At 39.3% G+C, this 139,990-nt stretch overlaps 4 protein-coding genes across 5 annotated transcripts; 3 read left to right on the forward strand and 1 right to left on the reverse strand.

Moving 5' to 3' along the window:
* The first annotated feature begins 11,057 nt into the window (after window positions 1-11,057).
* LOC131229411 (EH domain-containing protein 1-like) lies at window positions 11,058-33,008 on the forward strand. Of its 2 annotated transcripts, none has more exons than XM_058225367.1 (16): window positions 11,058-11,192; window positions 11,275-11,354; window positions 15,350-15,418; window positions 15,519-15,576; window positions 15,716-15,771; window positions 15,864-15,906; window positions 16,022-16,080; window positions 16,491-16,604; window positions 16,800-16,902; window positions 16,998-17,047; window positions 26,455-26,583; window positions 26,668-26,919; window positions 27,035-27,114; window positions 30,933-31,059; window positions 31,171-31,314; window positions 32,519-33,008. In XM_058225367.1, exons 1-16 carry the CDS (start codon window positions 11,108-11,110, stop codon window positions 32,702-32,704), a joined length of 1,635 nt encoding a protein of 544 aa, XP_058081350.1. In that variant the 5' UTR covers window positions 11,058-11,107; the 3' UTR covers window positions 32,705-33,008. The 2 variants fall into 2 exon arrangements, with proteins under 2 accessions (XP_058081350.1, XP_058081351.1); XM_058225368.1 differs by having other exon boundaries at window positions 15,719-15,771.
* An 8,201-nt stretch (window positions 33,009-41,209) lies between these two features.
* Window positions 41,210-51,124, forward strand: LOC131228711 (tropinone reductase-like 3). The gene is made up of 6 exons (XM_058224559.1): window positions 41,210-41,435; window positions 41,726-41,842; window positions 42,678-42,812; window positions 42,894-43,019; window positions 50,506-50,607; window positions 50,817-51,124. The coding sequence occupies exons 1-6, from the start codon at window positions 41,304-41,306 to the stop codon at window positions 50,964-50,966; spliced, it is 762 nt and encodes a 253-aa protein (XP_058080542.1). The 5' UTR covers window positions 41,210-41,303; the 3' UTR covers window positions 50,967-51,124.
* Window positions 51,125-64,126: 13,002 nt separating this feature from the next.
* On the forward strand, window positions 64,127-70,914 carry LOC131228712 (tropinone reductase-like 3). The gene is made up of 7 exons (XM_058224560.1): window positions 64,127-64,308; window positions 64,576-64,692; window positions 66,374-66,508; window positions 66,584-66,709; window positions 68,159-68,260; window positions 68,519-68,757; window positions 70,796-70,914. The coding sequence occupies exons 1-6, from the start codon at window positions 64,177-64,179 to the stop codon at window positions 68,666-68,668; spliced, it is 762 nt and encodes a 253-aa protein (XP_058080543.1). The 5' UTR covers window positions 64,127-64,176; the 3' UTR covers window positions 68,669-68,757; window positions 70,796-70,914.
* Window positions 70,915-73,859: 2,945 nt separating this feature from the next.
* Window positions 73,860-113,679, reverse strand: LOC131228706 (uncharacterized membrane protein At1g16860). Its single transcript, XM_058224553.1, has 4 exons — window positions 112,774-113,679; window positions 82,272-82,427; window positions 75,249-75,460; window positions 73,860-74,495 (listed from the first exon to the last, which is right to left on the reverse strand). The coding sequence occupies exons 1-4, from the start codon at window positions 113,491-113,493 to the stop codon at window positions 74,303-74,305; spliced, it is 1,281 nt and encodes a 426-aa protein (XP_058080536.1). The 5' UTR covers window positions 113,494-113,679; the 3' UTR covers window positions 73,860-74,302.
* Between the last annotated feature and the right edge of the window lie 26,311 nt (window positions 113,680-139,990).

Consider the following 139,990-nt stretch of genomic DNA (forward strand, 5'->3'; position numbering starts at 1 on the left):
ATGATATATAGTCCTTGATGAATTTTGGGCTCACTTTTGGGCAATCAAATGGTGTCCATATAAAATTATTCCAAAGCTATTTGAAAGTTCATCAAATTATCTTTCTAATGAGTATAAGATCACTCAAATTGGATATGTAGCGAGGGGGTTATGATCATTTTCGTCAAATCAATAATCCACAATGAGTATTGGCGATCAATAGTTAATATTAGTAATCTTCACTGAAGATCGGCGATCCACAGTTAATATCAGTGATCCACAGTGAATATCAACGATCTACAATAAATATCGACAATCCTCATTGAATATCAATGATCCATAGTGATTATTAACGATCCACAGTGAATTTCAGCGATCCACTATATAACATTATTACAATTGGTAGGGTTGAAAGTTGGGCGGGTTCAACCTGACCGACCCGACATTGGGTTGGGCTTGGGCAGGATGTATTGGGTTTGGTCTCGGGCTTGGGCCATACAAATTCCAACGCCGTCAGGTTTCATTGGTCCATGTCATTTCCGATAACTCAAGGTAACAAGTTACACCGAATTTCTCTCTCCCTAATAGATTGCTTGATACACGCTTGATACACAATACAAATTTTAAAGGAGTAGTTGTCCTATATATTAGCTTGTTCGTCATATATAATCAATAAAATTATAGGTACAAAAAAATAAGACTTGTATTGAAAATATAATAGACTAATGTAATGACAAAAATATTAGCATATATCTACCTGACCAACCCAACCGAGCCCGTTAGGCTTAAGTTGAGAATTCCCAACCTGAGGTTGGGTTAGATTGGGTTAGGTTAGGGTTAAGGTATGAGAATCTTAAGTTGGGCTAAGGTTGAGCACCAACCCGCTCGACTTTCAGCCCTAACATTCGGTATTCATCACATTCATCTATTATAATATTCTTCAATTTCAAAATTAATCAATTACAACATTCTTCCATTATAGAATTCATTCATTCACAAACTCGCACAATTCATACTTAACCTAAATAATAATAATAATTATTATTATAAAGGGAACCACCGCACGTTCAATCCTTTTACAAACTCCCACCATTAATATAAAAAACAAAAAAAAACACATAAAAGTCATTATTATCATAACATAAACCTACCTTTGGCGATCATAACTAATACACCAGATAGTGTGGATGAAAATCTTCAAAAAAATACTTAGAAACTCGCCAGAATCAAGTGAATGACGCGGATGCATGCTGGAAGCTTGCTGGAGTGGGTGCCATAGAGGTGTTACCGGTCACTAGTGGCCAAAATGGTCTCCTCCCGCACCAAAAAAAAACAAAAAAAAAAAAGAAGGGAAGAAGAACTAGAAAACAAATGTTAAATTGCCTTCCTACGCAAGGGACCTACCCATATATTAGCTTGTTCGTTATATATAATCAATAAAATTATAGATACAAAAAAATAAGACAATACAAACTAATAACATTAATGTAGTTGTGGGCTATAAACAATTTTATTTTTTTAAGACAATAAGTTCACGGCTATCAGATTAAAGTAACAGATAAGATCGACCAAAGGATGACTCCAATTATTAATTTAGTAGGGTATACACCCCATTTTCAAAAGGCCCTCTCAATTTTTACCAAATGTCACTACCTACGAGGGGTAATCATCATAGGGGCATTTTTGTATATAAAAAGTTAAAAAGTTACTAGAGAGCTAAAAAAGACATGACTATTTTAATTAATAGCCCGACCAAGTGATTAGGTGCTACCCAACCTCACCGTACGGTGGGGCTTACCTTGATTGTGTATTATACATCTACTGGGTTTTCTCCACATCATTTTACGGTATGGGCCCAAAATCTAAGAAAATCAAAATCTCAGGTGGATCATAACATAGAAAATATTAGTGATTGAACACCCTATCATTAAAAGCTTTTTACATCCCACCGTAATGTTTCTGCAATGTTTATTTTCCATCCAACCCGTTGATAATGTTACATAGATCTGAATGATGGAAAGGAAAAAAAAGAAAGAGCATAAGATTGATCCAAAACTTATGTGGCTCATTAATGGTTAATCACCACTCTTTCCTATGGTAGGTCCACCTGAGATTTGAATATGCTTCGTTTACAGGGACATGCCTTCAAAAAATTTGGAAAAACAGATGGACGGGGAATACATGCATCCAGATGGCCCCACGTTAAGGGGCATACCATCTTTGGTGAGGCCGTGCACGTGGCTACACCTAATCCGCTCCCTTCTGTCGCAATCTGAACACCAGTATAAACGGGTTTCCATTCCCGACAAGCAGGGCCCAGTTCTATCAAATCCAGGGACGCGGATTGCATTCTGACCCTCCCTGCCAGCTGAAATAATTGAGTACTAAGTTACTCAGTATGCCTTTATCTATTAAGTAAACTTTGTTACCGCCGTGAATGTATGTGGTTTATCCATGCCGTCCATCCATTTCTCCAACTCGTTTTAGGTGTTGATTACAAAATTGAAGTATATACAAAGCTCAAGTGGACCACACCAAAAGAAACACTGGGAATAATGATTTCTACTGTTGAAACTTTTTTAGGGCCTTTTTGGATTCACGTATAAGAGTACAATGTATTGTATCATAAGTGAATATTCCCAAATATTCTAATTAAACAGCGTTTGGATTGGAGTGTATAACGAACGGTATCCCATGCGCACAATTTCAGTCTATTTCCAAAAATTCGAAAACACGGTATTGTTTTGTTAGAGTTCAGGCATGCTGTCATTACAGCTGAATGACTGAACTGCATTGTATTCTCATTCTCGAGAATTCGCGACTGATGACCGCAGAGTTAGGGCCCCACCATGATGTATGTGTTTCATCCATGTTTACATATCATTTTATTGCTTGATCCCAAAAATGAGAGGGACATAAATATCAAGTGGATCACACCACATGAAAACAATAGTGATTGGATATCAGCCATTAAAATCCTCCTATGGCCCACTATACTGTTTATTTGACATCCAATATGTTGATTAGGTCATGTAGACCCAAATGAAGAGAGAAAACAAATATGAGCTTGATCCGAAACATAATGACCCCCAAAATGTTTTTAATGGTTGACGCTCATTCAACACCGTTTCTTGTAATGTGGTCCACTTGAGATTTGGATATATCTCATTTTTGGATTCAAACCATAAAATGATGTGTAAAAACATATGGATGGCATGGATGAAATACATACATCATGGTGGGGCCCACATAGCAACGACCACCAGCCATTGGCGGTGTAGCCAATTCGTACAGTTGTACAGTACGCGGACATAATACCTCCTATCCAAACGTTGATCTGTATAAGATATTGTATACTATGCTCCATAATACCTCCAATCCAAACATTGATTTGTATCTGAATGATTTATATGTATTCTAAAAACCGTCTATTGTATACATGACCAGTACCCGAATAAAGTACAGCACAATGCAATACATGAATCCAAACAGGCCCTTAGAAGCAACTGTGATTTTTATTTGTCATCCAACCTATTCATAAGATCACACAGATATGGATGAAAACACAAATATAAGCTTGATCCAAAAGTTCGGTGACCCTGGGAATTTTTCAAAGGTAAAGGTTTAATTCACACTGTTTTCTATGGTGTGGTCCACTTAAACTTAGGACATCCTTCATGTTTGGGTTCAAGTCCTAAAATTATATGGTAAAATGGATGGATGAAGTGGATAAAATATATAAATCAAGGTGGCCCCACAGAGTTTACTCTATAAGCTAAGGGAACTGAGTAATTGAGATTGCAATCCGGGCTTTGTTGCGACCTGCTTATTGGTGACATGTGGGGCTCATTATGATTTATGTCTTTTATACATGCTATTCATTTTTTCATATCATTTTAGGCCATCAACATAAAAATGAGCCAAATCCAGAACCAAGTTGGACCACATTACGGGAGAGTAAGGGTGATTAAATACCTACCATTCAAAACTTCACAAGGCTCGCGGATTGATATAAAAATTTTGTACCACAGGAAGTTTTTAGTAATGTGAGTTCAATCACTAGAGTTTCTTGTGGTGTTGTTCACTTGAGATTTGAATTTGCCTCATTTTAGGTTCATGCCTTAAAATTAAGTGGCAAAATAGATGGACAGACAAAACATGTAAATCAAGGTGGAGCACCATTGAGTACGTACAATCAGAATCCTGATTATTGATATATTTGCGTGTGAAGGTCTTACACCAAACTTTATGTTGGTGTTGTGTCAACTCAATCAAATATAAGGCAATATGATCGAGGTCAAGGTCTTGTAATGTGATTGAGGTCGAGGTCTTGTATGCGGATTTTGTGTGTGATTATGATATGTGGGTATGTCATAGTCTATTCAACTCAATGTTAGGCTGATTGGAGACCGAACACGAGATTTGGCTATCCTCTCAACTATAAGTTGTGATAAGTGATTAGATGATTTGAAATATAGTAAGGGTTAGTCCTTTCGAATAAATTCTTTTTTTCTTATGCCTATGTACCTAACGACTTGCTCTTTCTTTATTATATTAGCTTGATATTTCTTAATAGAATAAATATGAACAAATAAATAAAAAAGTAAGGTTATATAATGACAATCATAGTCAGATATGTGATAAGATATATTCTCTCAGATGTCTTTTATATATGTACTGTATATGATGCCTTATTTGTTTGTGCAGGATGCCTTGATTCTACCAAACCGATTCTATTTTTTGTTCGATTGAAAATTGGTGAAAAAATAGGTTGTACATTGTGAAATTTTTGTCGTTTTCGGTTGGACCGAATGTCGTGTTTGGTCTGACCGGACTTGTTATGCAGAGTTGCGCAAATCAGGCTATTTTTTAGACTAATTTAGGATTATGGCTTGCATTCAATTATGAGTGTTCTCTCGAAGGGCAATGGTTTTTCATGAGGTGAGACGGTTTCCAACATTTGTAAGGCTTGGGAAGGGTTTTTTAAGGAGTTGTGCATCACAAGGGGAGATCAGGTACATCTATAATCGAAGAGGGTGAGTCTGTAAACTTTAAGGTTTTGATTATAACGTATCTTTGTCGCTTTTTGTATTGTGATTTTTTCCGATGAGGGTTTTCCACGTAAATATCTTGTGTGTCTATGGTTGATTATTTTATTATTTGGTTATTATGCTTTAGTTGATTATTCTATCTTCATTATATGTGCTTCTGCAAAATGCGTAAATTGATGGTGGTGTTAAATTTGAATTTTTAATACTTATGATTGATTTAGGTTTGTTGAGGAATCTCAATCTCAACATCATTAATTGGCATGTTAACCGTGGTCATGTGGCATGTTGATGCAGGGATGAACGTGAAGAGGTTAATCACCGTCTTCCTTAAGGATAACTACTCCGAATCCATGGAGTTTCTTTGGACTCTTCACAGAGACTTCTCGAATCCACGAGGAAAGAAAGCAAGAAAATAGAAATAAATTCTAATAAATTTGAAATTTAATTGATTCATTAAATAAATGAGTTCACAACCATTTAAATAGGGATATCAAGCAATGAGAGAGAAATCAGAAGCAAACTATAACTAAAACTCCCTAAAATTCGTAATTGATTATAAATAGTAAATTTACTTTTATAGTAAGTGTCTTATGTTGCTTAACCACATTATTCTCCTAGTTATTCTAAGCACTTTTCATGTTGGATAGAACTCCTAAACCCAACGGATGAACAGTTATAATCAAACTAAAACTTACTATAATAAAAACGAAACTAAACATGGAATTCGGCCGTCGATATGATGAAATCTCGTAAATTAGGCGTGGGTAACTCGACATAGCCGGGTTGGTTGGCTGAAGTAGCCCGTCCTGCCCTAAAATCATACACGGTACGTCGAGTAACTTATTTCGATTTGCGAGATATGCTTATTTTAAGGTTCTGACGGTCTTGATGACTTCTGCCTCTGATCGGGCCTTCTCTGGTCCATCTTGGACATGAAAGTGTCCACGACCTGCTCTACATCAGTCCCCTCCACTTTAAAAGAATTCGTCCTCGAGTTCTCGTGCTGCTTCGATTCATGATACTCCGTCTAGTGCGCCGTAATAATACCCAGATCAAAACTTATGATCAATTTATGGTCCACCTTCTTTTGGTACAACCATGCTAGGAATGTATCTGTAACACCTTCTACATCAGATCCCTCCTCTTGGAAAAAAAACTCATCCTCGAGTTACTTAAGGGACTTGCTTCATGATTTCGAGATAACTTTTGATGCTGATGTTTATTACTCTTTTTTCATGTACTTGACATTAGACTCTTGAGTTGACACAATACATGTACTCATGCTCTCCTTGACTTGGCTGGTATGGATCAATTCCTTCACTTCTGCCTTCAAGATCTCACATTCCTCTTGATAATATAGACAATTAGGCAAACTTATCCCTGTGACAAAATTAATGCGGTTTTGTATATCTTGTATGAGAGGTAATTTATTATGGAGTTCATCGAGCACAATCGCATTGAACTCTTGCAACACTGGCTTCAAATCCCCTAGGATGTTTACAGGCTCCATATATTTTTTCTTTTCAACTAATGAATATATATCTCTTATTTCCTCAGATTGTTTAACAAAAGTCTATTCAGTTGTGAGATATTGTCCCTCCACTTTAGAAGTCTTAGGTTGGTTCTCCGCTCTCATAAGGAGGAGGCCAATCTTTCTATCATCTTTAATAAATTTAAATACGTTATTTTGACCTCTATACATAGCAATAACATCAATATTATTTTGCATTATCGACCAAGTACCATGTGACAAACTTCTATGTCAACTACGTCACAAAGTACTTGATCCTTATAATTTTTATCAATTGAAAACGAGACAATACATTGTTCGGTTATCTCTATTTTGTTGACCTCCTTGATCCATCCAATCGTGTACGGAGATCGATGCTTTTCTGTTTTCAGTTGCAGCTTTTCCATCATTATTTTTGACACGAGATTCTCATTGCTCCTGACATCGATGATCACATTACAGACTTTTTGGCTTACAGTGCACCTCGTTCGAAAGATGTTGTCTCGCTGTAATTCTATTTCTACCTTTGGCATGTATAACGGCTCCCTCATGATCAAAGTGGTGGCCTACGATTTACCATCATCTGATGGTGCTTTGTAGAAATCGGGGTTGCATTGTACAGTGACCATGGGCAGTTGAGCATCACTTTGAGCTCGGGGCGGAATTAGTGCATCCAAATACAGTTGAGGGTTGCCTGCAACCCTTGCATGATCAACTGACTCTTTCGGTGGAAAGCTTCCATTTTTTCCGAAATATAACAAATCCCTAGATCACCATCAACAGGATTTTAGTTCTTACCTTTGTTGTTTGCCATCGGCCCGAGGGGAGTCCTCGCTTTGATACCAATTGACGCAAGGATGAACATGATGAGGTCGATCACCGTCTTCCTCAAGGATAACTACTCCGAATCCACGGAACTTCTCTGGACTCCTCATAGAGACTTCTCAAATCCACAAGGAAAGAAAGCAAGAAAATAAAAATAAATTCTAATAAATTTAAAATTTAATTGATTCATTAAATAAATGAGTTCACAACCATTTAAATAGGGATATCAAGCAATGAGAGAGAAATTAAAAGCAAACTATAACTAAAACTCCCAAAATTTATAACTTGCTATAAATAGTAAATTTACTTTTACAGTGTCTTATGTGGCCTAACCACGTTATTCTCCTAACTATTCAAAACACTTTTCATGTTGGACAGAACTCATAAGCCCAACGGATGAAGAATTATAATTAAACTAAAACTTACTATTTATAGTAAAAACGGAACTAAACATGGAATTCGGCCGTCAATATGATGGAATCTCGCAAATTCGGCGGAGGCAACCTGACATATCTGGGTTGGTTGGCTAAAGTAACTCGTAGAGCTAGGCAAAACAGATTCGATCCGATGGATCCGACCCAATCAAACTCGATCCGACCCGATCCTAATTGAACTGACGACTTGGATCGGGGCGGATCGAGTTAGGTAGTTCAGACCCGAATGATTTTCGGATTGGGATCGGATCGTGATCAATCCAGACCGATCCGAATGGACCCGATCCGATCAGATCCGACCCGATCCGGAGCCTTAGAAGGATTTCAATGGAGGATATCCAATCATTATTGTTTTCCTGTGGTGTGGTCTACTTGAGATTTTTATCCCTCTAATATTTTGTATCAAGCCTTTAAATGATTTGTAAAACTGAATGAACGACATCGATGAAATACATACATAATGGTGGGGCCTACAGATCACCGAACACAGAACACAGGGAGTAGCCAACCGTCAGCATCAGTACCACACACAGGCTACAACTGTAGCCTAGGAAATAGGGAAGGATTGCATACTGAGTTACTCATTACGCTTCTATTATATAGAGTAAACTCAGTTGGGCCTACCATGAATGTAGTGGGTTATCCATGCCGTCCATCCGTTTTTCGAGATCATTTTAGTGGTTGAGTCTAAAATAGAAGTATTCCAAAAGCTTAAGTGGACCACAGTATAAGAAACAATGCGAATAATGACTTTCACCGTTGAAACCTTGCTAGGGCCCACTAATTTTTATTTGTCATCCAACCTGTTTATAAGATTACGCAGACATGGATGAAGGTAAAAAAACAAATATCAGCTTAATCCAAAACTTTTGTGGGCTCCAAGAAATTTTCAACGGTAGAATTTCAATTCACACTATTTCCCGTGGTGAGGTCCACTTGAGATTTGGATATATCTCATTTTTGGGATGAAACCATAAAATTTGTGTTAAAATGGATGGATAGAGTAGATAAAATATGCAAATTACGGTGGACCCCACAGAGTTTACTCAATACACTTAGCGTACTGAGTTACATAGTGCACAATCCACTTCTATAGCTATGCTAGCTAGCTAGGTAGTGGCGTGGGAAGATGAAATTGACGCTCCTCGAGCTCCGAGTTGTACGAACGGTTCAAAGGAGATCAAAGTTATATGGGCCCGATAGTGATGTATTTATTATATCTACACCGTTCATATATTTTTAGAGATCATTGTAGAGCATTATCAAAAAAATGAATAATATCCAAAGATCATCTGGACCACACCACAAATAGTAGCAGAGAATGATTTTCACCGTTAAACATTTTGTGTGGTCCACTTAATAGTTAGATCTGTCTTATTTTTCATCTCAAGCCTTATGACGAGCTCGCCAAATGGATGGACGGTTTGGATATAACACATACCCCATTATCAGACCCACAGAACTTGCTAACGTCGTTGTAGCAAGTTACTTGCGTGAAAAGCAATCACTGCAATTTCCTGTAGTGCACGTAACACATTCAAGTAAAAGCATGCATACGGTACAAAGAGTTCTTTTAGAGCCATGTGGGGCCCACCTTGATGTATATGTTTTATCTAAGCCGTTCATCCATTTCGACATATCATTTTAGGCCTTGAGCCCAAAAATACGGTATATTAAAGGCTGAAGTGGATCACAACGCATGAAACAGTTGGATTAAATTCATACGATTCGAATCCTACTGAACCCGATCCGACTCGGTTTCCCTTACTGAGTCGGACTCGGTTCGGATCAGGCTAACCATGTATCGGATCGGTCCGAGTCAGGTGACCTAGATGCAGTCCCGGATCGGATCGAGTTCAGATCAGGCCATTGAGACTTCGGATCGGGTCAAGTTGGACCCAATCCGATCCGATGCCCAGCTCTAGTAACTCATCCTACCCCAAAATCACATATGGTACATCGAGTAACTCATTCCGGTTTGCGAGATATGACTGTTTTAAGGTTTTGACGGTCTTGATGGCTTTTGCCTGTGATCGGGCCTTCTCTGGTCCATCTTGGACATGAAAGTGTCCGCGACCCACTCTACATTACATGTATAAGGGTTTGTGCCTTCGTATTAATAATGAAATGCATGTCGATAAAGAAAGATCAATCCAGGATTCCTTTGAGTGCGGGTAAGATTCCCACCAATACTATTCATATAGTTTCAACATGCGACGGCTTTCCATTAGCCCATGTTAGGGTGCGGAAAATGGGTGTAAGCATCGTAGGGAAACTAAGTGGGGACCACCATAAGTGGGAAACAAGTTTAATCATCATTGATACTTGTCATGTGACCCACTTGAGTTTTGGACTCAGTATTTTCAGTCGTGTGGTCCATTTGAGTTTCAGACTAACTCATTTTGGCCCAATGTCTTAACATGATATTGCAAAATGGATGGATAATGCTAATTTCTCACAAACATCATGATGGACCCCACTTAGCTTCCTTTTCATAAGTAATCTAAGTAGTTAGTTGGTGCTTGTTAGAAATTTACTCCAAATTATAGTAGGGCATGGAAAAAAAAAAAGGTAGATCTAAAATTCAAATTCAAGTAGGTTTCATAATAGGAAAAAGTAAGTTCGGAAATGACTACCATTGAAACTTCCCTAGGTCCTATGTTGTGTTCATATATACTGTTTATAAGATTATTCCTACGGGATGAATTGAAAACACAAAGTTATTAAGCTTGATCCAAAGCTTTTGTGGCCTTAGCAAATGCTTCAAGGTACGATTTTCAATCTTCACTGTTTATTTGGGTGCTGCTCACTTGAGTTTTAGATCTGCCTTATTTTTAAGTCCACGTCTTAACATGACGTAGAAAAGGATTTCTAACAAGCATTACGGTGGGGCCACTTAGCTTCTTGTCACATTAAGTTATTTCCAACAAAATGAGCATCCCTTTTTTGGCCAACAAATAGATAGTAAGGAAGAGAAATACAAGGGTCCACGTTCAACTAAAATTAGTCCTAATATTGGTATGTGAAATTTTTAATACGGAAAATGTTTATATTATAATATAATAAAGGTAGGATTCAACAGACCAATGGTTCGGATTATCAAAAAGAGGCCCCACATTTTGAAAATTAAAGACGGGTGTGTATTGTTCAAAGATTACCGGACATGCATCAAATAATAATTCCTCCCTATAAAATCGTCAGTAGAAAATTCCCTCCCCATTCTCATCAAATTCCAAATTTGAAAAAAAGCCTCTCTCTCTCTCTCTCTCTCTCTCTCTCTCTCTCTCTCTCTCTCTCGCGATTCGACCATGGAGATCCTCTCTGCTCCAATCTCTTCATGCTCGAAAGAGCACCAAAAGATCTATCAGGAATGGTTTTCATATACAGATTCAGGTCTCTCTCTCTCTCTCTCTCTCTCCTCCCCCCTCTGAAATCTGCGTTTTTCTCTCTGAAAACATGGATTTTGTTGTTCCAGATAACGACGGAAGGATTACCGGGAACGATGCCACAAAGTTGTTTGCCATGTCCAAGCTATCCCGCCCAGAACTCAAACAGGTTCCCCTCTCTCATCCTCCCCCTTCTATATTATTTTCAGCGGTCCTTCACACCACCAAACCTGCATTCCTTCTCGGTGACTGGCCCGTCACCTGGTCGGCCCTAACTGTTCATATGATCCTGATTACCTAGTCACAGGGATTATATCATACAAAACCCCTGTTTATTATTATTATTATAAATCTGGGCAAGTGGCCCATGGTTTGATAATCCAGACCATTCTTCTATTGTGTGCTATAGTGATGGAGCTTTCCCCTAAGTTCTCCTAGATGAGTTGTTATTTGATGCTCTGGCAGACAGTGATGGTTCAAATTGTACATTCCGAAGTTGTACATGTGGCATGGATGTAAATCAAATGAAACAGTCGAAATTGTGGGACCCGCTGTAGATAGGTGATGACCCTAATTGCAGATTAATGGGATGATCCTAGCCTCTGATTAATGGATACTATTTGTTGGGTTCAGTTTGCTGACTGTTTTCTAACCGTCCATTCGACATCCACTAATTGGCCAGTCAGTGGACTCAGGGCAATCAGTTTAGACTCTATTAGAGTATTCGAGTTTTTCTCTTACATGATACAGGACCCACATCTTGCATTGTATAGTTGGTTTTCAATTGTGACAAGTGGGTGGCCCATCTTCCAGACCACTGTTCTGTTGCATCCACATTGAATGGATCCCACCCCTAACATCTCCTAGATTGGAAGATCTTCACTACCAATACCAGGACTTTTTTTGCAGTTGAATGTGGGCCATTTCTGCACTTCTCTTCTTAATTCTGTTTGTAGGCCAATTGAAAGATTATGAGAGGAGACTTTCGGGGCATTGTCCATCTAGAGGGGAGCACTAGATCAATGGTTTAGAGTACCAAACCATGGGCTCGACTTGTAAAAAATAAAGACTCATGTATATATGCAAAGATGCAGCTTGTGTATCACATAATTAATCACCTAGTCAATGGGCCTTTTCGAAATGAAGACCCTTTGGCTCATGTATCACATAATTCCTCATCTGGTTAATCTGCCTTCTGCTCGTTGACTGTGAGCTGTTGGCCCTTTGGTTTTAAACGGGCCCTTTTGCAGGTATTGATGGTATGGTCTGATCATTTTTGTACCATGGACCATCCATAGGGCACTCCTAGATGAGTGGTTCTGATCATGGTGTGTTGTTTCCATGTAACAATGGAGGGTACTGTGCGCTAAAGTTCTGGGAAGTCTCATGCACTTGTTGCGATTGGCCCCTTGGCCCACTGACTAAAGGGTTCCTTTTTGGTCTTACTTTGATAATCTGTAGAGCAACTTTAATCTTGTTTCTTCATGACAAATGATATTTCCATTTTAACAGTTTCTGTTCTTCTTGTTTTTCCTCACATCTTTCTTACAATCCGTATTTTTCAATGTGGTAGATTTTGTGCATTGCTTCTCATTTTTGCACAGCCATAGCAATTGGTAAGACAAACCTGCAGTGAGTTAGAATGCGTGATGCATCCAGGCTACCGAATCATCCAACCAGGGTCCTGATTGGACTGCATTACTGCCTGATTGAAAACTGGGCCTATCCAAGGGTCCAGACTGAATATAAGGCTAATCTAGAGGTCCAAATTGAAGATATGGACTGCATCGAAGTTCCAGATTGACCTGACTGGAGATCTGGACTAGATCAAGGATCATGACGAAGATCCGGACCAAATCAATGGATCTATCAGACCAACCTACAGATCCAATTGGATGGATCGGATTGTCAACTGGTTGGACTGTGGGGCCTGCTGACTGGTCCAATGTGACACTCAATAATGAATTATATACGAATGTACAAGAGAGAAAAAAAGGGCTTTGTTAAGTAATAGTATATGAAGGGCTTTGTACATTTTTACAAGTCCAAAAGCCCCACATGGTTTGTATAAGCACCCATTTTAGTAAGGCTTTGACTCTTTTATTGGATTCTTTGTTTTAGATTTCCTTATTTATTTATTTATTATTTTTTCTTGCTATTGCAAGTTAGATTGAGTTGGCAATTAATATGTGAGCCAATAGTAGTTTAAACTGGCTTTATTCTAGACGATTCCTAACCAGTTTTATGGTGTATATAAACTATAAAGATCTACAAGGTCATACATACGAACCTATGACATGGAACAACGAATTAAATTGAGTTATATTTATTTATTTATTTACTTATTTATTATTGGGCTCGTTAGTTACTGATGTTAGTAGGGTGATCCTCCTTTATATTGTTCTAGTATATACCAGAAACCAAGAGGCTGTTGGTATTATGCCATGGTGCAAAAGTTGGGCTTAGTTATCAACTTTGTGGCAATTCGAAGGGTGGAATTGATCATCAACTGGTACTTTCAGTTCTTTTAGTATTGCTACATTGGCACATTTGCTATTTGTGTATTAAAATCAAGTCAATTCACCATTGTTTTTGATATGGACCCACTGTCCAAGAAGTCGTCTTGTACTTTATCCATTGGGTTGTGCTCCATTAAGTGCTCAGTAGCTGCTTGTACTGCAGCATTTAAAATCCAGTCATTCACAAATATTCTAGCAAAGTTCAAAATAAAAGTAATCTTTCGAATTTTTTATCTCTTTCAAAAAATAGATCAATATTGGCTGTATGGTTGACCATTGGCTGATATTTTGAAACTTAAACCCATGCCTTCAAGCATTACAGCAGGAGGTGTTCCCCTTTCTCTTACAAAATACATCTACTACTATTGCCTATAGGTGCTGTTTTAGATTTTGTGCAATGAAGTTGGCATTTTTTAGAAGAAATTATTGTTCTGTTTTGATGTACTCAAGAATTTGTATGGTGGCATTTTCACAGCATTGTATCCACATTTTGGGTGAGTGGGACCATTTGACACATTCCCTAGAATGTGGATGGTGGGATGTACTAAATGCTCCTGTCAGAAAGAAGCACCCTAGAATGAGAGTTGAATGATAACGATGAGGACCCATTTTCCTTCAACTCTCATTTGCAGAGAAGATCACCCATACTGTGCATTTTGTTGATGATCCAAAGTGGCCCCGAGTATTCTAGTTCTTCCCCATGAAGAAATGATGCAATTCTCCTTATGGGCATCCTCATACCCCTTACAACACAACCTGGTGTCACTGCTACAATTCCTATCCACTTTCAGTGCCTATTAAATTGGAGAGGATAGCTCACATCTGTTTTGTTTAGTCCTGGAGGCTAAATGTAAGTAATATAACGAAATGATCCCTTTTTGCATCAATCTTGACCCTCACCATGAATTTTTGGAGAAAATCAAACAGCTCAGATTTTAGATTCCTGTCCTTTTGAATACGAACTCCAAAATGTTTGGTATTTAGCGCCCGCCTAGACATGCTCCAATGTCTATTTAATCTTGACAGAAGCTTCTTTCTTCAATTGAAATTTGGAATCTTTGTACCTTATCAGATTTCAGTAGGGTGGCTATGGATCTTTTAAGGTAGGTACTGTTATCCTCATAGAATCTTTTCTGCCTACATTTTTTTTCTTCTTCTGGCTATTGGGCCAATAAGGACCCTTCCTACCATGTTTGATAAGTATACACATTTCCTTTATTAGGAATTGTAGAAATGAACTCGAGTTGGTAAATGTGGTGCCCTTATCTGCAGCCATGGTAGGCAAGTGTACAGTGGCAACTTTGAAGCTGCGAATGTTTATTCTTGAGGTATGCTCCATATGCTTTACAAAGAGCCAGCATGGCGCTGTTATTAAGCAATCATCTGCTTTCTTTTGTTTTGCCATTCTCATGAATGGACAATATATGGAAAGACTTTCTCCTCCATGATTGGTTAACATGTTCTCCCTTGTTTCCAGTCTAAGTTTGCAAAAAAAAAAAAAAAGAATGTATGGTTTATTCCTTCTGTCATGCAAAATTTTCAGTTGTAGAGGGAATGAAGTGATGATTTCTGTTCTTTTCCTTCCATTCTTGTTACTTGGGTTTTACTTGTATTGCCCTATTAATTCGGCAATTTTCTGCCAAAGGTGTGGGCGATTGCAGACTTGAAGCGTCAAGGATTTCTCGGTTTCAGAGAGTTCATTACTGCAATGCAGGTACTGCCTCAAAACTCTTCTTTGCATTATATATCAATGTTCGTATGAAACTTGATTCATGGTCCTTCTCAATCTCTTGTAACCCCATTGGAATGATCAGCTAATTGCTCTGGCGCAAGCAGGACATGAAATTACTCAGGACATGCTTACTACTGCAGGTAAACATGGAAATATAAGCTGCCTTGGTTCTTTAAGGACATATATTGCTGAAAATGATTGATTCAATTATAATTTGATCAAATGAGACCATTTCATCACCTGTTGTAAGCATGCTGATCCTACATCTTTCAATTGCAGTAGATTTGGAGCATTTGGAACCTCCGGTGATGGAAGGTTTGGATACATTAATAGCTGTACGTAGGCGATTTTATTTTTCTCTCCTTCACTTGCAGTGTATTTTGCATGGATGGCTCTTCTAACTTGTTTATATGTCGATTATTTTCAGAAAAGTAAGCCTTCATTGAAAATAAGTGATCCTGATATAAATTGTAAGGAAACTTCTGCTTAACAGGGATGTGGGCAATTGATGATGTTGGTTCTTTGTTTTTTGTTTTGTTTTGTTTTTTTTTTTTTTCTCAACTTGGCTCATTGATAATAATGCAGTAACTCCTCAGCCACAAACACCATCATTCCTGTGGTCTGCCTCAAAATCTGTAAAAAAGGTATTCTTTCAGGTTACCTTATTTGAGAACTGGTCCTACCTGTTCCTGCTTTGTGATACTAAGGACCATATTGGTGTGCGGTTTAGAACTTTGGATTAAAGTTAACATCTTCCATGCAATTTTCATATTTGGATATTTAAATCTGGTGGCGATTTCATTTGATGCTCCTAATGTTATGATAGTCCATGCATACGGCTCATATTTGCTATTTCAATCTTGACTCTTTCTGTTCGCCACATAGAATGTTTTTACTGCATAGTTGCATGTACTACCTAGGGTGATTCTTTTTGCAGAATCCACACTGTAGGCACCTTCTATCATATCTTTGTTTATTTCAGTATAAAAATATTTCTATCCCTTATCTGGTTTCTTAGATGATAATTTGTTTTTATACTTCTGTGCATTTTCAGATGCCTCTCAGCTCTGTTACGTCAATAGTTGATGGCTTGAAGAGGTTATACATTGAAAAACTGCAGCCATTGGAAGTTACTTATCGTTTCAACGATTTTGCTTCTCCACTATTGGTGAGTTGAACATACAGTTGGACCTTGGATCGATATGGTCTCAGTTTGTCTTAGTGCAGCTCATGCCATTTACCTCCCCTAGAAATTATACTTGGGACATTCTTTGAGAAAAGTTATGCAAGTTGATGTTGAGGATTCTACATACTAAGTTTCAATACATTTTCATGGCTTTCTTATCGCTCCCTTCTTTTGCAGACAAGCAGTGATTTTGATGCCAAGCCCATGGTTATGCTGTTAGGCCAGTATTCCACCGGAAAAACAACATTCATTAAACATTTGCTACGAAGCAGCTATCCAGGTAGATTAAACTATTTGTTTTAATTTGTTTGTCACTTTTCTTCTGCAAGAAAGAAAGAGAGCACATGTGCTTACCATTTCCTTTGCTCTGAGCAGGAGCTCACATCGGACCTGAACCTACGACTGACAGATTCGTTGTTGTTATGGTATTTCATAGCTACTTTTGTATTTCCTTCCTGACCCTGAAAATATTGGTTTGTTTAAATTGATATGTAACCAGTTTTTATCAAGATATGTTCTTCATGATGGTTATCATCTTCGATAATCCACCTTTATTTTGTATCCTTGAAAAAAAGAAAAAAATCTTCTGTTTTTTCAACCTGCAATTCTTTGTATTTAGAGTTTTATTGCTACGGACATAAGTTTAGCTACATAGAATAACTATTCTTATAGCATGCTTGCAGTGGACACTTTCTTTCCTTCTTTTTTATTTTATTTTATTTTATTTTTTAAAGCTGCTTGATAAATTATTGATCTATAGATATAACTGCTAGAGCTTGCTTGATCCGTTGACATGATTGTGAATCGACATTGGAAAATATATCGGAAAGTGATGAATGTCTGAAAAAATTATGTTGTAAAAATTTAATATTTAACGAGGTATGTCAAAGTGATAGCAAAGCAAATAATTGTCAATAGTAACATAAATTATGTCATTAGTCATCAACAAGATACACATTGTTCCAACAGTTTATGATCCCTTCAGGAGCAAAAAGCACCGAACTTCAAAGCAAAGAATAACATGACCACATAAGAAAGCACGAGCTGCTGAACCTAAAATGCTAAGCAATCTCAATTCCTTGTTATATCCAATCTTGACCATCATTTTAAAAGAAAATAACAAGTCTAGAGTCAGTTTCTGATAATGTCTAAAAAACCCCATAAACCTCTTTTACTTAATTTACATAAACTATCAAAAGAAAAAGAAAGAAAGAAAGTAAATACCTATAGTACCCTTAGTCAAACATTGAATTTGGTGAAAGGAACTTCATATTGTAGCTCACCTTGAGTACACATATGAGGATTCCTACATGAGAACTGGATTGCATCAATATATCTTTCTATTTTTTTTCTCTCTTTCCCCCTCTTTTTTCATATTAAAAGGACCCAACACGACCCATTCAAATCTTGTAACTCAACCACTTGGATTGGTTTTGATCATGGATGAGTTGGGCATTGACAAAATGCCTTAAAATACCTGGCAATTGGGCGTTAAGAGTAGATCCCATGTAAATTCCATTGAAGCAATCATTGAGAAGGGCTTGATTCTAGAATTCTTGGGGCCCTATCTCTTTCATAGATTGCTACCTTCTTCTTTCAACAAAGAAGGGTTAATGGGTTATGTACTTTCTTGCGGGAGTTAGATTCCCCAAAGAATGGAGTTTTTTTTGGGAGATGCATAAAAGTGAGATTAGCAATTGAACTAGAAGTCATCATATTCATGAGTTTGTATGTGTTTAGGCTTGCATAGTTTTTATTCCTTATTCCCTTGTTGAGTTTTTTGTTCTCCATCCAGACTAATGGTTTCATACGGGGATTAATATGATGTACTATAGTGGTCCTTTATTCCATAGTTCAATTTTCCATTAGTTTGATGCGATGTCGGTGATACAAAAATATCTAGTCTTGTGGGATGAATTGCTTTATCGGGCTAATTGCAATTTGAGGTTGAGGCATGTGGCCTTCACTTTAAGGATAGACTTTCTTCTTGTACTATTTGGTGGTTACCACTTTTAACCTTAGTTACTCACACCCTAGCATTTGTCCAATGGGCACTTGATGCCTTGGTGAGGCCCACTTATTTTCATTGCTAGGAGAAGGTCCATTGGCTAAAGAACCTTTCGATTCTTCTTTGCTCACGACAGATCATCTAAGAAGATGCTTTTATCTTCTTGTAAGCTTGGAGTCGTTTCCTTACAAATCCCTTGCAGATGAAAAATCATCTGTCTTATGAACGTTTCCTTTGGACCTTTAGTACTTACAACCTTGAAACAATTCTTGGGATGGTCATGGGGCTAGAGTAGACTGTTGAAGGCTATTGCTTTTGTGTCACTCATAACACTACACTTGAACCCACCTTGGCAAACTTTAGACCCCAATTTGCTTTTGTGATCCAAGTACTAAACACGTCCATGTTTGTTCATCTGAGAGATCCTTAGATCTCTAATTCATGCGCACAATCAGTTTTCCCTTCACCTTCATAGGGACTATTGCACTAAACTTCACTCAACCGTACATCGTTATAAATGGCACTTGTTTACAAAGTATTTCGTAACGGTAATGGTGGCTGTAACGGCCACCACTGTTACCTTTACGATACGGGCTGTCATGGCCATTACGGCTCCCATAACGGCTGTTACTCTCTCTCTCTCTCTCTCTATTGGAAAAAGCCCGAAAAGCTCGTATCGCTCCGTAATGGACTGCCACGGGGCTATTACAGCCTTTATGGGTGACATAATGGGCCATTACGAGGGCTGTAACAACCGTTATGGGTAATTTTTTCTATTACGAGCCTGAAACATGTAACAGTTGCTACCGTTACCTTTATGTAATGGCCGTTACGGCACACTATGCCTGTCTACCATTCATGGGCGAATATTGTTTTTTGCACTTGCAAAGATACCCTAATTTAGAGGTCTGTTTTTCTCTCTCATAGGGCTTGGAGATCAATCATGGACCTATCTCATGTGCCAAACCAAGACACATATGGCTGGATGTTTTAGTACATCAACTAGGTGCAACATATTGATGTTTGTCACGGCACTTTTGTGTTAGCCATGTGGTTACATCAATTTTGATGGGTATGGAAATTTCATAGGCATCCATAGAACTTTCACAACCATTATCAACATACATAGAAATAGTGAAGAGCTAATATAGTCGAGGGGTCTTTATTAAGCCTTTTATTAATTTGGGTTCTTACTACATTCCAGGCTATAGTTTGGCACAAGCCCTTAATTACGTTACATAGAATAGTCCTTGACCTTAAGGCAATATTAGATAAATTATGATCTGTATAATAATAGGAAGAAATAATGACTGCAATGCAATGTGAAGAATGCATGTCATATTTATAGCTCCTCATTCTCAGAGCATAACTCAAACGATCCACACAATGTTTGTCATCAATCAATTTGGGTTCCGTGCCCCTCACATGGTGGGACGACATATATAAGTATACCATCTTATTGATGATCTCTCTAGTATAGAATTCATGATGCCATCAATTTCAGATGGACGGATCTAGAAATGTGGTAATATTCATGTTCAACATGTGTATCTTCGAGACAAGTAGCATCGAGCCATGTTTATGATGGAGAACGCATCATTACATAATGGGAGGCAAGCAACCCCGGTTGCCTTGCTGCATAACGAGATTAATAATATGGATAGTGTTTGACATTGTTAATGTGTTTGGGCATCATGGATGCTATACTGGAAAGAGAGTGCACCATATGGTGGTTTGGCACTCACTCATAAGAGGCATTATAGTAAGCTTTGATCACCTTATGAGCAAGCATGGGCTCAAATCAATTGGTAAGCATCATTTGTGGATGAGGAGTCATGATAGATGATTGAACAATAAGCATAATGGCATATGAAGTGCTCTAATACGAGCGTCATGGCTAGGGCTATACACGACTCGAATTGAGTTGAGCTTGGCACAACTCGACTTGGCTCAACCAACAACCAACCCCAACTCGAACTCAGCTCGGCCACTAGCCAACCTCGACTCGGTCCTCGAGCTTGATTGGCCAACTCGGCTCGGTTTGGTCAGCAACTCGGGCCAGTTCGAGCCCATGCGACATTTTCTCAAACACATAGAATGCATCTTCAATCTCCCACAGAATGCAAAACAGTAACAACACTTTGCAGGCATTTCATCAAACACTTGGCGAGCAACATCAAGATCAAGATATGAGGGCAATCCTACAATATAAAGTTTTTTTTGTTGTTGTGGTGATTTGTTTCTTTAATTTTCCCTCGAATGTCGATTTTAAGAATACCCTGATATGAGGGCAGTTCAAGAAACAACACTTCGTTGAGTCATTTCATCAAACACTCAACGAGGATCATCAAGATCAAAATAATCGAGTCACCGAGCTGATTCAATCCGAGTTGGGGTTTGAGTTGAGTCGAGTCGAGTTTGGGCAAGCTCGAACTCAGCTTGAAAATTTTCCGAGCTCCAAAAACCAACTCAACTCGGTCCGAATCCAATTTCGAGCCAAGGCGAGTCGAGCTTTTCCAAGTGGAGTCGAGTGAGCTGACCGAGCTAACTCGACTTGTATACAGCTCTAATCATAGCTTTTCGGGCTATCTGATTGACTTCTTGAAAAGGGTGAGACAACTCCGTTCTAAGCTAGGTAGGATGGCAACAAAGGATGCTGACAACATAGTCCACAGAGGGGACAAGGTGCGTGATTTGTATAGGACGTTGTGGGGTACTGCAGAGGGCACAAGGCATATGGCCCACGCCCATAGAGAGTGTAGGGCGTACAAGGCTGTGGATAGCCTTCAAAGAGCTTGGTGATGCATGTACCCCGGAGGGTGCGGACTATGAGAATCTTAAGAGGGTGCTAGCAACAAATTATCTCCAGAGGGCACTAGCCGTAAATAATCTCTAGAGGGTGTGAACTGTAGGCATAGGAAGTTATGAGCCATGCCCAAAGAAGGACCAAGGCCACCATAATAGAGGCACTTGTAACTAGTGTTGTCGAAATCCTACGATTTACTATATACGATTTTAGCCGAATCTTAAGCAAAACAATTTGATTGCCACCTTGAATCCCTTCTTATATGACTCCTATGATTCTATGATTTGAATCCTATGATTTACGATTCAAATCCTGAATTATGATTCAAATTATACTTGTTCTCTTTTATTTTAAGCTTCACTCGACTTTCATTTTATCTTTTTAAATTGGTGGAGGCTTTACGAATCGTTTAGAAAAGATACATTATTCTATTTGTTCTTTATAAGAGATTATATTATATATATTGTCTTCAACATAAAATCATGGAGTTTTTTTTTTTTTTTTTAATGATTTCTTACCTCTTAACTAGTCGAAACACCCCATTGATGTATGACTTATGTGGAATGTTTTTGTGGATGGTAACAATCATGTTGACTTATGTGTATTGTGGAATGATGTTTAGAAATCAAAATATCTTTTTTCGTCAGTCTACACTATCAAATGCCGCTTTTCCAACGTGATTCTACATTCAAGAAAGGTACCTTGTGTGTTTTTCAAAGGAAATTTCTTGAAAGACAGGATTAAAGAAAGATAAGAATCCTTTAACACTATCATGATTTGGTATTGCTTAGTGCATATTAATGGCAAAGGATGATTGATGAGTTTTAAATTTTTTCTGATTTATCTATATTTTTCATTTTTTCCCCAAAATTTTAAGAAAATTATACAAAAATCTTACGATTTGCAATTCGATAAGATTCAACTCCTATTACAATTTGCAATACAGTAACCATTTTGACAACATTGCTCGCAACCACGCCCCGTGAGGGCACAAGTGGACACTATACTAGCTTCGACTGCCAGCTCCAGAGAGGGCACGAGCAATAGATAGAATGCCCTCTGTGATTGGCTTTTAGGAGGGCGCGAGCAGTAGACAAGATCATTTACGTTGGTGATCTATGAAATGAAGATCATCTTGCTGCCTTGTGAAGGGGTTGAATGGACCACAACCCTGTTAATTACTTCACCAGGCATGAGTAGAGGTGGGCATCGAGTTGAGTCGGACCGGTCCGACTCGACTGATCCAAATTTTCTAAGAACCTGACCCGAACTTAATTTGATCCAGGACTGAGTCCAGCAGGGTTGACTCGATCCGATCCGGATCCTTACTAGCCTGACCTGAACTGAGAAGGAGAGGTGGGAAATCTACAGAGAAAGAAGGAGAGAAAGGAGGAGAGAAATAATGAGAGGAGAGAAAGGCGGAGAGAAAGGAGGGGAGATGGGTGGGTACAGCGCCGTTCGGGTAGAGAAAGAGAAGGGAGGGATTAGGATTTAGTTCAGGTGAGGCGGGTAGTAAAAAAATGAAAATAAAAAGTATTACTTATATAGTACCCAACCGAATCGGATCAGATCCATTCAGATCGGATTTCGGGTCAGATCGGTCTGGATTGACCACGATCCAAAGTTGATCCGATGTACGATCGGATTTGAGTGGTCCTACTCGAATTGCACCGATCTAGGCCTTCGGTTCGTTTCTGATCGGGTCGGATTCTGCCCAACCTAGGCATGAGAATGGATGTGGCTTGGGGATTTTAGTTTTCCTTGGGCACACGAATGGAGGTGCCTTGGGTATTTTCATTTCCTTGGGTGCAAGAATGGAAATGCCTTGGGGTTTTTACTTGGAACGAACGATGCACATTGGAGTTTTGAAGGGATTTCTCGAAGGCAACTTTGAGAACAAAAATTCTCTTCATCTCTCAAACCCATGCGATGGTATCTATAGACAAAATCCAGAGGGTCCAGAAGCTTATGGGACATGTGGCAAGCTTCGATTGGCTAAAGGAACCAACAGGTGACATGTGTCTTGTACTAGCAAACCATCTTAGCCTGTGGTGCACTCTCATTGGATGAAGAAGCTTTCTATGGCCGGTTGACAAGTATACGTGGTGCGCCCTATAGAGACAAGTTGCTCTCCCTTGTCTCATGAAGGCGTGCACTGGGACATAGCATGATCCACACTGTCCTATCCAGTAGGGAAAATACTCTGATTTTACCACAACACACCCTCCAGCCACCACTAGGGTGTTAATGGGCCGGGTTGGGCTTGTCATAATTTTGAATAGGCCCGGCTCGACGGCCCAGCCCAAAATAGTTCAAAATCTGGGCCAAGACCTACCCCATGCCAGACCCGTTGACAGCCGTAGCCACCACCACTAGGCAATGGTTGAAACAAGCCTTTGAAGCACAGTGGTCTCCTATAAACAAGGCATGCCCTTGATGTGTGATAGGAATTACAATGATCTGCAAATTCTGCACCCTCTACTATTAGGAGGGTGCAATCAACACAGGCTTTGCTTTTTTTATTCTTTTTTTTTTTTCAATCTTTATTTCTGAAAGATACTTAGGCATGCTTGAAGCTTCAGATGTAACCCCATTTTGAACCATACTCCGAGACGATACTTTTTATGTCTCAACACCATGACACTATTGTGCATAGTACTATACAGTAGCATGCACATAGAAGTTACAAGTGGATTGAGCTATACATTTGTGTTAGCCATGACACTTGCCCCACGGGCTTTTCCTTATGCACCCAATAATGTAGGGGCGTTTTCACACCGGGCTCGAGTGGGGTCACCTTTGGGATGCAGGGGCACACCCGGGGTGGGTGACCCATGCAATTTGGGGCCCACAGGGGAGGTCTCGTGTTCAAGACTCCTTACCAGGGGTGATTAATGCACATTTCACACCAGACTCAAGTGGGGTAGCTCGAGGTGGGCGGCCCATGTGATTTGAGGCCCACAAAAGGGGTTTGGCCGAGGTCCTAACCCATGAGATGTGGGTCCTGGGCTATGAGATAAAGGGATTAATTCGCCATACTCTAACAGTTCGAGCTTTTAGAGCAAGTGGTTAATTGTCCTGCCTCAAATTGGGATCAGAGTGGGAGGTCTCGTGTTCGAGACTCCTCATCGGGGGTGATTAATGCAGGGGTGTTTTCACACTGGGCTCAAGTGGGGTCACCTGTGGGATGCAGGGGCACACTCGGGGTGGGTGACCCATGTGATTTGGGGCCCATGGGGGAGGTCTCGTGTTCGAGACTCCTTACCAGGGGTGATTAATGCACATTTCACACCGGGCTCGAGTGGGGTAGCCCGTGGGATGCGGGGACACACTCGGGGTGGGCGGCCCATGTGATTTGGGGCCCACGAAGGGGGTTCGGCTGAGGTCCTAACCCATAAGATGTGGGGCCTGAGCTATGAGATAAAGGGATTAATTCGCCATACTTTAACAGTTCGAGCTTTTAGAGCAAGTGGTTAATTGTCCTGCATCACCCAACCATGCATCTGCTGAGATCTATATCTCACACAGATCCGAATCACCTGAATGCCACAGGACTCCTCTTTGCATGTGCCAATGCATTGAACCACATAGTTGCCATATCTAGGGGACTATCTTTAGGACGCTGTTGTGTTCATGCTCGTGAGCATAGGGCCCATTCCAAGACATGTTTCACAAAAGGCACCAACTTGCCAAGCTCAACCACTAGGATCCATGTCAACAACAATAGCACTCAACCATGCTCTCTTAAATGGATCCTGACAAGGCATCTAGACATACGGGGTTGTCGCCTGTCGGGCTGGGCTTGGGCTTAGCAAAATCAAAATTTTGGTTAGGCACCCGTCAGGCCTGGCCCAAACAGTTCAAAATCCAGGCCAAAGCCAACCCTATGCCTGGCCTGTTGACAGCCCTATTGATGTAGGATCTTTCTTCTTTTATTACCACATGCCCTGTTACCTTTCAAAAAAAAAGGAGAGTACCACATGCCCTATAAGATGTCATGCTAGTGTCAGTTTTAACACACCAACCCTTTGGTCCCAACCATGTACATCTCCCCAGACTATATCCCATTAGACCAATATCAGGTGGCCCTAGAGAGGCATCACTGTCCCTAGGCCATCTCTCCAGGGAAAACCTGTCTTGATGGACTTTCTATAAAAACAATGTGTTCACAGTCACATCACCCCTTGCTGCTTGGGTACACTATCATCCATATTTCACTTTTAACTCCCTAAAGCTAGAAGTACATCAACAACAATTTGTCTTTGATGTCTTAGTGCTTCAAAAGACAGTCGCACGCGATCACTCTCTTGGTGTGAATGCAAACACTCAAACTCCTCAAACTGTAGTTTTGCTTGATGAAGCAGGGGATTTGGTAGCTACCGAATCTTCTATTGGACTATGTGGACTGAGGGACTTACAAGCCTCGATCATTACAAAGGATGATGCTACCACATTGAGTGCGTTGCTAGGGAGGAATCAGTATATTGCTTATGTAGCTTACCCTCTAGACCTTATTGAAGAAGATTCCATTGTGGTAATGTATTTGGTTTCAAAGCACTATGAGCTCCATATCTGGAGGATCTGTGAATTCCTCCTTATATCAAAACTTTCCAAGGCCTGCCGGCTTTTGTAATATCTTAGCTGGGAATGCAAAAGTCTCCACAGATCAATAAAAACCCCTCGAGAGGGGGAATTTTGTGCAAATCTTATGTGTTCTTTCACTTCCAACCCCATGACAACCAACACTTGAAATTTGGTTACATGGGCCTTGGGGCATTGGACTGAGTTTGGGCTTTTCATCACACTCATAGATCTCTTTTTTTGACAATGACAAATGCTTTATAAGGATCCATAAATATAAACTGTGGGACCGTTGTTGGGGTCTTGCTCTCAACCACTTCCAGAATCTGAAGCATTCTTTTATCTTAGTTTTGTCAAGCTACTCATAAAATGAATTTAATTGAATGTGTTAATTTGAGAGCAGATTTTGAAATTCATGACTTCTTTTTCTTCTACAGTCAGGACCTGATGAAAGGAGTATCCCAGGAAACACTATTGCTGTGCAAGCAGACATGCCTTTTAGTGGCCTCACAACATTTGGAACTGCATTTTTATCAAAATTTCAATGTTCCCAGATGCCAAATTCAGTGAGATTTCCTTGTGCTCTCAACATGAAAAACCAATAATTCATTCATATATTTCAGAAACTCACCATTCTTCTGTATTCCTAGCTACTAGAACACATCACCTTTGTCGATACACCTGGAGTCCTTTCTGGAGAAAAGCAACGGACGCAGCGCAGCTACGATTTTACCGGCATTACATCGTGGTTTGCATCGAAGTGTGATCTTATCCTTCTTTTATTTGATCCTTATAAACTTGATATCAGTGATGAATTCAAGCGTGTGATTGGATCTCTGCGTGGCCATGATGACAAGATACGTGTGGTTCTGAATAAGGCAGACCAAGTTGACACACAACAGGTAAAAATTCTGATTTGTTTTATTTTCTGAAATCTTATTTTGCTGTTTGTTCTCTGTACTTAATTGCACTTGGCAGCAATGTTTTTAATTTGTTTGCCGGTCCTTATTACTGCAGCTGATGAGAGTTTATGGAGCCTTGATGTGGTCTCTTGGAAAAGTTTTGAATACTCCTGAAGTTATGCGTGTTTACATTGGGTATAGTCTGTCTCTGACATGCTTATTTCTTTATTTGTTAAAGTTGTAGGAGTTGCTAACGCAGGATGCCAGATATTGTATATGCTAAGGATATCGCTACGGCAAGCTTTGCTAAGCACACGTGCATGTGCAATAAAGAAAATGTGCATGCCCCACGTGGCAGCTTGGTGTATAGGTGCGAGATCGAATGCATCCATCAAGTTGGTCCTACATTGTACATGCTTGCCCAAAAATAAATCTAGTCCACTCAGCATGTGAACCCCGATATCGGAAACAGGTGGATGCATTAGAAATCTTCAACCAAGTTTTTAGAGCTGTTCATTTGTTTTTCAAACCATAGCACATCCAATAATTGGATCAACCCGATTCTTGATCTAGGGCATCAATATAGCGGTGCCATTCTAATGGATGGATTAGAACTGGGACCTATAATGGCATGTTGAGACGTGTGGTGTGTATGCGAGCTTTATTGCAAATGCATGTGGGCTTAGCAAAGCTCTTGGTATCGTACTGTGGCAATACCGACAAGGTACTGGATGCTGCGTGAATACTTGTCAGATGTGGTTTGATGGGAATTACATGATATATTTGTAATATTATGAGATACCTCCTACACCCCCATCCTCCATTTCCACTGTACATGAGGCAAGCCAGACGATGTACTAGGACAGTACACCTAGTTGGCCAGTGGGCCTTGGGGTGGATGGGCAATGGTTAAAAAATTACACAATTTGGATGATCCTAGATATCCACTTGTGGCCTTCAGAAGGATGTTTGGGAGAAAAATAGTAAACAAATGACATTCAACTGAGTATTTGCAGCAAACTGATGGCTAGGATTGTTCAATTGGTGTGGCTTTCGAGCCGGGGATCATCATTGGGAGGGACCACAAGGTTAAGAGTCCCACCACTATTCTTCCTGCTGCATGGATGGTGGATGGGGGATTATATTTTATGTATAATTTCCCCTGGTTTAACAGTCTACTATAACATTAGATTCATGGTTTTCTTAATTCATAGCAATTTCTCATGGTATTGAAGTATCAGATGGGATAACTGTGTTAGCATCAGTGTCCTAAAATTTTGAAAATGTGCAGTGTCACCACTCCCCATATTCCTGTCCGTCCATATCCAGGCATCGTATTCTGCAATTTTACAGTGGAGTTTATATACTATTGGCTTACACATTTTATTATGTTTTATATGCCATTGGTGACTTTTGATTTGGAACCATGTGTGTAATTTATTCTCATCATGTTCTAAGAGCCCTGGCATCAAATTGGCAAATCCTCCTTCTTAGATGATGTTTAGGAAGTTCTTAATGCTTATTACTTGACAAGCTCAAATTGAAACATTCGTCTTGCTTGCAACATACTGCAGGGAAGAGGAAGGTTCTACTATCTTCTCATTGTATCTAGTTAGGGGCTGTTTGGTAGCAGCAAAATTGCAAATGTTTAGTCCTCGACTACTTAGTCTGGAAATAACAACCCGTCCATGGTTTGACTACTTTTTTTGGACCAAAGGAAAAAAGAAAGAAAAAGAAGAGACAGCAACTTGGTCTCACTTTCTGCGAGTTAGAGGGCCTTTCTTCTTCTTAAAAATACAATAGACTTGTTTGTTAATGTTATGGTACATGCATCTCAAACCAGAGGGTTGTGGTATACATGTACTAAGTGCCAATGTGCTACAATTGCCACCATCCATCTTCAAGGGTTGTAAATGTGTCGATTCAATCTTCAATTGCCCTTCATGTGTCACATGTTTCAAGTCGTACATGTGCAGCGTGTGCCACCATACATCATTAAGCGCCTCACACGTGCCAAGTGTGCCATTGTACACCTTCAAGCACCCCACGTGAGACATGGGGAAATGATGAAGACATCCGACCATTTAGAGTGTACCAGCAGAGGAGGATAGTGACGCTGCCTTCTTTGTGGCTAGACGAATGTTGCATGGCGCATGCGGGGTTCAGATTGCATCCCTAGCCATCATAGAAAACCTCATGTACATGGTATGTGCATCTTTGACTACCCCACACTCGGAAGATGCATGTGGACTACGTATTGTGGAGTTCCGAACCATTGGATCGAGTGCACGCATCAATCGGACCATTGGATCGCACGTATTGGACTGTTTACCCACTTTTGATTGTGGCCTGCCTTGATTGTGGACACTTTAGGACTTAGGGTGTCTTAGTTTTTATTTCTTACTTTATTAGGATTTAGTTTATTTTACGGTTTTATTTTGTTTTATGCATTAAAGGACATAATTTATATATTAGGTTTATTATTATTATTATTATTTAATCAATCGCACCGTTGGATCGCACATAAAGGACATAATTTATATATTAGGTTTATTAGGCTATTGCTTCACAAAAACTTCAAAGTTTCTCTTCTTTCTTTATGTGATTTGGAGATTAGGATTGGTGACAGGCCATTCCTATTCAACGGAGGTGTGAGGCTTCCACTTATCTTCCATATTTTTACTTTTTCTTCATCAAAGTTTTCATCTGTGCTTCTTCCCATTTCCCCAAAACTCACCAAAATCCCTTCCTTTCCTCTTTACATCCTCCTGTATAAACCCAACCCTCGAAATCCCAAACCTTAGCCAAAATAACCCACACGTGTGACCATATGACCACACGTGTGAACCCCTATATCCGGTTGTACAACCTACCCTTCGTCCCTTTGATTCCTTCTTGCTTCCACATCGAAACCCCTCTGAATCCCTTACCTTAATTCTAACCTAAACCCTACATTCCCAAATATCCAAGTTTCCCCAAATCACTTATACCCTAGATTCCCAATTTCCCTAATTGGCCCTAAATTCCAAACTTCCAACCTTTCAAATCCCCAATTCCCTTCTATTAAAACCTGAAGCCTAAAATCCCTTTACCAATTAATCGACCTAAGCCTTAATTTCACTTTTTCCCCCAAATCCCATGAACCCTGGGTTGGCCTAAACCCTAAACCTGTTTGGCAATTGCATTAGGTGAGATTAAGGTGGATGGAATTGTAAAAGTTAAAATAAATGTATGTGTAAGGTATTGTCCCTGGATTGGGTGTATCCCATGTTTTCTAATACTATGTTTGGAATGTATAGGATTTACTTTAAAATTAAATTTGGATTGAACCTGGATGAAGCAAAAATCCATCATCCATGGGATTAGAAATCCCATCTCACACTTTCCAACACAAGGCTCATTTTCCAAAGCCTACAAAGTTAATTTTAATCCCATCTCACACTCCTTCCAAATATGCCATTCGGAATTTCAAAGTGGGATTAGTAATGCAATCCCTTTTAATACAACCTAATACCGCTGTCCAAACAGGCCCTAATTGAGCAAAACCTAGGTAGTATTAGCTTTTCCTTTTTGAAATTAAACTAATTCCCATGCTACTTGGATTTTCCTACATCCATAAAATCCCCTCTTTTAGTATTTAATGGTCATGCATTGTGTAGTTTGATATATGTGGCCTGAACTTCTTATAGTTACATGCTTGATTCTTGATATATTTGATGATTTAGCGTAGCTTATGAAATTTGATTATTTAGATTAAGTTGATGATTGATCTCGCTTAATTATTTAGTCACATGCATGTCCTGCATCAAGAAAATTTGTTGGTTAGGTTTCAATTACTATGAAAATTTCATTCTTGTCTTGAACCTGCCTGGCTTTTGAATGGGGTGTTGGCGGTTGGTTTTTTGTTGTTTCAACTGCCTTCTAGGCTTCCATCTAGATCAGTGTCTCTAGGTCGCCTTCATCTGGATTTTCAGGTTGGCTTACTTGAGGTTAACACCTCTTGGCTTTGACAGATCGTTCAATGACAAACCTGTAAATGAAGCAGCTGTGGGTCCAATTGGAAAGGAACTGTTTGAGAAGGAGCAAGACGACCTTCTTGCTGATTTAAAAGATATTCCTAAAAAGGCTTGCGACCGCCGAGTATGTTTAATAGAATTTTATGTGCCTTATTCTGTTGCATCTTCATTTTTTCAAAATCTATTTTGATGTTGATGTTTTTGACACTGAGGTTAATCACCCCTTCCATTGCAGATCAATGAATTTGTAAAACGTGCCAGAGCTGCTAAGATTCATGCATACATAATCAGCCATCTTAAAAAGGAGATGCCAGCAATGATGGGCAAGGCTAAGACTCAACAACGACTCATTGATAATCTAGAGGATGAATTTGGAAAGGTTTGTAGATCTCTATGTGTGTGTGTGTGTGTGTTTGCGCGCGTACTTGTGCGTTTGCATTTTTTTATTTTTATTTTTGTTGTCATTTACATCTTGCATGCATCACACTTCAATAGATAATTTCTACTTTCAGTGATTTTATTTGAAATGTATTGTATTGATTTAAATTGTGAGGCATCATATTATGCTCTTTCAAAGGAAACATCTTTTTTTGGTCGACCAGCAATGGTAGTGGTTGGGTCCACTTTTTGGTAGTCTAAGCTATTGATCTGGTGGGCTATATCTCCTAATACCTCCCCTATCAGATTTCCAGCCCTTCAATGAAAATTGAAAATTGCAAGCAATGGACTGCATTTAAGGGTTCCCATCTGGGTGCTATAGATCATCCAATGGGAGAGATTTTTGGCATAATCTTGTGCCTCATAGGCCCGCTATATGGATGATTTAGCACGTTAAGAGGTGGCCCCTGCATGTACAGCAGATTAGGCCAAGTGACTGCTCGATAAAAAAGAGAATGTATGTTTTCCTCTCAAATAATAGATCTTTTCATGTCTTGCATGACTAGAAATGGCCCATGCTTGGCCTGGTTGAGTATGCCCATTCCTACCTTAAGGTACAAGGTGGGTCTGAGCTTGGCCTGACCCGTCATGTAATTTTGAATGAAATGTCCAGCATGGCCTGATCTGGGATTTCTAATATGTTTGTGATAAAAATTATACAGCTTGACTGGACAATGACCTTATGTAAGAGTTTTCTTACATAAATGCTCCGGAATCATTGCTGGAAGGGTGTATGAGTAATTTCTGGTAGTTATGTGTAGAGGTGCATCTTGGGTGGTTTGGATCAGATTGAGGTTCAACCTGAGCTTGACCCAGCCTGAAGAGGACTCAACCCACAGCCCGACCCAACCCGAATTCCAACCTGAACCCAAAATGAATTCCTCCATACTCAACTCTATAAACGGACCTGACCTAACCCAAATTTGCTCAACCCAAAACCAACCTGATTTCAAATTGGGTGGGACTTTTCGGATTCTAACCCGACCTGAACTTGGGGTTGGGTCTGTTGGGTTACCTAAACCCAAATGGTAGTCCTATTTATGTGCTTATGGATTTCTTTGGAAGTAATTGGTGATGTTTGTTAGATCTTAAACAAGGAGCGCTGTCACTAAATAGCTGTTTCCTTTTCTTGTCATTGAAATAAGGTCCAAAGAGAGTTCCATCTACCAGCAGGTGATTTCCCCAACGTCGATCACTTCAAGGAAGTCTTGAGTGGATATAGTATTGACAAGTTTGAGAAGTTGAAGCCAAAGATGATACAAGCCATTGATGATATGCTGGGATACGACATACCGGAGCTCCTCAAGAACTTTAGAAATCCTTACGAATGATAAGATTTTTAGCTGAAGAGAAGGAAAAGAGATTGCGAATGGCTGATGGGTGTGGCGATGCAATTTGTATATCTTGCTTATGCTGTCTTTTGATTACTACCATTTTCTATCTCATTCAAGTATTCATATGGGCATGCTTATACTCAAATGTGTGCATTAAGGATATCAATCATATCCTGGTTGAAAGCTAGATTATGCTTGTATTAGTCCAGGACAATTGTAGCTTGTTCTAAAGGAAACACAAACATCTATTACTCTCTATTCGTCGGATTTCAGTGTCAGTTGATTTCAGGCTTTTAATGTCTCTTCTTGTTGTCTCCTCTACATTCATTGGCTGTCTCCTGTGAACTATTAATTTTCCAATGCAACTGTCGTTATCTTTTCTCTACTCTTTTGCCTTCTTGTTTTTTATGTTGGTTAAGATCATCATTGCCACCAATTATCCCAATGCTTTCAGTGGCCTCTCAAGATATAGAATATGTGCGATGATATGGTAGAACTAGAAGAACCGGAATATGATAGGGCCATCTCTTCACAACACCTACTGGGATATGTTTCAGTCGGGGTTTTCTCGCTATCATGGATGGCGCTTTTTTTAAAAACCGAACCTATTAGATCACTTTGCTGTAATGACTGTTTAACCATTAACTATCTATTTCATACCATCACTTCAAAGGTCATCTATCAGGTGGCTAGGATCATAGTGAGAAAAGGTGCCATTGGCAGTTTCTCGGCCCAGAAATTTCTTGAGAGATTTTCAACTTTGAGGGTTTTCTCGGGATATCATCAGGAAAATCTCATCAATAAATACACAAAAACATTTGTTATCGTCAAAAATAAAAATATATGAGAACATTTATTATAGATTAGTAAATAAATTTTAAATTTAAACAATATATTTATATAATAAATTCGTTAAGGTTTTTACTATTTTCCCAATTTTATTGTGTTACAAACATGATGTGTTAAAATCTGCTGAGATTTTAAAAATAATATTGTTTAGTGTATCTTTCATGATATTATTGTGAGATTTTTAAAACCTCAGCAGTATTTGTAAAACTGGATAGGATCATCTGCTCTATGTATTTGGATACATTTTCCATCTGTTGTCGGGAGTTGGGACAACTAGATGGTTGGCCCTGATTGATGCTCCTTACCACTGTGTAATTTATATGGCTGGGTCTACCATATTCCAGAGGCTCCACTCTATCATCCCCCTGCAATGGGTAAGGAATTCAGTGTCCTCTTAAGCTACACAATGATAAGGAATTACACGATCCTCGGCCTAAGGATATTCTCTCCCTCATTGAGTTGAAGTGAGGCCCATGGTTTGGTGATCTAGATCATTGACCTGAAAGGTGGCCTCACCTTGGATAGACCCTAGCCATCAGATTTTCTCCTTTTTATTTATTATTATTTATTTTTAATGATATTGAATGTAGACTATTGCTGCATCTTTTTTTCTTCACCTTGACCCCCTATTTGCTGTCTATCTAACTGGGACTCATCGGAACAATGGTCTAGATCATTTAATGTTGAGCCTCGCTTGTACAACCTGTGGCTTTCTTCCAATGGCATTCATTTAGTTGGTTGTTGATTCTGCATTTGTCAAAAGATAAACCTGGAGTTAGTCACAGGGTACAAGGTGTCTTATCACTTTAAGACTATTGAAGCTGATGCAAGACGCTGCGAATGTAAGTGTTATGGAGAAATGCTAGGACATCATGTGGCATCATAACACATTCAGTTGAGGTCGGGGACATTGGTCAGATTGGCCCTAGTGTGAGCTGTCCTGGACCTTTGCTCAAAAATCGACTGATTTTCAAATGGACCGTGTGTGTATTGAATATATGACTAATGGTCTATATTCAATACACATGGTATTTACTCGATCATGGATAAAATTTGAGCATGTAATTGGTTTTCTAGCAATCGTCTCTGGTTGTAACGAAGCCTACATCTCCGTTATTGAATTTTAACTTACAAAACCAGTTGTTCAACCTCAAACACCTCTTGGAAACATATAAGTTTAAGAAACCTTAGAATGATGAACCACAAAAAAGAAAAGAAAACGTTGATAGAAAATCCACGAGCAAGTAAAGAATATGTTGGGGAACCAGTCCTGCAGAAGCAATTTAATCTGAATTGAAATAAACAAGAGAAATCAAAACATCCAAGCAACCACATAGAGAACGCACGAATTTTTATATGGAAAATCCTTGTTGAAAAAATCATGGCACAAAGTGACGATCAATTTATTATTCAGAGAAGATTACATGGATGGAGATAACTTATGGTAAAAACCATAGCTATCCCTCTCTTTGGAGGCTCTCAAAACACTAAAAAACCATATAAAATCATAACTCTCTCTTAATCCGAACATTACTAACCTTAATAGCTATCCTTTTAAGAGGAAAATGTCAAAAATACCCCTCCAACGGTCTACTAACACTTGGGCCTTATCAGCATGGGAAAACATGGGTTTTATGGACTAATGAAAGTGAATAAATATAGTGATTTTGGTGTCACAGTTTTAAGAGTACTGTAATGGTGGGGAAAATTGTTTTCAAGATTGGAAACTACTTGGATTCTTTCCACCAAAGTGTCCTTTTTGCCCAAGCCCTTTCTCCATGTGTGCGTGTCCATGAGGACATAGAGTGCAACACCCTTGCAAATGGTTTCTATTGTTTGATGGAAATGGAAGGCTTTTCTATGGGTGTTCCCTTACGCTTGTGGAACTTTAGTTTATTTCCCTTTTAATTTTCATTTTTTTAGGAGGAAAAATTGAAAATAGAGAATTTTTTAAAGAGAGAAATGGTCCATTGCTCTCAGATTGCCATTACTTTTAGTGCTCCTATTTGCATATGGACAGTTTGACGCAGAATAACTAACCACCTGCTCTAAAAGCTCAAACGGATAGTGTAATGGATCAATCCCTTTATCTTATAGCTTAGGTTAGGCCCTTGGCCGAACCCCTTATGCGCCCTATATTAATCATCCCTGGTGGTTGGCAAATGAATCCCTTTATCTCATAGCTCAAGTTAAGCCCTTGGCTGAATCCTCCTCGTAGGCCTCACTTCACATGGATCTCACCTCACACGAGCCACCCGCCTCACATGGGCCTCCCACCCCGAGTGTGCCCTTGCTTCACATAGGCGACTCTACTCGGGTCCAGTGTGAAAATGACCCAACTTAAGCTTTCATTTCATGAGTTATCATGTAAACATTACTAATTTGACAAGTATTAACCATTAGATCAGTACTCTTTATTATCGATGGCCAAGATTGTTTATGTGAAAATAGGTCTAATCAACCATTTGATCCATCTATTTGTTGGGGCCACCTTGATTCCCAACGATTCTAAATGATCACTTATGTTAGGCAAGATTGTAACCATCCCATTCATGGCTTGGAGAATAAATGACTGTAGAAAGTACAAGGCCCAAATCGCATGGTAGCCTATCGTTTTCTTTTTTGCATGGTAGCCTAGGAAATGTGTTTTGGACTGACAGTTCAGATTGATTGACTGCTGTCTAAGTGGAACAATGCTACTAGAAGCACCATACCTTAAGGTGCTTCAAGAGCATGATAACATCTCTTTCTTAAATAACTAGTTGGAAAAGTATCTCCACTTTGCCATCTTGTCCACCCATCACAAGAAACAATTTGAGAAAATGAAGCTGGTTGGATGTCGTTCCAGCCATTCTCTTTTCTTCTATGCATGTGCCTGGGGATGCGGACTGTCTGTAAAAGGCTTTTATGGGAAGTTAGGTGGGGCCTTTTGTGATATTTATGGGTCCATCTCTTTTTCCAGCTCATTTTAAGACATGGGACCAAAAATGAGATGGATTCAAAACTTAAGTGGGCTACATGAGAGGAAACAATGGAGATTGAACAACCACCGTTGAAACATTCACATGATTACTGAAGTTTTGTATCAAGCAAAGCTTTTTGTGTTTCAGTTCATCCCAACCGTAATGACCTCATAAAGGGTTTGGATGACATATAATGATAAAAGTGGACCCCATGAAGTTTTCATCAATAGGTATTTTTTTCCCCTCTGGCGTGGCCTCCTTGAGTTTATGATCTGCCTCATTTTGGGTCTCATCCCCTAATATGAGCTGACAAGATGGATGGATAAGGTGGATTCATGTAAACATCTCAGAGGGCCCATCTAACCTCTAGCAAGCAATCCACGTCCACTCTGGTGGTTTTGTTAGGCCTAGCTTCACGTCCAAATTGGAATTTATTGGTGCTCTCTCCATCTTTTACTTATATATCTTTGCATCCTAAGGGCCCGTTTGAGAGTGTGGATTTGAAACCCCTGAATTTAGAACCCCCTGGATTTGAAATCCTCCTATTATGTTTGGCCAGATCAACTTTAATTCAAAAGTAGCTAAGCATGGTATATTTACGGGGTTTGAATTTAATTAGTAAATCAACTTAATATTTCTAATTAGTAAACGTATGTAATGTTTGACACAATGTTCATAATAAGCCTGTTGAAATATATACTTTGACCAAAAATGATGAAATTTCAAGTCTCGGATGGGCCACAATCACAAGCACAAGATCATGTGCTAGTCACTAACCAATAATTTTTAACCGTTGATTTAAATGGACAATGTTTGGACAGCACTGATCATCATATTAAAGTAATTATAGTGATGCAATTGATAATCTAATTGTTTTGGGATATCATTTATGGGCCATGTGTCCAATAGTTTAATAATCTAGTGACACACATATTACTAATGCGACTCTTGTAAGGATTTTAGATGTAATCCAAGCTCTCACCGTGAATTTCAAAGTCCATCTTCGAGTGGATTTAAAACTCCCTGAATTTAAACCCATCAAATCCCCTCAAATCCCTCCAAATCGATGGTGCCAATCGACCCTTGAGGTTTTTGTAGACTGTCATTCCCAAATAAATAATAAAAATCATTAGAGGAATTGAATATCCACTGCATGATGGGAAGTTCGGCACTTGGGCTAGCCTCCTGTGATTGGGCAGGTCTGAGAAAACCATGTGTGGGAGGAATCATTCCTACACTGCTGGGTTTTATTCTCTCTCATTTCCCATATTAAATAACTCAAAATACAAACTCTTTGTGATTTGTATCATTTGCATTCACTGCCATTTCTTCAATGAGAAAAGAATATATAGGATATCCACATTAAGATCCTCATCTTTCATTTTATGGGCCCTATCATCTATATAGGTTTTATCCCAATCATAGACATCTGGTGAGGATAGGAAAAAGTCCAACAAATTGTCAAAATGGGAAAGAAATTCCTTCATTTCATGGTTTGGATCATCTTAGTGTAGGTGTGTGCCCCCCCCATAATGTGGCAGAATAAATGAACGGTACGGATCTCATACACGTGCTGCACGCGGACGGATTGGTGACACTTGTCCACTTGTTAGGATGGTTGATGCGTGTCAAATTCATTCATAGTGGGCCCCACTATTTGGACGATTTGGATTGAGCCACATGCATGCGAGGCTGCGTGCGTGCGTATGATACGACATCGGTGGACCGTGCATGCATCCGCTCTATACGTAGCATTATTAAGTCGATCTTTACCGTTGAAAATGTCGTAATTCTTCTCGTCGTTTACCATTTTCCTACGATGGGATGATCAGACGGTTACGATCATCCCATGGAATGATCGGACGGCTAGGATCGTACTTTGATGGGTATGCCAATCCATCTTGGGCCATCCCATGATTGCAGCCTGAATTTATTGCGTATGTGCCATACTGCTATCTGCATGTTCGTTGAGGGAGTAAATAGAGGAGGTATTTGATACTCCGGTGGATTTTGATGGATCATACGCAGGCTCTTGCTTTGTATATGTGATATATATCTAACTTAAATTAGACTGTACAAATTAGTAATCCCGTTGAAGATTATAACTCTAAAATAATATTTAATTATATTACTGTAATCACTGGTTAAAGAAGAAGAAAAAGTCGTTTGTTGAGTGGCAACCGTTAATTATTTCAGCGTCAACTGTCCATTAGACATCATCTAATCTAAACTTACCAAAAACAATTAAATACCATCTAAAGCGGGGCCAGCTTATGGACGATCGAATTTGGGTTATATGTATTCCGCATGTAAATTCTTTTAGTGCCTGTGTATCGTCTATCACAGTCTGCCAGAGTATCATAATATTTTGTAGTTAAGACAAGAGAAATGTTAGTTTCGCCTGCCCTTTCATGCGCCAATCACAAGCGCCCTCTACATCTCAACGTGGTATACGTCTGCAAGATCAGGACCGTTCATCAGATAGGCCTTTCTCGATCAACTTTGTCAGGTAAGTGTGGCCCATACATTGAGTGAATTCATCGCATTTATATGGTAAGATGGGCCCCACAAATGGAGATAAACACGAAGCACGCTCTGAATCAAAATACAGGTGTGGCCCAGCATTTTTACGGACGTGGATTTCCTGCTATAGCCTTCCATGGGAAGTTCATGCGCAAGGATGCTGGGTAGGGCCCACTGCAATATATTTGAGAAATTCATTTTGCATATCCGTTTTGAAAATTCAATTCAGGACGTGAGATCAAAAATGAAGTGGAAAGAAATTCATACCATTGAAACTTAATTTCCTGAGCCATACTTTAATGTTTATTTGCTATCTAAGTTGTGCTCACTGAATCCCTGCTGTTTACTCTTGTATGTCTCACTTAATTATTTGCTACCCCTCATTTTTTGTAGAACGTCTTAAAATGAGTTTGAAAAACTTATAAACGAAGTGGATTTCTCATGGACATTGTTGTGGCCCCAACAGCACCCTAGCACAAGAACTTCATGCGAAAGGCTTTAGGAGGAAATCCGGCTACAAAAGCCTTTGGTGTGAAGTTTTCGCATGAAGTTCCTGTGTTGGAAATTTAGGTGGGGCCCCTATGATGTTTGTCAGAAATCCACATCCATCTTCTGTTTTGTAAGCTCATTTTACGATATGAGGTGTAAAATGGGCCGTATCCAATATTTAAGTGGGCCAAAAAGTTAGGATTGAACTTCTATAGTTGAAGTATTCGTGGGGCCATCAAAGTTTTGAATTGTGATAACATTTGTGTTTTCAGTTTATCCCATTAGGAATGACGTTATGAATAATATGGATGGCACGTAAAAATTATTTTCAAACTCAGGCTGTTTCAATGGTAGAAATTTTCCTAATCCACATATTATGATAGGCACACACTTCCGTAACTAGTTACCTATGAGATAAAGGTGAAATTGTAAAGTTTGCAAAGATAAGTATGTTAAGAGACCGAACCCTAAATATAGAATATGCACAATTAGAGGTGTACATGAACCAAACTAGCTCGATTAACTTGCTCGACTTGACTCAAAAAAGTTGGATTCGACTCGGTTCGAAGTTGAGTTCAAGCCGAGTCGAGCTGATTTTTTGAGCTCAAAAATGAGTTCGAGTCGAGTTTGAGGCTCGACTCGCCTTGGATTGAACCTAGCTTGAATCGAACTTAGATTAAACCAGCTCGATGACTTGGTTACTTTGATATTGATGTTGCTCACCAAGTGTTTGATAAAATGACTCAATGAAGTGTGGCTAGTGGTAAAGAAGGTATGTATATGAAACAAATATCCTTTTTTCTTTGGATTTTTATGTTGCTTAGTAGGTGTTTGATAAAATACCAAAAAACCTTTGCCACCGTTTTACATACAGTGGAATTTTGAAAGTGCAGTCCAGGTGTTTTTGGAAATGCTGCACAAGCGAACTTGACTCAATCTTACCCAAGCTGTTGGCCGTACCGAGCTGAGTTGGCCAGTTAGGCTCGAGGACTGAACGGAGCCAAGTTTGAGCTGAAGCCAGCTACTGGCTTAGCCTGATTCGGTTCGACTCAATGTACACCCTTGTGCATAATTAAGGGTTCGCTAGAGTGTCCCTGGGAAGATGTGGGGCCCACGTGATGCACTATTTTTTCACCATCCAACCTGTCTATCAGATAGGTCAGCTTTAAAAATCCCTATGACCCAAAAGTTAACCCCATCAAAAACTTGTGTGGACCACAGAAATGGGAACGATCTGTGAGGGATGCCAACACTTGAATTCCACATGAACCCACCCAAGTCTCAAAACAAATTGAAGCTTCGTATGACTGTTCATATGGACTGGATTAATGATCTGAACGGTCTTGATTATATGTAAAGAATACAGTGGGTCCCACACGCTATTCAACGGTGGGCTTAAATCTCAAAGTATGTTCCCTGTGCTGTGGCCCATCTGATCAGTATGATTTTTGAGCTGTGGGGGGTTTATGTGGTGAAGCATCGTATGGACGGTTTGGATCCCGTGAACGCATTAGTGGACCCCAGTCCCCACATGTGACCAGTACCAGCCCCATAAAATCCAAAACTGAGAGGAGATATTTACAATTTCAGAAAAAGTAAGGGGAGGATTCGCAATTACCCCTCTAGAAATCTAGAATTAAACGCATACGGGTCTTCGTCTCTCTCAGAAAGCAGCAGCTCTCCAGAGACTACAGAGAGAGAGAGACGGAGAGCTCTGAAAACCGGAGAAAAAGCAGAGAGAGAGAGAGAGAGAGAGAGAGAGAGAGAGAGAGATGAAGGTGAAAGGGAAGAGATTTGAAGGGAAGGTAGCGATCGTAACAGCATCTACGCAAGGTATCGGTTTCGGCATCGCCGAGCGTATCGGATCGGAAGGTGCTTCCATTGTTATCTCCTCTCGCAAGCAGGTTCTCTCTCTTTTTCTCATACTGACTAATCTCGTTCTCTGCAATTTCTTGGCTGCAAATTTCTCAAGAGTTTTTAAAAATTTGAGGTTTTTTCTCGGGACATTATCGGGAAAATCTTGCCGAAAATAAAAATATTATATAATTTAAGCTTTTAACTATTTTCCGAGTTATTCTCGCTATATATTTTAAAAATCTTTGCGAAAGTTTCGTGCTAATATCGTTTACTGTATTTTTCGCGACATTATCGCCTCTGTCTCTCACTCTCAGTCTCTGGTTCCTCCGATTTGCAGAAGAACGTCGATGAGGCTGTTGGCAAGCTCAGGTCTCAAGGGATTGACGCCATCGGGGTCGTCTGCCATGTGTCGAACGCAGAGCAGAGGAAGAATCTCATCCAAAAGACAGTACAGGTAAAAGGCATTGAAGATTCCCTTTTGTTCTTGATCGGAATATTGGTAAGAATCTCGATTTGTAGTTCAAATGGTTCCTTCTGCGTTTGGTTACGCATATGAATTGGAATGAGAAGCATTCAGTTTAGTCGAGAGGAGAATGGCGAAAAAGCCAATGCCTTTTCCTTGTATTCTCGGTAAGGAAGTATCCTTTGGATTGAATTCACCTGCTGTTTCAAGTCCAATTTTGAAAGTAAACATGATTGCAATTTGGTGCCCAAACATCAATGTCAATGTTAAACAAAGAAATTGCAGTTTTTTTTTTTTTTTTTTTTGGGGGACTTTACTAGACTGTAAATAATTCAATTCAATTTATTAGTGCATCCAAACACACCCTTGGAGGATTATATGCTGCCTTGGGGTCCTTGGTTTGTAGTTTCTACAGGTGCGGAGGAATTCTTTATCTGGATCATTGATCTGATGGGGCCAGGGGCAGATAGATGATGCCTCAAAACCTCCCCAATGGTGCGATTTTAAGCATCCGATTGGTGGTCTTGAAAATCGACGGTTAAGGACAAGTACATCTATTGATCCACATTCGACGAAAAATTCTAAAGGGGCTGGATGGCGACAATGTTCCAATCCAGGGATACTTTTCTGGTCATTTCACCCATTGTAGGCCAGTGGGGCTCACTAGATCATCAATCTGCATCATTGAACCATGGGTCCCACCTGTAAAGACTTAGGAGCCTCCATTGCTGTACATAATTATGTATAATTGGGTCAAGGAGCATATGATATAAACGACATCAAAAGATAACTAAAAAAAAATCTCTTGATATTTTGCATATTGCAGAAATATGGGCATATAGATGTAATTGTGTCCAATGCGGCTGCGAATCCAACCACAGATACCATCTTGGAAACGCAAGAATCTATCTTAGATAAACTCTGGGACGTCAACATCAAGACTTCCATCCTACTCTTGCAGGTATGATTCAAAAAAAATGTTGTTTGTATCAAAGTTTGATGCTTTTTTACCTGAAGGATTCTCACCTCATTGCCATCGCAGGCTGCTGCCCCGCACTTGCGGAAGGGATCATCGGTTGTTTTTATTTCCTCAATATCAGCATACCAACCAGAGGCGTCAATGGCCATGTATGGAGTCACAAAAACAGCTCTTCTAGGGCTCACCAAGGTGCTTTCTTGAACCTGTGTATGCTTGATACGGGCCTTCTAATTAAAGAGAGAGCATGTACTTAAATGTATAGTGCAAAAAGGAGAACTACAAGTGCAAATCAGTGGTTAGATTTAGAATCTAATGCAAACCCGAAAGGGAAAGCAAATAAATCAATAGGAAGATAAAGAGATTGGAAAAGATCCAACAATCCTCTATCCGGATGCTAGAGATCACAATTGCAAGACTGTGAGCAAGCTCAACAGTCCTCTAGTCTAGAACTAGAGATCACTCTCCCTCCCTTCAACAGCCACCGTAGAGAAAAGAAGAAAATTTCATAAAGAGAATATTGATCAAGTTGTCTTATTCCATAGGACAGAAGTCCTATTTATAATCAACCTTACAATCCGTAATAAAAGATATGAAATCTAAAAATCTATGAAATAGGAAAGCACCTAAGTAGCAAAGCTTTCTATATTTAAGAAAATACCTAAAATAAGAAGATACTTAGATAAGAAAATATTTAATATTATTCCCTGCCTAAAACTAAAGATATGAAAGAAATATCAGATTTCCTAATTTAGAGATTTGAAAAAAAATGGAAAGTGATGATGGCTAAAAAAAGGAAGGCGATCCTTTTCTTGTACACATGTGTGGAGTGTGCTCGCATCTCTTCGAATCTTGATCAATTGGCATGTGTGGCCATTTGGTTGCATCAAAATCTCCTCTCTCTCTCCAAGCATTAGAGGCATTCTAGTGATTCCAACTCTAGCTAAACGAAGCTGCAGTATTGTTGGCTTGTCAATATGATATATGTAAACCTCAAGTGGAATAGGAAGGGTCTAGCCAAGGTATTCGATAACGGTAACAGCCAAGGTATTCGGTAACCATAACAACCAAGGTATTCGGTGACTGTAACAGCCAGCTGTATGACTTGTTATGGCGTGGGCCAGAACGGCTGTTACAGTCCCCCATATTTTTCTTTTGAAGGAAAAATGTATTGGCCATTTATCGGCCTCTATGGCCGATACAGCCCATTATGCCCCGCCCACCCCCCACCCCCTGTTTTTTTTTTTTTTTTTTTTTCTGGATCACAGGTTACAGCCCTGTCCCCCCCCCACAAACTCTTACTGTTACGGCTGTTATGTGATCATTTTTTTTAATACCATGGTTCTAGCTGCATCTCCGGAAAGCGTGTTGGGTCGTTCTTTCAAAACTCTCCAGGGTTTTTCATGGGAACATTAGCTAGAGATTTAGGCCTGATGAATACAGGCTAGCAAAACCAACATCCATTAGACTTGTAATGGAAGTAGGCAATCTCTGACTCCATGTGAAATGAGAGGTCAATGAAGAAACTTGAAACTCCTCTAGCATATAGGCAATGCCACTTATACTGAAAAATAAATAAAAAGCAAATGGGAACACAAAAGAAGATGACCCACTGAAAGCTGGCAATGTTGGTGGTGGTTAGCAGTGAAAATCTTGTTTGGTGTTACGATCTAGTTGGCCTACATCATCCTAGCTATTTTCTGATTGTCTCCTTCATATGCCAGTGGTATTATCTTTGCACACCAAAAAGCCTATGCAAGGATCAAACACTATCTTATCAGCACCATTCCCATGACGCATGAATATTAATCTCCTCTAGTCTATGTATGGACTTAACTAGCAACCCAACATCTTCAACCTTTTCTACTCTATGGAGACATGGATCACAATTTTCCAGCCTCTCATTGTCTCCCTATTCCTATGAATATAAATATCATTTAGTCATGCATGTTGGTCTAGCTGCTATTACCTCCTAATGCAACACTGTTCTAGCTAAAGTATGAAACAAACGTGCACCAAAAATTAGTTCCTACTCATACGTCCTATTTTGACACTAGTCTAACTAAAGCCTGAAACTGTTCCTTAGTCCTCCCAAATAATACTATATTACTACACTTTAAACCTCATTTCCTTGGCATCTCTAGCATCCCAATCCCAGTCCTGACTACCAAACCTACACTCTATTGCTGCAACCTGCTTATCAAGTCAATGAGATCTTGACACTTGAATCGTAAAGAAATAAACACGTATACACTCGCAAGAAATATTTGAGTAGGGCGGGAGAAGTAACTTCATTGATATTCAAACTCCTCTTTACAAATACTTAAGAAAACTCACAACCCAGAACGGAATGCCTACCACCCCCTTTTATAGACCCTAAAGACAATCCCTATGAATTTTAATGAAGATCTCCCAACTATTAGATTGATTTCAAATCAAGCTGAATTGATTTAAAATAAATCTATTATTTACTTAAGATAATAAAATCTTGCCAATGAGGATTTTTCTTAAGATAGCAAAAACAACCCTAAATTAGCACATGTTGGGCTCTATGATGGGCCATGAGCCTACATAATTCCCCTCATATTAGAAATCAATTCTGGCAAGTTCAACGCTTTATACAGGTAATAAAGGGTTGGATCCAATCTTTTCAATTTGTCATTTGTGATCCATGTGCATTCAGAATAGGATATTCTTCAATTTCACCAAGTATTGACTAGTCCTCTTGAATCTTCTGTTATATTTCTCCTCTTCAAATGTCCTATGGGGGTGATAAAGTTGGAAAAGCTTAGAAGGGATTTCTTATGGAAAGGTGCAAATGAGAGAAGTAAATTTCATCTTATGAATTGCGAAGATGTGTGTAGACCGAAGATTGATGGGAGGCGTGTGATGTAGAGCGGGTCACAGACACTTTTATGTCCAAGATGAACCAGAGAAGACCTGATCGGAGGCGGAAGTCATCAAGACCATCAAAACCTTAAAACATGCACATCTTGCAAACTGGAATGAGTTACTCAACGTACCATATATGATTTTGGGGTAGGACGAGCTACGTTAGCCAACCAACCTGGCATAGCCGGGTTGCCCACGCCGAATTTGCGAGATTCCATCATATCGACAGTCGAATTCCGTGTTTATTTCCGTTTTTACTATTTTTAGTAAGTTTTAGTTTGATTAAAGCTCTTCATCCATTGGGTTTTGAGAGTTGTGTCCAACATGAAAAGTGTTTAGAAAAATTAGGAGAATAACGTGGTTAAGCCACATAGGACACTTACCATAAATAGAAAATTTACTATTTATAGTAAGTTGCGAATTCTAGGAGTTTTAGTTGTAGTTTGATTTTGAAATTTCTCTCATTGCTTAGTATCCTTATTTAGAGTGTTGTGAACTCGTTTATTTCATCAGTCAATCAAATTACGAATTTTATAGAATTTATTTCTATTTTTCTTGCTTTTTCCTCGTGGATTCGAGAAGTCTCTGTGAGGAGTCCAGAGAAGCTCCGTGGATTCAGAGTAGTTATCCTTGAGGAAGACGGTGATCGACCTCATCACGTTCATCCCTGCGTCAGTGTGGGTACTAGAAAGTTGGCAATTATGAACAAGGCACTATTAGGCAAATGGCTATGGAGATTTCGATTGGAAAAGTGGTAACCTTTGATGGGTGTATTGGATCTTCGACCTATCGTGCTATATTGGTACATGTACATGTGTATATGTACATGAGCTTTATTGCACATGCGTGGGCCAAGCTCTACTATTTTTTAACTTTGGGATTTGGATTGGAGAAGGATAGTCTTTGGAAAGTGATAATTGTTAGACCGAAAAAGTCATCTATGTACAAGGCTGCGGGGATGTGTAAGGCAATTGTGGGTTGGAGGGGAGCTTTAAGGGGTGAGGTTTTCAATAGGTGATGGGAGTAGAACGAGGTTCTGGGAAGATGTTTGGTTGGATAGTTCAAGGTTGAAAGATGAATATCCAAGTTTGGGATTGTCCTTGGATATGAGAATATCTACAACCGGTGTTTTAAATAGCGGAAGCCTGTTGCATAGTGTTCAACCCTCCGTAGCATGTAGTGTAAGCTACACGACACTTCTATTTATTTAATTTTAAAATAAGAAAAAAATATGATAAATAGTAAGAAAAAAGCAAAAAAAAAAAGAAGAAAAAAAGTCACATTCTTCAAAATAAAAATCCCATAGGTAAAGAGCACAATGGTCCCCATGCGGGCTACACCATGGAAAACAATGCATATCCACATATACATACACCATAGTGGTCTCCACGTGTGCCACACCATAGAAAACATTCAAACAATGCACATCCACCCATGCACACACCTCAGTGGGCCTCACATGGGCCACACCATAAAAAACAATGCATAGCCACACATATATTGAAAAAGAACTGAAAAAAATGATAAACAACAAAAAATGCGTAGTAAGCGACATTTTAAAAAGAAAAATGAAAAAAAAAAACTCACAATAACTAATTGATTTTCATTGTACATGAAATGAAACTCATTAAGGGGCAAAATTGTACCTATTGCAGGCTCAAGAGGAGATTCAAGCCATGAAAACTAAGAAAATTGAAGCTCAATAGCCGTTCGGAAATGAAACTCATTGAAATCTGATTTCTCCTTCATTTCATCTCCAATGATCTTGAAAATGCATTTAATGAACCACCTTATAGGCTCCAATAATCAGTCAAAGAAGCCCCTTCGAAGGGCTTTTAGATCGAAAGATTCGAAGAGGGGGAGATGAACTTGCATTGGCTAGGGCTTTCAAAGGGGTTTTTGAAAACCCTATTTCGATTTCTCTTTTAAATTAACTTTTTGGCTTTACTTTAGTGTGAGTTCAACACGCATCATATCAAATAAACACCATTCTTTAAGAATAAAATCAATAGAGTAGGTATTTGTTGCTAGTTTTACAATATAAGTTTTTTGGAAATACGAGTTTACCACTATTATAAACAAATGAAAGTATAGAAAAAGGTGCAGTGTAGCGCACGCTACTTGCACTACATGCTACGCATCCGTAGCGTACACTAAAGGTGATTTATGCTATTTAGGTGAGCTATGTAGCGTACGCTAAAGGGGATTTATGCTATTTAGGTGAGCTATGTAGCGTACGCTACTGCTACGCTACCGCTACGCTACCAATGCTATTTAATACATTGTCTACAACACAATGCTTCTCTTGGCAAGGCTCTATCAGTGTTTGGACTCCGCCATGTTGGAGGAATTTGCGAGCGGAGGAATTCCTTGCCCTTTCAAAATGGCTTTCAAGCGTAGTGCTTGGTTCGGATTCAGACTCGATGAAGTGGCTTGAGGATAAGTTGGGTCTATTTTCTGTCAAACCCTTTTTTAAGATGTTAAGTGGCCCTTCATCAGGAGAAGGTTTGGCTCGTTCGTCTTTTATTTGGTCCTATGGCTCTCCCCTGAAGATATCGGCTTTTGCGTGGTTAGTGGGATGGAATAAGATGCTCACTATCGATAATCTCTGAAGAGGGGGCTTAATTTGTCTTGAACCATTTTTGGGCTTGGCATGGAGGAGGGGTAGGCAAGGCCCCACTTCACATGGGTTCCACTTCACACGAGCCATTCGCCTCACATGGGCCGCCCACCCCGAGTGTGCCCCTACATCACAGGGGCCACCCCACTCGAGCCTGGTGTGAAAATGCTCCTGCATTAATCACCCCCAGTGAGGAGTCTCGAACACGAGACCTCTTGCTCCGATACCACTTTGATGTAGGACAATTACCCACTTGCTCTAAAAACTCGAACTGATAGAGCATGGCTAACCAATCCCTTTATCTCATAGCCCATACCCCATATCCCATGGGCTAGGACCTCGGCCAAACCCCCCTTGTGGGCCTCACTTTACATGAGTTCCTCTTCACATGAGCCACTCGCCTCACACGGGCCATCCACCCTGAGTGTGCCCCTGCATCCCACATGCCACCCCACTTGAGCCCGGTGTGAAAATGGCCCTGCATTAGTAGGTAGGAGTATTTAGAGGTTGGTTTTGCTCGCCAAATGTGTGGGTGATTTGGCAGGAAAAGAACAAATACTTCAACAACTTGTTGGGAAATATTTTGGGGGTTTTCAGTAGGGTTAAAAGCGATGTAAATGAATGGGTGTCGATCTCCCACCTTGAGAGGATTCCCATGTAGTGATTAGGATGTGTTGTAATTCTTTGGCCTTCGACCATTTTATCAATAAAATCATTATCTTAAACCAAAAAAAGGCGATGTCAAGTGTCAATAGTCTTTATGCTCTACACATGTTCAACTTTTTCCTCCTCCTTTTTTTCGCAGCTTCTCGGTTCCTTTAGCAATGAATAGAGAATACTTTTGTTGAGGCCGCCCACCTCGAGTGTGTCCATACATCTCACAAGCTACCCCACTCGAGCCCGGTGTGAAAATGCCCATGCATTAATCACCCCGGTGAAGAGTTTCAAACATGAGATTTCCCTCTCTGATACCACTTTGATGCAGGACAATTAACCACTTGCTCCAAAAGCTCGAACTGATAGAGCATGACGAATTAATCCCTTTATCTCATAGCCCAGGCCCTACATTGTATGGGTTAGGACCTTGGCCGAACCCCCCTCGTGGGCCCCACATCACATGAGTACTGCCTCATATGGGCCGCCCACCCCGAGCGTCCCCGCATCCCACAAGCTACCCCACTCGAGTCCAGTGTGAAAATGCCCCTACATTAGATCCACCTGTCCATCAGGTGTAACACCCTTTGTTTGCTGTTGATCCCAAAAATCAGGCTGATTCAACACTCAGATGAGCCACCCCAAAGGAAATTATACTGAAACCTCTAAGTTCATGTGGTATGGCCCACCTGAGTTTTTGAATATCATGGCTTTGGGGAATGCTTCATCCTGATGGGGCAGGTTAGATGAGTGGACTGGATGAAATATAGACAACAATGTTGGTCCTCAACAAAACCAATGACTTGTGTACCATACCAACTGTTTCCTACGATGTAGCCTACCTGAGTTTTCAATCCTCATGATTTATGGGTTCTAGCTTGCACAAAAGGCAGCATACCTGATGAATGGGTTGGATCTAATGAAAGGCAGCATGCCTGCTTGCGTGAACAAAAGGCAGCATCTGGATGAATGAGTTTTTGATCCTAATGATTTCTGGGTTCTAGCCTGGATGAAAGGCAACATACCTTACGAATGGGTTGGATCTAATGAAAGTTCAACCCACGTGGCGGTTGGTATGTACCCAAGTTGGCATACCTACTAGCAATTGGGCTACACGGTTCAGTGAACTGCGTATGGTCTTCCAGTAAGATTATGACAATGGTCCTTTGGGTTCCCTACTTGCTTGGGTCCTAATTCGTATAGTTGAACCAATATGACTTGTCCAAAATAGGGTAACTTGGGACTGGTACTAGACTATATTGAAATAAAAAAATAAGGAAATATTAGAAGAAAAAAAATCACAACCTCATGATCTTATCCTCTGCTACAAGTTGTGCTGCTCTTTTGGCAATAGAAGTTACTTCTGTGCTTCCATGTTACCAAAAGTAGAAAGAATGTGTTTATCCATTAAAAAAGCCGTGTAAGATTAATTATGGATGAATGGCTTTGTTTTTTGTTTTGTTTTTTTTTTTTGGACCCCTTGGAAAGAATGCTTACCATGTTTATTTACAGGCTCTTGCAACTGAAATGGCCCCAAATACCCGGGTAAATTGTGTTGCTCCTGGATTCGTTCCCACTCACTTTGCTGATTTCCTCACAAGCAATGAAGTTGTTGTAAGTAATCTACAGCAGTCTCTCTCTCTCTCTCTCTCTCTCTCTCTCTCTCTCTCTCCGTGTGTGTGTGTGTGTGTGTGTGTTATGTCTTGCTGTTGGGACTGGAATCGTCTTCAAGAATACAGATCTAAAACAAGAGGTGTTTTGAGTCAAGCAGCAAGTTTTAGAAAACTATGATTTACTGAAATTTCAAATTGGATGTTGCTCAGAGGAATGCGATCGAGGACAGAACTTTACTCAAGAGGCTGGGGACCACAGGGGACATGGCGGCGGCTGTTGCCTTTCTGGCATCCGATGATGCTGCTTACATAACAGGAGAAACTCTGGTGGTGGCGGGAGGGCTTCCTTCGAGACTCTAAATGGTTTCTTTATTTCCTATTTTAGTTGGAAGGTCACGATGGTAGTAAATGAGGACCACCACTATCCTCTCTCTCTCTCTCTCTCTCTCTCTCTCTCTCTCTCTCTCTCTCTCTATATATATATATATATATATATATATATATATATATATATATATTCAAGTCGAGCTCAATAAAACGGGGGTCCTTTCTCTTGCTCGGGTGGTAGACTCCCAGGAGTTTCAACTCCCGGTCAAGGGTTCGAGTACCCATAGGTGGTGAAATTCCACCCGCGTGAGTGTGTGGGGTGTGTGTGCGTGTGTAAAAAAAAAGAGCTCAATAAAACTGGAAAATGCAGCACCCTTATGGTGTGTGATAGATATTTTAACAATTTTAATAATTTCCCATTCAATCATTGTTCCTTCCCATTTCAAAATGTGCACCCAATCTGTGGTAGTGATTCGAATTTTATGGGGTTGGTGCTTAACCGTTATGAAGACAGATTGTCAGGGTGTGCTAAACCAATATCAACTATGGCAGCTAATGTGTGGCTGTGAATACCAAATCCAGATCATTGGAGATGATTGCATTCGTCCTCTGCTGCTTTTAAGTGATAGTGAATTCTTGTTTTGCTAGTTATGGTTCTGTGCATAGTTCAAACACCCTAAAACACGACTCGATGTCCAATTGGTTTAGGTTGACCTGGAGATTGACTTGACTTGATATTTAATAATTAATTAATCAATGAGAATATTTTAGTCCTGGAAAACTTTTTAAAAAATGAGTATAAGATCTGAAATGAATGTGGCTTAGAAGATTTCAAACCTATTAGTTCTATAGGGAGCTCTTATGAAATCTTAGCAAAAATCTTAGTATCCAGAGTAAAAGGTGCATTTATAGCTGGAAAACAAATTCTGATTGGTGCTTCAATTGCTCACGAATGCATTGATTTGCATCACAGGGAATGAAAAAAGATCATTATGTGCACATTCAATATAGAGAGAGTGTATGACCCATGTAGTTGGGGTTTTACATGTTGGGATGATCAGGATGCAAGTAGAAATGTAAGATGGGGATCCAAAAGTATATCAAGTAGGTCAATCTTTCAGCTTTTTTCAATGGGTCTCCCCAAGTTTTTTTTTTTTCAAGGCTTTGAGAGATCTCTAGTGAGGGAATTTGCTTTCACTCTTCTTGTTTGTGGTTGTAGCAGTACTTGGATGTTTGGAAGAGGGACTTTTGCTGGTCTTATTAGCTGGTTCAAGGTGGATAATGTAGAGCATCAAATTTCTCACCTCCAATTTGTCAATGGTATGTTTTGGTATGTAGGTTAGGTTAGTGGAGGTGTTTGGGTGTTATGTTATTTCTTTTCCTTATATTTTGGTTTTCCAATGTGTTGGTAGGCTTGCAAACCATCTTCGTGACCAGGTAATTAAAAACTTTAAAAGGAACCGGTAGAGTGGAAAAGTCGCCGTCTTTCATCAAGTGTAATATTAACATTAGTAAAAGCGACCGTGTCAAACTTGCTGCTATACTTAATGAGTCAGACAGCTGTAACCGAGTTGAGTTCATAGACAAGTTTATAGGTGACTCAGCTTGAATTAGCATCGAGTTGAGTTGACTCAGCTTGAATTAGCGTCGAGTTTCTGAGTTTTAGAACTATGTTCAGTGTAATGTTTGAATGAGTGCCAATGGATGAGGCATAACCCAAAAATCACACTAATTGGACGATTCTAATCATACCTATGAGGTACATGTATTACAATGGATAGAAGTGGGCATTTCTTACCCGATCCGCCAGATCCGGCCCGTTCCGAACAGAATCAATGACCAAGATTAGAGGTGGACATTTCTTACCCGATCCGCCAGATTCGATCCGATTAGACCCGATCCGGCCCGTTCCGAACAGAACCAACGGCCAAGATCAGGCCTGATCGGGTTTGAATGTTCAGATCCGTTTGTTTTTTGGGTCGGGTCCAGATAGACCTCTGTCCGGACCGACCCGACTTGGATACTCGAACCGAAGGGCTAGACCCGAACAGAACAGACTTGACCTGAGCGGGTGAGCGGGCAGTATAAATTAAAATTTTTTTTTTTTTTAACCATAACTTTTCCTTTCCTCTCTTTTCTTACCCTACCCGTTTTTATAGCGACTCTCTTTTTACCCTCTTTTCTTACCCTAATGACCTAACCTAACCCGAACGACGGACGATTACTGCCCGGGTGTGAATACTGAAAATCCATGTTAGGGAACCTCAATCAGGTAAGCCTTGGAATTGCTTGGGTGTGATTCTTTGTTCTGAATATGTAATTGGAGAAGAATAAGATGGGTGCCAGAACCCAACACCTGTTTTGAATACTGAAAATCCATTGAAAAAGTCTCTTTTTTTTTTTTTTTTTTTTTTTGGCGTCTCTTTGTATTCATAACATCCCTTGGAAAAACCTGATTTTCTAAGGATTGATTTTTATTTTTATTTTTTAAATAGTTGGAATTTTGTTTGTTGTTTCCTAGACGCTTCTGGCTGTTTCAGTTAGCGCAATTTGAATCTAGTAATTTTTCTGATTTTGTGTATTTGCAATTTTCTGTTATCTTCTTTTTGTCATTTTTGTAGTTTCTGATACCTTTTTTTCTTCTTTCTTTTTTCGTTTTTACTTTCTTTTTTGAACAGTTGAAAAATGAGCTCCATCAGTTTCCAAAACTTCGCAGTTTCCAAAACTTCGTCTTTACTTTCTTTTTTGTAGTTTCTCTTCTTTTTTTTTCCCCTTTCCCATTCCCCATTCTATGCGAGAGACAGTGCTCTAGTTCGAACTTCAAAATCCTAGAGTGATGTTTATTTCTCTCAATTTTCATGGGGTTCTTTTAAATGGGTGAAGTCCTTTTGTCTGGAGTTCAACGATCCATAGATTTAGGTTTGGAATTGTCTTGATTTCCTCTCTCTCTCTCTCTCTCTCTCTCTCTCTCTCTCTCTCTCTACCTATCTTTCTCTCTCATATTTTGTCTGAATTGCTTAGGTGTGATCTTGTTTTTCCTTTTCTTCTCTGTGGGAAACCCGATCCGACTCGGTTTTCCTGACTGAGTCTGACTCGGATTGGTCCAGGTCAGCATGGTTTAGGATCGGATTGGGTCAGAGGACCCAGACTCGGTCCCGGTTCTGACCGAGTTCGGGTCAGGCCATGCAGAACTCGGACCTGGTCGAGTTGGGCCGAATCCGATTCGACTTCGTCCAATGCCCCAGCTCTAACGATGGATGAGGCATAACCCAAAAGTCACTTTAATTGGATTGATCCCGAACATCAGATCGATGGACATTTGATTATTGAATTTGAACTGGTCACCAATTTTCTATTCAATGTCCTCTAGTCATGCCAATTTTCATTTCATCATCTGATCAGTTTGATTCTTGGAGCATGCCCCATTGACAATGCTGGCACAGATTTGAGCAGTTTGGATTGCGCAGATTCTTGGATAGTTCTGATCATTAACTCGGGAAACTCATTCTAGTTGAATTTCATTCAGGCTTGAGGAAAACTTGACTCAGTAACAACTCTATCAAAGGCTGAAATAAGCTCAAGTCAACAATACTTGGACAAAACTCCTACCCTCAATTTTTTACATGTTCATGCACTAACTCCATTTTTTCTAGATGAAAATGTCCAAGTACATTTTTCAAATCTTTTTTGTATTTATTTATTTTTTATTTTTTTATTTTAATGGTGCCTCTTCTTTCTTCTTTTGTCATTAGTTTCTTACAAACTCTTATACTTAGCATATTTTTTATTTTTCTATTAACTTTTTTTAAAAAAAAGTTTTTTATGCATTTCAGAAAAGGGAATAGAATAGGTGCAGCTCTGGCCTCCCCAAGATGATCCAACCCTTATTATGGGGCCCACTTTGATGCATATATTCTATATCCACGCAGTCCATTTGTTTTTGGATATCATTTTCGTGCATTATCCAAAAAAATGAAGCAGATCCAAGTCTCAGGTGGACCATGCCATATGATTCTATATCCACGTCGTCCATTCATTTTTCCATATCATTTTAGGGCATTATCTCAAAAATGAAGCAAATCAAGTCTCAAGTGGATCATGCCATAGGAAACAATGGAGATTGACCATTAACAATTTATTATGGGCTATAAAAGTTTTGGATGAAGCTAATATTTGTTTTTTCCTAGTATCCAAGTTCGTGTGACCGTATAAACAAGTTGGATGGCAAATAGACATTAAAGGAACATTATGGTGGGCCATAAGAAGTTTTTAATGGTGTGATGTTCAGTCACTACAATTACCTATAGTATGGTCCATATGAGATTTGAATCTACTTCATTTTTAAGCACGCGGCTTAAAATGATATGGAAAAATGGATGGACGGAGTAGATATATAACAACTACATCAAGGTGGGCCCAATGATAAGAGGAGTATCACCTTAGGTAAAGTCGAGCTTACATCTAATACACTCTCTTCAGAAAACGACTTCTTCTTTCTTCAAAAAATTCCACATAGGTGAGCCTTTTGTAAAGAAACAGGTGCAATGAAAGAAAAGATATAACAAGAAATGAGAGAGTTATGATTGTTTTTGTGGGTCACTCGATACCGAAAGCAAACATGACTTGATGACAAAAAAATTTAGGCCTACGTTTGAACGGGTAAATGGTGTCAAAATGAGATAATTCTAAATTCGTCTAAAAGTTTGTCCAATTATCTTTCTAACAAGTACGTGAGAGTTATGGCTGCTTTCGTGGGATTACATGTATTTAGAAATGAGAGTAAACACGATGACTTTGGACCTATTTTTGAATGATTAAATGGTTTCCAAATGGAATTATTCAAAATTTATTTGAAAGTTCGTCGAATTATGTACAAGCACAAGATCACCCTGATCGAACCTTTGATAATGGAGTTATGACTGTTTTCATGTGGTCACGCAATGCTGGTGTGGAGAGCTTGTGTGACTAACGTCATGATAGATTTTGGGCCTACTTTTTGTGGTTAAATGGTGTGCAAATAAGATAATTCCAAATTCATTTAAAATTTCATCAAATTATCTTTCCAACAAGTATAAGATCACCCAAATCAGAGCTGTAACGAGAAAATTATGAATGTTTTTGTGCGATTGCGCGATGTTAGAAAAGAGAGTAATCCTGCGTGATCGTGCAAGAGTACTGGATTTTAACGTAACTTTGATAGGTTATAACTCCCCCGTTTCAGGTCTGATCGAGATAATTTTATGCTCATTTGAAAGAAAATTCAATGAAATTTCAAATGAATTTGAATCATCTCATTTGAACACCATTTGACTATCTGTAAGTGGCGCAAAATCTATCATGATGCGTGAAAGTACTGGATTTTGACACAACTTTGAAATGTCATCACTCCCTCATTCCAGGTCCGATCATGGTGGTCTTGTGATCGTTGGAAAGATAATTCAATGAACTTTTAAATTGCGTTAGAATTATTTCATTTGGACACCATTTGACCTTCCAAAAGTGGACCCAAATTTCATCGTGACATTATTTGCATGAGAGTACTGGATTTTAACCCAACTTTAAAGGTGATAACTCCCTCGTTCCAATTTTAATCGGGGTGATCTTGTACTTGTTAAAAAGATAATTCAATAAACTTTCAATCATTTTTGAAATCATCTCATGGGACACCAATTGACCATTTAAAAGTGTGCTTGAAGTCCATTATGACATTAGATGCGCTTGCTTGCTCTCATTTTCAGTATCGCACGATCGTACGAAAACAGTTATAACTTCCTCATTACAGCTATGATTAAAGTGATCTTATGCTTGTTGAAAAGATATTTTGATAAAATTTTAAATGGATTTGGAATAATCTCATTTGAACACCATTTGACCATCTAAAAGTGAGCCCACAAAACTATCATGACGTTAGTCGCGCTCGCTTTCTTTACTAGCACTGCGTGATCGCAAGAAAATAGTCATAACTCTATCGTTATAGCTACGATCGTAGTGATCTTATACTCGTTGGAAGATAATTCGATAAAATTTCAAATAAATTTGAAATTATCTCATTTGAATACCATTTAATAATCCAAAAGTGGGACCAAAGTCCATCATGATATTAGATGTGCTCACTCTCCTTTCCAACATCGCGTACTCGCACGAAAGCGGTGATAACACCCTCGTTAGAGGTTTGATTAGGGTGATCTTGTACTTGTTGGGAAGTTAATTTGACGAAATTTTAATTAACTTTTCAATAATCTCATTTAGATGCCATTTTCCCATCAAAAAGTGGACCTAAAGTCACCATCTTTTCCAACTTTGTGCGATTGTGCAAAAATGGTCATTACTCCCTCGTTATAGCTCCGGTCAGGAATTATGTGCTCGTTGTAAAGATAATTTGATAAAATTTTAAATGGTTTAAGAATCATCTCATTTTAATACCATTTAACCATCCAAAAGTGTGTCCAAAGTCTATCATTGTCATGCTCGCTCTCCTTTCCAGCATCGCACGATCATGTGAAAACGGTAATAACTCCCTCGTTAGAGGTCCGATCAGGTTGATATTATGCTCTTTGGAAAGAAAATTCAACAAACTTTCGAATGACTTTTGAATCATCTCATTTAGACACCATTTGCCCATCCAAAAGTGGGCCCAAAGTCAACCATGATGTAACATCACGATAAACTTTGGGCCCACTTTTAGATGGGATAATGGTGTCCAAATGATATGTTTTAAATTTTTCATGGATTTAACTTTCTAATGAGTATAAGATCATCTTGATTGGAGCTGTAATGAGAGAGTTATGACAATTTTCGTGCCATGCTAGAAACGAAAGCAAGCACGACTAAGGTCATGATGGACTTTGGGCCCTTTTTGGATGTTTAAATGGTGTCCTAATAAAATTATTCAAAATCCATTCAAAAATTTATCGAAGTATCTTTCCAACGAGCATAATATTACATTAATCGGAGCTATAATGAGGGAGTTATGACCGTTTTTGCGTGATTGTGTGATGCTAGAAACAAGAGCAAGCCGGCACAACAAAAATCATAATGGACTTTGGGCCCACTTTTAGATAACCAAAAGGTGTCCAAATGAGATAATTCCAAAAATATTTGAAATTTCATTGAATTATCTTTTTAATGAAAATAAGATCACCCCCATCGAACCTTAAACGAGGGAGTTATAACCCTTTAAAGTTGGGTCAAAATCCAGTACTTTCGCATGACTAACATCATGATAGACTTTGGGCCCACTTTTGGATGGTTAAATTGTATCCAAATGGGATGATTCTAAATTAATTTAAAATTTCGTTAAATTATCTTACAGCGAGCATAAGTCACTTTGATCAGACGTGTAACGAGGGAGTTATGACATTTCAAAATTGGATCAAAATTCAATAGGTCAAAATCCGGTACTCTTGCGCGATTGTAAGCTCGCTCAATTAATGTCATAATGACTTTTTTTTATACCACACGCACACACCCCCACACGCTCACGCCGCAGTGGGATTTCACCACCTATGGATACTCGAACCCTTGACCGGGTGTTGAAACTCTTGAGAGTCTACCACCGGAGCAAGAGTAAGGATCTCAAATGGCCTTGGGCTTACTTTTAGATGTTCAAATGGTGACCAAATGAAATGGTTCTAAATCCATTTAAAAGTTTATGGAATTATTTTTTTAACGAACATAACATCACCCCGATTGGACCTGGAATGAGGGAGTTATGGCCTTTCAAAGTTGGAATGAAATCTAGTACTCTTGTGCGATCATGCGAGCTCGCTCTCTTTTCTAGCATGGCGCCGTGAGAAAATGGTTGTAACTTCCTTGTTATAGCTCAATGGCCATAACTTCCTTGTTATAGCTACGATTAGGATGATCTTGTGCTAGTTGTAAAGATAATTCGATAAACTTTTAAATGACTTTAGAATAATCTTATTTGGACATTATTCGACCATTCAAAATTGGGCCTAATGTCCATCATGATTGTTACATTTGCTCTCCTTTCCAGCATCACACGATTCCACGAAAATGGTAATAACTCCCTCGTTATAGGTCTAATCGGGGTGATCTTGCATTTGTTTGAAATGTAATTCGATAAACTTTCAGATGGATTTATAATTATCTCATTTGGACCATTTGAATGTTTAAAAGTGGGCTTAAAATTTATGATATCGTCAGGTCGTGTTCATTCTCATTTTCAGCATTGAGCAACACACAAAACCGGTTATAAATCTTATATTTTTTACTATCACTTTTCTTGTATTCTATTTGTTTCTTGGCAAAGGCCCATCCATGTAGAATTTTTTGAAAAAAGAAGAGAAAGACGTTTTATGAGGGAGTAGATTAGATGCAGCCCCAACTTCACCTAAGGTGATGTGCCTCTTATCATAAGGGCCCACTTTGATGTAGTTGTTTTATATCCATGTTGTCAAGTCATTTTAGGCTATAGGCTTTAAAATGTAGCATATCCAAAACTCACGTGAACTATAGGAAAAAGTAGTAATTGAGCATCCAACCATTAAAAACTTTATACGACCCATTGTAATGCTTCCATAATATTTATTTGCCATCTAACATGTTTATAAGGTCACGTTAACCTAGACGGCGAAACCAAAAAACAAATATCAGTTTCATCTATAACTTTTGTAGTACAAACTTTTGTAGTCCATTATAAGTTGTTAATGGTCAACCGCCATTGTTTCCTATGGCATGGTTGGGAATTGGATAGGATTCTTTTTTTGACTAAAATGAAATAGAAAAATAGATGGACGGCGTGGATATAGAATACATGCATCAAAGTAGGCCCCACAATAAGGGTCGAACCGTCCTGGCTAAGGCCGAGACCACACCTAATCTGTTATCTTTTCTGACATGCTTAAGAAATTTTATTTTTTTAAAAGAAAAAACAGTTAATAGAAAAAAAAATGTACATGTAAGAGTTTGTTAGAAACTAATGACAAGAAAAAGTACAATTATACATAAATTTAAAAAAATACTTAAAAATAATTTCATTTAAGAAAAATAGAGTGGATGCATATGTAGAAAAATAATATTTTGAAAAATAATGTTATTTGAGCACTCCTACAAAACTTAAGGTATATAATAGTTAAAAAAAAAAAAAATATCCCTACAATATCTATACAATATTGACATGGAGAGGTGATTGCGTTCCGAGGAACTCAGCGGGCTATAGCCTATGTAGCGTACTTAGTAAACTGTGGCACCCACGGGTGATGTTTGTATCTCATCCACGCCGTCTATCTGTTTTATCAGCATATTTTAGGAAACAATCTCGAAATTGAAGTATATCCAAAGCTCAAGTGGACCACACCACAAGAAAAAACGGAGATAATGATATCCACCATTGAAACCCATGTTTATTTATCATCCAACCCGTTCATAAGGTCACCGATACCTAAATGAAGGGACGACAAAAATATAAGCTTGATCCAAAACTTCAGTGGCCCCATGAAGTTTTCAACGGCAGGCATTCACTTCTCAGGTTTATCCAGCCATTGATCTGACAGGCTCATCACGGACCTACCATGGGCCCCCCAAATCTCCAAAATTGGATGATACTGGCCATTGATTCCTTGGCATTCCCTCCATTAAATGCTGCTTGTTGGTGCATTTTTTTTTCTTAATTAGGATTTTTATTTTTTTGGGTTTTTATTTTTATTTTTTCTGACCAAGCCATGGATTAGATGATTAGGATTGCTTGAAAAGAAAGATCCTTTACAACTACAAGAAATCAATGATGGACCCAACTAATGGATGGCTCAGATTAATTTGATCGGACTTATTTTATATAAACAATCTTGACCATTCATTTTAGAGGCTATTGATCTGATGGTTAGAATCATCATGTCGACTTAATTTTTTTTCCTGTAGTACTAGGTGATATCTTTGATGAACTGGACGGTCTATATCGATGGATTGGACCATCCGAGTGTCCTGATGCAACTAGGAGTACCGTATCATTTCTCAGTCACTCATCGATACAAGCGGCTGCATGCTAACTTATCATGCGATCCAACTTCCCTGCCAACGTGCCACTTCCTATATCACATCTGACCGTTGAAAACAGTGGGTCCCACTAGGATGATCATATGAACAAAATTCAGGTGGGTCAACTCATCATATAGGTGGTCTCTGAAAGTTTTGGATCATACAGGAAACAAAGGCAACTGATTATTAAAAACTTCCTGTGATTTCTAAAAGTTTTGGATCAAGCTGATATTTGTTCTTTCTCTTCGTCCATGTCTGAGTGACCTTATCAAGAGTTTAGATGGCAGATAAACATTACTGTGTGCCCTAGGAAGTTTTCAATGGTGAGCATTCAATTACTAGTATTTCCTATGGTATGGTCCCCTTGAGATTTAGATCCCCTGTGAATTTGGATTCATGTCCTAAAATGAGTTGCAAAAACGGATGGACGGTATGGATATACAATACATACATCAAGGTTAGCCCTACGGTTAAGATCGCACCGTCTTCAGTGAGGCCAGGTTAGCACTTAATCCTCTCCCATTTGCGTAGATGTCGTTATCAGTATGAGAATCTCTGTAGAAATTAATAATCATAAACACCTCCCTTCTATGTTCTAAAAATAGTAAAAACCACTCCTTTGGTTTGGATTATTGCAATACCTCATGCCTCCAAGAATACGCACCAAATGACAAAAATACCCTCATCTATGTAATACGTTTTACCCTCATGTGGGGCCCACTGCTATGTATAAATGGCATCCAATCCGTCCATAAGGTTATCTCTGCCAAAATATTCAATGACCTAAAATGTAAACTAATCTATGGTTAGATCGGCCTAATATCTTGGTATTCCATTTAGGGACGCAACTTCGGTGGATCCCTGTGATTTATGTTCCTTACATCCGAGCCTTTCATCCGTTTTAACAGCTCATGTTATGGTTTTGTTTCAAAAATAAAGCAGATGCAATCTCAGGTGGACCACACCACAGTAACCAGTGGTGAATGACCATTAAAAACTTATCGTGGGTCACAGAAGTTTTGGATCAAGATGATATTTGTGTGGTCCTTTCATCCAGGTCTGTGTGAACTTATGAACAAATTGGATTTCAGATAAACATCTTTCATCCAGGTCTTTGTGACCTTATGAACAAATTGGATTTCACATAATCATGGATACTATTTTCTATGGTGTGGTCCACCTCTGCTTCATTTTTGGGACCATGCCCTAAACTGAGCTTTCGAAATGGATGGACGGCAACTATGTAATACACATATATCACAATGGGGCCCATGTGATGCACTTCCACAACATCCAACCTGTCTATCACCTAACTGGCTCCTGAAAGACCTATCATCCATAAATTATGTAATTTGAATGTTAATGCCTATGTTGAGATAGATCAATTAAGATTGAACTCGTGAGATGAACTGTTCTTTCAATCATTGATGGTTACAAAGCTAATGTGATTTTAAAAGAGTGGGTTAGTCCTTCCGAATCAAATATTTTTGCCATACATTTAAGGAATTTAGATTTTTCTTTTTTTTTTTCCACCAATAGTTGTGAGCTTTGTAGTTATTAACAGAACAAAGATTAATGGATTTAAAAATTAAATGTTAAAAATGCTAATTTTATTAATGTATATTTGATGCTTAGTATAACAAAATAAACTTAAGATAAATAAATACATGCAATTGTTTACGTGGGCAAACAATCAACACGGATGGTCAACAAAATGCAACCAAGTTTAATTTTTCAGGTAAGAACTTTGTTCATCAGGAATACAATGACAATAGGTCGTGAATATCTATATTACTATTGGGCCTACTAATGCTTAGTGATCTAAGCTAACCTAAACCTCATATGTTTTGTAATGTAACTAGACAAATGTATATGAACTAAAACTAAGATAAAAGCAGAGTTGCATTGTGTAGATTGATTATATCAGGCATAGGCCTGCAACTCCTGATCTCGTTCTGCTTTTACAGCTTTGATAGGTGGTCAAATTCTCGTAGGTTTTGTTACTAATCCAATATCTTTGGCAATTACAACACTCGGTTGTTTTTTTATATCATTCTAGCATTATTAAAGTAATCTTTAGAAGTTAGAAACCATTTCTAAATATCTTGCCAATACGACTACAGAGAATCAGAGATCCATTGTTTTTACGAGATCAGACTTGTTGCCATTGGAATCAAATCAATCACTCCAATATGATTTGATAATGACCCACTTCTCAAATCTTCATAATCGATCACCACGGCATCACTCATCCTCTATAAGAGGATGTTCATTTTGAAAGGACCGTGTGAGATGACCTTGCTCAACATATTTGAATTTGTGGTAATATTTCTCTCTGCGAGTTTTTTCAAGCCTTTTCAAGCACAGGCCCAATTATATGTGATACATATATTAAGGTTGGGTGTCATTAAGTATAGTGTTTTATCAAAGGACCTATATGACTTTGCACTATTTTACCTTTAGTAAGTGACATCAAATGAGACACAATAAAAATATTCTTCATATTCGAGTAAGGTTTTATGACTTTGCACTATTTTACCTTTAGTAAGTGACATCAAACGAGACACAATAAAAATATTCTTCATATTTGAGTAAGATTTGATCCAACATGAATTGTCATGGTATCAACACGTGGCGGCATTTCATTGGTTCAAGTGGATACTCTAAAAATGAGTGTAAACCCGGGTAAAACAATGAAATGTGAAAGAGGGGTGAGGAAATACCCACCCTTGAATTCGACAGGGGCCCACCCAAGTCGCAAAACTGGTTGAATCTTGTCATGAGCCTTCATAAGGACTGGATTAAGGTCTGAACAGCCATGATTATATATATGAAGAAAACAGCGGGTCCCACACGCTACTCAATAGCGGTGGGGTTCCCTCTCAAAATATGTTCCTGTGCTATGGCCCATCTGATGATTATGAGTTTTGGGCTGTGGAGAGTTTCTGAGCTGATGAATCTTATGGACGGTTTGGATTCCGTGAACGCCTTAGTGGACCCCAGTCCCCACATGTGACCAGTACTAGCCCCATAAAATCCAAAATTGAGAGGAGGTATTTACAATTTCAGAAAAAATAGGGGAGGTATTCGAAATTACTCCACTAGAAATCGAGATTTAGACGCGTTTGGGTCTTATCTGTCAGAAAGCAGCAGCTCTCCAGAGACTAGAGAGAGAGAGAGACGGAGACCTCTGAGAACCGAGAAGAAGCAGAGAGAGGGAGAGAGAGAGAGAGAGAGAGAGAGAGAGATGAAGGTGAAAGGGAAGAGATTTGAAGGGAAGGTAGCGATCGTAACAGCATCTACGCAAGGTATCGGTTTCGGCATTGCCGAGCGTATCGGATCGGAAGGCGCTTCCGTTGTTATCTCCTCTCGCAAGCAGGTTCTCTTTCTCATAGTGACAAATATCGTTATCGGCAATTTCTCGGGAGATTTTTAATTTTCAGAGGTTTTTCTCGGGACATTATCGGGAAAATCTTGCAAACAAAAAAAAAGAGAGAGCTTTTTACTATATTCCGATTTAATCTCGCTATATATTTAAAAATCTTTTGGCGAAAATTTCGCGATATTATCGTCTCTCTCTCTCTCTCTCTCTCTCTCTCTCTCTCTCTCTCTCTCTCTCTCAGGCTCTAGTTCCTCTGATTTGCAGAAGAACGTCGATGAGGCTGTTGGCAAGCTCAGTTCTCAAGGGATCGACACCATTGGGGTCGTCTGCCACGTGTCAAACGCGGAGCAGAGGAAGAATCTCATCGAAAAGACCTTACAGGTAAATGGCATTGAAGATTCCCTTTGTTCTTGATCGGAATATCAATAAGAATGTAGATTTGTAGTCGGAACTGTTTCTTCTGCGTTTGGAATGAGAAGTATTCAGTTTAGTCGAGAGGAGAATGGCAAAAAATCCAATACCTTTTCCTTGTATTTGTTGTAAGGAAGTATCCCTAGGATTGAATTCATATGCCGTTTCCACTACAATTTTGAAAGTAAACGTAATCGCAATTTGGTGCCCAAACATCAATCTCAATGTTAAACAAAGAAATTGCAGTTTATTATTATTATTATTATTATAAATTCCACTGGACCATAAATAACTCAATTCAATTTGTTAGTGCATCCAAACAGGCCCTTTGAGAATTATATGCTTCCTTTGAGTCCTTGGTTTGTACAGTGGGGTGGGACTTTTTGATCTGGACCGTTGATCTGATAGGGCCATGGCGGAAAGATAATAAATGTCCCCCGTCGGACAATTTAAACCTCCAATTTGGTGGTCTTGAAAATCAGAAGTGAAGGAAAATTACGCTATTAGTCCACATTCGAAGGAAAATCCAAAAGGGGGTGGGGCTCACTAGATCATCATTCTACAGGGATCTTGAAAATCTAGGGATTTTTTGTTTGTTTGTTATTTCCACCCATCATAGGCGGGTGGGGCTCACTAGATCATCATTCTGCATCTTTGAACCATGGGCCCCACTTGTACAGTATTAGGAGTAATGCAGGACGGTCTAAACTAGAATGCATGTGTGAGCACAGAAATTATCTAGCAAAATAAACTAAGCAAATCAATTGAAATATTCACATTCCACATCGTAGTAAAGATAATAATAGAGGAAACATGCAATGGTTGCAAACCATCATCACAATCTTGCGATACCATATTCAAATCATGCGTGGATTGGATCTAGTGAGGGATAGGACCTTCCGATCTTGCATGGTTTCAATCCAACAATCAATGCAGCTTCTCTAGTCCAGGAAATCAAAGGATTTCTGAAATAGGGACAGTTGGAAAATCTGAGAGAGGGTTGGGATCAATTCTTAGATTTTCAGGGTCAATAGCAATCAAAAAATTATTAGGCATAGAAAGAGAAGAAAAAGGTTGGAGGGCTAGAAATAGAATTTGGAAGAAGAGAAGAGATCAAGGGAATAGAAGAACTTACCACAAAGAGAAAGGGGCAGGGAGGTACTAAGCTTTCATTAAAAAACATTATTAGGTTTAGGGTAGAAAGCACCCTATTTATAAAATTTGAGTTTAAAAGAAGATGACTAAACTACCCCTATAACAAAAGAAAAATAAAATAAAATCATGCATAATAGATCAGTCTTCTAACTCATCCTACACGTGTGTCCTCCTAATGTGGGGCCTTTAATTAATCTAGGGACACGTGTAAGGTTTTCAAAATCCTCATTAGTTGTGCCAAGAACCATCTTCAAGCCATAAAGATGTATTCGTCGGTCGCCTTCATCTTGGATAAACTTTGAAGGGTCTGATGTCCTCATCATGGAGCCTCTAATGTTGTATATATAATTGGGTCAAGGCGATGTTCATGGATGAGTGTATTTTAGTTGTCTATTTGGCTCATGATTTATGGTTTACAATGCGCCCTTTGATTGTTTCCGTAATGTCGAAAGGAAAAATAAAAATAAAAAATATCTTGATATTTTGCATATTGCAGAAATATGGGCATATAGATGTAATTGTGTGCAATGCGGCTGTGAATCCAACTACAGATGCCATCTTGAAAATGAAAGAATCCGTCTTAGATAAACTATGGGAAGTCAACGTCAAGACCTCTATCCTACTCTTGCAGGTATGATTCGAACAAGTTCGTGTCAAAGTTGAATGATATTTTGCCTGAAGGATTCTCACCACATTGCCATCGCAGGCTGCTGCCCCGCACTTGCGGGAGGGATCATCAGTTGTTTTTATTTCCTCGATAGCAGCATACCAACCACCAGCATCGATGGCCATGTATGGAGTCACCAAAACAGCTCTTCTCGGGCTTACCAAGGTGCTTTCTTGAACCTGTGTTTATGCGTGATGTGGACCTTTATACTGATTAAAGAGAGAATATGTACTAAAATGTGTAGTGCAAAAAGAACTACCAGAGCAATTTGGTGGTTAGATTTAGAATCTCCACTCCAAGCATTAGAGGCACTCTGGTGATTCCAACTCTAACTAAATGAAGCTGCAGTATCGTTGGCTTCCTTGTCAATGTGATATGTGTAAACCTCAGGTGGAGCGGGAAGCTTCTAGCCAAGGTATTTGGTAACTGTAACGGCCAAGGTATTCAGTAACTGTAACGGCTGGCCATATGACCATCATGGTACGGCTCAAAACAGCCATTATGGCCTCCTGTAACAGCTGGCCGTATGGCATAATGGGTCTCACTTTTACTGTTACGGCAGTTGTGTGACGGTTTTTTAATACCTTAGTTGTAGCTGCATCTCCAGGAAGTGCGTTGCATCGTTCTTTCCAAACTCCCTAGGTTTTTTCATGGGAATGTTTGCTAGAGATTTAGGCCCGATGATTACAGGCTTGCAAAACCAACATCTATTAGACCTGTAATATAAGTAGGCAATCACGGACTCCATGTGAAATGAGAGGTCAATGAAGAAACTTGAAACTCATCTAATATATAGGCAATACAACTTATACTGAAAAATAAATAAATAAATAAAAGGCAAATGGGCAATGCAGAAGAAGATGACTCACTGAAAAGCTGGCAATGTTGTAAGATGAACCATGGGTCCCTACTCATGGTTCAGTGGCAGACAGTATGTGTTTCAACATTGAGGTCATGGGTTCAGGTGGCCATGGGGTGTGTGTGGGTGTGGCAAGGTGTTCCATTGCGGTATCGGTAGGCGTAACGGTGCACACCGTTACCAATACGGATACGCCCCGTATCGGCCGATACGGGGTGTATAACGGTGCCAAAAAAATTAAGGTAAAAAAATTATGGAAAAATATCCATTAAATCCCGAATATTCTAAATAATCCAAATATGCATTCATTTATAATTTGAAACATGTTTATGGTGGTGTAACGGTCCACGTCATGGATAGCATTTTGATTTTGTATGAATGGCCTTCCAGTACGATTGTGATAATGGTCCATTGGGAATGACCACATTGATCCCCAACTTGCTTGGGTCTTAAATCAAGTCAGATTGTGGAAACCAATATGACTCATCTAAAATAGGGTGAGTCGGGACTCTTACTAGATATGTTTAGGATTATTACAAAAAAATTAAAATTAAAAAATAGGAAATTTTAGAAGAAAAAATCACAAACTGTGCTGTACTTTTGGCTGCAAAGTTCATGATCTTATCCTCTTGTACAAATTGTGATGCTCTTTTGGCAATAGAAGTTCATGATCAATTCTCTTGTATGAATGTCTCTTTTTTTTCTTTTTCTTTTTTTGACCCCTTGGAAAGATTGCTTACCGTGTTTGTTTACAGGCTCTTGCAACTGAGATGAGCCCAAAAACCCGAGTAAATTGTGTTGCTCCTGGATTCGTTCCCACCCACTTTGCTAATTTCCTCTCAAGAAATGAAGTTGTTGTAAGTAATCTATTGCACTGTGTGTGTGTTAGGTGTCTTGCTTTTGGGACTTGAATTTTCTTCAAGACTAAGGGCCTTCTGAAACAAGAGGGGTTTTGAGTCAAGCAGCAAGTTTTAGAAATCTCTCTGTTATGTGTCTACTTTTGGGGCTGGAATCATCTTTAAGAGTATGGGTCTAAAACAAGAGGTGTTTTGAGTCATGAAGCAAGTTTTAGAAAACTATAATTTACTGAAAATTTCAAATGGGATGTTGCTCAGAGGAATGCAATCGAGGAGAGAACTTTACTCAAGAGGCTGGGGACTGCAGGGGATATGGCAGCAGCTGTTGCCTTTCTGGCATCTGATGATGCTGCTTACATAACAGGAGAAACTCTGGTGGTGGCAGGAGGGATTGCTTCAAGACTCTAAAATGTTTCTTTGTTTCCTATTTTAGTTGGAAGGTCACGAAGATTGTAAATAATGACCATCCACTATCTTCATTGTATATGTATGTGTGTGTCTATATATATATATATATATATATATATATATATATATGGGAAATGGTACCATGCGGTCGAGCGCTGAAACCTTAATATAAGGTCGAGACGGGTCTTATATTTCACCGTTCTGAGTGCTTTAGAAAAAGGCAAATGTATGATACCGTTACCAAGATCCGTGAGCTCCACCAAGATGTATGTGTTGTATCTATACCGTCTATCCATTTGGAAAGATCATTTTAGGACATGAGCCCAAAACCTTAGGTAGATCCACAACTTAAATTAACCACATTAGAGAAAGTTGTGAGACAATGATGCCCACCATTGAAACATTCTGAGGGCCCACCATGATGTTTTTTGTTTTTTCCATCCAACCTGTTCATAATGTCACACGTATCGTTAAAAAGGGTTAAATCAAACATCAGCCTGATCCAAAACTTTTGTGGGCCCCAAAAATTTCTCAATGATAAGCATTCAATCCCCACTGCTTTCTATGTTGTGGTCCACTTCAGATTTGAATCTATCTAATTTTAAGGCTAATGCCTAGAATGGACGGTGTGGATTTAACACTCGCATCATGGTATGGCTCACAAAACTTGGTAAGGGTAACACACTACCAAGATCAGTGGTTGTGGCACACCAGCCATTCCGCTTCCAAAGTGGACGGAAGCAAATTTAGTGAGGCTCAACTTTATCTTTCTGTTCTATATCCATGCCGTCCATCTGTTTTAGAAGATCATTTTATTACATGAGCCCCAAAATGATGAAGATCTAAAGAGCGGGTGGACCATATTATCAGAAACAGTGGTGATTGAATGCTTTACCATTAAAAACTTCCTAAGCCAATAATAATGTATACATAATGCTTATTTTTCATCCAAACTGTTGATAAGGTCATATAAAATTGGATGAGGTGAAAAAAAATATTAGAATGATCAAGACTTATGTGACCCATTGATTGTCAATCACTACTGTTTCCTGTGACATGGACCACCTGAGAATTGGATCTACTATAGTTTCGGATTCATGTCTTAAAATGATATATAAAAATGGATGGGCAATGTGGATATAGAATACTTCATTTTGATGTCTATATGATATTTCAAGCTGTTTGCAATGTAACCACTGGGATGAGCTAAGAACACAAAAAACTTGACTTGATACAAACTTTTTGTGACCATAGGAATGTTTCAAGGGTGGTTGTTCAATCCCCATTGTTTTCTCTCTTGTGGCCCATTTGAGTCTTGAATCCTGCTCGTTTTTGGTCACATGTCCTAAAATGATCTCATAAAACAGATGAACAGAATGAATTTATCATAAACATTATGCTAAATCTCACCTATGCTCCACACAAAAAGCCAACACAAAAAACTTATTGTTAAAGGCTCTGGAAGGAAATCCCGTCTGTGCGCCCAGTGCCCCTGCTGTGTTGCCATCACCAAGTTCTGTGGGCCCCACCATGATCTTAGTGTTATATCCACACTGTCCACCCATTTGGAGAGATTATTTTGGGGCATTAGCCCAAAAATGAGGCAGATCCAAAGTTAAAGTGGGCCACAACATAAAAAGTAGTGGGGATTGAATGCCTATCGTTGAGAGCTTTTTGGGGGCCACAAAAATTTTGGACCAAGCTTATATCTGTTTTGACCTTTCATCCGAGTCTATGTAACATTGCAAACATGTTGGATAACAAATAAACATCACGGTGGACCTTAAGAAGGTTTCAACGGTGGGCATCATTCTCTTTGATAGGGTTAATTTGAGCTTGAATATGCAGTTTTTATTAGGCTCGTGACCTAAAATGATCTCTCTAAAAGAATAGACTGTGTTTATGTAACATATATATATCATGGTAGGAACCATAAAACTTGATGACAGCTCCCTGATTTGCTCGCATCCCAATCCGTACGAGCCTTAGTAGGCCAAATGAATACTTAAACTGATAAATATCAATTACTTAGCGCCCACGGTGTAGTTTTCAAATTTTTCATCGAAGCGGTGGAAGACAAAACACGTCTGGACCTTATATTAAGGTTTCATGCGCTAAACCGCATAGTACCATTTTCATATATATATATATATATATAAAAGTCAAACTCAACAAACTGGAAAATGCGGCACCCTTATGGTGTGTAAAATATATTTTAGTAATTTTAATAATTTTCCTTCCAATCATTGCTCCTTCTCATTCCAAAATGTGCACCCCTCTCTACTAATTTTAAGGGAATAGGATTGCGCACTGAGACTCTTTTATCGTACTGAGTAAACTCAGTTGGGCCTACTATAAATGTATGTGGGTTATCCACGCTGTCCATCCGTTTTTCCAGATCATTTTAGTGGTTAAGTCCAAAATAGGAGTATGTCCAATGCTCAAGTGGACCACACCAAAGGAAAGAGTGAGAATAATGACTTCCACCGTTGAAAACTTTCCAGGGCCCACGGTGATATTTATTTGTCATCCAACCTGTTCATAAGATCACACAGACATGGATGAAGGGAAAACACAAATATTAGCTTGATCTAAAACTTCTGTGGGCCTCAAGAAATTTTCAACGGTAGAATTTTAATTCACACCGTTTCCCGTGGTGAGGTCCACTTGAGATTTAGATATATTTCATTTTTGGGATCATGCCATAAAATTATCTGTTAAAATGGATGGACGGAGTAGATAAAATATGTAAATCATGGTGGACCCCACAGAGTTTACTCAGTACGATCTCCATACTGAGTTACTCAGTACGCAATCCGCTTCCAATTTTAAGGGGTTGGCACTTGACCCTTACAAAGACAAATCTTGGAAGAGTATGACAAAACCAACATCAACCATAGGAGTTAATGTGTGGTGGTGAACTCCAAATCCAGATCGTCGGTGGTGATTGCATTTGTTGTCTGCCTCCTTCAAGTGATAGTGAATCTGGTTCTGCCGGTCATGCTTCTGTGCATAGTTCAAACACCTGTACACTCAACTTGAGGTTGTCCTGAGGAATTGACTTGATATTTAATAATTAATTAATAAGAATATTTTAGTATCAATGGAAGACAAAATTTGGATGTAAGATCTCAAATGAATTGTCTTTATAAAAATAAATAAATAAATAATCATAGCTATAAGTTTATATGGAGTTCTTATGAAATCTTAGCAAATATCGTGGCATTAAGATTTCGGGTGGTTCTAGCTAACATCATCTCTAAAGAGTAAGATGCATTTGTAGTAGGAAGACATGTTGTTGGTAAGGGCTTTAGTTGCTCATGAATGCATTGATTCCCACCACATGTAAGGAAAAAAGATTACTATATGCAAGCTTGAAAGAGAGTATGCAACCTTGTGGATTGGGTTTTCTTGATTAAATGTTGGAATGATTAGGATGCAAGCTGAAATGGAGGAGGTAGATTTAAGAGCATATCCAGTCGACCAATTTCTCAATTTTGGTCAATAGGTCTTCTAAAATTCTTTGAGAGATCTCTGGCAGGGGAATCCATTTTCACCACTTTCGTTCGTGGTTACAGTAGAAGTGCTTGGTAAGATGTTGGAAAGAGGGGCATTTAGTGGTCTCATTTCCAGGTTCAAGATGGAAAATGTGAAGTTTCAAGTCTCTCCTCCAATTCACCGATGGTACTATTCTGTTTCCGATGCAAGGTGATGCAAGGTATTTGAATCTCTGAAGGGCATTTGGATGCCTGTAAATGGGACTAACTGTAAATGATTTACAGCCTGTGTTTTGGATGCTGAAAATCATTTACAACTTTTAGCCCCATTTGATTTACAGGCAAAAAGCTGTGATTTCATTTACATGCTCTCTATTTACAGCCTAATGGCTATAAATGGAAAGATTGGCTTTCCATTTACAGGATAAATAATTTACAGGCTATCCAAACGCCAACAATCATTTACAGGCTACAGCTTACAGCCAAACATGATAGGGTATAAATGATAAACACCTGTAAATCATTTATCAGTTGAACCATTTAATCGTATCCAAACGAACCCTTAGGAGGAGGTGGATAGGATAGTGGAGGTTTTTGGGTGTCACGTTTGTTCTCTTCCTTGCATCTTTGGGACAACAATTGAAAGTTTAAAAGGAAACTATTAAGGTGGAGAAGTTGACATCTTTCATTTGTTGGAAGATCAACATCAATAAAAGTAATGTTTGAACGATCGCCAATAGATGAGGCATAACCGAAAAATCACACTAATTGGACGAATTGTATGTGTTACAATCGATGGACATTTGATTGTTGAATTTGAACTGTTCACCAATTTTCATTTCAACATCCTTCTGATTGCCTATAGTCACACCACTCTTCTTTTCACCATCTGATCAGTGTGATTCTTGGACCATACAGTGCTGGTGCCGATTCAGGCAGTTTGGCTTGGGTTACGCACCCCCATGCACTTGGATAGTTCCGATCATCAACTTGGAAAACTCATTCCAATCGAATTTCGTTCAGGCTCGAGGAAAGCTCTACTCAGCAACCACTCCATCAAAGACTCCAAAAAGATCAAACCAACAATACTTCGGACAGAAGTCTGACACCCAAGTCTTATTTACATTATTAATATGAGGTTTGAGTTCCCTGCTTGCCCCAAGTTTTTTTCATGTGGGGTCCATGGTTGATTTATCCAAGCCATTGATCTGACAGACCCAAACTGGCTTGGCCGGACTCAACAGGCCAGGGCTGAATCTGCCCAAGTAAAACCAGGTCTTGAGTCAGGCTTGACTTGGGGTATTGAACCGGATTGGGTCCTAGGATGGCTGAATAAGAGTCAAAAACACACTGCTGCCAAAATCAGCAACGGCCAGAACACGTCGAAGATATGGTTGACTGTGTTTTGGTTTCATTTCTGAAGAAGCAGCCATGAATCCTATCCTACCCCCACCTGATACCACTATTCATCAATCTAAACAATTTAAGGACATTGCAAATGGAAGGTCTGATTTCAAAAGCAATTCAGCCCACACTAAAGTCACCCAACATAACATTCCATTCAAAACAACCATATATAGGCTCCCAAAACCATTTGCAGTAGCTGTGGATTATCCTCCAAAAGCAATTAAAGAAAAAAATAAAAAATAAAAAATCCCTGAAATTCTCATGGCGCCTTCTGATACTGAACCATCTAAACAGAAGCCAAGCTTTCACAGTCAAAATCAACATCAACAGAATTTGCACATATTCACAAAACCCATTAACCAGAAGGTGGCAATCACTGTAAATAGACACTCCTTCGAAGCAACAAAAAAAAAAAGAACAAAAGTATTTATATGCACTTACCAACAAACAAATCAGCTACAGAAAGCAAAGAGGAAACCATTTTGGCATCTTCGCATCTTTACATCAGCCATACTAAAAATGCATATGCTAACACAATACAACATCTCCTGAAGCTGCAACTATCTCCAGTCGGAACTCATACGTGTATATCATCATCCTCACTTATTATGTCAATCTTCCTAGGCTTCCTTCCTGCTCTCAAATTCAAAATGCCCAATTTTTACATTCAACTAAAACTGAAATAGGAGACTGAGGAAGAGCGGAGAAAGTGTGATATTATCCCCAATATTTACACAGGAATGACATCAGCGCTCTGACTTTCATCGCACATCAAAACAAGGCCTTCGATGTATGCGGGTAGGAGGCAGCTCAACCACTGACAACCTGTTGAGACTGGCTCTGCAGATGGAACGATCATGAGCACATTATCGTGGCGTTGCACGATACCCATGACACTTACAGTGCTCCCCTCTTTGATATACCTGATAAAACAATATACCAGAGATCGGTGAGAGAAACCTCATAAAACAATCATGCCTTAAAACCCGAAAAATCAACTAAAAAATCAGCCAAATCAAGTCAACTTGAACACAGTCCAGTCTAGACTAGCAAGACTCAGTAACAACATTCAATTTTTTTCAGGGAACCACTCTGCAAACCCACCGCCCTTTCCACTTTTGGTAATATAGTACGATGTTGTACTACTGTTTTACCATAAGAGAACATGAAGGGTGAATTTATCAGTTGGGATCATTGCCGGTATCAATTCCTGTATGGGGTTATCTTCCCAAATCCCATTTCACCTGTCAATCCTATCTTTAAATAGGATAAAAACATAAATTTGGTAAAAATCAACAGGAATTGTGTAAAGAATAGAGATGAACACAAAACCCTTCTAAAATGGCTCATTAATTTCTACATAAGTCTATTTTTAAAGTTCAAAAGAAGTTGGCAAAAATCAACAGGAACCCCGAAAAAATAGGGAGAAACAGGAAACCCTCCTAAAAAGGGTTCATTAGTTCGTAAAATAACTCTATTTTCTAAGTTCAAAAAGAGGAAGGGAGGAACAATACTCGATTCTTGGCAGTTTGAGTCTTGACTGAGTTCATTGGATGAGTCAACTCAAAATCTGAGCAAGTTAGCTCGAATTCCTTATACATTTTTGAACTACATTGTGGGAGAGTTTTTCATCATTCAAAATCATCCTGTTATTTGTAAATGGCAACAAGGCTCACCCTTCTTCGAGGCGCATTATCCGGTCATCGCTGGAAAGATTACGCTCTGCCAACCAATGCAAAAAGCTTGGAGAAAGCTCTCTGTTTTCCGCAGTTATATCAACAACAGTCGCAGGTTTAACAAATGGAGCAACCTTTGCTCCGTACCCAGCTTTCACCAGTGCTCTTAACCCGGACTGGAAGTCAGAGATGTAGAAATCTGCCACATGCCTCTGTAACAAGAGTTAGGAACCGGTCACTATCCAAAGTAATGCTTCACACCGAGCACGATTGAAAGTATTGGACATGTTACAAAGAAACCATAAGCAGCAGAGGCAACAATGTAATGAAGATCAGAAAAATGCATTGAGGCTTGATTCTCCCACCCTCCCTCCCTCTTCTTCTTGTTATCATTCATCTGAATCTAATTAGTAAATGCAGAGTGGATTCACAAGGATTGAAAGTCATCATTCGGTCTTAAATCAGTTGAAGCCTTGAAAGTTAATTTAGTTGTTTTAAGGATTATTATTATTTTTAGTTGTGGTCTTTACATGAGACTCACAAGAATCATGTGTCATACATGCGTGGGGCATCCAATAAGCATCAAAGCATTCTTTCTTTTTTCTTTTTTTTTTTTTGCATAAGAGCCATCTAGAATTAGTAGGGTCCACACAGTTGTGTGCAAGGCCAGTTTTAGGTGAGCCATTTAAGAAATTCATTAGCTGAAATCCTATGAATTAGGATAGTGGAATAGGTGAGTGCAGCTACTACTTGGAAGCCCTCTTGGGTTTCTATTGCTTTTAGTTCCGACTTCTTTGATGAGCTTGTCTTGGTCAAGTAAAATAGTATTTGACCGTCTATGCATCATCTTTTCAGTGGTTGGGTTAGAGAGAAAAGCTTAGGGGGCGTTTGGATTGTAACTTTGTAAGTTACTTAAGATAAGCTACTTATGCCTCAAGTAGCTTATCTTGGTTTATGTACTCATTAAGCTGAAGTGATTAAGTAAATTTTAAGTTAAAAAGTTACTTATAATTGATCTTAAACCAAACTTAGTTATGTCAAATAAGTTACTTATATACTACTGTAAGTAGAAAAAGTAACTCATTTGGTGGTATCCAAATGGGCCCTAAGAACATCAGTGGAGTCCAAAATTGGTTGATCCTTTTGGTTGTCTCCGGGTTGTAGTTATAGAAGTTAGGAGTGCTAGACTGCTAGGTAACTTAGTTGATAGAAGTTCTAATTTTTGAAGAGTTTAAGCCTATAGTTGTAAAAGGCGTATGCTACATGTGTGTGCATGTGATGAGCTGTCTTGCTCAAGTAAAATTGAGTTTGACTATCCACCAATGTTGTCGAATCACAAATGCAATCATGTGCAATCGTGCAATCGCATATGTGGCCGCAAATTTTTTGAAAAGTTTATATATATATATATATATATATAAAAGAAACTAAGGAGAACTGTTCTAAGTTAATAGATAACTAATTTTACATATTTTAAATATATTTGAGAGAGATAAAATCAATTAAACATCAAGTCATGGACATTTAACAATATACTTAACAAGAAGTAACAACAAAATCAACAAGGCATTTATTTATTATTGTAGAAAATCAATAAGCTATCTTCCTTGAAACTTGAAAGTGCTTGAATTCCCAGAGAGAGAGAGAGAGACCACTTGTAATTAAGAAATGTAAGAGAAAATGAGAGTAAGAGAGTTTTGGAGTGAGAATATTGCAAATGGAGGAGATTTGGAAGCCTTTTTATAGGCAAAATGTTGTTTTTTCGCAAAAAAAAATAAAAAATTTAATGTGCCATGGCCAATATGCGATCGCATATGTGCCATGATCGCATATGCGATTTGTATATGGATATGTGCATATGCGGTCACACATGACAACACTGCTATCCACATCAGTTTTTCATTAGTAGGGTTAGAGAAATAACTACAATACAGTCCGAAAATGGGAGATACTTTGATTGGGCAGTGGTTACAAAGGTTAGGAATCCCAAGTGTCTTTAGTTAATATGAGCTTTAGTTTTGGAAGTTAGAATATTTAAGCATAAGGTTATTAAAGGCTATATGTGTGTGTAATATTCCTTTTCTATATCCTGCAGCCATATCTTTTCTAGAGTGATTCTTCTAGTCCCCTTTCTAGAAGTGTGTCTCTACAAAAAGTTCTTAAAGCTCTCCCAAGTCCTTTATTTGCTTATATTATCTCTTTTTTTTCTCTCTTTGTTACTGTTTTGACACCATTTGCCCATAATTTTCCACTTCAGAGTTGTGGAGACTTTTGTTATTAACTGAGTGTTCTAGGCAGTAGGGAGGTATGGTTCCAGACTACTTGGCCATTATGAATTTATATGATATCATAAACTCTGCTAGTTTGCGTTCTCATTGCCAGTCCCAAGCCGGGATAGAGGGTTGCGTCAGGTTGGTAAGGTTGCTGGGACCAAACTTCCACCACAACTTAAAGAATTTTTAAGTATACATTATGCTTTAACCATGGAATGTAAGGTAAGGAAAGATTTGATGCCCTATGGTTTAACTAAGGACATTGGTCATTGATAGAGTGAAATGGCAGAACAGGATTCGTGTAGCCAACCCCAAGGAATTGGGGATAAGGCTTAGATGATGATCTTTCAACAAGGAGAATACCACATCCAAGCAGGGATTTCTTGGGCTCATGGGAACTTTGTAAAGCATCGAAAAACATGGGCACCTGGACATTCCACCTACATTTGGTATTAGAAGGGTTTTTCGAGGATCTTGAGAAAGTGCTATTGTGCTTTTGTGAAGTATAAGATGTCAATGCTGTGAAGATGATTGGTTGGGTGTACAAACCAAAATGGCAGCTTTTTCTTTGTAATTAGAAGGGTTTTAAGAGGATGTTGAGAAAGTGTTCTTGTGCTTTACTCACAAGAACACCATGAAGATCTCAATGCTCAAAGAAGAAGAAGAAGAAGAAGAAGTATAAGCTGTCAATGCTGTGAAGATGTTTGCTTAGGATGCCCAAGCCAAAATGGCATCAGCTTTTTCTTTCAAGGAATGAGTTTGAATTTAACACACGGAAAACCAATCCAAAAATCAAAGGGACATGCATAATAGTTGGAGCATAGGCTTGTTCTAATCACACAAAGACCAGTTCCCACAACTTGGATCAGTCAACACATTAACTGATTGTCTTGTATTTCTGTCATCTTAAAGATAAGCCCACCAACGAGCATGAGTAATGTTAAGACTAAAAAAAAAAAAAAACCATGGATTTGGTCTTAGCAATAACATGCTAGTTATTGGGCCTATCATTAACTTGGAAAAAATACAACACAATCACCCGTTAACATGTTCATCAATCAATGCATCACCTCTTGGGATAGCCCAAAATTGGAATGATTGGGACATTCTAATGGCTTGATCAAAATCTTTCTTTTGAATGCACCATACACTTAAAGGAAGTGGACCATGCGATTATTCCACAATTAGAGCATATTCTCATTGATCCAGTGTCCTAAATGGATGAGGAGCCGATGATGGCATCACTTCAAGTATACCTTTGCGTACATAACAAGGGAGGAGGCAGGCCGCACTGATTTCCCGGTGGCTAGGCGAGTACTTGTGATCGTGCTGAAGACCTCATGTGCATATGCAAGCATAAAAAAGACCCCACACTGAGAAGATGCACATGGGCTGCTTTATAGAGCAATCCAGACCGTTGGATTGGAGGGATGTGAAGATCGGGTCGTTGGATCACATGATTGAGCTATTGATCGTGGATTGTCCACACTAATTTTTCTTAGATTTTATCAGCTTATAGGATTTATTTTTGTTTATGTTATGTTAGACACTATTATGAGTGTTTTTACTTGATTTTAGTTAGAATATGGTTATTTTCGTCAAAATTCACAAAACAGCGTGTTTATTGTAATTTTTGAACTTTCATGAAGCTATAAAAGCGGGTGGGCATGTGAGCCTCTAATGCAAAACAATTAACCACTTTATCTAAAAGCTCAAATTGATAGAGCATAGCGAATTACCCCTTTACGTCATAGCCCAGGCCCCAAATCCATAGGTTAGGTCATCGGCCAAACCCTCCTCATGGGCCCCAAATCTATGGGCTCCACCTCACACGAGCCACCCGCATCACACGGGCCCCAGATCCATGGGTTCTGTGGACCGCCCACCTCGAGTGTGCCCTTGCATCCCACAAGCTACCCCACTCGAGCCCGATGTGAAAATGCCCCCGCATTAATCACCCCCGGTGAGGAGTCTCGAACACAAGACCTCCCACTATGATACCAATTTGATGCAGGACAATTAACCACCTTTTCTAAAAGCTCGAACTGATAGAGCATAGCAAATTAATCCCTTTATCTTATAACCTAGGCCCCAAATCCATGGGTTAGGTCATTGGTCGAACCCTCCTCGTGGGCCCCAAATCCATGGGCTCCACCTCACACAGGCCCTAGATCCATGGGTTCTCCGGGCCGCCCACCTCAAGTGTGCCCCAGCATCCCACAGGCTACCCCACTTGAGCCCAGTGTGAAAATGCCTCCGCATTACCCTCTCCCTCATTGGATTTTGTGATAATAATAAATAATTTTTTTAAAAGAGAGAGAGAGAGAGAGAGCTTCTTCTTCTATCTTCATGAGATTTGAAGATAGTTCCATATGATTTGAAAGGAAGATTAGTGTGAGGTTAATCTTTATTAACAGAGGTGTGATGTGTCCATCTATTCTCACATCAACATCAATTTTCCCCTCCATCAAAGTATTTTGTTCAAGTTCTTCAATTCCCCCATCCTTAGCCTTCATCTTCTCATAAACCCATCTTTCCCTTATCTATCTACCATCCAAACCCTAGCCGACCTAAACCCATCTATCCCACACCACACGTGTGACCATACGACTACACGTGTGAATCCTTCAGGTTGGTCGTACAGCCACATCTTGCCCCTTTTAGTTTTCCATCATCCTTATATCAAAACTCCTTTCTTCCATTCCCAACTCCCTAACTTTCCTACTTTCCCAAATTATCCAAACCCTAATTTTTACCCTAGGTTGTATTAGGTCTTCTACTTTGAAATAGACTATACCCTATGCTAATTGGATGTCCCCACATCCATTAGATCCTAGTTTCCTTTTATTTAATGATCCTGTGTGACGATATTGGTCACTTAAGCTAGGATTATGCATGATGTTCTTTTGGTTTTCATGGTATTCGTGATGATTACGGCAATGTTTGTGTTATTTTGTTAATTATCTTAATTCTGCTACTTAATCTCACATGTTAATTGGTTCATGCATCTGTCCTGCATCAAGAGCCTTTTGCGAGGGCTATAGAGTAAAAACTGCATTGATATGATGTATCCAGCTACCCTTTCAACCTAATTTGGTTTAGGGGGTCATTTGGATTGGGGGCATTTCGATGCCCTAGATATTTCAATTGCAAGGTATTGCAATGCCTAGTTATTGTAAATTGTAATTGCTGGCAATTACAATTTCTTTATTTGTGATGCTCCCTTTATAGGGCATGGTTTAGGGGGCTCAGGCTTTTTGTTGTTTTTCTGTTGTTTTCTTTTGTGTTGTTGTTGTTGAGTGGTGTGCTGCCTCTTGATCTTGGTGGGTTGACAAGAGGGTCACCTGTTGCCGTTGATTGCTTGGGTTTTGTATTTCTTTTTTAGGCTTAATAAATTCATCATTTTTCAACCAAAAAAAAGGAACCAAGAATAAACGACCCTTTCAACTCCACCTCGTAGAGAAGTGCCAACCAGTCTCAATCCCAGATAAAGTACAGTTGATGCCAGGTGAACAGCCCATCGTCATACCATTGCCAACAAATCATGAGCATTCCCATTTCAATGATTGGCCAAATGGAAACAGTAAAGCCGACCTCACGTGGCCAGAACAAGGCTATACATATGATGATGATAATGATGATGTTCGTTTATCTTTCAAAAAAAAAAAGAAGGATACTTCCGTTTGCACGTGGAGGGGAATGCTAACATCCCCACCTTCATAGGGATGTTAGCAGTGTCCCAAAAGCTTTTAAACAATACTCAGCTTGTGCAATCACTAATCCAGACAACCGACAACTAGGAGCAAGCCATAGTGCAAAAATCACGCAAAGGGATGATCCTATCCCTCTGATTGACAGCTAATTTGTCTACCTGCACACCAGGGAACCATGGACAAACTTCTGAGAATTTTGTGTTAGAGGTCTCGCTTAAGAGCTTGGACTTGGATAGTCTTCAGCAACTGCAGAGAAAAAGAACTGGGAAAAATGGATCCCTCTAATAGAGGCGTCTCAAATCCTTAAGGAAAGCTTGGGGGGAACGATTAATCGAAATGCAAAAATGATCGAGATACAAGCCTTAATCCACTCTCCCTCCATTATCAGGAAAAAAAAAAAAGGAAGAAGAAGAAGAAGAAAACATTTCAATGGAGAAGATATAATATGATGGCCATTCCACCCAATCAGAAGTTCTCCATGTGCACTTTGCACACTAGGCCTGAGGCATCAATTCTTTTCCTGGAATCAACCCATTCGTTTGCTATGAGGATTCCATCCATAATGTCTCCTACCACAAACACGCCTTCAAAAGGGGAGATGAGATAACTTGATCTTGACTGTCATGCTATTGATCAGATGGTTTGGATCACAAATCACCCAATCTGGAACCATTGATTGTTCCTAGTGAGACAAATGAATGGACTGTCCAGACTGATGATTGGCAGTGCCACATGTCATTCAAAAAGTTTATAGACGTTAGCAACATCCTCCAAGCTTTTGAGTGACATGTGGACACCCAATCATTGATCTAGACTGTCCATTTGTTCCACACCACTCTTAGCAGACAAATGGATGGTATGGAACAATGTGATTCGTGAAGAAAAATTCGCCATTCAGACTTGTGGACACCTAGTCAAGGGATGTTTGAGCAGTAATTTTGAACTATACAACTGTTGATCGATCTTTAAATCCTTGAAGATATCATTGTAAAAGTAAGACTAACAGATCTGAAATATAAAGAGTATGGCAAACTGACCTCAGAATGCCTCAATCCCCATGAGCATCGACGATGATTGGAGTTTGCAGACTTTCCACCCCATCCTCGGTATTCATGCAATTCAGTGGATACATAGACGCACCTAGGGACCCTCTGAAAAGATGATTCAAGAGGGATACTGCCACAGGTCACAACCTGCGTGAAGATACGACATCCAGTTTCCAAGAAAAATTAAACAAAGTGAAATATGTGCATTGCGGTTTGAGAGAAGGCTAACAACCATGCTAGATGAACAATACAAGGCAATATATTGAAATTTAACTTTCTACATTCATACATTTTTCTACCGGTAGCTCCATACATTTGTATCTAGGTATGACATCAAATTCAAGACAAACTTCATGATAAATAACAACCGAGATAGATTCTAATTACTAACGAGCTCATAAAACTACTCAAATTAAGACTACCCAGCCAAATCAAGAGCTACATAAAACGTAGAACTTGTCTTTCAATTATTTATTTGACCAAAGCCATGACTTTGGGGTTGAGGTGAAAATCAAGCAATGAATGTTCTCAAAGGGCATTAATCTTTTTTCCTTTTCATTCTGTCGACATTGAGTCATTCGATACCTTAAAAGTATCTTCTGTGGAATTCCTTCTACAAATGAACAATACATATTGTTTATTGGGTCTTTTTGAGCAAAGAACAGCAAATATATTGCTAAAGAACCGGAGTTTCAAAATAGAATGCTGGTGAAAGCCCATAAGCAGAGAATTGGGTCTGACTGAATGCTCTAACCTGGACAAAAGCTCCCAAAACGACACAATAGGCTAGATCAACCATTCCCTATCTTCCGATACCAACATCCCCCAGAATTTCAAGGACAGTGATGCCCAAATTCAATTGTCGACCCTTTAATTTTATCGATTAGCACTTTTGGAAATCTGAACATCCTTGAATATTTTGTTGTTCTACTCTTTACAAATCTCCTAACAAATAGCAAAAGGCACAATGTTTCATAGGATTCTGCTCTTCCCTCTGGTGGGACTGTCACTCCAACTGATGAATTCCTCTTCCAAAGAAAAACTCCTAGACCATGATGTCTTTGAATTCAGCTATGAAAAAATTATCAAACCATTGAAGCAGTCAGGCAATGAAGGAGCAGGTGGGGGCAGTTTTTTTCATTTGATTTACACACCACCGCCTGTTTGAGAGCCATACCATGATGCTGTGATTTGTCCACTGTCAGAATTTTCTGTCTGATCGCAAGCCACATGAATGCTGAAACTCTAGGAGGGAACGGCCATTTCCATAACAAGACAGTGAACTGGGAATTGGCTGCATTTGACAAGCATTGGAAGAGTGACTCGGCCGTGAAAATGCCTGAGGGATCCCTTTTCTAGATTCTTTCATCCGCAATCGAAAAGAGACGGATGTCATTTAACATATATTGCGAAGGGCCTGAAAGTCCAACTCTTCGTCCTTCAGGTTGCTTCACATAACAATGTCCCATGACAGCATTCCTCCTATAGTCTCCGATCATTCCTTAACCATGATATGCCGCTCACAAACTAATCTGTAAAGCATAGGGAACCTGACAGCAACAGTACAGCTTCCTAGTCATTCATCTTCCCAAAAGGGAAACAATTCACCTTTTTTTAGCAATTCCCAAAAAGGATTTGATTCACCATTGTTGACTGAAAACTTGATACCATATCAAAGATCCTTCCCGCATTGTTTCAACCAGTTTCAAACTAGACAGTTGCAATTAGAAATTAGAATAAATGAAGGGGTAAGATCTAGTGAGGTTTTAAAGATGTTTCGAAGCTTTAATTACTCTTATAAATTATTATTTTTATATCTGGACTAGCCTTATTCTACACTACGGCTGGATTTTAAGGCTTTTACAGAATCTACTCCATCATGAGTTTGGCTAACCCAACGGGGTTTGGGCAAGTGTCCAGCAACGTGGGTTTGCTCCCTACAGGCATGGGTTCGACTCCCCTCCCCGGCATCACCCAATGCACGTGGTTGTGGGTGATTGCGTGCATCCACAGAGAATAGTCTCGCCTCAAATATGGGGAGTGGACACCCTGTGCTGTCAAAAAAAAATTAAAAAATTAAAAAAATCATGAGTTTAGCTATTGTATTGTTGATTCTTCTTCACTCTTTCTTTAGGTTGGATTTTGTTTCACTTGGGATTATCGGTGAATTAGAGGACTGGCTTGTACAATCAGCCATTAGTTTTCACCAATCAGTCAAAAATCACAGCCCAACCAAGGCAACCCTATGCTTGAGGGATGATGCATAACTTGGCCACTGAACTGGGTCAAATAATCTCAATTGGAATCAACAAGTTCGTAATCATTGTCTGTAAATGTTCAATCCCAAAGAATTCTTCACAGGCAATAATCATGTGTATGTCTGAACTGTTTCCATTTTCACAAGGGAAACTTAAATAATAACAGAACCATACTGGGACCTTAGATTCAACCAATGTTGTTAAGATCTTTTCATAATCAAGTTGTTTTTAACCATGGCAATATATAGATCTAATAGGATTCTTTGCCACCCATCATCCAATATAGTTTTTGAAGTGTTAAGTCTAAAGAAGGACCGCAGTAACCTTGTTTGTCTCCCTTTCTCACTATGCTATGGACTCGTTAACTTAAACTTTCCTACATGCATATATGAATATTATTCATCCTAACACTAGAAGTGGAAACTAGCTGATAGTAATCAAGGTAGTTTTGTTATATATCCATCTTCTACTAATTTAACCCTCTTGTTTCCTTTTTTTGGAAAGATTACGAGACTTCGTCGAAAATTAAATAGGGACGAACTCCCAATATAAAGGGCCTCATCACCAACACCATCTTCAGCTAGCTTACCAACCATACCAACATGTGAAAATAAGATGGATATTAGGTTAGTTATTGGGGATGAATCACTAGTGGTGGAAAGAAAACAAGGTGGAGAAATAGAGCCATCAACGTAGCCATGATAGTATGACTATGAAGAATAGTGACAAGCTAGCTTGTACAAAAAAGGTATTAAAACATTCAATAGAATAGAATGCAAGAGATGAGGAGACGGGTTATCAATTTCCTTTTTAAACTCCTAAAACTAGGGATATGTTTTCAAAAGAAAGGGGAGAGGCACTTGAAAGATAGAGAGAAAAAGGAAGATTGTCTATGAAAAAGATGAAGAGAAGTGGTTTCCTTTCAAGGATGACAAGAAAATGAAGGTTTTAGTTTGTTGGAGTTTATGAGAGATTTTTATAAACGGAAGATATTGAGTTTTTGAGGGGAAAGAAAAATATTGAGGATGCCAAAATCTAGAAGAAGAAAGGGAACAAGAAGAAAATTAACTGTAGGCTGTATGAATGGAGATCGATTGATCATAAATGCAAGAGCATGATAGGGATTAAATTGGCAGGCCACACAAATGAAGAAGAGAGTCGAACTAAGGACCCACTCTGATAACATGTGGTAGCATTGAAGGGTTGAATTGTTTTCTCAATTAAATGAATAAAGGAACTATTTGTGGGGGGGGAGGGGTGGGGTAGGGGCTAGGTCAAGTCAAACCATCGACGGTCCGCTGTTGTTGTTCCCGTCTTCAACAGGATTCAATCAATGAATTCGGATGAGATTTGGCTTTTCCGAAATATAGATACTGCGGGTTGGCCTCAACAACGAATATTTTTCCATCCTTGTTGATGGGGGTTCAATATGGTGACTTCAAAGGAACAAGGGAAGATAGGGTGATCCGCTCTCTCCTAGTCTATTTATTATTGAGGAAGAGGTTCTCAGTCGTGGACTCAAGAATATTTTGATGGACTGATCCATCAGTGGTTGATCTTCTAGGTGAAAGACCTAAAGGCATAGGCAGAGGCTATGGAAACAGAGACAGGCAGCATCCTCACTAGCACCATCATGTTGCATAAAAAAGCCAGCACATTAAGCTAACGGCGGTATCATTTGTTAAAGGAATGGTATCTATAGACTTCTAAGGTCTATCTAGGGAGATTGTGGAAATCTTCTCGAGTATTACATAGAGAGATCCTAGAAATCATCTCAAGCCTATCTAAAGGATCTACCTTCGTGGGAAATAGAAATTACAGAAACACACCCTCATAGCAAATATTATCACTTAATACCCACTATCTTTCTCGAAAGCACATTTAGTTTCTCCCTAAACCACCATTTGGATAGGAGACTCCATTTCCCTCCATTTCTTCTCACCCCAAGCCGACCCTCGACTTTTTGAACATTCTCCAATAGTAAAGGTATTGCATACTTTTCCACTTGAGCCTTACTTTTGCATCAAGGGTCATAACTTTGAAGTGGGATAAATAATACACCAGAAGATTTGAGACTGGAACCTAACGAGATCAATGTGACCAATGTTGGAGAGGTAGCTTCTTTTCCACAAAGTGAGCCTGCTTTCAAACCTCCCAACTTCCAAATCCCACTTGCTAATGGATCTCAAGTTAACACCAACAGTGTTCGATTTGTCGGTATCGCTACAAGTTTCGCTGGCCGGAGATAAAGATATAATATCGTTATCGCCGATAATATCGCTGATAACCGAAAATGCAGGGAAAAGGGGGGAAACACGGAGAAAATGAAGGAATTTTTCAGTGAAACTTCAGGACATGCCTAAATACACATATTTACATATTCAGGAATGAAAAAATTGCAAAAAGAATGCATTAAATAAGAAGTTTCCATTTAATGGGGGCCAAAAGGCATGCGTTGTCGTTAGAAATTACTCAAATAGTAACCAAAATGAGTTTATATAATACAAATGCAAGCTTATAACAATGAAGACATGCAAAAGTAAATGAATTAAAAATATATATATAAATTTTTGGCCATATTTCATCCTCACATAGAATGACGAAGTGGCTCGTAATCATTGTCCGGATCCAGTGGCAGTCGAGAGTAGTACTGTTGCCCAACATGTTGGGCACACCATGACTGTGCGTGGGTTATCCACGTCGTCCATCCATTTTTTCAGCTCATTTTAATGGTTGTTTCGAAATTTGAAGCATGTCCAAAGCTCAAGTGGACCACACCATATGAAACAGTGGTAATAATGATTTCCACAGTTGAAACCTTAGTAGGGCCTACAGTGATGTTTATTTGTCATCCAACCCGTTCATAAGATCACAAAGACATGGATGAAGGAAAAACACAAATAACAAATTGATCCAGAACTTCTTTGGCCTCATGGAATTTTAGACGGTATAATTTCAATTCACACTATTTCCCGTGGTGAGGTCCACTTGAGATTTGGATATACTTAGTTTTTGGGCTAAAGCCCTCAAATTATCTGGTAAAATGGATGGACGGAGTGGATAAAATATGTAAATCATGGTGGACCGCACATAATTTACTCAGTGCACAATTAGTGTCCTCACATGACACGTACGTACCCGTGTCCGTAGGGATGTGGATTAGCTATGACGGGTTGAGCAGCGAGACTTGCCACTGAAGTGACGTCGAGCAGTTATGTGGCCCCACCATAGTTTATGCTTCTTATCCACACCGTCCAACCATTCGAGGATATCATTTTAGTTTACGAGATAAAGAATGAGTCAGATCCAAATCTCTAATAGACCACACCGCATGAAAACAATAATGATTGGATATCCACCATTAAAATCCTACTAAGGCCCACTGTACTATTTATTTGACATCCAATCTGTATGATTAGGTCATACAGACCTAGATGAGGGGAAAAATCAAATATTAGCTTGATCCGATACTTTTATGGGCCCAAAAAGTTTTTAATGGTCTATGTTCATTCAACACTGTTTCCTGTAATGTGGTCCACTTGAGATTGGGATATACCTCGTTTTTGGTCTCATACCCTAAAATGGTCTACAAAAATAGATGGACAGTGAGGATACAACACATACATCATGGTGGGGCCTACAGAACTTGGTGACGTCAACTTGGTAGCGAGTCTCCCTACTAAACCTGTCAACAGCTAATCCGCGTCCTCGACAGGCATTTCCTTCCTGTATTGGGATGCTACGTGGGGCCCATCATATTGTTTTTTAAAAAATCCACCTCGTCCATCCGTTTTTTTAGATCATTTTAGGACATCAGACAAAAAATCATATGGATCCAAAACTCAGGGTAGCCACACCAGAGAAAATAGTGGAGATTCAGTGACCACCGTTTAAACATAATTTACCACTCATTTGGGCCCACCTTGAATATATGTGGTATATCCATGCCGTCCATCCGTTTTTTCCATCTAATTTAAGGGGTTGAGCCCAAAATTGATTCATATCCAAAGATTAAGTAGATCACCACTGTAAATAGTGGGGATAATGATTTCCACCGTTGAAACCTTTCTAGGCCTCACAGTGATGTTTATTTTTAATCCAACATGTTCATAAGATCATACAGACATGGATGAAGGGAAAACACAAATATAAGCTTTATCCAAAACTTCCGTGGCCCTCCCAAGTATTTTTCAATGGTAGACATTCAATTCAACTATTTCTTGTGGTGTGGTCCATTTGAACATTGGATATGCCTCAATTTTTTTTCCCTCTAGGCTTATAATTATCTATTAAAATGTATGGACGGAGTGGATAAAATAAATAAATCACGGTGGACCTCACCGAGTCTACTCAGGTTTCAACCCACACGACTCACTCACGTACGCAATCCGCTGCCTCAAACGGATCCGTACGACTAGCGAATGGCTAGTGGTCGGTGCTCTATGGACCTCAAACATGATTTGTGTATCATCCATGCCGTCTATTTCATTTTACAGATAATTTTATGGTAAGATTCCAAAACTGAAGTGGATCAAAATCTCAAGTAGACCACACAGCGTTGATTGAACTCTCACCATTAAAAACTTCCTGGAGCTACAACAGTTTTGGATCAAGCTGATATTTGTTTTTTGCCTTCATCCAGGTCCATATGACCTAATCGACATGCCGTGTGACCTGATCCACAGGTTAGATGTCAAATAAACGTTACAGTGGGCCTAAGAGGTTTTTAATGATAGACGTTCAATCATTACTGTTTTTCCATGGTGTGGTCCACCTGAGATTCTAATCAATCTCATTTTTAGGAATAAAGATTAAAACGACGTGTGAAAATGAACGGACGGTGTTGATAAAACACACAGATCATGGTGGGCCCACATAACACTTACGACCAACACCTGTCAGCGTCACTAGCGAAACTGCATCCAGTGCTTTACGCTAGTCGGACTCACGCAACATATCTTCCTTTCTTTTCTTTTCTTTTTTTTAGAAACAAAACCTAAAATCTCGTCGAAGAGAAAATGCGGCCGAAGAAAGGGGGTTTTTGGAAGTGGATTGTTGCCGAAGAAAGGAGGATTTTCTTACCTGTAAATCTGGCGTTGTCGATCGGCGTTCTTTCGAGCTCCGACTTCCAATCAACAAGTAAGAGATCTTCCCCGTTCTGATATTTTTTCTGATTTTTTGACAAAGGGGTTTTCTTACCTATTTATTGGATTTTTGGTCGGCGATAATCCGAGATTTTTGCCGATATCTCCGATATTTCGCCGATATCGCCGATATTTCGCCGATAATCCGAAGAGAAACGAAAAAATGGGGTTTCGGTGTCGCTAGGCCAGCGACACCGATATTATCGGCGATAATATCGATATTTCGTCGACAACTCAAACACTGGACACCAATGATGAGGCCTATGTACGAGATTGGGAGCTGCTGCACCTTACAACCCAAAATGTTCATTAACTAGGATACTTGTTGATCCCTAAACCAATGCCCACCATTGGACCAACCCCTTCTGCTCAAATCTACTCAAAGGCCTAACAACCTTGAAGTTAAGCACATTATCATCATCTAAATCTTATTCCAAAATTGGGCGGCTACATGAATCATGTTTTGCCATTCCACGCTTTAAGGGCCATACCTTCAGTTTGACCAAAAGTCATCATGTCTTTCTTACTACCCCCATCATTGGACCAACCCCTTCTGCTCAAATCTACTCTAAGGCCAAACAACCTTGAAGTCAAGTACATCATCATCATCTCAATCTCATTCCAAAATTGAGTGGCCACATGAATCGAGTTTTGCCATTCATACCTTCAGTTTGACCAAAAGTCATCATGTCTTTTCTTACCACCCCCATCCATGTCCTTTTTGGCCTACCGCTCACCCTTATAGAACTTTCAACCGGTACCAACTAACTCCTAAGTGACACGATCCTTGGTCTCAATTGCACATGACCAAACCATAAGTATACTTTCCCCATACCTACTGGGGCTACTCCTAAGTTCCCTCGAAGTATTTCTAATTTTATCCTTCCTCATCCTGCACTCATCCATCTCAACATCCTTATTTCAGCTACGCTCATCCTATGAACATGTCGTTCCTTAACTGCCCAACATTTTGTGGCATAAAGCATGGCTGGTCTTATAGCCATCCCATAGAATTTCCCCTTTCAGTTTAAGTGGTATGTGATGATCACATAAATTTCCCTTTTATCAACTTTGAAGTCAAACGCCTTAGAATAGAACAAAAGGTGGAAACCTATTTGCAAGAAGCATCACAAAGGGTGTCATCAGCAAGTTGGAGGTGAGAGATGAACACCTTAGTAGATCCCACCAAAATGCCAACAAGAGTAAAAAATCTTACGCCTTTTGTAACAACAGTCAAAAGGAAAGGAGAGAGAATCTTGTTAGTAAGATCCCTATAATTTTTGAAGTAACCCACCATGGTCAAAATAGAGGTACAGACGCATTCTTTCATCCGATTCCTAAACTTCTCCCTATAGCCCATCTTTCAAAAGGCAAAAAATGGCCCCCCACTCTGGATGATCATGAGCCTTCTCCATGTCTCTCTTCTTCTTTTTTAATGGCTTTAGGCCTCTACCTTCTCCAAATATATCTTTCAAAGGAGACAGATTGCAACTCTAATCCCTGGAACATACTCAGCTCGCGGCCACAAGAATGGCATCTATTATTTCATGGTTGTGAACCAAGGCACCTTTTTGTTGGAAATTTGTGAACAAAGGCACCTTGAAACAGTGAAATGACACAAGATTTCTTTTTCTTTGAAATTATGAAGATATCACTTCCCTTATTCTGCAGGTGATCGCCTCCACGATGATTTTAAATGCTCCCCACTAGACTTAAGGGTTGGAAGTGTATTATTTCCACCACACCGTCCTTTTTGGGGACAGGAGTGATGAATAACACATCAAAGCTTCTATATGGTATTGCATTTTCATCAAATTCACACATCACTTTTGTAATGCCTTCTTTAACTACCTCCAAACATTTTCTGAAAGACTCAAGGGGTCCTTTGTATGTGTGGAAACTTTAAGGGTGGAAAGGAAGTGTCCTGCTTATTGTGTTTGGGTAATAGGAAAAAACCGTTCTAAGGATTTTAGAAAATGTGTTTGGGTAAACTTGCAGGTATAGAGTGAGAAGGCGGGGGAGAGAGGATTTCAAAATTGTGAATCTTGGTAGCGAATTCTTTTCCTTGGAATTTGCAAGCGAGCTATTATGAAGGAAACAGATAACATCTCTTTTTCTTGAAGCTACCTCTTTAAGTATTTAATGCAGGGGCATTTTTACACCAGGCTCGAGTGAGGTCGCCTGTGGGATGCAGGGGCACACTCGGGGTGGGCGGGGGCCCACGGGGGAGGTCTCGTGTTCGAGACTCCTCACCGGGGGTGATTAATGTGCATTTCACACCGGGCTCGAGTGGGGTAGCCCGTGGGATGCAGGGACACACTTGGGGTGGGTGGCCCATGTGATTTGGGGCCCACGAGGGGGGTTCGGCCGAGGTCCTAACCCATGAGATGTGGGGCTTGGGCTATGAGATAAAGAGATTAATTTGTTATACTCTAACAGTTCAAGCTTTTAGAGCAAGTGGTTAATTGTCCTACATCAAATTAGTATCAGAACGGAAGGTCTCGTGTTCGAGACTCCTCACCGGAGGTGATTAATGCAGGGGCATTTTCACACCGGGCTCAAGTGGGGTCGCTTGTGGGTTGTAGGGGCATACTCGGGGTGAGCGGGGCCAGAGAACATATACGATCTCATACCAATGTTGTAGAGGGAATAATGCAAGGGCATTTTCACACTGGGCTCGAGTGGGGTAGCCTGTGGGATGCAAGGACACACTCGGGGTGGGCGGCCTGTGTGACGCGGTACCCATGTGATTTGGGGCCCACGATGGAGGGTTCGGCAGAGGTCTTAACCCATGAGATGTGGGGCTTGGGCTATGAGATAAAGAGATTAATTCGTCATACTCTAATAGTTTGAGCTTTTAGAGCAAGTGGTTAATTGTCCTACATCAGTATTCTTCTGCACCCAAGAGCACCAAACAGAGGGTACTTGTGGAATTCATATCCTTCAGGGCTTCTTTCCAAATGGCCAAACAACTCATAAAAGTTTCATGAACTCTTAAAATTCCTTTCGTACGGTGTCTCTGTGTCCTTTTCTTAATGAACTAGGCCACTTTATCAAGAAGAAGAAGAACTAGAAGAATGGGAGACCAATGAGAGCAGAAAGTCCAAATCAAGGGAGAGTCTCCAACAAAGCCAACTTGCTTGACACGCCTGACCTAACAAGCACGAAAACCCTAAGGTTGTTAGTCCATGACAATGAATAATATAAGTTGTTTAGCCCGAAGGCCAAGTCCCTAATCTCATCATAGACAAAAGTATAGTTTGCAAACCAGGCGGGTCAACCCAGGACTCGGCTGAGTCAACCAACCTAGTTCATGTCCTGGCCACTGGGTTGAGAAAATCGGGCTTGCCCTGGTTAGTGTGCAACTTAGGCTTGGTTTCCCTGAGTCCGCTTGAGACCCAATTGGCTCTGCCAAGTCAAAACGAGTCGGTTGAGTCTGTATAAAGGCATTTTCATAATCTTAAGAGAAATTGCCCAATTTCCGTTTCATGAAGGTCTACTCTCGCCCACTGTCGACATGCTGCCACCAAGAAGAAGGAGAAGATGTAGTAAAAAAAAGAACAAAGGAGAATTCATTTTCAGATTTTTCTAATTTTTCCAAGGAGAATTCATTTTTATTCTAATTTTTACAGGTATATTTTTAGAATTCATTTTCAGATTTTTCAATTCTTTTTTAACTAATAAGAAGAGAAGAATGACGAGGACAAAGATAAAGGAGAAGAAGAGGAAGAAGCAAGCAAGCAAGCGTGCACGCACGTGTGTGTGTATAAAATGTATATTATAATAATATAAAAAGTAATTTTTTTACCCTAATGGGTTGACTTGGGGCTCAGTTGGTCAACCCGACCTCGCAACTAACTGTCCCGGGCCAGGTCCTAGTTGTTTTGGCTTACACCTTGTGATCCAACAGTGAGCATGGGCAAGACCCCCAAGCACACGAAGAATACCCTAAACAAGCCTAGAGATGGTGGCAATACCAGCTCTGAGGCTTTAGTTTTTTCCTCAATCACATCTATGGTTAGAATCTGACTTGAGAATGCCCTCTTGAGATTACATTTCTCATCACTTAGAATGCCCATGTAGCACAAGAGCCCCAACTCCAAATCTGTGATAACCAGTGTTCGAAATATCGGTATCGCGTTACGTATCGCACCCTTGGGATACGTATACATATCGGTTATCACATGGGATATATCGGTTGTATTGCATAATGTATCACTGATGTTGGAAACATGGGGAAACATTGGAAATTGGTTAAATTTTTCAATGAAATTTTAGCGATTGTTAAAAAAGACATCAATACACACTTACAAATCAAAACATCACAAAAAACAAGTCCACATAATAGGTTTTCTTTATATGGGATCTTAATCTATGCGTTATCTAACTGAATTGATGCAAGTATATTCAAAGTTTATTCACATAATTTATAAACGTAAGAAGACGTGTGAAAACACAAGCAATACATTCATAGGCAAAAGAAGAATCACTAAATCAGGTTACATGCATGTTTGATTTTATGTTTGGACACAGATTGCAACTGATTTGCGAGAAATTGGAAAAAAATTAATTTTTTTAATTTTCCGGAACTCGGTCCTTCTCCTCCAAATCTCAAAATCGAAGCTCTCAATCCATGATTTTTCATGCAATCATGGATTTGTAACAATTTGACACTGATTTAAGATGATTTACAGGAAAAAAAATAAAATAAAATAAAGGATATAAAATAAAAAAAAGCTCACCGGATCGAACATGTGGGATATATCCCACTACTTGTGTGTTTCGTATCGCACAGGTGGGATACAAGAAATATCGTGGGATATATCGGGTGATATCGTCAATATTTAAAACACTGGTGATAACCACGAACAAGTTTCCACATTCCCTCAATGGGGGCAACCTCATCCCCACATCTTGGTCATGGGTTCCGCATAAGAAAACCCCACCCTCCAATGATTCTGAAGGTACTTAACTCTCGCCAAATGCTTTGCACACAATGACCCAGCTGATACAGGATCTTTTCATTTTACCGCAAACACAATCGATGAGGATTAAGGGCATCTTCCTTGAAAAACTAAAGAATGGGAATGGGGTTCATTGAAAAACTAAATGAGAGGAAGGGAGTGAAAAACTAAAGAAGGGGATTCATTCATTATTTATTATAAATTAATAAACGAGGGCTACCCAACAATCTCCAAAAGAGAGGGGCGGTGCTTCCAAACATTTGCAAGTTGTGCTTGCAAGATGCTGAATTTTTATGACCATGTATTCATCCACTACTCTTTTGCTAGTGGGTTATGGGTGAATCTTCTTAAAGCTTTCCAAACTTTGAGGGTGATGTTGAGGTCTATTGAAGGTTTTTTTCCCTTGCATGGCATGGGGGTGGAGGCAGAGCCAGGAAAAGGGGGAGGACGCTTTGGAGGCTTGCCCTTTTAGCAAGAATCCGGGCCTTGTGGGGGGAGAGAAATAATCGGTGTTTTGAAATAGGAGCGGGACCAGTGTTCGCAACATCGGTATCGTGTTACATATCGCATCCTTGGAATACAGATACATATCGATTGTCACATAGGATATATCGTTTTGTATCAAGTAATTTATCGCAGTGTTCAAAATATCAGTATCGCATCACGTATTGCATCCTTGGGATACAGATACGTATCGGTTATCACACGGGATATATCGTTTGTATAGGGTAATTTATCGCACTTTTTGGAAAACATGGGGCAACATTGGGAAAATGGTTGAATTTTTCATTGAAACTTCAGGGATTGTTAAAAAAGACCTTAATACACACTTTTAAATCATAACATCTCAAAAAAGAAGAGCACATAATGGGTTTTCTTTGTATAGGGTCCTAAGCTATGCGTTGTCTAACTAAACTAATGCAACCATATTCAAATTGAATGCATAACATTTAGATTATATGTGATGATCATTTCATCAAACACTCCTAAATGCATCGAAATTAGTCTCAATTCACAAATGGTTGAAGGGAAATTTCAAAAAAGATTAATATTTTAAATTTTTATTTTTTTAATTAAAAAATGAAAAAATGATTTTTATTTTTCAAAAATTGACAAGGACTTAACAAATCAGTAGATCAGCCCTCATAGATGCTTGATTTCATGTTTGGAGTGCAACATTACAAGCAACTAGGGAGAAATTGGAAAATTTTTGAATTTTTCCCAATTTCCCCCAAATCGGACCACCTACACTCAACTCAAATTTCGAAATTAGAGTGTATGTGATGATCATTTCTTCAAATATTCCTAAATATTTTGAAATTAGTCTCAACTGACAGTTGGTTGAAGGAAATTTTTGAAGGGAAAAAAAAAACACGGAGAACATGAAGAACCAATGGATATTGAAATCAAAGCTCCAACTCCATGATTTTTCATGCAAAACATGAAGAACCAATGGATTTGTAACCATTTTACACTGATTTAGCATAATTTCAAAAGGGGAGAGAGAGAGAGAGAGAGAGAGAGAGAGAGAGAGAGAAATGGATCGGAAATTGAAAGTGCTCACCAAATCGAACATGTGGGATATATCAGCACTACCTATGCATTTCGTATCGCACGGGTGGGATACAAAATATATTGTGAGATATATCAGCTGATATAGTCGATATTTAAAACATTAATTTATTGCACTTTTTGGGAAACATGGGGAAACATGGGGGAAATGGATAAATTTTTAAATGAAACTTCATGGAATGTTAAAAAAGACCTTAACACACTTTTAGTCATAAGATCTCAATAAATAAGTAAACATAATAGGTTTCCGTTGTACAGGATCCTAAGTTATGCGTTGTCTAACTGAACTAGTGCAACTATATTCAAATTGAATACATAGCATAGAGAGTGTATGTGATGATCATTTCATCAAACACTCCTAAATACTTCGAAATTAGTCTCAATTGACAACTGGTTGACAAGGACTTAACAAATCAGTAGATCAGCCCTTATACATACTTGATTTCATGTTTGGAGTGCAACATTGCAAGCAATTTAGGAGAAATTGGAGAAATTTCGAATTTCCCCAATTTCTCCCCAAATCAGACCACCTACACTCAAATTTCAAAATTAGAGTGTATGTAATGATCATTTCATCAAATACTCCTAAATACTTTGAAATTAGTCTCAACATGTGGGATATATCAGCACTACCTATGCATTTCGTATCGCACGGGTGGAATACAAAATATATCGTGGGATATATCAGCCAATATAGTCGATATTTAAAACATTGATTTATTGCACTTTTTGGGAAACATGGGGAAACATGGGGGAAATGGACAAATTTTTAAATGAAACTTCATGGAATGTTAAAAAAGACCTTAACACACTTTTAATCATAAGATCTCAATAAAGAAGCAAACATAATAGGTTTCCGTTGTATAGGATCCTAAGTTATCCTTTGTCTAACTGAACTAGTGCAACTATATTCAAATTGAATACATAGCATATAGAGTGTATGTGATGATCATGTCATCAAACACTCCTAAATACTTCGAAATTAGTCTCAATTGACAACTGGTTGACAAGGACTTAACAAATCAGTATATCAGCCCTTATACATGCTTGATTTCATGTTTGGAGTGCAACATTGCAAGCAATTTAGGAGAAATTGGAGAAATTTCGAATTTCCCCAATTTCTCCCCAAATCAAACCACCTACACTCAAATTTCAAAATTAGAGTGTATGTGATGATCATTTCATCAAATACTCCTAAATACTTTGAAATTAGTCTCAATTAACAGCTGGCTGAAGGAAAATTTTGAAAAAAAAAAAAACATGAAGAACCAATAGATATCGAAATCAAAGCTCCAACTCCATGATTTTTCATGCAAAACATGAAGAACCAATGGATTTGTAACCATTTGACACTAATTTAATATAATTTCAACAAAAACAAAGGATCAGAAATTAAAAATGTTAATTGGATAGAACATGTGGGATATATTGACATTACTTGTATGTTTCGTATCGCATAAACATTGAGCGAGACAATGGACGAAGCATTTACAAGGGCTAAGTTCAATGTATTGGGATGTGCTTCTTGCGTATAACGTCCCTCCATTAGTTTTCTTTTTTCCTCTTTGCTTCAGGGTTTGGCCCTCGTGGCAATTTTTTAACTTGCTTTTTCCCTTTGGCTTTTGTTTTAAATAAATCTCATTATCTTTCAAAATAAACATTTAAATTTTAAATTATTTAGGTATAAATAGATTATTTTCACTTTCATTTTTTGTTACAATTGCAATAAATTCACTACAAGTCAACGAAAAATTAAAAACTACTGATATTTTTAAATTCTCACAATATTATTGCAATAATATCATTGACCAATCTTCTGCGAAATTGTTGTGAGATTTTGAAGATATCAGCAATATTTGTCACAATAGTCATCTATATGTCACCCTCTCAACAGGAGAACATATCATCAATCACTCCTTGCATCGCCCATGCCATATCAAAGAGGCTGCAAACATCGCACAAAGTGCAGCTTACCTTTTAGCTCTCAAGAAATTAATGATTAATCATCTTACTAGTAGATTTGCACATGAAGCACATACTCAGGAGATGATTGTCGCAGACCATGTTCACATGTAGAGATTCTAGAGAGGATTAAAATTGTATATGGTGTAGAGATCTCAAGACTGTTCTAGAGTTCTCTAGTAGGCTTTTATAGATAGAGTAATGTAGAAATTATCTAGAAGGTTTCTAAAGTATTCTTGGTCGTTGGTTGTATCACCACTTGACAGCATCCTAGCCATTTTTGCATAGTTGTTAAAAAGTTATTGTGCCTATATAAGGGGGAGGGCTCCTCATTTGGAAGCTCACAAGTTTTAAGCTTTAGAGCTCTTGACTAATAGAAGCATTCTTCACTTCCATTTTATATTGTGCTCTCATCTTCTAAGTAGCATAGCTCCAATTGGGGAGTACACTGACTAGTCTAAGGTTGGGAAGCACTTGGTCATGACATGATGATGCCTTCTTTGAAGACTATCAAATATCAAGCACAAGGATCTTACCACGGACCGTTGTCCAAAAATTGTCACTACACATGGTGGAATCGGAACCAATTGTCCAATAAAACGAAACACATATTGACTTCTCCCTTGATTTTTGTAAGAGCGCCTAGGATGCTTCCTTTGTGGACCCCTTCCAGTTGCAAACATCCTCCCTTTCTAACTATGAAACTTTATCTTAGTATAGAAGAATTTGGTTTCTTCATCCTTCAAATTTCTTCGAAAGAAGATATTACAAACCACTCTTTCCACCTATGACTTCTATAACAACAGTTTGCATATATTTTTTGTCCAATAAGTCATCCTGGAAAGGCGAAGGAACTTTGAAACTAAAGCTTCCTTCCCACCCATAATCTTCCTAGAATCTCACTCTACTTCCTCCCCTCCATGAAAAAATCCCACCACTCTTCCTTGGTATTTCCAAACAGTTATCTCGATCCATTTACTTCTTCCACTCCCTAGATTCCAACTCACTCTCCTTCCCTGTATTTTCTCCTAATCACATACCTCAAAGTGCATTTGGTTCAGATATATATCTCCATCACCATTTACGAAGGAGAGCCATATTCCTCTCCCTTGTGTTTCCAATACCAAGACCCCCATCCCAAAAGGATTGAATCACTTCGAACCATTTCACCAAATGATAGCAGCCTTTTGTCACTTCCTTCCCAAAGGAAGGCCCTTTGGATTTTATTTTTTTTTCCAATCTTTTCGTTTCCAACCAGAAGACCTTGATTGGTGAAGATAGTCCACATTCCCCTCATTTATATTTCCTAGCTTCTCATCTTCCTCCTCCTAATCCTACTAGGCTACTACCCTTTCCTTCTTCAAATATTATATATATATATATATATATATATATATATATATTTAACGCGCACACACACACACCCCACACACTTAACGCTGTAGTGGAGTTTCACCCCCTATGGGTACTCGAACCCTTGACCCAGTGTTGAAACTCTTCAAATATTGTTAATTGGGTTTTCCACAAACCTTAGTCCATACGCGCCAAACATCCCACGGTTATTTTACTTTTTCCTTCATGAAATTTTCTCTCATAAAATAAATCTTCCAGCTCATCCCATAGTTTACTTGTTTCCTTACCAGTTCTCCATAATTTATTTTTCAGGAGTAGCAAAAATTATATTTAATTGAAGAACAAGCTAGAAAAAGGGAAAGAATTCCCAATATAAAATGAAGATCTAGAGACCCCATCTCTTTCTCAAGATTCAAGAAAGAGGAAAAGAATTAACAATAATAAAGAGAAGATCTAAGGAGATCTAAGGACCCTTTTTTGGGCTAAAACATCAACCAGCTCATTAACTCCTCTTTTCACAAATGTAAATAAAATCTATCCTTGGGGCCTTGTCATGGATCACTTCAAAAATAAAGGATTGATTCCACCAGTTCAGAAAGATGCTTTGTCACCCACAAGAGAACCTTATTTGAATCCCACACTATATTAAATGGCCACAGGTATTTACCAGAAAAGACCCTCAATCCTTCTCGTAGAGTTTTAGCCTCCCTCAGCTTCTCACAAATTCCCCACCCTGGCAAGATGGGAGAATGATGTAGCCACAATGAAGGATCAAGATCACAAAAAGAGTGGACCTAAAGCCAGATCTGTGACACGTGAAGATCAGACCCACAGTGGAACATGATGTTATTAGTTGTTATTTTTAGTTGCTATTTTTTGTTTTGATAAACACCTGCTTAGTGGTAAGTTAGAGTTTGCTGGATGGTGAAGTTAGCTTAATGGCAAAGCCTAAGTGCTTCCCCAAGTAATAGACCATGTGGCACTCTTAGTTACAGTCCCGTTGTGGCCAAGTCAGCCTACGCCTGTCGCACAAGTGCAAACACCAAGTGTTATCAAAAAAAAAAAACTCACTGGGATACAAAAGAGACAAAATAGAGAATGGAAGAATGCCTCAATCACTCAAGAGCTCTAAAGCTCACAATTCTCCAAGTCCCTCTCAAATTAGGAGCACTTCCCTTATATAGGCACGAGAACCTTTTGGATACTTTACATGAATGTCTAAAATGATGTCATATAGTGATCATCCAACAGCCACGAATTAGAAACATTCTAGACTCTTCTACACTACTCTTTCTACAAGACCTTACTAGAGAACTCTAAAATATTCCAAAGATCTCTACAAAACTCTACGACTCTTTAGAATTCTCTTTTGTTCTCTAATATGAACAAAGCCTCTAGTGTAAACTAGCTAAGTCCCTGATTTAGTGCCATTTGAACAATTGGCCCATGGCATTAAGGTTCAAGCAAACGACCTCTATAAATAAGTTGTAATAAGGGTTTTCATTTAGATAAATGGGAGGAAGTTCAAAAGGCCAAGGAGGCTGGGGGATTAGGTAATGGTGAAATCAGAGAGAAAAACAAAAGGTTCCTTGGTGAATGGTGGGGGCCGTTCAAAAAGGGAAAAGATGCATTGTGGTGTAGAGTTGTGGTAGAAAATTATGGCTCAGCCAACAGGGGCTGGGACCCAAGAATTCCCCAGAGGCTGCCGATTTCAAATTTTGGAAGGATATAGTCATCATAGGCAACATCTTGAAGAATTAGGGGAAGATTCTACCAGATGCATTCAGGCTTTCAGTCAACAGTGAGGAATCCATGTTATTTGGGGAGAAGAATGGCTTAGGAAAAATTTTGATGCAGCCTAAGTTCCCAGGCTCTACAGATTAGTTTCGGAATGGCACATCTCAGTGAAGGAATGTTCGGAACAGAACGAGAATAAGTTGACTTGGAATGTTGTTCTTAGAAGAAATTTGAAGGAAGCAGAATTGGAAGAACTCCAATCCCCTCTCAGCCTATCAGAACGGGTCCGCCTATCTCCTTTGGAGGCAGATGTGAGTGTGGAAAAGGGACCGTACAGGCAGACTCACGGTAAGTCCTTCCACTGCTACTTGTCAAACGAGACCATATCTCAGTTTGTTGCCCCTCTTGAAGACACCCCAGGTGCAGTAATAACCCGATCAGGGAAAGGGGAAGATTCTTTAGAAATTAGTGCTGTTTGCAATATGTTGGGAAATTTGGAATGCAAGGAATAATTAGAATCTTCAAGGATGATCAGGTCCCCTTAGATACACAAATTGACAAAATCAAAGGTTCGGTGATCGAATGGGCAGCGCAGGCTCCAAGATTTGGGGAATGCCTGCTAGTGATATTGGGATTGATTGGCACAATCGGGTGTAGTAACCCTATGTTTTTCCTCCGGTTTAAACCCTTTGCTTAACTAAGGGAAGGCTGGTGTGCCCTGGTTTCCAGCTTTTGTCTTCTTTTGAATTGCTAATGTCGTATGCTCGCCATTCGGGCACTTATTTTAATGAAAGTTTGTTATTTGCTCAAAAATCATAATGAATTTTATTGTGCATTTGATAGTGAATTTTATTTTATTTCTCTAAGCCTTGGGATTCTTCTTGTTGTCATTTTGCAATAAGGGGAATTTACCGATTCTCATTTCCGACCTGTTGCTGAGATGCTCACAGGGATAACACATGAATAGCTTATCCCATGGCAATTTTGGTCACCATTCATCACTATTTTCATTGCAACCATGTGCATTCATTGCGAATGGGACTGCATCATTTGGCATTGGGGCAATTCCACTCGAGACCCTAGGACCACAAATGCTTCTAATTGATCCAAAGCTACATACGTATATCCAACAGTCCAATTTGATCCAAACCAATCCGGACAAATTTATAGGTTAACTGGTATATTCCCATTGTTCATTGCTAAAATGTTGTCGAGAGGAGGATACTGTGTGCTTTGCACGACCCTTTGTATAGGAATTCGTGATAACGTCACAATTTTCCTTATATTTCCTCAATGATGAGGATGGATACTTCGAAAATACTGACAGTGTGATTGAAAAAGTCAAAACTTACAAGTTACAATGAAAAGCTCCAATACATCATTGATTGTCAATGCCAAAAAGAAGACTGCATTGACTTTCAATCCATTGAATCTGAATATTCCAAAGACGATGTGCTTGAAAGTTTTGCAATGCATGATGATAAATGATTGATTCAAAGTGTGATGGGGAGTTCGATAATCATATCACCGACTTCTGAGGAGATCATTAAATTTGAGATGGATGTGTTGGTCCCATCCCAACAATGATCAGAGTGCATAGATAGGATAATCATGACAAAATCAAAGATGCGGCGAAGTTTTAAAGTCAATTGGGAGTAAGGATAGATGCAACAACCAATGATCCCGATGTTATGGTCAGAAAACCCAAACTTGGAGAAGAAGCGGAAGTGAACGGCCAAAACACGGAAACTAACGAGGCAAAAGCAAAATCTTTTCGATCTACGATGCCGTTTCGCGCACATCATACTGATAAGAAATGCTGGCCTCCATCATTAACTTTTATTGAGGCCCATGAAGGAGTGAGAGAAAGGTAGATCATGGTAAGGTACCAACGCAAGTTCAAAATCCAGAACGAGCTTTTATCTAACATGGGAAGTTTGATGTGGCCATGGTCAAGTGTCAAGATCCCATAAAGAATGATCCCCACGGGGCACAGCCAAATCGATCCCTCATGAAGATCCGACCCACCAATGGGCCATAGATTTTTATTTTTGTTTTTTGTGCTGCTTTTGTTTGTGTTTTGGTAAACATGGGTTAAATATGATTATTAGGACTTGGTTAGGGCCTGTTTGGATACCACCAAATAAGTAACTTTTTAACTTATGTTTAAGTCATTAAGTTACTTTTTTCACTTAAGTTAGTTTGCTCTCTCTCCGTCTCTCTCTCTCCGTTACAATCCACATCAAAGGTGGGCCCCACATGATTGACAACCCATGTTAAGATCGGACCACATAATGGATAGTCCACATCAAAGGTCAGAACATCCAAAATGGGTGGGTATAATGGACAACCCGCTTCAAAGGTGGGGCCCACGCAATGGAAGATCCCCATCAAAGGTGAGCTCCACATGATGGGCAATGAACATTAAAGTTGGGCCTCACATGATGGATAGCCCACATTGAGGTGGCCCCACATGATGGACAGTCCATATCAAAGGTCAGCCCCTAATGATGAATGGCCCACATCCAAGGCGAGGCCCGCATGATGGGCAACCAACATTGAAGGTGGGGCCATGATGGATAGTGCAGATCGAAGGTGGGCTCCACATGATAGGCAATTAATAATGATGGGCACCACATGATGGATGATCCACATCAAGGTGGGCCCCACATGATGGACGGTCCACATCAAAGGTCAGCCCAAATGATAAGTGGCCCATACCCAAGGCGGGGCCCGCATGATGGACGGCCCATATTAGAGGGGCCCACATTATGGATGATCCACATCGAAGGTGGGCTCCACATGATTGGCGGTGGATATTGAAGGTGGACCCCACATGATGACGGGCCCCACATGATGGATGACCAACATCTAAGGTGGGCCCTACATAATGGACGATGCACATTAAAGGTCGGCCCTAATGATGAATGGCTCACATCCAAGGCGGGGCCCGCATGATGGATGGCCCACATCCAAGGCTGGGCCTTGCACAATGAATGGTCCACATCAAAGGTTGGTCCCACATGATGGACGGTGGATGTAAGGGGGACCAAACAGACTTGAGGGATAAATACTCATGATGTTGGAAACCAAACATGTTTTTCTACTTTTTAGCTAATAAGTATGGTTGTCTACCAAACTTATCCACTGAATAAGTAGAAACCAAGATAAGGTACTTGTGGCATAAGTAGCTTATCAAAAGTAACTTATGATCCAAAAACCCCCTTAGTGGTAAATTTAGGGTTTGCTTAATGGTTGAGTTAGCTTAAGGTTCAAGTAAACCTCCTTTCAAAAATAAATAATGACAATTGATAAGGGTTTTTTCCATACATAGTGAATTATGGTTTTCATACATAGTGAATTATATTTCACTCTCTAAGCCTTGAGTGTTGCTTAGTATTATTTTTCAACAAGGAAATTTATTGATTCCTACTTAGTCACTCACAGAATTAGTTTGTTGGCCATTATCGACCCATTTTTAGATGCTCATAGAGACACATGCGTCAACACATAAAATTCAACCAAACCTCGATCAGATGATCATGTCCAGATCACTATGTTTTGCATCAGAGAACCACCTTAATTGCGAATTAGGTCTTAACATGAGCAACTCGAATGAGATGGTTGTAAAGAAGTTTTGATGGTTGCAATAGACATTTTAAGACTCCAAGCTACTCAGATGGCCAATCCAACAATTCAACATCATGAAAATGGATCATAGCACCATTGAATAGGAGTCAGGTCACTGTCCTTTTCAGGAACACCAGATAGTTGCTGCAACATGTAAGGGTCTATAGGTCCCTATCGTGAGGTAATCCAAGAGTTCAAAAGTACATCAAAGGCAACTCCACCAAGATCATGGCCCAGTATAGGCCAAGAAGCACAAAATCAGCCAAATAAGCAATGCCACACAGTTGGTATGACCTGTCACGACAAAGATTGTCACGGAGTATTGTAGAATTTTTGCAACGAGCCCTTGTCGCGACTAGCTATACTTAATGGTTATAAGTGTCTCCTCGAACGTGCGGAAGCCAATAATGCATGCCCACAACCCACTGTAGGGCTTAGCATGTGCTGTTTTCATACTGTTTATTTATATATTTGGGACCTAAATATCAAGAGCTACAATTTACTATTTGTGGAAGATATGGGAGGATGTGATGGATAATATAATGTTGATTTAAAGATATGACTGAAGATTTTGAAATTTATTTTCTAAATTTGCTTTTATGATTATTTGGCTTGTTAGGATCTATAGGGAGGGGGTGTTAGGAGGTAAGCATTCCAAATTTTTTAATTTGAGTTTGCTCAAGTATTGTAAGAGAAGAAGTTTGATATCAATAAATTTATTTCTCCATGTCTACTAAAATATTCTTGTGGGCATACTGTTGTCCATTTCTTTGCAATTCGGGTGCCAAGATCTCATTGACTTAATAATCGGATTGCACCATTTTGTTATCAGAGTGGGTCATTTTTTGGGATTTTTTACTCTAAATTATCTCCTAATTGCCCCTTAAGAAGGAAAAAAAAAAAAAATCTCCTAATGGCTTCAAAGGGGGTAAGACATGAAGAGTTTGTGCAACCCAATTGATTCGTGTACTCTTAAAGCAAGTAGATCAACTTACATGCATACAGTGAGCAATCTCACTAATCATGTGGGAGAGCTCATTCGTGAAGGGAATTCAGAGACCGAAGTTGAGGCACATGGACACGTAGGAAAAGGCCCCCACCAAGGTCCTAAGCAACAAGGAGCAACCCTACTTGTGAAGGCATCGATGATTGAATCCTTCAATTGTTGAAACGTGATAGAGAACCCGAAATCAAGGTAGAAATTCCATAATTATTTGCACGTTAACAGCTTCATCGACTGACTAAGCAAGATGAAAAGGTGTTCCAATACAAGGAAATCATGGATAATCGAAAGGTAAAGTTAGTAACTATGAAGTTTTCCAGTCACATGTTAGCATGGTAGGATGATCTCTAAACCAAACGAATCTATGTAATAAGTAAATTCCTGGAAAAAGAAGAAAAGCACAGAAGAAGAAGAAGTCACCACTTACGACCGATGCCCATGACCTCTTCAAAGATATCACAATCTATGTCAAGGGAACAAATTAGTAAGTGAATACACTAAATTTCATACATTGACATCATGAGAAATGTTTCTTGAGTATGAAAACTAAAAGATTTCAAGATATCTTGATAATCTTAACCTAGAAATCATAAATGAATTGGCTTTCAATGTGCAAAGGAAGAAAGGAATGGAAGATGCTTTAATGGCATCTCTAACACGGTGGAGTTTAACGTGCAAAGGGTGATTCACTTCATAGTTGAGTGGGCCTCTTCTGTTGATAAGCTAAAGGGGTGTAATTTGCTATTTTTGGGTGCTTAGCTGGTTGACTCTCTCAGCGGTCCAACTTCCCTTTTTTGTTTCTATTTCCTTTTTCTCATCAATAAAGTTATCGTTATCTTAAAAAAATTATAATAATAATAAATAAATTTAAAAAAAAAAAAAAATGAATTGGCTTTCAAAGATGTATTTAAAATGTCTAATGCAATGGATCGGTTGATAAAACTTATTTTCAGCACTTATCACTGAAATTTGACATTTTCAGTGATTTCTAAATCCAACCTATTTAAGTGATTAAATTAATTTTCACTGAAAATATGGATCTCTTTTCCAGCTCCCCTCCCTTCACTTGATACTGAACGTTGAATGCTAAAAGTGGTGATGCATTAAAATTTCTTTCCACTTTTAACTAAAATATTCCTAAAATTATTGTAAAACTATAATTCAATGCTTTAAGTTTCCAACACTTAAATTAATTTTCAAAGCTTGTTTTTCGTATTATTAAATAGCACCTAAAAAACAAGGAATAATTAATTGGGGACTGGGTGATGATTCAGTGCCCCAAGAGAATCGTCATCGACATTGAGGCAACTTGCTAACTTCCCACGTAAGGCAACCACAAGGCCTCTAATAGGTTGAGGGACAATAGGCAAACATCCAACAATGAAGCCAAACCCCAACTCAAGAAGAGGTGATTATGAACGACAGGTTAGTGCATACAGGATGGGGAAAAACAACACTCTTTTCACATGCTTTAAGTGTGGGCAATTGGAACATTGTTCCCTTCACTATCCTGAACATCAGTCTACAATTAAAATAAATTTGGCCGAGGAAGGAGAATATGTTGAAGACACTCCTAACCGCATGCAAATAAAAGCTAAAGATGACACGGAATATGAAGAACACGCATATAAGGATGAACACGCAAATAAGGATGGGGTACACCGTACATGTTAGGGAAGATGTAACAGACGTGTATGGTGATAGAGGCGAGTCATTGGTTATCCAACAGATATGCTATCAGCACCTCCGGTGATTGATGAGGGGTGGTGGTTATGAGCAGTATTCGTGTCGTCGATATCGCTACAAGTTTCGCTAGCCGAAGATAAAGATATAATATCGTTATCATCGATAATGTCGCCAATAACCGGAAATGCAAGGAATAGTGGAATTTTTTAGTGAAACTTCAAGACATACCTAAAGACACATATTTGCATATTTATGAATTTAAATAAATAAATAAAGTAAAAAAGAATGCATTAAATAATATGTTTTCATTTAATGGAACCCCAAAAGCATGCGTTGCCGTAAAATATCACTCCAATAATAAACAAAATGAATTTATATAATAAAAATGCAGCTAGCATACAATAATTAATACATTTAATAATAAATGAATTCAAAAAGTACACTTTTCTGGCCATATTTCATCTCATATGGACTGACGAGGTGGCTCGTAGTCATCATTTGGATCCCGTTGCAATTGGGGCGTGGTACTGTTGCCCAACATGTTGACAATATTGTTACCAGGTCATCCTCTGCTCGTACTATAGTCCATCTGAGATTTGGATATGTTTCAAGTTTTGGATCATGCCCTAAATTTAATTTTTAATATAGATGGACGGCATAAATTTAGTCATGTAATCAAGGTGGACCCACAGTCAGGGTCCCATGCACCTTGGTGGATTTGGGGATCCACCAAAGCCACTCCCGTGTTGCCCAAGTAACACCATGTTACTCTTACTATGTGGGGCCTAATTTTATCATTGTGACAAATCCACTCCATTCATCCGTTCAGAACATCATTTTAGTACGTGGTCCCCAAAAATGAGGTAGATCCAAATCTCAACTGGACCACACTAAAGGAAATAGTAGTGATTGAATCCCACCATTAAAAACTTTTTACGGGCCATGAAAGTTTTTGATCAAGATGACAATTGTGTTTTCGCTTCATCCAGGTCAGTGTGACCCAATCAAGAGGTTGGATGGTAAAAAGACATTACAGTGGCCCCCACAGAGCACCAAGCTAAGTCGCACAGGCGACATCATCGTGAACACACTGATTGGTGTTGAGCATACTGAGGAAACTCTAGGAGGCCCACGGTGATTTATGTACTTTATCCACTCCGTCCATCCATTTTACCATATAATTTTAGGTATCCATGTAAAATATGAAGCATATTGAAACCTCAAGTGGACCACACCATAGGAAACAATGTGAATTGAACATATACCGTTGAAAATTTCTTAACGGCCACATAAGTTTTAGATCAACCTGATTTTTTATGTTTTACCTTCATCCATGGTTGTATGACCTTATATATAGTATTGATGATGAATAAACATCATTGTGCGCCCTAGAAAGGTTTCAACAGTGGAATCATTATTCCCACTGTTTCCTTTTGTGTGGTCCACTCGAGCTTTGGATATGCTTCAATTTTGGGATTAACCCCTAAAATGACCTAGAAAACGGATGGACGGCATGGATAAGCCACATATGGTCATGGTGGGCCCAAGAGAGTTTACTTAGTACGATATTGTGTACGAGTTACTCGGTATGCAACAAAAAAGCCGTTACAAGTTTGACATGGATTAGCTAGGGACGTCACCAAGTTTTGTGGACCCCACCATGATATATCTGTTATATCCATGCCGTCTATCCATTTGGCGAGATCATTTTATGGCATGAGCCAAAGAATGAGGCAGATGCAAAGCTCAAGTGGACCCCACCAAAGAAAACAGTGGGGATTGAATGCCTACCATTAAAAAGTTAATGGGAGCCACAGAAGTTTTCAATCAGGTTGATATTTATGTTTTTCTATTATTCTATGTCTGTGTGAACTTATGAACAAGTTGAATATCAAATAAACATCATGGTGGGCCCTAGGAAGGTTTCAACGGTGTGCATCACTGTCCCCACTGTTTCCTATGGTGGGGTTCACTTTGACTTTGGATATGCCTCATTTTTGGGATCATGACATAAAATGATCTCGCCAAATTGATGGATGGTATGGATATAACATATATATATGGTGGGGTCCACAGAACTTGGTGACGTCCTTCAGTACGAGATTGTTGCTGAAGGAAGCGGATTGGCTGGTGTACCACACACCAGCTATATAGCTGTTGTAGGTACATGTCGTGCGAAGACAAGCACTAACGCTCCTCGAGCTCAGAGTTGTACGAACTGTTCAAAGAAGATCAAAGTTTTATGGGCCCACAGTGATGTATTGATTATATCTACACCATTCATCCATTTTTAGAGATCACTTTAGAGCATCATCCAAAAAACGAATCACATCCAAAGATCATCTGGACCACATGATAAATAGCAGCGGAGATAATGATTTTCACTATTAAAAAATTTGTAGGGCCCACAATAACGTTTATTTTCCATCCAATCTGTTCATAAGGTCACAGAGACCTGAATGAAGAGGAAAAACAAATTTCATATTGATCCAAAACTTCTGTGACCCCAAAAAGGGTTTCAATGGTAGACGTTCACTCCCCCCACTGCTTTTTGCAATGTGGTCCACTTGATGATTAGATCTGTCTTATTTTTCGTCTCAAATAAAAAGAGCTCGCCCAATGGATGGACGGTTTGGATATAACACATACCTTGTGATCAGACCCCACAGAACTTGCTAACGTCAATACAGCAGCTATATAGCTGGTGTGAGGTACACCAGCCAATCCGCTTCTGTCGCTGAAGCCGTCCATAGCTTAATCCGCGTCCCTATATCATTGAGCCTCAAATTTTACAAAAAAAAAAAAAAAGGAAAAAAAAAAAAAGAAGAAGAAGAAAAAGAAGAAGAAGAAGAAAACCCAGAAATTTCATTCGCGAGGGATTCTTGCTGAAGAAAAGGGGTTTTTGAGGGAGGGTTTCGAAACCCTATATCATTCCCAAATCGCGAGGAAATTCCAAAAATTGCTGATTTTTCGCCGAAATTTCAAGCTTCTAATCGAAAAAGGAAAGGGAATTTTGAGGTTTTTCTTACCGCTTTGCAATGTTCGAAGATCGACTAAAGGCATTCTTCTGAATTGTGAGTTCTGATTAACCAAGTACGCGATCACTCTCACGTATTTACAAAAACAGCGAAATCAAAGCGATTTTTCATTTTTTTTCCTTATTTTTACCTATTTATCGAAAAAATAGGTTATTGGCTACAGTTTTCCGTTGATAGGTTACGTGGTTGGTAGCTACGGTCGATATTCTCGGTGATAATCTCGGCGATAATCCAAAATTACCGACAATATCTCCGATTTTTCGCCAATAATCAGGAGAGAAATGAAAAATTGGGGTTTCGATATCGCTAGACTAGCGACACTGATATTATCGGCGATGATATCGACATTTCGTCGACAACTTGAACACTGGTTATGAGTGATACGACAAAATATCTTGCGCACCACTTGCACTTTTGGTGGGAAGGTATGCATAATTTTGGCAAACAAGAGGAGCAGTGAGAACATTGTCTCACAAGAAATGATTGATAAATTAAACCTCAAAAAACGTAAGCATCCACGCCCATACCTAATTTGTTGGTTCAAACAAGAAGAAGTTTTTGGTAAATTACAGGTGCCGAATTTCCCTCTCTATTGGATCTAAATACAACTATGAGGTGTGGTGTGATGTAGTCCCCATGGATGCATACCACATTTCATTAGGAAGAGCGTGGTTGTGGGACCAAGATATGGTGCATTTGACTCAAGCTAACACTTGTTCCTTCGTTAAGGATGGTGTTAATATAGCATTGCACCCAACAACAACTTCCAATTTCCAAATCTAATGAAGAGAAGGGTCATAAATCTCTCTTTTTTTCTTTTCTTTCTTTTGTTCTTTTTTTCTTTTGTAAAGGATAATGGTCATAAATCTATGTTCGAAAAGTCTAAAAAAGAAAGGATGGAAACTGACATCATCTATGTATTAGTCGTTAAAGAAGAAGCAAGACAATTGGATATCCCACCTCTCATGCAAAAGCTTCTTCATGGATGCCATTTTCACCCAGCTTCCCTCCTAGAGTGAAAGACAAAACAAAGAATTTTGGCTATGGATAACATGCGGAAAAGGCAATCCTCTCTATTGAGAGTCAACTCAGTTGTTTGGAGAATGAGGAGTCAATTGACCACATGTTTTTGCAACACCTATTCACGAATCAGGAGAAGTTTGAAGCTATTTCTTCCTTTTGTTCTGAATTAATTGGGTTTTGGATGGGTCTCTTAAAGATCCCATTCTTGGGTGATCCAGGGGATGCTTCTTTGCTAAGAGGAATATAATCTGGAAGATGCTTTCATGTGCCATCATGTGGTGTGGGTGGAAAGAAAGGAATAGGAGGATACTTGCCAATAAGACCTCATCTTGTGTGATTATCAAGGGAAGAGTTGCCTTCTTAATGGCAAATTGGGCCTCAATAAGACCAAAATTTCAAGGTGTTAGGCAATAGAGATTGTTCGTGAGTAGAAAAGAGTGGGAGAGGCTTTTGGTGTCTAGCTCCCTTTTGTGCACCTTTTTTTCTTTTTTTAAATTTTTTGGCTGCCTCTTTGCAGTCTCCCTTTTTTTTTCTTTTGCATCTTTTCTTCTTTGTTTTCCCTTGTTTCACATTCACGCACACAGGCAGTGCGCGAACACACACTTATCATGTTTATAATTTAAAAAGAAAAAGAAAAAATTTGTGGCCCTGAGATAAGAAAGGGACCAACCCATTCTTAAACCAGTATCAATTTCTACAGGGCACACCCCATCCACCACCAAGAGCATAAACACCCAAACATACCTTAATCTCATAAATTCAATTTGGGATCCCATTCAAGTCCCACAAAAATAATTCAGAAGTCCCATAAAAAAAAAAAAAGCACCAAAATGCAAAAATGAATAAACCAAAAAAAAAAAAAAACTGTTCAAGACACACCAGTTAGCATCAATGAACAAGAACATATCAAGTCAGCTAGAACACCAGAAGTGAATCACACATCTAAACAAATTACCTGAACTACTCCATACCTATCAACAAATTACTAAATCAATGATAAAAACAACAATGGCTGCTGCTGCTGCTACAACTACACCTACAACAACTGAATCAAATAATGAAATTCAATGAATCAACGATTAAATAAATTCTGCAGTGAAGAAAATAAGGAGAAAGGAATTACCCCAGTAACCTTCACACATTGCCCATCCGCCGCGCCCCTCAATTCTGCATCTGGATACTTCCTCAAGTACCTCTGCACGCCCCTCCTCCCCCATGCATAATTCCACCCAATTAGCACCACCACTGGCACCAGAATCCCTCCAACCACCACCAGAATCACTGCCTTCTTCACCGTCACCATCATGAACACCCCTGCCATCAGCCCAATCGCGAACACCACCACACTGACCCACATTATCGGCTTCGAGATCTTGAACCCGAACTTAGCCTTCTCCCCAAGGCTGGTCACGGCAGGGCCGTACGGTTTCCCCATCGACGCCGACGGCTCGAGCTGCCCGCTGCGGCGCGCCCCGCCACCGCCGGACGCTGAAGACCCGATGGGACCGGAGGTGATGAGGCCAGTGGGGTGGAGTGGGAGCGGGCCGGAGGATTTCTTAGGGAGTGGACCCGAATTGGACGGTTTGGGAGGAATGGGACCCGAGTTGGAGGCGGATCGGATGGAGCCGCTGTTGTGCTGGGACGACGATGAGGGGCGGGATTTTGAGGGGTCGACGACGGGAATGTCGAACATCTTGCCGAGCTCGCCGGACTTCTTGACGTCGCCACCGGTGTAGGGGACGGCACGGGAGGCCATGGTCGGCGGCCGTTCCTTGTACTGCTCGGGGCGGCCCGAGACTATAAGGCCGTTACTCAGTTGATGGGATGGGATTCTCGTTCCCATTTCTGCAGCTCTCTCTCTCTCTCTCTCTCTCTCTCTGAGACGAGGGTTTTTGTTTTTCTCTGTGGAATAAAATCAAACAGCTTATGTGCGTGCGAGAGCGAGAGAGTGTGGAAGAAGAAAAGCGAGTGGAGTGCTGTTGTAGGACTGGGATTTATCCTTTTTTCTTTTTTTCTTCTTTTCTTCTTTCTTTTGCTTTGGGGTTTCGAAGGAGAGACGAAGGAAGTGGGTGAAATGACGGATATGGGTCTGGATTTTTATCAAAATACCGTGTGTATCCGTGTCCCGGAAGTGATCGACAGGGTTTTGTTGTAAAATTTCATTAGTGAGTGGAAATAATCTGGTAGAATCACCTCTACCTACACTTCCATGAAATCCTCCTTTATATTTGCATATAGAAAATTGATACGATCAATCAGTACCTTTAATATGATGAATCCTCATTATTATAATAATATAAAATTTTTAATTATCCAAAATGTCACTTTATTCACTAAAATATGAGGTTTATTAATGTTAGATGTATATTTAAATGTTTCGATCTAAAAGATGAGATTATGTTATTTATATCAGTTTTAAATTTCGTCAATAAAAGTATATCAGACTGAATTTACGGTTAGGATTCATCGATTATCGTATCCTCTTAAGATAAAAGGTAGGTTGAGTTGGAACTTGGGTACAGACTAATCTACTGAATCTTTTCCATAAGGAAAATGACTGAGTCTGTCCTTATTCTTGATCGAAATTACATTTGAGGAAAAGGAAGCTGTGTTGCAGGAGTACACATTATGTAGTCCGCTGAAAGTGCATCTGCATGTATCATAAACTCGATAACAGTAACCGTTCGTTCAGTGGCCCCACTCAGTATCACCCGTTGGGAAAACTTGTAATTATTTTGGACGGTTGAAAAGGCCCAGTGCTCACTACGTATCGTAAATGGAGTTTAAAAGGAAGAAAGGTAATTGGTTTACATGAAATGCATCGATCGATTGAATGAACGGTTAGGATAATCTGACTGGTGGCCGCAGGGGTCCACCGCTTGAACATTTTTGGACAAGGCCCGCGAAGGGAGGATGTCCTAGAGGCTACCAATTCCCGGTAGTCTCGTGGAGTACTGAACCTGCTGAGGAGGAGAAAAGGATAGGAAATGATGAACGTGATTGGCGCATACGCAGACAGTGGTGGGGCCCACTGAGATATTTCAATCACATTCGATCTTTTTCGGTGGTGTTTGGCTAAAGACGTCTTAGGTATCTAAAATCATGGATAATTATATTTAAAAATAATACATTCCATCTGGAAGGCAGTAATGAGAGGGACCCACAACCCTACTTTGGTGGGCCCACATATTCATCCGTGAGAAAAATAGAGTGAACGGTGGATCTTTCTTGTGCAGACTTGATGAGCGATTGTTATTGACATGGGTTAAATGCTTGCTAATTTAGACGCGGATTTCCTGCGCTGCAAACCTAGGTGGGCCACTTTGACGTTTAGGAGAAATCTACGCCGTCCATCCGAATTTTGAGATCATTTTAGTACACAAAGACAAAATGAGCCCAATATAATGCTCAAGTGGGACGACAACGTGAGGATTGAAATATTCATGTTTTCAGTAGAGCAGTACATCGAGCCAAAATCAAGTCGAGGTGGGTCAAGCTTAGCTTGACTCATCTATGTTATATTTGAGTTTGAGCTCGAGCTCAACATTGAAACTTGGCTTGTTTGTCAAAGCTTTCGAGTTAAGTTCGAGTCGAGCTAGTAATTCAAGTCAAGTCAAGTTTATTTTGAGTCGAGCTAGCGGTTCGAGTCAAGTTGAGTTTAACTCGGTAGGGTAAGGAAAAGAAAAAGAGGGAATGGGACCGGTAAGGCCAGATAAAATTTTTTAGTAAAAACTTTTAAGTTTTAAATTTTTTTTTTAAAAAAAAACTTTTATATATATATAATATATATTATTAAAATATATTACTTAAGTTGAGTCAACCTTGAGTTCGAGCTTCGAGCCAAGTTGAGTTCGAGTCAAGTCAAGTTGAAATACACCATGTTTTAACTTGGCTTGAACTCAACTTAAGCTTTAGTAAACAAGCTTGACTCGCCTTAAGTCGGCCTTTCAAGCCGAATCAATTTGAGCTGAGTTGAGCCAAGTCAAGCAAGCTTTTCAAGCTAGCTGACTTGTGTACACCCATAGTTTTCAGTGACCCTAGGGAGGTTTCGACGGTGGAAATTTCCTGACCCACCATTGACTTTAGTGTGGCCCACTTAAGTATCTAATCTTTCTCATTTTTGGTATAAAATACTAAAATGAGCTCAAAAAAAGGATGAACAGGGTAGATTTCTTACAAACATCACAATGGGCTCCATCTAAGTATCCAGCGCACGAACTTCCTGCTAAAGGCTTTGAGCTAGAAATCAGCTTCCATCTATTTCCACCGGTGTGTATTTTGGCTTGCATTTGGGAGCATCCGAGTCGTCCATCAAGTGACTCGCCAACTCCTACGTGCCTACTTCAAGACCGTGCGCCCCTGATGAACGGTCCTGATCACACATGTACAAATCTCCATCGTTCTCTAGACGTCCATAGATTGAATATGTGATTTGGGAGGCAGGATCGAGGCCGTTCATTAGGTAGGCCATGCTAAGACATTCGTGGGTGAAAAATCAGGCCAGTCCACTCATCGGGTGGGCCCATCCATCAATAGAAAGAAAAAGGACGGTGACAAGAAAGATCTAATGCAGGACCGTACATGTCACGCGTGTTAGAGATCAGAGCCATTGATCAAGGGCGGAACACCATAAACAACGGTCTATACTTAATGTACATGTGGTCACCTGCCCGATGAGTAGACCACCTTGATATGTGGACCACTACGTGCCATCTAAGCGCAGCCCAGACGATGGACGACCTCGATCTTCTACACGTGTGCCAAATGGTACGGTGCATGTATTCCACTATAATTATTTTGTCGAGTTTGTTTTGACTCTGCCGACACTCGTCATAAAAGCATGTGTCGCCAGGCGCTGGGCCCACATGATGAGATGGTCTGAGGATTCTAACCATCCATTTTCTCTTTACTACCATCGATAAGCCATTTTCACGTAATCACGCTTCAGTAATATTTTATCCTATGCTTTTTACAGTTGAATTAGATTATCCATTGGAAATTTTTCTTACAATGGTACGAAAAATATATATCACACAACGTAGACGGCTCCGATCGTCGGATCACTCATCAAGTGGGCCATGGGAGGTGGCGACACACACTGTCATCTTAGCCGCGACGGAGGGAAATGGGAGCTGATTAGGTGCCGCACCTGCCTCATCCAAGACGGTGCAGCTCTTAACGTGGGGCCCACATTGATGTATTTAGTATATCCATACCTTCCATCCGTTTTTTCAGATCATTTTAGGTCATGATCCCAAAGATGAAGTAGATATAATTCTCAGGTGGACCATACAATATGAAACAGTGGTGATTGACCATTAATGGGCCACGTAAGTTTTGGATCAATATGATAATTTCTTCCTTCATCTAGGTTCATGTGATCTTTTCAACGGTTATGATGAAAAATAAACATTACAATGGGGCCTAGGAAGTTTTTAATGGTAGGGAGTTCAATCACCACTGTTTCCTACGGTATGATCCACATGAGAGTTGAATCTTCTTCATTTCTGGTCTCATGCCATAAAATGATCTGTAAAAACGTATGGACGGCGTGGATATAGAATAAATATATCAATGTGGGCCCCACATTAAGGGATGCACCGTGTCGACTTCTGCCGGGGTCGCACCTAATCCACTCCCAGAAAAATCGATCTTTTTGTCATTGTAGCTTTTGTAAGGGGCAATGGGAGTAAAATATCCCCGCAGCAAGAACGTAGAAAATGGCCATGAATGTCAGAAAATGACACATATGTCCTTTTCTGTGACGAAAGTGCCCTCAAAATAGGCAAAACGTTACTATTCTGAACTCTCAGAATCTATATGCTTTTTGTAAGGGGAGCTTTCGTCGTTTGCAGCCTTCTACTTTCAACAGTCTTACTCAAAGATTTTTTTTTTTTTTTTTTTGACACTTTTCTATCCTTTGCCTTGAAAAAATGTTCTGAACCTAAATTAGTGGACGCTTAATCTTTGTTATTTTTTATTTAAGAGAATGATGCAATGAACTTTCTGATTGCATGGGCCGGTGATCGGACGGTTAGGATCGTCTCAGCATATCAGAGGTGGGAATTATTGGATGAGCGGTCCAGATCATGGGAAAGTCATGCGCGAAGTTTAGTCAAGAGTATTAATGGATGAACTGATAAAGTTGACTTGGACCGTTTTGAAACTTTTGACTATGCTAACCTCATTTGATGGAGAAGGGGATTTTTATAGACTTTTGGGATGGATCCTCGTGATTGGAAAAGTAATGCTAATTGCAGTGCACTTGACTTTTTGGACACTCGTTTTATATGAAACCTTTGTCGACAAGATCTGAACCATCCATCTGTCGGTGGGCAGGTGGGTGCGAGCCATGGATCAAAAATCAGGTTGATTGGATGGCTTTTAGTGCTCAATTGAGAAGAAAGAATGAATGTTTTCGGAGTAAATTCGATTTGGTGAGGCCTTAATATGACCAGACTTAATCATAATATGTGCGATTGTCAAATTTGAGACTACACATAAACATGTTTGAAAGTGGTTCATCTGAGTATGTCCTAGGCCGCCATCATATGGGGCTAGGCCAAACAAACCTTACCATGTCACCAAATCCACACTGGTGTATACCTATTGCCATGGAGGGGTTAAGATTGTTCATTAACCTAACATTGTACCATGTCCCACTTGTGTATGATATGATTTAAGTGAATTTAGATGTGGATTAGCCAAATTTGATTGGATTCTGGTCATGTTTTATAGATTCAGATATGTCTAATGCCACTTGTCCAAATCGAGTAGATCCTATTAAGGACTCGCCCGGCCTGGCACCCCGAGTCACCCCTGACTTGGGTGAGTTGGACCGATTCAACCCCAACTTGGGCAAGTCCGAATCGGGGTTAAGTCAGTTGGAGTCCCAAGTCTTTTAACCATGATTTTGATTGAAAATGTACTCCATTTCGATAGATAAAAGCAGAATGATTGAGAAAGTCACTTTGAAGGTAGGTGTCAGAAAAGGTGTTAATTGGGTTTGATGTGTGCATGTTTTTGACAGCTGAGAAATGTTTTGTTGGTTACCCTATCTTATGGAGAATTTCTATTTGTGATCATGCAATTTCTAGTCCTACGAGTGATAGATAATAATCTTTGGTGTGGACCTTATTTTGTCGCAACGATATAATTCACCATTTCATTATAAGTATGTGGTTGAGGTCATCAAATCAAACGGATCTCTGAAGTAACAAAGATGTCATGAGGACCATACGATGGACGGTGCAAATTCTATGTTCATACAGTTCTTTTATAAATGGGACAAATGATCTGGCTAGGATCATCATAAGTCCTGAGAGCAATGAGAAAGTAAGGTGGAACATGTAAGATTGATGGTCATATTCATGATCGGACCATTTTATCAAAAATAATATGGATTGTCCATCTTATTACCACTGACTTAGTGGGAAGGATCATCATGTCAGGGTGATCGATGAGAGGAAAGGCCCCCGCGTGCGGCTGTCGGCAATTGTCTATTTTAGACTGTCCATTTTGTTGGACATTAATAGCTTGCTAGCATCATCACATCAAAGATTTTTTTTCTTTCTTTTATTTACTGGTAAGATTTGGAAAGTAAGATGGCTAGGGCTTGAACATTAGATAAAGCATGCACACTACATTGTCTCTATCAGCTCAACTAACATATTGAAGACACCGAACTGATTCCTTAGAGGCATGCAAAACTAGTGTTGGGGCCACATTGTGGAAGTCCACATCCACAATCAGCTTTTTATTTAAGAGATGACCTTGGCTATCCAGATAGGAAATATTCATGTCAAAGGTATTCTTGATAAAGAGACTATTGGTCCCACACGATAGATGATTTTGGAACAAATTGGCAAAGCGCACTGGAAGAGAAAGAGAGAGTATAAGGGAAAATGAAAATAATTTATGTAGTCATACTTGCCAAAATCTTGAAATCTATGGTAAGCTAGATGTCATATAACTATGATGATTTAAAAGTCAAGATGAATGGGTTGGATTTGAATAACTCCACATAGTCTACTTAGGTAAATTTTGAATAAGGGCATCGGTTACAGAAAAATAAGATATAAAACACCATTTTTTGCATGCACAAATGTACGGTCTCTACTTTACAGGATTTGAAATTGTTTGGATTCTAACTTTAGATTATTGCTTACAAATAAGTAAATGGATAAAACAAGAAATAGAATAAATCTACTTGGAAAATGTAGCAATAAATAAATGACAATGCAAATTAGAGCAATATATTGGCTGTATAGATTAACTGGGGGCATGGAGATGTTGGTGGAGAAGGAAGAACTTTGACGCTCGTTTGATGGAGAAGATGGTTGAAGCTCTTACATCTATGACTTTGCTTTACAAATAATAATAATAATAATAATAATAATAATAATAAAGATCATAAATCCAATGGGCTCTAATTGAAGATGCGAACAATGAAGGAAGAGCAGTAGCACTCTTTGTTTATAGAACATTATTGGAGCTATTCGATCCCATCCTAACTCTCAGGACATTCTCTATGAAACTTGTGAGAGGATAGTCCTAGAAAGGAGAGCATTTCACCCTTAATTTTTAAGATGCCCTCACGTAATCTTTAAGGCTTGGTGTAATGGTAGTGTGTTGGAAATGATGAGTGAGGAGTATTTATTATAGTTGGATGTGGTGTCATTTTGGTCATCTTCAAAGAGATGGGAAGTAAAATGGCATATGGTGAGTGGTGAGTGGTTCTTAGAAGTTTTTTGACTCATGACACCTTCTCATTAGATGGTTAGTTTGGTAAAGTTGACAAAGCTCAAAGGTGAAAGGGTAAAGTAATTTTCCTTAAATGATTTTTAGTAATGAAAGGTTGAAATGCCTTAACGGTGAAGTAATTTTCCTTAAATGATTTTTAGTAATAAAAGGTTGAAATGCTTTATGATTCGAGGGATACAAGAAATTCATGAAATCGAGGGAATGATGCCATAACTGAGTCATCATCAAAAGTGAAAATTCAATTTTAGTTAGTGATCTTTCACCAAATATTGACATCTAATTGATTAACTGTTGATCGGACACATAGCATCTTTGGGGGAGGGAGAAAATATGCAATCAAAATCAAATTTTCGCTGCCACCAAATGAACAATCTAACTTTATTTCAGAGTCGGAGTGGGTTAGATTAAGCTTTGGGTTCGTTTGGATTGAGTGGGAGTGATCTAGGATAGACTGATGTGGACTTGGAAAAAAAGCGTATGATTTAGGGATTCTTTGCGAGTAGTAACCCTTCTGATTGAGGAAGGTCGACTATTCCATTGATGGGTTGGGTGTTTACAAAAGTATAAACGCATGATTGAAACTCTAAAAAAAACTATACGAATGCACTTAGAGCTGTACACGAGTTGAACCGAGCTGAGCTTGGCACAGCTCGGCTTGGCTCGGCCACTAGTTGACTTCAGCTCGAACTCGAGTCAGCTCGGTCCTCGAGCTTGATTGGCCAGCTCGACTCAATTTGGTTAGCAGCTCAGGCTTGTTCGAGCCGAGTGCAAGCCAAGATCGAGCCTGTGCAACATTTTCTCAAACACATGGAGTGCACCTTTAATTTCTCATGGTATGTAAAACAACAACATCAATTTACAAGTATTTCATCAAACACTCAGTAGGCAACATCAAAATCAAGATACAAGGGTATTTGTTTCATATCCATACCTTCGTAGCCACCAGTTTACACTCCGTTGAGTCATTTCATCAAACACTTGGTGAGCAACATCAATATCAAAATAACGGAGTCACTGAACTGGTTCGATGAAAGTTCGATTGGAGTTGGGGTTCAATCTGAGTCGAGTCGAGCTCAAGCAAGCTCAAAGTTGGCTCGAAATTTTTTTGAGCTCAAAAATTCAGCTCAACTCAGCTTGAACTCAGTTTCAAATCGAGTCAAATCGAGCCCTTTCGAGTTGAGTCAAGCAAGCTAACCAAGCTAACTCGGTTCATGTACAGCTCTAATTGCTCCATCCATTTATTGGCCAACTAATAGTGATTAAGAACATTTAATTAAAATATTTATTAAATCTCATGAGCAACTAATGCAGAGTTCCATGAAATGTATGATCTGGAATCTCAATTAAATCTTTAATCATGATAATTTTGGAAGTAAATTTAGATATTATTAATTTATAGACTTTTACATCCAATCACTGTTTCTTTCCATGCCATTCTTTCTCTCTCTCTCTTTTAAATAAAATGTTAAGTGAAAAGTCATTGTCTTAGAATGTTTTCTAACAAGACTTGTTACCAACCACACTCTTTAGTCTTTACCACATCTAGCTAGATTAGCCACAGTGTAGCATCCGTGAAGATAATGACATAATTAAATCCATGATTGAACTTCTATATAAGTTCCACTCACCAATTAAATTTGATTGTGACTCTTTAAATGTAGTTATAAGGCAATCTGGACCGTCCAAGTCCGAATCCCCAACCGTCTTGTGGACAGAGAATGATCCAAGAAGTGCATTTAGAATTTAATATTAACCAATTTCTTTCCCTCAATATGAGTTGCTCACTACTTTACTTTTAATTGCCCATTTGCTAGCCATCAATTGGATGGTCTGGATTTCTTGATCAATGTGACTTTAAAGACATGATTTACCCAAAATGGGGATCATGAGTTGGATGTTCTGGATAACTTTACATCAACGATAGACGTGAGGAGGATGAGTTGCTGCCATTTTTAAATGGCACACAAGTAACATCTATCCCAAATCCATAGGAACACTTTGAAAATGTCCGGCTTGTCTCATTTTAAGGTTACAATCTATCTATAATGGGTCCCGTGAGTTAGATTGTTTAATATATATATTATTTTTACGCATGCATACACACACCCCACGCACTCACGCCATAGTGGGATTTCACTACATTGACCTGGTGTTGAAACTCTCGTGAGCCGACCACCGAGGCAAGGGTAAGGACCCTCATACCACATATGCCATGCAGAGATGAAGAAATCTCCTCGTAATGTGAATCGCTTGGGAAATTGAACAAGAACGGGAGATTCAAATAAAAATCAACAAGCCAATCCACACAGCCATAAAAGAAATCTATTAAAGAAAACAAAGAGATAAATGAATACACCAATTTATGTTGAAAAACTTTATAATCAAAGAGGGGAAAACTACACCTGATCCATAACTCAAGTGGTAGACTGAGTGAAAGATACCTCATTTCAACACTGAGGTCTTGGCATCGATCCCTATTGGGGGTGGCTAACACTGAAGTGTCAACTGCAGTGGGGTGTACTAACAAGCTGACAAAAAGAAAAAAAAGAGAGAGAGATTAAAAAGAAAAAAATAAAATAAAATTTCTTCTCAACCCTACTCTTACTTAATGATCACATTCTCATGTGCATAAAATTTCTTTTTTTAACGATGAAGAAGAACAAGATATCTCATCTAATTTTTTAATTTTTTAAAAATCATGTATTTGGGTTTTTAGATTCTAAGGCTCTCTTTCTTTTCTTTACATTTTTTCTTACTAAGGAAAAAAAAAAAAGATATTCCAAGAAGTGTATGCACTTACAAGCGAGCATAATGAAAAACGTGATCTAAATTGGATCTATTTCCATGTTTGCATAACTCGAAACGGTACCTTTATGGATATTTGGATGATGATCAACGTTTATTCTCAGCCTCTCCTTCTCTTGATTTGACCACACATAAGTTCTCTACTTTATGTGAAAATGAAGCTATTCTGAAGCACAAGTTCTACTAGTAGTGCGTATCATATTTGCGCTAGAAAACAACAATCTTACAATGAATATGGCTTATAATTTCAAGTCACTCATTGCCTTTTCTATCATGATCATGTTATAGGCCTACTGTGTTTTTGGTTGACCACCGTTGGTCAACATGGAAGACGATAAGGACATAAAGAGATAAAAGAGCACTAATTATGTAATGTGAGCGACTTATATGTCACTTCATATTAATCCATTTTCTTCGTCTTGTTTTTTTTCCTTTTTTTTCTTTTTGTTTTGATGCCATGCATTTGTAGCAATTAAAGATAGATTATAGCACCTACCAAATCACCATATGTGGTAGATTGGGCACATGTGGGATGCTTAAATATGAATGGTGCTGCATGTTGCACGTGCACACATCAGCACATGTGAGGCTCTTGAAAATGATTGGTTGGCATATCTGGACACTTGGAGATGGGTAGTGGTATGTGGCATGGGTAGAGCAAACGAATATGGATAGATGACACATGTGATATATGTTGCACGTTGGCACAATAGCACATGCAAGTGTAGTAAGAAAATGTGCAGTAGTGGTACATTGGCACGTTTGGTGCCTTCATACGGAATGCTGCAAATGTTATACATTCGACGCATTGGGACGTGGAGCACTTGAATATGGGAAGTTCTTCCTCCCATTTCATATGGAAAGTCGGGTATGTTATAGAAAATGAGAGGAAAATTAAAATGACATTTCTAAAATATTTACATAAAAACTATTTGATGAACACGAAGTTCTCAAAAATAAAAAAGCTTTCCTGTTAGATGATCCGTCCATCTAATATGGCCCATCACTTCGTCATTAAACTGGTACCACCAGTTGTGACTGTTCCCCTTGCAAGCCAGTCATGGATATGGCTAGATTAGCATATTAAACCAGAGATTATGGAGCATGGCCCATCTTATGAAGGAGCCAAATGGAGGAATAGATTAGTTTATATATAATAAAAAAAAAAGTGGGCCCTACTCATTTCATTTTAGGCCGAGCTTAATTAAAAAAGACAGAAAGAAACAGTGTTGAAGAGTGTGATGGCTCTCACATGCACAAGAAAATTGTTTACTGATCATTCTTGTAATTCCAATCAAAACTGAATAATTTATGGATTCTACTTTAGTTGTTGTCAAGGGTGCGCTTGGTTTTACCAAGGGTCCGTTTGGATATTACCAAATAAGTAGCTGTTTTTTGACTTATAAGTTAATAAGTTACTTATCTTAAATAAGTTAGTTTAATTATTGAATTTGAATAAGTAGTTTTTTAAAAGAAGTGACTTATTTTTGTAAGTTATTTCTTTTTATTGCTTTTAAACTTTAGAGAGTAATTTATTTCATTCATTTTCATTAGTGACACAACAACTTAGAAATTATCTAAGAGAATATGCTTTTCGTGGCCGTGAACCCCTTCTAAGTTCATGAGATTGGAAAATCATGGTCTAGTGGACCCCACATGATGATGACCCATATCAAGGTGGCCCCACAAGATCCACGTCAAAGGTCCGTCCCTAACGATGAATGATTCATATCCAAGACAAGCCCCACATGATGGGTAACCCACATTGAAGGTAGGGCTCAGATGATAGGCAACCCACATCAAAGGTGGGCTCCACATGATGGACAATCCACATCAAAGTTTGGCCTAATGATGACTGACCTATCTCCAAGGCGGGTCACGCATGATAGACAAGCCACATCAGAGGTGGGCCCGTATGATGGACGGTCCACATCAAAGGTGGGCTCCATATTATGGGTGGTGGATATTGAAGATGGGCCCCACATGATGGACAATAACATTGATGGTGATTCCTACATGCTGGATGGCTAACACCAAAGGTGGGCCCTACCTAATGAAATGTGCACATTAAAGGTTGCCCCCTAATGATGAATGACCCACAATCCACATCAAAGTTGGGCCCTACATGATGAACAGCTCACATCAAAGATGAGGTCCACACAACAAATAATCCACATCAAAGGTTGGCCCCATGTGATGGACAGTGGATGTGAGGGCAAACAAACTTTTAGGATAATTGTTTACAATGTTGGAAGCCAAATATGCTTTTTTACTTTCTGAATAATAAGCATACTTAATTGTTAATTAAGTAGAAGCTAAGATAAGTTACTTATGACATAAGATCCAAACGCCCCCCAAATACCACAAAATCTAATAATATTTTGTACCAAACTGGATTACTTAATAAAGAAATAATATTTGGCACAACCAAATGCAAAAGGTAAACTAAATTAACATTAAAAGAAAAAGAAAAAACCCTCAACTTTTTGGTGAGGTGGGGTTGGGTTGGGTAGGGTTGGTTGGATTCTACGTCCAACCCATTGATAACATATAATGGGTTGCATTGGTCAAGTTATCTAGCTTGACCCATTGATGACATATGGTGGACAGCTTGGTAGAGTTCAACCCAAGCCACCCATATACTTAGGGTAGGTTTGGATACACTTTTTCAAAGGCAGTTCCTGAAAAGAGAGGTTGAAGTCTGCATTTTTAGGTCTACTCGGGTACTATTTAAGTTACTCGGGTCTTCAATTCACCACCTATTATGTTGAGTGGGGAAATGAGATTTTTTTTATTTTTTTTATTTTTTTGAAGTGCATCCAATACACAAGATCAATCTATGAAGATACATCCACACTGGCCCTTAAGTTGGGCTGTTTACATGCATTTATAAATATTTAAAAAAAAAAAAAAAAAACACGCGAACACACTCATGCCATAGTGGGATTTCACCACCTATGGGTACCCAAACCCTTGACCAGGTGTTGAAATTCCTGAGAGTCTACCACCTGAGCAAGAGCAAGGACCCGCCGTTTACATACATGTCATTGCAAAACACATCCATGATCAGGTAACTCAAACTAATAGTTTTCTCAAACGTTTTATAGAGCAAGAAAAAAAAAAAACCTTTTAATGTTTGTTTAGATGTCTGTAAGTTTTATTAGTTATAAATGATTTTCCCTCTAACTACTCACAGTTGGGGTTTGGATGGAATCTTTACCCTTTTAAGCAAAAAATTCACCTTAAGGGCTGTTTGATTTTTCATGTCCTCCTTTGATACCTCGTAAATTGGTAATAATTATTTACCTAAAGGCCTCTTTTGGAAGCGTGGATTTGAAACCCCTTGGATTCGGAACCCCCCTGGATTTGAAGTCCTCTTGTTGTGTTTGATACCCTAGATCAAGAATCAACTTTAATCCAAAAGTAGTTATTAATGGTATATTTGCTGGGGTTTGAATTCAATTACTAAATCAACTTTAATATCTCAAATTAGTGAACTTGTGTAATTTATGACACAATGGTTGTAATAAGCCCATTGAAATATGTACATTGCCAAAAAATGATGAAAATCCAAGTCTCGGATGGGCCACAAGCACGATCATGTTCGAGTGACTAACCAACGATTTTTAACCATTGATTTACATGGACAATGTTTGGACAATGCTAATCATTGTATTAAAGTAATTATAGTGATGCAACTGATAATCTAATTATTTTATGATGTCATTAGTGGGTCATGTGTCCAATAGATTAATTAATAATCTAGTGATACACATGTTACACATGCAACTATGTGAATGATTCTAGATGTAATCCAATGTCTTACGTTGGATTTCAAACTCTCTGATTAATACATTTGAAATTTCTGTGTATATCATATTGGAGGAAAAACACCCTCTTTATAGTATGATTATAACCTATTGATAGGCAATATGCATAGCTGTAAGAAAGATCCTGGGTGCTAAATATAGGATATTACATAGCTGGAAGAAAGATCTTAGGTGCTAAATATAGAATATTACATAGCTAGAGAGAATAATACTATTGGAGATTTGTGCTGCGGAATCACACAGATCTAGATCTAGGATAGTAATCCAATAACGTCAAGCAATCACAAGAGAACGCAAAGATTTAACGTGGAATACCCTTGCGGAAAAAAACCACCGCACAAAGCGACAGAAATCCACTATGAAATAGAAATTACAAGAGAGAGGATTTACCCAATTCGAACAACCTCGAATCTCACCCTTGCTACACCCTTTGATAACCCTTGAACCCTTTAGGAACCCTTGAAAAACTTTTAGAAAGCTTTTAAATACATTAGAATAGTCATAGGGACCTCTATTTATAGTTTAAGAAACTTCACTTACGCACCTAGTCCGTAAAAGTCCGGAAACTACCTCAAATTTACCCAATTCGCCCAGGATCTGCGTAACCTCGACTAGTCGAGCCGAGGCCTCGAGTCATCCTCTTGACTGGTCAAGCGGCCCGGACACCAAAAACATGTGCTCGTTGGACTTTGAGTTGAGCAGCTCCCTCGACCGGTCGAACCTGACCCTCGACCGGTCGAGCAACCCCAAAAAAAAAAGTCAGATTGAAGACTTCTGACAACAATCTCCATCAAGTCTTCAATCTTCAACCGTGTAACTCCTTGACCTCTTCTCTTATCTCATCATTACATCATAGCTCAACGCTTCTCGTGCACACAACGTCCTCCTTTTACACCATCGCCAAGCCCAGAGAAGTTGCACAGAACTTGAACTTCTCTGTAGGAACGACCTTGGTGAGCATGTCTGCTGGATTCACGCTGGTGTGAATCTTTTCCAGTGTGACGCCTTCTTCCTCAAGCACATGTCGGTAAAGTGGTTATAGACATCAATGTGTTTAGTATGTGAGTGATAAACAGAATTTTTAGTCAAATTGATAGCATTCTCGCTATCACAATTAACTGGCATAGCCTCCTGCTGAAGTTCCAACTGATTTATCATACCTCTAAGCCAAACACCATCTTTAAACACTTTCATCACTGTCATATATCCTGCTTTGGTCATGGAAAGAGCCACCACGGACTGAAGCTTCGATATCCAACTGATTGCTCCACCCGCTAGTACAAATGAGTATCCAGAAGTAGACTTTCCGGAATCCACACTGCCTACGTAGCTGGAATCCACATACCCTACCAACTTTGTCCCTATCTTCTCAAAAGTTAAGACGTAGTCTTTCGTACCTCGCATGTATCGAAGTAGCCATTTCACCGCTTCCCAATGTTGTTTGCCGGGGTTTGACATGTATGTGCTCACAACACCGACTGCCTGTGAAATATCTAGTCTCATACAGACTATGGAATACATTAAACTGTCAATCGCATTCGAATAAGGCACATGAGACATAACCTGCTTTTCCTCATTGAATTTAGGACACAACTAAAAAATTCCATTATAACAAGAAAATAAAGAAACCAAAATCTAGTCTAACCAAAGATGATTCAATGTCCAAGTTCAATGTCCAAGACTCACTTTATATTATTGGACATATCTCTACTTGATTTTGATTCCAAAGAAAGGGAATAACAATTCCTCTTTTCAAATCGCATCAATTAAAATAAAGCTAAGGAAAGAAGATATTAAATAAGCACACTTAACTTAAATGGAGCATTGACATATCTTTTAGAATTGAATATCAAACTCTGAATTTCGTGCTCTATTTATAGGTGAGATTTTCGAGGACTCTTCGATTGAAGCCATTATGAAAGATTAGGCGGGAAAGCGCAGATTCTACGACTAGTGAGCCCTCCACGTGGGGACCTACGCTCGTAGGTTTCCGGCGTTCCCGCAAAGTTACTTCGAGTCGTAGATTCACGACCGGTCGAAGATGCCATACTCGGTGATCAATACCTTTTCAAGTAACAAACTTACGTAGGATTCTCGAAGCAAGTCTAGACTAGTCGAAGCAGACCTAAGACTAGTCAATCTATGACGCTATAGTCCTCATCATCTCCTATGGTCTCAATCATGTTATTATTTAAACAAGAGACCATGAAGAATGAGCCTAAGTCTTGATGAAGATTAAACCAAGTAGCTCAATCTTGAAAGTGGCTTGAGTTTCACTAGAGTCTTGATTTCACTCTTTCAACTTGAGTCGGCCCTTGTACGATCTTTTAAGAGTCTTGTCGAGATCAGCTTTTTCAATCAAGATCTTGTCCCTAAGCTAACCGAGTATTCGGTATGTTGATTTCGACATATCATGACAGTAGCAATCAATGTTGTTTGCATATGTGCACAACACCGATCAACATACAAACTAGGATGAGACATGAATTTTTGTTATGAGGAAAGCCATCACTTGCATTGTCTTGTAATAGACAAAAACTCTTTTTGATCTTTTATCTCGATCCCTAATAACCGAGTATTCATGTTGATTTCTAACATATCATGATTGATAAATTCATCAACATACAAACGTTACCATCACTCAGTGTCTTGTAATAGACACAGTGATCGTATTCACTCCGAGTAAATTTCTGACTCAGCATAAAAGAATCATTTTTTTATACAACTGCCTAGGCAACTGTTTCAGGCCGTACAACGACCTCATTAACCTACAAACATTTTTCTTTACCCCTTTAAGTTCGTAGCCCTCTGATTGCTTCATATAGATCTGCTCTTCCAATTCCCCGTGTAGGAATGCAGTCTTCGCATCCATCTGTTTCAGCTCGAGATCGTATTGGGCAACCAGCGCCAACACAAATCTGATAGACACCTGCTTAACCACCAACGTGAATATCTTTGTGAAGTCGATTCCTTCTCTTTGAGGATAACCCTTCGCTACCAATCTAGCTTTATATCTATCCTGTTTCTTTTTGAATAACCACTTGCATCCGATCACTTTTCGGCCCAAAGGAATCTCCACCAGCTCCCTTGTGTGATTTTTGTACAACGAATCTATCTCATCATCCATAACCACCTTCCACTTTTCTGCATCAGGCTCATCAAGAGCCTCCTAAATAGTAGATGGATCCCCCTCATCTGTAATGAGAGCATATGTAATATTAGAGTCGTCACTATATCTTGCCGGTAACTTGCGATCACGCGGTGGGTTCCTTCTCACAGGTGGCTGTTCTACCTGATCTTGTACCTCTATCTTGCATCTGTCTCTACCTGAGTATTATCTGTGTCAATCTGGATGTCTACGATCACCTTTTCTGGTTCATCTTGCTCCTTTTGATCATTCTTGCGAAATAGGGAGCTTTCATCGAATCTGACGTCACGGTTAGTGATGACCTTGTGTGTGACCTTGTCGAATAACCAGTAACCTTTCACACCAATGTCATAGCCAACAAAGATATACTTTTTGGCTCTATGGTCTAGCTTATCTCTCTCAATTGACGGTACATGAGAGTAAGCCTTACAACCAAATATGCGTAGATCTGAGTAGTCGATTTTCTGACCACTCCATACTTCCTCTTGGATCTTACATTCAATTGTCGTTGAAGGAGACCAGTTCACCAAATAACAGGCCATGTTAACGGCCTCAGTCTATAAGTCCTTGTCCAACGCAACATTACTTAACGTGCATTTGGCCCTCTCCAAGAGATTCTGATTCATTCGCTGAGCCACACCATTTTGCTCAGGCGTGTGGCGTACTGTGTTGTGCTTGATGATCTATTAATCCTTATAATACTCATTAAACTCGGTGGAAGTAAATTCTCCACCATTGTCAGTCCTTAAAATCTTTATTTTTCGCCCTGACTGTTTTTCCACCATTGCCTTTCATTTTTTGAATAAGGTAAAATTTTCATATTTACGTTTTATGAAGTAAACTTAAACTTTCCTGGAGTAGTCGTCAATGAATGTAACAAACCATGACGACCCCCCAATGAAAACTTCTGGCGATGGCCCCCATACGTCAGAATACACATAATCAAGTACTCCCTTACAAACATATTTTCTAGATTTAAAAGACAATCTAGATTGTTTATCATATATACAATGCTCGCATATATCTAAATTAAAATTTTTAAAAGCTGGAATCAAATATCGATCAGAAAGTACCTTCATGCCCCGCTCGCTCATGTGGCCCAGACGAGCATGCCACATACGTAGAGACGTGGAGTTTGCAATAGCTACTGCTGCTCCACCTGCTGAAGTGCTCCCAATCAACCTATAAAGGTTTCCATACCTTTGTGCTCTCATAACCATGAGTGCCCCTTTTGAAACTTTAAGGACACCATCAATACCAGTGAACTTGAGCCCTATAGCCTCGAGTGCACCGAAAGAAATCAGACTTTTCTTCATATCAGGAACATGCCTGACATCAGTCAGGGTATGCTCCATCCCATCAAACATCTTAATGCTCACCATACCAATAGCTACAACATTACAGGCATTATCATTGCCTATAAAAACCTGTCCACCATCGCATTCCTTTTAACTGGCGAACCAACTCCGATGAGAAGTCATCTGATATGACGCTCCTGTGTCTAGGATCCACTCATCTGCATGATTGTCGTGAACATGCCTGATCATGGACACAGACAGAACTTCACCACCACTTGTCTCTTCATCAGATGTGACAACATTAGCCTCCTTGGAAGAAGCCGCTGAATTTTCTTTCTTCGCTTTAGGATTTCTACAATCCTTCTTCATGTGTCCAGACAACCCACAATTCCAACACTTTAATTTTCCTTTGCCCTTGGCCTTGGATTTGGATCTAAGCCTTGAGGATCCTGTACCTTGCTCAGAATCTCTGCCCCTCGTAATCAGTACATCGAAAAATGTCCCCATGTCGCCGTTTAGCTTCTCATAGTCTTCCCTTGAAGGGCTGAGATAACGGTGTCAACGCTTAGAGTTTTATTTGCGGTGCACATTGTGTCTCTGAAAGACTCATATGATGCAGGAAGAGAATTCAACAATATACATGTCTGTTCCTCATCTTTGACCACTTCCTCTATATCCAACAATTTGCACATCAATTCATTAAAGTTGCTGATATGGGCTTCTAGATCTCCACCCTCTGTCATATTGAAGGTATAACACTGTAACTTCAAGTGTAGGCGATTTTCAGAGGACTTCTTTGTATAGATATTCTCTAACTTCGCCCACAAACTAGCCGTAGTTTTCTCCCTCAAAACATTATAGAGAACCTCATCTCTGAGACATAAGCGGATAAAGGCTAAAGCATTACTATCAAGGTTTTCCCATTCATCATCTTTCATGGTAGATTTCCGCTCCTCAAGAGTCTTAATCTCGCCTTGCTTAGTTAACAGGCTAAACATCTTAACCTTCCATAACTCAAAATTATTTTTGCCCGAGTACTTCTTAATATCAAACTTGTTGTTTCCCATTATTACTAATCCTGCAGATTCAGATCTGTGCCCCAACGATTGCTTTGATACCACTTGTTGGGGACTTGTGCTGCAGAATCACACAGATCTAGATCTAGGATAACAATCCAATAACGTCAAGCAATCACAAGAGAACACAAAGATTTAACGTCGAAAACCCTTGCGAGAAAAAGCCATGGTACAAAGCGACAGAAATCTACTATGAAATAGAAATTACAAGAGAGAGAGAGGACTTACCTGATTCGAACAACCTCGAATCTCACCCTCGCTACACACTTTGATAACCCTAGAACCCTTTAGGAACCCTTGGAAAACTTTTAGAAAGCTTTTGAATACATTAGAATAGCCTTAGGGACCCCTGTTTATAGTTTAGGAAACTCCACTTATGCACCTAGTCCGCAAAAGTCCAGAAACCGTCTCAAATTTACGCAGTCCGCGCGGGATCTGTGTAACCTCGACTAGTCAAGCCAAGGCCCCGACTGGTCGAGCCATCCCGTGACTGTTTGAGCAGCCCGAACATCAAAAATATGTGCTCGCTGGACTTTGAGTCAAGCAGCTCCCTCGACTGGTCAAACTTGACCTTCGACCGGTCAAGTAACCTAAAAAAAAAAAAGTCAGATTGAAGGCTTCTAACAACAATTACATAGCTGGAAGAAAGATCACAGGTGCTAAATATAGGATATTACATAGCTAGAGAGAATTACAATCTAATACTCCCCCTCAAGTTGGAGAGTGAGCATTAAAGACTCCCAACTTGGAGCTCAAACGGTGGAATAGTTCTTTTCCCAAAGGTTTGGTGAATAAATCAGCAATTTGAAGACGTGATAGAACATAGGATGTCCGAAGTAATCCTGATTGAATCCTGTCACGAACGAGATGACAATCAAGCTCAATGTGTTTTGTTTGTTCATGAAAGACAGGATTAACCGCTATATGAAGAGCAACTTAATTATCGCAAAATAATAAGGTTGGGCCGACATTGCGAATATTAAGATCGTGAAGCAAATAAAGGAGTCAAGTGAGTTCACAACTCGTAGAGGCCATGGAGCGATACTCGGCCTCTGCAGAAGAACGAGAAACAGTTGATTGCTTCTTTGTTTTCCAAAAAAGAGGAGAGTCACCAAGAAAAGTGTAATAACCGGTCAGAGAGCGACGAGTCATAGGACAACTAGCCCAATCAAAATCATAGTAGGCCTTCAAGGTGAAGGGACTAGAAGAAGACATAAGCAAGCCTTGCCATGGTGTTCCTTTGAGATAACGAAGAATTCGAAGTGCTGCATCCCAATGTGGTCGTCGTGGTTTGCTCATGAATTGACTAAGAGTCTGGACCGAGTAAACAATATTGGGTCGAGTAATAGTAAGGTAGATAAAGCGGCCAACCAAGCGATGATGGGAGGTCGAATCAGAGAGTAGATCGCCAATATCATCAGAAAGCTTGGTGTTAACATCTATAGGTAACTCAGTCGGTCGGGCACCAAGTAATCCAGAATCAAAAGGGATATCAAGGATATATTTACGCTGGCTGAGATAAATACCGCGATGGGAACGAGATACCTCAATGCCAAGAAAGAATTTAAGTGATCCAAGATCTTTAATCTGAAACTGGCGATGCAAGAAGGATTTAAGAGCATTGATGGCAGAGAGATCGTTACTAGTAATAATAACATCATCAACATAAACCAAAATGGCAGTAAACGTTTTGCCATGGTGCCATGTGAAAAGAGAATAGTCGGTCTTAGATTGTATGTAGCATGAAGTATGTAAGGCGGTAACAAATTTAGCAAACCATTGTCGAGATGCCTGTTTGAGTCCATAAAGAAACTTGTGGAGAAGGCAAACTTGAGACTCCCCCTTTCAAGAAAAACCTCTTCATCGAGGTCATCATGTAGGAAAGCATTATGAACATCCAATTAGTAGAGGGGCCATTTACGAATGACAGCAATGGCGAGGTGGCAGTGGATGGTGACCATTTTAGCGAAAGAAGCAAATGTCTCATGATAATCCAATCCCTCTTGTTGAGTAAAACCTTTAGCGACAAGGCGAGCTTTATACCTTTCAAAAGTACCATCTGAACGAAACTTGAGTTTATACACCCATTTACAACCAATTGGGGTTTTGTTAGGAGGCAATGAAGTGAGAGTCCACGTTTTATTGTACTTAAGGGCTTTTATTTCAGCAGCCATAGCTTTGCGCCAATTTGGGTCTTTCACGGCCTGAGAATAGCTGGTAGGTTCAACAAGAGAAGAAATACTAGCAAGGAAATATTTATGGGAGGAAGAAAAATTAGTGTAAGAAAGAATTAGATAAAGGGAAGGGACAGACCTTCGTGAAAATAGACGAGGCATGAAAAAGAAGCATGACGGCATTAGAGCACTCAAAATCACAAAGCCAAATTAGTGGATGTTTGGAATGAGCAGTGCGACGAAGAGGACGAGGAGGAGATGAAGAGGGTACCACTGGAAGTGAGGCAAGGGGTGGGCTGGATGAAGGTTTGTTAGGGTGGAGGGGTCCAAAATATTTGGAGTGGGAAATGGAAGGACTGGAGGAGTAGAGAGGGGAAGATTGGCCATAGGATAAATGTCGTCATGAAAAACAACATCCCAAGAGATAAAAAGTTGACGAGGAAAAAAGTCAAAAACCCGATAACTTTTTTGTGCATATGGATAGACCAAAAAAAGACATTTTCGAGCACGAGGCAGAAATTTGTCACGATGGCTAGACAAAGTGGAGGCATAGCAAAGACAACCAAAAACTCGGAGATGTGTATATGAAGGAGGTTTTGTGGTGAGTTTTTGGAATGGAGTGATACCAGAAAGGAGGGGAGTTGGAATGCGATTAATAAGATACGTAGCAGTAATAATGCATTCTCCCAAAATTTAAGCGGAAGATGTGCATGGAACTGTAATGCACGGGCAACGTCAAGGAGGTGACGATATTTTCTTTATACGACACCGTTTTGTTGCGGAGTGGCAACGCAAGAATGTTGGTGGATAATACTACTGTCTTGAAAGTATGAGCGTATTGTATGAGAAAAAAATTTCATTTCATCATCTGTGCAGATTTGTCTAACTTGTTTTTGGAATTGGGTTTTAACCATAACAAAAAAAGATTTAAGAAAAAAATAGGTATCAGATTTAGATTGCATGAGATATGTCCAAGTCGCTCGTGAAAAATCATCAATTATTGTTAAAAAATAACGAGCACCGGAATGAGATGGAACTGAGTAGGGTCCCCCAGGTATCACAGTGAATTAAATCAAAAATACCAATAGTAGAAATAGAATTGGAAGGGAAAGGTAAACGAGTCTGTTTTGCTAGAGGACAAACACACAATGAAATTGTTTAGAAAAAACAACAAAAGGTAAAGTGGTGGATAAAGCATGGATGCGAGCTTGTGAGGGATGGCCCGGGCGCCGATGCCATAACTAAGGAGAAGAAGGAGAAGATGTGGATAGAGCAGTGGAAGAAGCTTGTAGAAGAAAATGGTAGAAACCGCCTTGCTCCTTACCCAGTCCTATCGTCATTTTCGTAGCTAGGTCCTGAAAAAGGCAAAAGTCAGCAAAAAAGGTAATAAAACAGTTTAATTAACGAGTCAATTGATTAACAGATAGAAGATTAAAACGAAAAGATGGAACACAAAGTGCATCATGTAAGGGAGATGGATGGGGTGAGAAGAACAATCCCCATATGAGTAACAAGGGCAAGATGACCATTAGGTAATGTGATGGGGGGAAAGGTGGTGGATTGGGAGGAAGAATGAAATAAAGATAGAGAATGAGACATATGGGTTGTGGCACCAGTGTTGATAATCCATGTGGAAGGAGAGGAGGAAGCAGAGAGACAAGATGAATAACTTGCGAGATGTGCCTCAGGCTGTGTTGTACCTTTATTGAGTAGAGATAAAAGCTGTTGATACTGCTTTGGAGTAAGAGATGGAGTAGATGGGGCAGAAGTGGTAGCACTTGTATTGTCACGAGATGGTGCTCTGATTGGTCTTGATGGAGTGGAGCTATGTAAACGATGGCGGGGTGGATATCCATGAAGGGCATGACATCTGTCTTTTGTGTGACCAATCCAACCACAATGATCACATGTGAAATTGGGTCGACACTTGCCGCGATTGTCTTTGTAGGAGTTATGTCCAGGATTGCGACTAAGAAACATAGGAGATGGAAGATTAGCAGCGACCAGTGCCATGGTAGCATCAGAAGGCTGGGGAGATGAAGCGATTTCGCGTTGTTTCTTTTCTTTGAGCAATGAGGAATATGCTTTATTAATCGTCGGGAGATGATTCATAAAAAGCAGTTGTCCTCGTATAGCGGCATAACTTTCATTAAGTCCCATAAGGAATTGCATGAGATATTTCTTCTGTTGATGAGAAGCGAGATCTTTGGATGCGCCACAAGTACACATGAGAAGTGTTGAGAAAGAAGATAATTCATCCCAGTATGATTTCAACTGAGAAAAATATGAAGCAATGGTAGGCTGATTTTGTGTATAAGAGCAGATGGAACGTTAGAGTTGGAATATACATGGACCATTGCTTTGAGTAAAGCGGTCACGTAGATCAATCCAAACATCATGAGCGTTGTCAGTGTAAACAACATTATTGGATAACTCCTTTGTGAGGGCATTGAGAACCCAAGAGAGAACCATATGATTGCATCGAGTCCAAAAGACAAAATCAGGTGAAGTAGTGAGTGGTGGTAGGTAGGAACCATCAACGGAGCACAATTTATTTTTCGTGCTAAGAGCTACAATCATAACACGACTCCAAGTGGTATAGTTATCTCCATTAAGTTGTTGAGAAACAAGCACAATACCTAGCTGATCCAAATGATAAAGGTAGAGTGGATTGGAAGAATCCTGTGATGCAAGAGTAGGGCTTATAGTAAACTCAAAGAGACTTTGAAGTGGCCATGTTGTTGTCGTCTTGGATTCTAGTGCTGGCAGATGTTGGACAACTTACGATGAAATTGCAACAGATGATGAAATCGCAGTAATGAGGAGATGGGTCGCAGCAGAGGATGAGAACCGTCGTGCTAATGGGGTTGGTGGGAGTAGAGATGGATTGAGGAAGATTATACACTAAAGATCGATGTTTACTCTGATCAGTCAAGAGATCCTGACCGTTCAAAATTTGGATCAACGGCCTTGATCAAACTTGTCTCTGATACCATAATATGTTTGGAATTTCTATGTATATTGTATTGGAGGAAAAACACCATCTTTATAGTATGATTACAACCTCTTGATAGACAATATGAATGGCGGTAAGAAAGATCCTAGGTGCTAAATATAGAATATTACATAGCTGGAAGAAAGATCCTAAGTGTTAAATATAAAATATTACATAGCTAAAGAGAATTACAATCTAATACTGATTGAGGGGATTTGAAACCCCAAATACTTGATGGTGCCAAACAACCTAGGGGATTTCAAATCCCCCCAAATTCATGGTGCGAAATGGCCACTAAGTAATTACCACATTATTCCCAATGCAATGTTTGACAGTCATTTTTATTACTAAATGATGACAACTGCAGAATAAATTGGGGCCCACATGTATATGGCTTACCCAGACCATGAAATCGGACTGCTTACTGAGTCACTCAGCACGCTCTACTCATACCGAGTAAACTCAGTTGGGCACACCATGAATGTATGTAGTCTATCCATGCCGTCCATCCATTTTTTCATACAATTTAAGGGGTTGAGACCAAATTTGAAGCTTATCCAAAAATCAAGAGGATCATACCACAGGAAACATCGGGAATAATGATTTCCACCGTTGAAACCTTTCTAAGCCCCACGGTGTGTTTATTTGTCATCCAACCTGTTAATAGGATCATATCGACATGTATTAAGGGAAAACATTAAAATAAGCTTGATCCAAAATGTCTGTAACCCCGGAGAATTTTTCAACGGTAGATGTTCAATTCACAATTTTTCTTGTAGTGTGGTTTATTTGAGTGTTGGATATGCTTCAGTTTTTGATTAAGCCCTAAATTATCCTATAAAATGGATGGACGGAGTGGATAAAATACATGATTTACTGACAGAGTTTACTCAGTACGCTTACAGAGTCACTCTGTACGCATTCCGCTTCCCACCATCCTAACGATAAAAGCTTATTAGGGCCGGGAAGTCTTGAGATCCCAGTGAAGCAGATTGCGTACAGGGTAAACTCTGTGAGGTTCACCATGATTTATGTATTTTATCCACTCCGTCCATCCATTTTATTCAATAAATTTAGAGGTTGACCCCAAAAATGAAGTACATCCCATGCTTAAATGGACCACACCACATGAAAGAGTGTGAATTGAACATCTACCATTTAAAAATTCTTGAGGGCTACATAAGTTTTGGATCAAGCTTATTTTTGTTTTTTCCTTTCATACATGTCTATATAATCTTATGAACAGGTTTGATGACAAATAAACATCACTGTGGAGCCTATCAAGGTTTCAGCGGTGGAAATCATTATTCCCACTGTTTCCTGTGGTATGATCCACTTGATCTTTGGATATGCTTCCATTTTGGGCTCAACCCCTTAAAGTACTTGTAAAAATGGATGGACGGTACGAATAGACTACATACTTTCACAGTGGGCCCAACTGAATTTACTCAGTGTGATAAGAGTGGCCTCAGTAACTCAGTACGCAATCTGACTTCAAATCTGAAGCATTGCATACTGAGTAAGCTCAGCGAGGTTCACTGTGATTCGTGTATTTTATCTACTCCATCCATCTATTTTATTCAATAATTTTAGAGCTTGACCCTAAAAATAAAATATATCCCACGCTTAAATGGAACACACCACACGAAAGAGTGTGAATTGAGTAACTCATTACACAATCCGATTTCAAATCATAGGAGGAAATAGGTGTAATTACTGCACTTGAAATCCCAATAAGGCCCGCTTATGTGGATCCGGGTGGGTGGATCCCTGTGGGGCCAATCGTGATGTATTTTCTTTACATCCACATTGTCCATCTATTTTAAAAGCTCATTTTAGGATGTGATCTGAAAAACGAATCAGATCAAAGTCTCAGGTGGACCACGCCACATGAAACATTGGTGACTGACCATTAAAAAGTTACCGTGGGCCAAAAATTTTTGAATCAAGTTGACATATGTGTAGTTCCTTCATCCAGGTCTTTGTCAAATAAACATTCCAAAGGCCCCAATAAGTTTTTAATTTTTTAATTTTTTTGTTAGCTTGTTTAGTACACCCTATGTGAGTTCACACTTCACTTTTAGTGACCCCCACTAGAGAATCCATGCCAAGACCTCATTGTTGAAACGAGGTATATTTCACTCAAGTCTACCACTTGAGCTATGGATCTGGTGTTCACTCAAGTCTACCACTTGAGCCATGTATCTGGGTGTCCCAACAAGTTTTTAATAGTGGGTATTCAATCACCAGT

The sequence above is a fragment of the Magnolia sinica genome, chromosome 16 (genome assembly GCF_029962835.1).
Source record: "Magnolia sinica isolate HGM2019 chromosome 16, MsV1, whole genome shotgun sequence".
NCBI classification, from domain to species: Eukaryota; Viridiplantae; Streptophyta; class Magnoliopsida; order Magnoliales; family Magnoliaceae; genus Magnolia; species Magnolia sinica.

Coding starts and splice junctions, on each gene's coding strand:
- LOC131229411 (XM_058225367.1), top strand. CDS start 11,108: ATGGAGATCCTCTCTGCTCCAATCTCTTCATGCTCGAAAGAGCACCAA. Junction 11,193..11,274: donor GTTTTCATATACAGATTCAG/GTCTCTCTCTCT, acceptor TTGTTGTTCCAG/ATAACGACGGAAGGATTACC. Junction 15,577..15,715: donor GGACATGCTTACTACTGCAG/GTAAACATGGAA, acceptor TTTCAATTGCAG/TAGATTTGGAGCATTTGGAA.
- LOC131228711 (XM_058224559.1), top strand. CDS start 41,304: ATGAAGGTGAAAGGGAAGAGATTTGAAGGGAAGGTAGCGATCGTAACA. Junction 42,813..42,893: donor CTTCCATCCTACTCTTGCAG/GTATGATTCAAA, acceptor TTGCCATCGCAG/GCTGCTGCCCCGCACTTGCG. Junction 50,608..50,816: donor TCACAAGCAATGAAGTTGTT/GTAAGTAATCTA, acceptor GATGTTGCTCAG/AGGAATGCGATCGAGGACAG.
- LOC131228712 (XM_058224560.1), top strand. CDS start 64,177: ATGAAGGTGAAAGGGAAGAGATTTGAAGGGAAGGTAGCGATCGTAACA. Junction 64,309..64,575: donor TTATCTCCTCTCGCAAGCAG/GTTCTCTTTCTC, acceptor TCTGATTTGCAG/AAGAACGTCGATGAGGCTGT. Junction 66,509..66,583: donor CCTCTATCCTACTCTTGCAG/GTATGATTCGAA, acceptor TTGCCATCGCAG/GCTGCTGCCCCGCACTTGCG.
- LOC131228706 (XM_058224553.1), bottom strand. CDS start 113,493: ATGGGAACGAGAATCCCATCCCATCAACTGAGTAACGGCCTTATAGTC. Junction 82,428..112,773: donor AATGTGTGAAGGTTACTGGG/GTAATTCCTTTC, acceptor ATCTTCACGCAG/GTTGTGACCTGTGGCAGTAT. Junction 75,461..82,271: donor GGGGATTGAGGCATTCTGAG/GTCAGTTTGCCA, acceptor CTCTTGTTACAG/AGGCATGTGGCAGATTTCTA.